Genomic DNA, 144,179 nt, shown 5'->3' with positions numbered 1-144,179 from the left:
GAGGGGCAGTCTTGTGGGACTGAGCCCTAAACTTTGGGGTGTGCACTAACTCTGGATAACTGGTATCAAAACTGAATTGAACTATTGAATATTCAGTTGGTGTCCTAAGAATCAGAGAATTGGTTGTTGGCTTTGGAAAACACTCCAGAGTCCCCACTGTGCAGTAGATAGGAGAGCTAGGACACACACTCATTTGTACCAACATACACTTCTTTCTCCACATTGGTTGCTCCTCTCAAAAAAAAATTGTTTTTCATGAATCATAAGACATTGCGCCTGCCCTCTTTGTATGTGTGAAAGAACTAGAGAACATTAAACCTAAAGCCAAAGAGAGAAATTGGAGAGTAAGAGTTCCTGTGATAGCTACATCAGTAGGCAGACTCTCCAGCTGCAGCAAAACTTTCTGGAGGGAATCAAAGCTCTTATAACCCAATCCAAAGTTCCAAGGAGAAAATTGAGTTGACAGTCACATATTTATGTATATGCACATACAGCACCACTAGAAATGAGGCATCTAAGCTGTCTGAAAACAAATAAACTGACTATCACAACAGCAAACTTATCTGCCAATAGTTCCTGGCAAGCATTAAAATCAATTTAGAGGAGATAGTGATGCTGGAAGTGTCCAGGAAATGAGTTATGCTGAGATACTTAAAACAAACAAAAAAATGCTTACTATGAATATTATCAGCGGGATAAGGTCTGCAAATAGACCAATGTCTTCTAAAAGTACAAAAAAATTCTATAATGGCAAGCTGCGATTACAGAGTATCATCCTGCACGTTAACGTCTAAGGCAGTTTGGGAGCCCCTCTTCCCTGTCCCTTGCAGCACCTTGGACAGGGGATAAGGTGGTTTTTGTTAGCCTCAGCAGTTTTCCGGGGCTCTTGTTTAGGATTCCATCTTAGAGCCTCCAAGGTCTACGAACACACTCCCCCACTTCTTCTTGGAGTGCAAATGTCTTCTAAACAGTTTTCCCCATGGATTGTTCTGTTTGACTATATAAAATTGTGGTTTTAAAAAATGTAAATGTGGTACTTCCCTGGTGGTGCAGTGGTTAAGAATCTGCCTGCCAATGCAGGGGACACGGGTTCGAGCCCTGGTCCTGAAAGATCCCACATGCCACGGAGCAACTAAGCCCGTGCGCCACAACTACTGAGCCTGCACTCTAGGGCCCGTGAGCCACAGCTACTGAAGCCCACGTGCCTGAAGCCCACGTGCCTAAAGCCCGCGCTCGGCAACAAGAGAAGCCACCGCAATGAGAAGCCCGTGACCACATCAAAGAGTAGCCCCCGTTCGCCTCAACTAGAGAAAGCCCGCGCGCAGCAACGAAGACCCAACGTAGCCAAAAATAAAAATAAAATAAATAAATTTATTAAATAAAAATAAACTTTATAAAGACTTTAGCACATATTTAGTGCTTAACAAATATTTACTAAGTGATTTAAATAACAATAATGTTTTGATACCTTGCAAATTTAGTGATTTTTTAAAAATAGGTCTAGTTAAACTTACACTTAGAACTTTACTGGAATTGAATTATTGTGGAAGAGTAGCCCCCGCTCTCTACAACTAGAGAAAGCCCACGCACAGCAACAAAGACCCAATGCAGCCAAAAATAAATAAATAAATTAGAAAAAAAAGTTCTCTTTCATGCTGGAGAGGATGTGGAGAAAAGGGAACCCTCCTATACTGTTGGTGAGAATGTAAATTGGTACAGTCACTATGGAGAACAGTATGGAGGTTCCTCAAAAAATTAAAAACAGAACTACCATATGATCCAGCAATCCTACTCCTGGGTATATACCTGGAAAAAACAAAAACTAATTTAAGAAGATACACGCACCCCAATGTTCACAGTAGCACTATTTACAATAGCTAAGACATGGAAACAACCTAAATGTCCATCGACAGATGACTGGATAAAGAAAATGTGGTATATACATACAATGGAATATTACTCAGGCATAAAAAGAATGAAATATTGCTATTTGCAGCAACGTGGATGGGCCTAGAAAATGTTATACTTAATGAAGTAAATCAGACAGAGAAAGACAAACACAATATGCTATCACTTATATGCAGAGTCTAAAAAATAATACAAATGAATGTATATACAAAACAGAAACAGACTCATGAACGCAGAAAACAAACTTAAGGTAACCAAAGGGGAGAAGGAGGGAGGAGGGAACAAATTAGGAGTATGGGATTTAACAGATACAAACTACTATACATAAAATAGATAAGGAACAAGGATTTACTATATGGCACAGGGAATCATATTCAATACCTTATAAAAACCTATAATGTAATATAATCTAAAAAAAAAACTGAATCACTTTGCTTTATACCTGAAACTAACACAATATTACAAATCAATTATACTTCAATTAAAAAGTTCTTTTAAAAAAAAAAAGTTCTTTTATGCTGAATATGTGTTAATTTAATATTTCTCATCAACAGATTTGAGTAGAAGCACTTTGCAACTGATAAGAATCTTTACCTATTACGTTTTTTGCTTATGGTATTTCAAAATGGCTTAAATGGCATAAATCACTTCATTGTTTATATCATATCTGGCATTTTCTGGATGAAATAAAGTGTTTAAACAAGTTTCATTACTATTACAGCCCAAAACACAAAGACTTGTTCTTTTCTCCTACTTTTATATATGTAATCTGAAGACATTAAATTAATTGTTCAAAAGAGGTTTTTAAGAACAAAGTGCCAAACCTCTGATGATTTTTGCGTGTGTGTGAGTTAAGCCTAAACTTGTTACCAGAAAGGGCAAGTAAATTCAGACAAGTTCCTGTAAATAGTTGTGGCTGTATTCATTTTTAAGTCTGTGCTACATTAAATATTTATTTAATAAGTTCATAGCCTAAGTATATTTATAATAAAATGGTAGTGGGAATTAAAACTAGGAAGAAAGTGTCATTTAAATAATCATACTGAATTCAACACTGTGTCCGAATCCTGGCCAGTAGAAAGCAACCTGATTTCCCATCCCAGCTCTGCCACTCCCTAGCCGTGACTGTGAACAAGTAATTCAATCTTTCTAGGTCTTAGAGTCTCCTCTGTAACATGAGATTGACAATACTTGCCTCATGGGGTTTTTGTGGTTTTGTAAAGAATGGAGTCAACATGCGACAGGCACCTAGCGCAGTGCCTAACACACAGCAAGTGTCCATGATAGAACGTTACTAATAACAATATTAATTTAACTAGAAGTAACGTTCCAAGACAAGACGTGAAATTCTTAAAGTGCCACACGACTTGAGAACAATGACTGATTTGGCTAGTGACGCTATTTCTCCTAACACTGCAACAAGGGCATTACATACAACACTTGCCAGGCCTTTCCCTCAAAAGGTTAATCACATTTACAGTTTTGGGATCTCTTATAGTTAACTTTCTTGAGTTTTTCATCCATTCATATGGACTCCTGATCATAATACTATCCCTAGTAGTAATATGCTCCATAAATGTACCTGCTTTGTAAAGTAGCACTGTTTTTTTATCCCTAAACAAATCCTTTCAAGTTTTGAAATTTTTCTTTCTTATTCTGCCACTGAAATAATTATAAAATGATGTACTGAAGCAAAAAGAAAAGCAAGCTCAAAAGAAGAAATAAAGTAAGCTCAGATTAATAATATACGAACTGTCTTCCATTAAAATTATTATTATACATAAGAATAACAAAATGACCTCTTGAATTTTTACTTGAATAGTGGTCTTTGGTTTGAAATAGAAGTGTTTGCAATTCTTAGAGGAATATACATTTTATAGTATACAATGCGTATATATACATAGGTACATGTAGGCATATATAATAATACACATAATACGTAATTCTTAGAGGCAGAAAACATTTTAACCAGAATGAGGTGGTAGTCTTTATTACTTAAACTTACGACAAAAACAACCTGTAAATGGAGAATATTTGAATGAATGATGTTAAAAGATAATCTGTGGTATACTAACACTTGGAAGCGTTCACCTGAGCAAACATGAGTTTGACTTAGTACCAGAACAAGAATGGTTAGGAGCTCTCTGTTGACAGTAGCTAGGGGAAAGACTTTGACAGAGCAGGCCTGGAAGCAAAGCAAGGAACTTACCTGAATGGCTACGCAGTTGCCTTATTTAGGAAAGTCTAGTTGGCTTTGTAATTGCTTGTTCTTAGGTTTTGATTTCTTATGCTTGAGACATTTAAGGAATTTACTCTGGCTTAGGTTTGCTTAAGAAGGCCACCAAGACATTAGAGCCACCTCAGTCTAATGGCAGACTTGTTTGATTACATAAAATATCTAAAAATCAGCTGTTCTTCTTTAACCAAAGGAACATTTATAATGAGAAGTAATTTGGATGGAACAAAATTACATTTTCTTCTGACACCTGAAATTGAAGTTCCTCATAATCCTTGAGAACGAATAAAACAGTGAAAATGGATTTAGTAGGCCTTTATTAGCTGGTAGCTTGGCGTAAAGTTTGTGAACATTTTAAAAGTATAATGACTATAAAAAATGGCAGCTTCAAAAGTATTATATCATCAAAGGTGGGTTACCCCTTAATTTGGGGCAAGCTATGATAGGACCATATTCTACACTGAGTTCTGAATTGAGAAGCTGCTTAAAGACCAGTATTATTCAGATGAGGAATTACTTAAACAAAATAGCATGAGAGTTTTTTGAAAATATGGTGGTTAGGGCAGAAGGAATGCAAATTAGTTCATTATAGTTTTAGTTCTAATTGTTAAAAAATATTGTCCAAAACACAGAAATAAGGCAGAGAGAGAGCAGCATGTCTTGCCAATGTCACATCCAAGCATTGTTTAACAGGCCCATCAAAGCATTATTTAATTATCTACAATCTAATGGTCAGCTAACCTTTTCTGTAAAGATACAGATAGTAAGTTTTCAGGTTTTGTTTTTTTCCGTTTTTTTTTTTTTTAATCAAAGACTGGTTTTATTTCAGTAATGGAGAGAATTTTAGAGGTTCTCTACAGATGGAGAGAACTTTTTAAAAAATTTTTATTTATTTATTTTTGGCTGCGTTGGTCTTTGTTGCTGCACACGGGCTTGCTTTCTCTAGTTGCAGCAAGCAGGGGCTACTCTTCTTTGTGGTGCGAGGGCTTCTCATTGCGGTGGCTTCTCTTGTCGCGGAGCATTGGCTCTAGGTGCATAGGCTGAGTAGTTGTGGCTCACAGGCTCTAGAGTGCAGGCTCAGTAGTTGTGGTGCACGGACTTACTTGCTCCTTGACATGTGGGATCTTCCCAGACCAGGGCTTGAACCCGTGTTCCCTGCATTGGCAGGCGGATTCTTAACCACTGCGCCACCAGGGAAGTCCTTCTGTTTCTGTTTTTTTTACAATCCTTTAAAAATGTAAGAGTCATTCTTAATTCGTGGATTACACCAAAACAGACCAGCAGCTAAATGTGGCCTGCTGACCCTATTCTAGAAGAAGTCCCTTTGTCTGTCTCACTATTCACTATTGATTAAAGGCCTAGATTTTATGAATTCACATGTTAACTTGCAGATTTTTGTCCAGTAAAGGCAAAATTAATTTGGTAAAAACACCAAAGTTATTGTTTTATTGTCATATGATATTAACTAGTTTTGTATCTAACAGAACAATCTTTTTTCATTAAACTTTTAATTTTGAGATTATTTTAGATTAACATTCAGTTGAAAGAATACAGAGAGATGCTGTGTACCCTTTACCCAATCTCCCCATTGGTTACATCTTGCAAAACTATTAATACAGTATCACAGCCAGGATATTGACATGGATGGAGTCAAGATGCAGAGCATTTCCATCATTACCGGTTTCCTCATGTAGCCATTTTATAACAGTCACACCACTTTTCTCAAGCCCCCCGCCACACCTCCTTCTCAACCCCTGGCAACTGTTAATCTATTCTCCATTTCCGTAAATTTGTCATCTCAAGAATATTGTATAAAGGCATCATATAGTATGTAACCTTTTGGGATTGGCTTTTTTCACACAGCACAATTTTCTGGAGATTCATCCAGGTGAAAGATGAACAATCTTACTTAAAATTTCCTTTCTGAAAGGGCTATCAATACCCCACTCCTCAAACACTCTTTGAATCAGCCTTATCATTCTGTTTGTTCCTTCACTGAGTTGAAAAAAATATTTTCCAAGTGTTCATTCTGTTTGTATGAGTCATACTTCAAACTTTTTGAAAATGATACTTTGATATAATTGATTAGCTTGTTTGTCCCCAAGAGATAGTTTCCAGTTGGCTCAGTTTTTTATTTAGAAAACTTGTATGTAGTCAGAAAAGATCAGACCACATGTATTCTCCTCCAGTCACAATAAAAATGTAATTTGCTTTGTTTGAGTTTCAAAGAATGATAAGAATGATAAGATGTTCTCTCTCCAGTGATAGGTTATTTCTGTGAGATTTTGGGGGTGAGTTAAGAAGAAATAAGTTTTAAAATAGCATTTTTATCCTATGCCACTGGATCTTTCTTTCATCTCTTAAGCAATGCTTCCAACAGTAGATCAGCATAGAGATTTATGAGTAATTGGTCAAAAAACCCCATGGGCCCTTCAGACTTCAATTTTCTGCTTCTAGTGAGAAGTATATAGTTTTATGATAGAGATTATCACTTAATAGAAAAGGTATGTTTTCTCAGATGGGAAGATCAGATGCCACTTAGACCACTCCACTGTTTTGGAGCATGACTAAAGTAAACTTTTCTTTTAAAAAAACAAACAACAACTTAACAGGGAAAATCTCAAACATACACATATGTAGAAAGAACAGTATAACAAACCCCCACATAACCATCATTTAAATTCAGTATTAGTAATATTTGGATAATCTTGCTTCATACATACCCATCCTTTCCCCCAATTCAGCAGATCGCAGACACCATATAATTTCATCCGTAAATACTTCAATATATATCTGTGAGAGATAAGGCAGTTTTTCATATAACAACTCCATTATCACACCAAAAAATATTAATAATTCCTTAACATAATCTAATACCCAGTCAGTATTCAAATGTTTCCCATTGTCTCAAGCATCTTTTTACAAATGATTTGAAACAGGATCTGAACAAGACCTGTGTATATATCTGGTTGATTCATTTTTTAAAACATTATTTATTTATTTATTACAGCTTTACTATGGTAAAATTGACTTACAATAAACTGTACATGTTAAAGTGTACAATTTGAAAACTTTTGACATATTATCCACCTGAAAAATTATTACCACAACCCAGGTGATGAACATATCCATCACCCCTAAAAGTCTTCTCATGCCCCTTGGTAATCCCTCCTTCCCAATCTCCCCACACACTCCCCTTCCTAAGGAATCGCTGATCTTCTTTCTACAGATTAGTTTGCATTTTCTAAAACTTCTTAAAAATGGAATCATACAGTATGCATACTTTTTGGGTCTGGCTTCTTTCCCTCAGTATAACTATTTTGAGATACATAATATTGTTGCATGTACCAACAGTTTATTCCTGAATACAACCGCCCGTTGTATGGATGTATCACAATTTGTATATCCGTTCACTTGCAGATGGATATTTGGGTTGTTTCTAGTTTTTGGCTATTACAAATAAAGCTGTTATGAACATTCGTGTAAAATATTTTGTATATACTGTGCTTTCAATTCTTTTTGGTGAATACACAGGAATAGGATCACTGGGTCATATGGTAGGTATATGTTTACCTTTTAAGAAACCAACTTGTTTTCCAAACCGGTTGTACCAATTTACAATCTCTCCAATAAACTATGAAGCTCCACATCTCACCAATGTTTGGTCATTCTTCTAAATTTTAAATATTCAAATTTTAAACATTCTACAGATGAACTCCCACTTTTCCAACTACATTTCTGTTTAAGGCCAGATACTCTTCAACCAAAACAACATAATGCAACAGATTGAATGTAAAAGCAGATATGAAATCCAACTGTTTTCTATTAGACCAGACATCAAAGAGACTTGCCAAAATGTAAAACAATGCCCTTCTCACTATCCTTTTATCTTGGAAAATATAGTTGTTTCCATTAAAGTATAACATGTAATGGGTTTGTTATTATTATTAAAAAATTTTAAAGGTAAAATTCACGTAAAATAAAATTCACCACTTTAACCCTTTTGAAGTGCACAACTCAGTGGTTTTTTTATTATATTCACAGTGTTGTGTAACTATCAAACACCAGAACATTTCTATCAACCCAAAAAAAGCTCCCATAACTTCCAACTCTCCCTTCTCCCATCTCCTGGAAACCACTACTATACTTTCTGTCTCTACGGATTTGCCTAGACTGGACATTTCATATAAATGAAATCATATAATATGTGGCATTTTATATCCCAAATCTTTCACTCAGCATTGTTTTCAAGGTTTATCCATATGGTAACATGTATCAGTACTTCATCCCCTTTTCGTTTATCCATTCATCAGCTTATGGAAACTTAGGTTGTTTCCATTTTTTTGCTGTTATAACAAGTAATGCTTCTATTAAATTCATGTACAAGTTTTTGTGTGAAATGTTTTCATTTCTCGTGGGTATATAGCTAGAAATAGAATTTCTGGGTCATGTGGTAACTCTTGTGTTTAACAGTCTGAGAAATGTCAAATTGTTTATCAAAGCAGCTGTGCCATTTTACCTTCCCCCCCAGCGATATATGACGGTTCAAATTTCTTCACAACTGTGCCAGCACTTGTTGTTGTTGTTGTTGTTATAACTATAGCCATCCCAGGGGGTGTAAAGTGTTATCACACTGTGGATTCGCTTTGCATTTTCTGGATGGCTAATGATGTTGCGCATCTTTTCATGCGCGTTTTGGTAATTTGTATTTCTTTGGAAAAATGTCTATTCGAATCCTTTGCCCATTTTTCAATTGTCTTTGTTGTTCAGTTGTGAGAGTTCTTTATATGTTCTGGATACCAGACCCTTATCAGATATATGATTTACAAGTATTTTCTCCCATTCTGTGGGTTTTCTTTTGACAATCTTGATGGTGCCCTATAACACACCAAAGTTTGAAAAACTGGACAAAGTCCAATTTATCTTTTTCTTTTATTCTTGTGCTTTTGGTGTCCTATCTAGGAAACTGTTGCCTAATGCAAGTTAATAGAAATCTACACATATGCTTTCTTCTAAGAGTTTTTACTCTTACATTTATATCTTTAATCCATTTTGAGTTAATTTTTGTATATGGTGTGAGGTAGGGGTCCAAATACATGCTTTTGCATGTCGATATTGTCAAAGAAAAAATTATTCTGAAACTTGTTAAAGATGATAAGGAAGACTTTAGTCAAGAGACTACTGGAATAGGGTTTTGCAACAGGGGAGAGAGATTGGGCTCAACTCCAAATATAATATGGAAAAGTGGGGATTTAGAGCCAAGGAGCAGGGTGTGAGGGGAGGGTCACTGGATAAAAAAATTACTAAAATGAAACATCAGGGTTAAAGGGGGGATTCTGCCTAAGCTGACTTGACAGGATTCTTGCTAAAGCCAGGCGAGGGTGATCATATATATCACCTGTGGGATCAATGGGGCGTGAGGAATTTAATTCGACAAGGAGTGTCAGGGTTCCTTCTAAACTGAATTAAAAGATTCTTGCTGACAGTGGGTGATGCAGACCCAACAAGGACAGACACTGAAAGCTGAGGCCTAGAGGACTTAGAAGAGACTGCCTAGAATTAGATCAAGCAGAGAGTCTTTGTCAATATCCAGTTGTCTCAGCGTTATTTGTTGAAAAGATTCTTCTTTTTCCATTATATAAGCTTTGAACCTTGCCAAAAAAGTAACTGACCATAGATGTATAGATTTATTTCTGGACTCTTGATTCTATGCCATTTATCTATATGTCTGACATGATGCCAACACCACACTGTTAACTGTAGCTTTGTAGTAGGTTTTGATATCAGCAAGTATGAGTCCTCCAACTTTTTCTTTTGCAAGATCGTTTTGGCCATTTGGAGTCACTTGCATGTCTACCTGAATTTTAAGAAGAGCCTGTCCCTTCTACAAAAAAAGTCAATGGGAGTTTTGTTAGGGATTGCACTGAACCTGTAAATCAACTTGGGGATTACTGCCAAAAGTTACTATTATGAGTATTTTGTAATGCCCTTTTAATTACTCTATACATAAGTGAAATTCACCGATCATATAATATCTCCTCAAATACAATTCCATAAAGGATCAATATAATGAATGCTCCAACTATATGATAAAGGAATAGGCATTTCCATTTCAGACACTATTACACAAGAAGGCTTAATGAAATAATCAGACAATTGCATTTCAATGCAGAATCAAAGTAAATGTGACCAGTTACAAGGGCAGAGAAATACAAGTGTGTTGCATGGTGAACTGAATATCCTTCATGGTGCTGACATAGGTGATATGGTGTTCTGAAATGGCGAAAAACTCTTGCTAAGGAACAGTACATAACACAGTCACATCGCCCTTTCACATTCATGATACCTGTTTTCTTGGAAAATTCAGGGTATATTATAAAACGTGTAAAAAAATACTTGTGCTTATTTGTAAAATGAAGTTTTTTTCTAGGGTCAGATAATTATAAACAGGTTTTCAACCTACATCTGATAGGACATTTGAAAAACAGGGGTGGATGACAAGATTCATTAGGCGTGAATAAATATCCCTGTATGGCAGACATCTTATATCTTTGGTCTCCATGTGGTAAAATGCCAGTAAAGCCACCCAGTTATTGTGACAATCAACAATACCTTCACATATTTTCAATATGTTGAGAGGGCACTACTGCCCCCTTTGAGAATACAGGGTAAAGGAAAGAGCACAGGTGTTGGAGATCAGAGGGGTGCTCACTATGACCCAAGTCAATATGTTGCTCTGGGTCTCATTTTCCTCATCTGGAAAATGGTCTCCAAGATCTTTCTGATGATTCCTTGTAGACTGATATCACCTTTCTTATTGCTAGCTGAAGAGTATAATGTAAAAGAATGAAATTAGAACATTTCTCTAACACCATGCACAAAAATAAGCTCAAAATGGGGCTTCCCTGGTGGCACCGTGGTTGAGAGTCCGCCTGCCGATGCAGGGGACACGGGTTCGTGCCCCGGTCTGGGAAGATCCCACATGCTGCGGAGCGGCTAGGCCCGTGAGCCATGGCCGCTGAGCCTGCACCTCCAGAGCCTGTGCTCCGCAACAGGAGAGGCCACAACAGTGAGAGGCCCACGTACAGCAAACAAACAAACAAACAAACAAACAAAAAAAGCTGAAAATGGATTAAAGACCTAAATGTAAGACTGGATACTATAAAACTCCTAGAGGAAAACATAGGCAAACACTTTTTGACATAAATTGCAGTATTATCTTTTTGGATCCATTTCCTAGAATAACAGAAATAAGAACAAAAATAAACAACTGGGAACTAATTAAACTTAAAAGCTTTTGCACAGCAAAGGAAACCATAAATAAAATGAAAAGACCTACAGAATGGGAGAAAATATTTGCAAACGATACAACAAACAAGGGATTAATCTCCAAAATATACAAACAGCTCATACAGCTCAATAACAAAAAAACAAACCCAATTAAAAAATGGGCAGAAGATCTAAATAGACACTTCTCCAAAGAAGACATACAGATGGCCAAAAGGCACATGAAAAGATGCTCAACATCACTAATTATTAGAGAAATGCAAATCAAAACTACAATGAGGTATCACCTCATACCAGTCAGAATGGCCATCATCCAAAAGTCTACAAATAATAAATGCTGGAAAGGGTGTGAAGGAAAGGGAACCCTCCTACACTGTTGGTGGGAATGTAAATGGGTACAGCCACTATGGAGAACAGTATGGAGGTTCCTTAAATAACTAAAAATAGAGCTACCATATGACCCAGCAATCCCACTCCTGGGCACACATCCGGAGGAAAGCCAAAATTTGAAAAGATACATGCACCCCTATGTTCACAGCAGCACTATTTACAATAGCCAAGACATGGAAGCAACCTAAATGTCCAGTGACAGATGAATGGAAAAAGAAGATGTGTTATATATATACAATAGAATATTACTCAGCCATAAAAAAGAATGAAATAATGCTATGTGCAGCAACATGGATCGACCCAGAGATTACCATACTGAGTGAAGTAAGCCAGACAGAGAAAAACAAATATCATATGATATTGCTTATATGTGGAATCTAAAAAAAATGATACAAATGAACTTATTTATAAAACAGAAAGAGACTCACAAACAGAAAACAAACTTACAGTTACCAAAGGGGAAATGGGGGTGGAGGGAGGGATAAATTAGGAGGTTGGGACTAACATATACACACTACTATATATAAAATAGATAACCAACAAGGACCTACTATATAGCACAGGGAAATATACTCAATATTTTGTAATAACCTATAAGGGAAAAGAATATGAAAAGGAATATATATATTTGTGTGTGTGTGTATACACACACATATAATCACTGTGCTGTACAACTGAAACTAACATGATATTGTAAATCAATTATACTTCAATTAAAACAAAAAGGAAAGAAGGAAAAAGAAGTGTAGCTGCTAAAACCTGTATAGCCTTGTCTCCCTCTGCTGGCTGAGTAACATGTCATAAATGTCAAAGAAACATTTTTGTTCTTTTCAGTGCTGAAGTTATCATCTTTCAGAATTTATAAACCACACACAAAATGCTGACCAACCAAAAAAGACAGACAGCATTCAAATCTTGGTTACCATCTTCAGTTTTCTAGGTCCTTTATAAATATATGTATCACAACAAAGTCTCTATCTTCTCATCAGGTAATTAAATTTAGAAAAGCAGGTCAGATTTCAAATAAAACTGATATATTGTGTTGGTCAAGGATTTCTGGCTGGAATAATTTGGCTTATTCCCTCAGATGTCTCCAGTGGATCATTATCTACAAAGAGGGGATTTTCTGTTGGAGTTAACAGAACTCCGAGAAATATTCAGCAGAGCATTAATCTTTTTCTCTTTTTTTTTTTTTTTTTTGCAGTACGCGGGCCTCTCACTGTTGTGGCCTCTCCCGTTGTGGAGCACAGGCTGTGGACGCGCAGGCTCAGCGGCCATGGCTCACGGGCCCAGCCGCTCCACGGCATGTGGGATCTTCCCAGACCAGGGCACGAACCCGTGTCCCCTGCATCGGCAGGCGGACCCTCAACCACTGCGCCACCAGGGAAACCTGCATTAATCTTTTAATGGCTAAGCCATGAGAACTCTGTCACATATATTTTTATTTTTTTAAAAAAATTATTTATTTATTTATTTTTGGCTGCCCTGGGTCTTCGTCACTGTGCGTGGGCTTTCTCTAGTTGCGGAGAGCAGGAGCTACTCTTTGTTGCGGTGCGCGGGCTTCTCGTTACGGTGGCTTCTCTTTTTGCAGAGCAGAGGCTCTAGGCACACGGGCTTCAGTAGTTGTGGTACGTGGGCTCGGTACTTGTGGCTCGTGGGCTCTAGAGCGCAGGCTCAGTAGTTGTGCTGCACGGGCTTTGTTACTCCATGGCATGTGGGACCTTCCCTGACCAGGGCTCGAACCCGTGCCCCCTGCATTAGCGGGCGGATTTCTTAACCACTGCGCCACCAGGGAAGCTCTACCTTTTTGTCTTTATTATATGAAGTCATCTATTTCTTCTTTATTTTTTAATATTTATTTATTTGTCTGTGCTGGGCCTTAGTTGCGGCATGTGGGATCATCGTTGAGGCGTGCAGGATCTTTACCTGTGGCATGTGTGCTGTTAGTTGAGGCATACCCGGGCCCCCTGCATTGGAAGCATGGAGTCTTAACGACTGGACCAACAGGGAAGTCCCGAAGTCATCTATTTCTTAAATAAGCAATGTCGTATTCATTGATCTCTCTCTGAAAAGCAGTAACTTAATGCTTTTGTTTTTAATTTCCTCTCTTTTCGTTATATTATCTTACTTTGTTGACATAATTTTATAGTTTATCTACTTAAACCTAAAGCTAGGGACTTCCCTGGAATTTCTGAAATGTCATCAGAATGTGTGCACCTTTCTAATTAGTCCTGCTTGATACTTGGTGAGTCATACTTTTCTTCAGTTAGGGAATATGTTCTATGAGTTATTTCTCCACTCTCCTGTCTTCGTTCTCTCCTTTACATTGACATATCCTCCATCTGCTGTCTTTTTTATTTCTATTCTGAGAGGCTTCCTCTACTTTGTCCTCCCAATTACTTGGCCTTCAGCTTTCCACTTTATCATTTTTCTAATCCAGTATGTCGTCTTGGCAATCACTCTTTCAGTTGTCTGATTAATTCCCTTTCATTGCAGACTTTTTGTTTGACAGATGCACTATCCTCTGAGTATGCTAATCAGGACAATTTGAAAGCCTCTTCTGTTTTTAGAGTTATCTATGTCTCCGATGGGGTTTGTTATTCAGTTTGTTCATCTGGGTCCTTCTCTTCCATGTTACTGCTGCCTTTCCTCTTGTCTGGTAAGCCCTGACATTCACTCAGATGTAGGAACAAAGGCCTCCATCGGTTAGTCTAGGCAGTGGTGGGTGTGGGTTTCTTCAGTAGTGAAGTTCTCTGTTCCCCAGCTGGCCTCCCCAAGGGGAAAGCGGGTTGCTTGTAAGTGGCAGAGCTTGCCTGCCAGCATGCCTCACCAGATGTGTGGGTACAGAGCCAGCAGACAGGCTGGGGAACCCCACAATCGCTTAATTAAGGAGGGCTGTACTTCGCATGGAACAGGTTTAGCGTGTTTCTCTCCTAGGCAGAGCTGCCTTTCCCTCCTCCCCACCCATGGCTGCTGTGGACTTCCGAAGTAGGCTCAGGCTCTGCTCTCCTTCGCCCAGGCTTGAAGCACTTCACTGGGTGCCCTCCTTAGGCCACCTGCCCACTTTCTTTAGGAAAAAGCACTTGGAACAGGGCCTAGTGCTTTGCAATGCGCTCAACAAATATTTGTTGAATAAATGATGGAAGAGAAGTGGGGAGGGACCCAAACGTCCCTGCAACTCCAAACATGCTTCGGTAATGAATTATCCTAAAGAGGGCTTCCTGGTCCAGCCCTGCTCTTTGTATTGAGCTCAAACTAGCCGACTGCCAGCGCCAGGATTTCCTTCATTACATACGGTGTGTTGGACTAAGTGCAATTCCCTCCTCTTTTTCTCTATCAATGTGACCCCACCTGCTCACTCTCTTCTATAATTCCATAATTCAATGAGACCTTGGGAGAGAAAGAAGATAGATGTGTGTGTTCTGTCTGCCATATTAAACCAGAAATATATGTGAAAGTAAAGCTACAGAAAAAAATTTATTTTCAAACTTTTGTTGAACCCTCACAAGATGGAAAATAGAAAAACTTATTTCAGCTTTTTCTATTTATTATATGTTGATGTTTTATTTGGCAATTAGGAAATAATTATATAATTGAATACTTGCGTAAAAAGTAGTGGGAAATGAATTAAAATTTTCTGGCCTGTTTTTAATAGAATCACAACATTTTAATATAGTATGAATACAGTGTATATGCTATATATAATATATACCATATTAATAATATAAATGAAATTTCAGGACTCCTGAGGAAAAGTACAGTTTCGTCAGTTGAATATAAATCTCATCTGAAATAAATTTAGCTTTTAAAGAAAACGAAGTACAGAGAATATTAAGAGGAAAAAGAAGTTACAGCATAGTATGATACAAACATTACAGCCACATTAAAAATGTGTGTATATATGTATATTATATATATATATGTGAGTATATAGAGGTGTATAGATATACACACACATAGAGACACAGATATATACACACATATAAACGGAAAAACAATTAGAAATCACAGCAAAGTGTTAAGTTATTTTAGGAGGTTTGGGGTTAATACAATGGTGATTGAGAAGCACTAGTGTCATGTAATTTATTCCAAGTAAGAGGGATTAATTACATATACATTAATTAATTAAAAAATACACACTGGGAGACTTCCAGAGTCAGTTCTGATATATAAAGAGTTTGGAAGTTGTTTCTCATGTCGAGTCAGTTCTGATATATAAAGAGTTTGGAAGTTGTTTCTCGTGTCCTTAAAAGAAAAAGGCTAGGGCTTCCCTGGTGGCGCAGTGGTTGAGAGTCCGCCTGCCGATGCAGGGGAACACGGGTTTGTGCCCCGGTCTGGGAAGATCCCATATGCCGCGGAGCGGCTGGGCCCGTGAGCCATGGCCGCTGAGCCTGCACGTCCGTAGCCTGTGCTCCGCAACGGGAGAGGCCACAACAGTGAGAGGCCCGTGTACCACAAAAAAAAAAAAAAAGAAAGAAAAATGCTAAACAAACTGAAAAATCAATGACTTTAATGGCTTTTCTCGGAGCAATAGTAGAATTGAGGTTGCAGGACAAACTGTCACATCAGAATCTAGAGACAGGAGAACACAGAGTCACAGGTGAGATCAGCTTACCTGAAACAGAAGTTTCTGGAGCCATAAAGCAGTAGGAAGTTACATGGTAATTTCGATGAACTGCTAAAGACTGGGTGTGGACTAGCATTAGAGAGAGAAACTCTGAGGGGCTGCAGTCTAACTGAGGTCTCCATACTTCAGTGGGTTTTACTTCCAGGAACCCCACTAGGTTCTCATTATGAAGAGCCAAGACAGAACACTTGTGTTTCTGGCAGAGGGAGGGGAAAAGTAACCATTTTGAAATATGCCCAGTGTTCTCCTTAACAAAGACCTATTCAGTAGAGAGAAGAGACTTCACCAGAGCCTTAGTTCATTTGGGGGAAGGGAAATTACCCAAACCAGACCTCTCTAGCTTTATTCTCTCACCTAAGGGGGAAAAATACTGAGAAACACTTGTGAAAGTTCAGGGACACAGGCCTATTAAAAGACTGAGATTTACACATAGGATTATAGAACATCTCCTCTCTCCCCAATACATTACCACATCAACAGGGCCACAGTATAACAGTGGATTACAGCTGAAGGAACTGCAAGGTGCAGATTCTATTCAACCACAAAGCCAACAGGGGAGACAGAAACAAGGACCCTAGAGGAAATGAAAGTCTCTGACACCTACAGCTACAGCAAATATGAAACACGGTCCAACTCCTAGCCAGATTAACATAAGACCGCACACGGAACACCTACTGATCTCTGTCTCTATTACCTAATATACCTTAGTATGGCTAAAACAAGACATACTAAGTTTTAAGGCAAGAGACAAAACAAGCATCAGAATCAGATTCAGACATGGCATAGACTTTGGAATTTAAAATAACTACGATTACTGTTAAAGGTTCTAATGAAAAAAGTAGGTAACATGCAAGAACAGATGGGTAATGTAAACAGAGATGGAAACAATAAGAAAGAATTAAAAAAATTCGAGAAATTAAAAACCCAGTGTAACAGAAATGAAGAATGCCTTTGATGGGCTCATCAACAGACTGGACATAATCAAGGAAACAATCAGTGAGCTTGAAAATATTACCGTATAGTAAATATGCCTATATCCCACGAGCTCCTGGGATATAGTAAATGTCTTCTCAAGCTCACAAGGAACATTCACCAAGACAAACCACATTCTGGGCCATAAAACACACTTGAAGGAACTGAAGAAAAAAATAAACCAAAGTATATTCTCAGACCACAATGAATTAAACTAGAAATCAAGAACAGAAAGATAGCTGGAAAACCCCAATATATTTTTATTTATTTATTTTGCGGTATGCAGGCCTCTCACTATTGTGGCCTCTCCCGTTGCGGAGCACAGGCTCCGGATGCGCAGGCTCAGTGGCCATGGCTCACGGGCCCAGCCGCTCCGCAGCACGTGGGATCCTCCCAGACCGGGGCACGAACCCACGTCCCTTGCATCAGCAGGCGGACCCCCAACCACTGCGCCACCAGGGAAGCCCCAATATATTTTTAAATTGAAGTATAGTTGATTTACAATATTGTGTTAGTTTCTGGTGTAAAGTGATTCAGTTTTACATATATATGTATACATATATATATACTTTTCCATATTCTTTTCCATTTTGGTTTATTACAGGATATTGAATATAGCTCCCAGTGCTACACAGTAGGATCTTGTTGTTTATCCATTCTATATCTAATAGTTTGCACCTGCTAGTCCCAAACTCCCAGTCCATTCCTCTCCTGACCCCCTCCCTTGGCAACCACAAGTCTGTTCAATGTCTTTGAGTCTGTTTCTGTTTTGTAAATAAGATGGTTTGTGTCTTATTTTAGATTCCACATATAAGTGATATCATATGGTATTTGTCTTTCTCTTTCTGACTTACTTCACTTAGTATGATAATCTCTACTTGCATCCATATTGCTGTAAATGGCATTATTTCCTTCTTTTTTTATGGCTGAGTGATATTCCATTGTATATATGTAGCAGATCTTTATCCATTCATCTGTCAATGGACACTGAGGTTGTTTCCATGTGTTGGCTATTGTGAATAGTGCTGCCATGAACATAGGGATGCATGTATCTTCTAATAGTTTTGTCTAAATATATGCCCAGGAGTGGGACTGCTAGATCATATGGCAACTCTACTTTTAGTTTAGTTTTTTTTTTTTTTTGTGGTACGCGGGCCTCTCACTGTTGTGGCCTCTCCCATTGTGGAGCACAGGCTCCAGACGCGCAGGCTCAGCGGCCATGGCTCACGGGCCCAGTCGCTCCACGGCATGTGGGATCTTCCCGGACAGGGGCACGAACCCGTGTCCCCTGCATCGGCAGGCGGACTCTCAACCACTGCGCCACCAGGAAGCCCTATTTTTAGTTTTTTGAGGAACTTCCACACTGTTCTCCATAGTGTCTATACCAATTTACTTTCCCACCAACAGTGTAGGAGGATTCTCTTTTCTCCATACTCTCTCCAGCATTTGTCATTTGTAGACTTTTTTTTTTTTGGCTGCACAGTGTGGCTTCCTGGATCTTAGTTCCCCAAACAGGGATCGAACCCACACCCTCTGCAATGAAAGCAGAGTCCTAACCACTGGACCACTAGGGAATTCCCATGTAGACTTTTTAATGATGGTCACTCTGACCAGTGTGAGGTGGTACCTCATTGTAGTTTTGATTTGCATTTCTCTAATAATTAGCGATGTTGAGCATCTTTTCATGTACCTCTTCGCCATCTCTATGTCTGCTTTGGAGAAATGTCCATTTAGGTTTTCTGCCTTTTTTTTTTTTTTTTGGCTGTATTGGGTCTTCATCGTGGTGTGCAGGCTTCTCATTGTGGTGGCGTCTCTTGTTGCGGAGCACAGGCTCTAGGCACGTGGGCTTCGGTAGTTGTGGCGCACAGGCTTAGCTGCTCTGCGGCATGTGGGATCTTCCTGGCCCAGGGCTTGAACCTGTGTCCCCTGCATTGGCAGGCGGATTCTTAACCACTGTGCCACTAGGGAAGCCCCTCTGCCTATTGGTAGTTGTGGCGCACAGGCTTAGCTGCTCTGCGGCATGTGGGATCTTCCTGGCCCAGGGCTTGAACCTGTGTCCCCTGCATTGGCAGGCGGATTCTTAACCACTGTGCCACTAGGGAAGCCCCTCTGCCTATTTTTTGATTGGGTTGTTGCTTCTTTGTTATTGAGTTATATGAGCTGTTTGTATACTTTGGAAATTAAGCCCTTGTCAGTTGCATCATTTGCAAATATTTTCTCCCAGTCCATAGGCTGTCTTTTCATTTTGTTTATGAAAATCCCCAAATATTTGGAGATTAAACAAGACTCTCTAAATAAAATACCAGTCAAAAAAGAAGTCACAAGAAAAAACTTTAATATTTTGAACTTAAATGAAAGTGAAAATACAACTTATCAAAATTTGTAGGATGCAGCAAAATCAGTGCTTTAGCAGAAAATTTATAACATTAAATGTGAATTTCAGAAAAGATCTGAAGTCAATAATCTAAGCTTCCATCAAAAACTAGAGAAAGAAGAGCAACTTATGCCTAGAGCAAGCAGAGAAAAACAATTTAAAAATTAGAGCAGAGGGCTTCCCTGGTGGCACAGTGGTTGAGAGTCCGCCTGACGATGCAGGGGACACAGGTTCGTGCCCCGGTCTGGGAGGATCCCACATGCCGCGGAGCGGCTGGGCCTGTGAGCCATGGCCGCTGGGCCTGCGTGTCCGGAGCCTGTGCTCCACAACGGGAGAGGCCACAACAGTGAGAGGCCCGCATACCAAGAAAAAAAAAAAATTAGAGCAGAAATCAGTGAAATCAAAAACAGAAAAATAGAGAAAAGCAATGAAATCAGGCCTTCCCTGGTGGCGCAGTGGTTAAGAATCGGCCTGCCAATGCAGGGGACACGGGTTCGAGCCCTGGTCCGGGAAGATCCCACATGCCGCGGAGTAACTAAGCCCGTGCACTGCAACTACTGAGCCTGCGAGCCTACAGCCCGTGCTCTGCAACAAGAGAAGCCACTGCACTGAGAAGCCCACACACCACAACAAAGAGCAGCCCCTGCTAGCCACAACTAGAGAAAGCCTGCAAGCAGCAACAAAGACCCAGCACAGCGAAAAATAAATAAATAAAATAAATAATGAAAAAGAAAAGTTTGCCATGAAAAAGCAATGATATCAAAAGCTTGTTCTTTTAAAAGAAATAAAATACATTGTGAAGGGGTGGGATAGGGAGGGTGGGGTATGGGGCTATATGTATACATGTAGCTGATTCACTTTGTTGTACAGCAGAAACTAACACAACACTGTAAAGCTATTATATTCCAATAAAGATATAATAAAATAAAATGAAATACACTCTGAATTTTTAAAGATTAGCTTTGGTGATTTTTGTTAGAAATACGTATCAGAAAATCCCTTAGAAGATAAGATGTGAGAAAAAAAATCATTTGCAGTTTTTCGCATTAACATTAATTTTGCCATTAATATTTTATGGGACCATAAATTCTCTGGTTTTGTTAGTATAGCTGGTCAGTGTAGTTATGTCTTTATAATTACCTGTCTTTGTTGAGTATAAAATTAGGAAATTGTATATCTAAAGAGAAATATATTCTTTTACTCATTAATTTTTTAATTCTATAAAAATTGAAATATAGTTTATTTACAATATTGTGTTAGTTTCAGGTGTACAGCATAGTGATTCAGTATCATTGCAGATTATATTTCATTACAGGTTATTTCAAAATAATTGATATAATTCCTTGTGCTATGCAGTATATCCTTGTTTCTTATCTATTTATATACAGTAGTTTGTGGAAGAAATATATTCTTAATCTGTCTAGTGTTAAAAACTTTACATTCAAAATTTTCTGAAAAGTAACTATCTCCAGTTTTGTGACTATCCATTATAAAGAATTTTCCATTTTCTGATTTATTTCCAGTTTTATTAGGCAGCCAGGCTTCCCTTTCTAGCGTGCTTTTGGACTGTTTTTCTCCTGCCATCAGTTGGTATATGTACAGGAAGGAAGTACTGGACAAACTAATTTCAAGAGCTCCCTGAGGGCAAGGTCTACGTAAGGATATATCAACACAGTGCTTTCTGTATACAGGCATACTTCACAGATATTGTGGGTTCGAGTCAGACCACCACAATTAAGTGCGTATTGCAATAAAGCGAGTCACATGAATTTTTTGGGTTCCCAGTGCATATAAAAGTGTTTTACATTATATTATCTGTGAAGTGTGCAATAGCATTACATATATAAGAAAACAATGGAAATACCTTAATTAGAAAAATGGTTTATTGCTAAAAACTGCTAACCATCATCTGAGCCTTCAGCAAGTCATAATTTTTTTGCTGGTGGAGGGTCTCGCCTCGATGTTGATGGCTGCTGACTGTTCAGGGAAGTGGCTGCTGAAGGTTGGGAAGGCTACGGCAATTGCTTAAAATAAGACAACGATGAAGTTTGCCACATCAATTGACTCTTCCTTTAATGAACAATTTCTCATTGGTGTCTGACGGTATTTTACCCACAGAACTTCATTCAAAATTGGAGTCATTCCTCTCAAACCTTGCCACTGCTTTACCATCTATTTATTATTTAGAATGTTTATGTAATATTCTAAATCCATTGTTGTCATTTCAACAGTCTTCTCGGTATCTTCGCCAGGAGTAGATTCCATCTCAAGAAACCACTTTCTTTGCTCATCCATAAGAAGCAATTCCTCAACTGTTAAGTTTTATGAGATTGCAGGAATTCAGTCACATCTTTCAGCTCCACTTCTAATTCTAGCTGTCTTGCTGTTTCCACCACATCTGCAGTTACTTCCTCCACTGAAGTCTTGAATGCTCTCAAAAGTCACCCATGAGGGTTGGAATCAATTTCTTCCAAACTCCTGTGAACGTTGATATTTTGACCTCTCCCCATGAATCATGAATGTTCTCAATGGCATCTAGAATGGTGAATCCAGGTGTTCAATTCATTTTGCCCAGATGCATCAGAGGAATCACAACCTGTATTAGTTATAGCCTTACAAAATGTATTTCTTAAATAAGACTTTAAAGTTGAAATTATTCCTTGAACCATGGGCTACAGAATGGATGTTCTGTTAGCAGGCACAAAAACATTTAATTTTGCTGCACATCTCCAACAGGGCTCTTGGATGACCAAGTGTATTGTAAATGAGCAGTAATATTTTGAAAGGAATCTTTTTTCTCTGAGCAGTAGGACTCCACAGTGAGCTTAAAATATCCAGTAAACTATGCTGTAAACAGAAGTGCTGCTATCCAGGCTTTGTTGTTCCATTTATAAAGCACAGGCAAAGTAGACTGAGCATAATTCTTAAGGGCCCTAGGATTTCTGGAGTGGTATATGAGCATTGGCTTCAAATTAAAGACACCAGCTGCATTAGCCCCTAATAAGAGTCTTCAGCCTGTCCTTTGAAGCCAGGCAATGACTTCTCCTCTTTAGCTATGACAGTTCCAGATGGCATCTTCTTTCAATAAAAGGCTGTTTCTGTCTACACTGAGTATCTGTTGTTTGGTGTAGCCATCTTCATTAATTACCTCAGCTAGATCTTCTGGAAAACTTGCTGGAGCTTCTACATTAGCACTAGCTGCTTCACCTTGAACTTCTATGCTATGGAGATGGGTTTTTTCCTTAAACCTCATGAACCAACCTCTGCTAGCTTCAAGTTTTTCTTCTGAAGCTTCCTCACCTCTCACAGCCTTCAAAGAATTGGAGAGAGTTAGGACCTTGCTCTGGATTAGACTTGGCTTAAGGGAATGCTGGGGCTGGACTGATCTTCCATCCACACCTCTAAAACTTTCTCCATATCAGCAATAAGGCTGTTTTGCTTTCTTATCATTCATGTGTTCACTGGAGGAGCACTTTTAATTTCCTTCGAGAACTTTTCCTTTGTGTTCACAACTTGGCTAACTCGCCTCTTGGCACAAGAGGCATAGCTTTCAGCCCACCTTGGCTTTCAACATACTTTCCTCACTAGGTGCAACATTGCTAGCTTTTGATTTAAAGTGAGACATATGACTCTTCCTTTCACTTGAACACTTAGAAGCCAATGCAGGGTTATTAATTGGCCAATTTTCAATTTTGTTGTGTCTCAGGGAATAGGGAGGCTGAGGAGAGGGAGAGAGACTGGGGAACAGCTGGTCAGTGGAGCAGTCAGAATACATACAGCATTTATTATGTTCACCGTCTTACATGGTTGCGGTTTGTGGTGCCCCAAAACAATTACAGGAGTAACATCAGAGGTTACAGATCACCATAACAAATAATGAAAAAATTTGAAATACTGTAAGAATTACCAAAATGTGACAGAGGCGTGAAACGAGCAGATGCTGTAGGAAAAATGATGCCAATAGACTTGCTCAACCCAGCGTTGCCACACACCTTTAATTTGTAAAAATCACAGTATCTGTGAAGTGCAGGAAAATGAGGTATGCCTGTACCAGGAATGCAATAAACATTTGTGGAATGAATGATGTATATTTTTTTCTTTGCAGAATTACAGATATCAATAAGCTGTGCTGTATTTAAAGTACACTAAATCTAGGGCTTCCCTGGCGCAGTGGTTAACAATCTGCCTGCCAATGCAGGGGACACCGGTTCGAGCCCTGGTCCGGGAAGATCCCACATGCTGCAGAGCAACTAAGCCCTTGCACCACAACTATTGAGCCTGCGTGCCACAACTACTGAGCCTGCGTGCCACCACTACTGAAGCCCGCACACCTAGAGCCCGTGCTCTGCAACAAGAGAAGCCACCCAATGAGAGGCCCGCGCACTGCAACGAAGAGCAGCCCCCACCCGCCGCAACCAGAGAAAGCCCGTTTCAAAAATAAATAAATAAATAAATTTATTTTTTAAAAGTAAACTATATCTAATTTTGGGTTTTCACTTTTTGGAGTTATCTACATCATAACTTCCTCCTAATTAAAGCACAAGGGCCCAGCCCTAAGCAGCCAGGGTGGCTCAGGAAAGAAACAGACTTTAACTCCACATTATTAGACAGAGAGTGGTATTAGGATCAACTAAGACAATATCATCTTTCCAAAGGGTCGCGTCAATGGAAGATGGCTTCCTTGTCAAATGAAGCGACTGAGTCCTCGAGACCAGGGTTTTTAAGAGTGAAACCTTTTGTCTTGGTCAAAACAGGCATCAGATCTTCCACAGCGAAAACTATTTTTGTAAACAGAAAAAAAACGTAGAAACAGGATGAATGTGGCCAATAAAGAGCAGCCGTGGGTTGGGGGCATCTAAAGAGAGTAGCAGGGGTGCTTTTACCCACATGCTATTTGTGCCAACACAGATCTCAGAGGCTGCAAGTGGAGTTGATCAGAGTTGAAAGAGAAGGGCTCCCAGGTGTGCCTAAGTGCCTTTCATTCCAGAGAGTTAAGGTTGAGGAATTCTTGCACTTAACCTCGAGCCCTCCCTGTCATGAAAATCTATTTTGGGGTTACTGTGGACTAGTTTACAAACAAAATCTCAACAAAGAATATCTCCTGCAACCTTTAAAACCCAGTCCCCAAGAAAGTGATAAAACACAGGGACTGGGAGAAAATATATGCCAATTGTACATCTGATAATGTATCTAGAAAATATAAAAGAGGTCTTAAAACTCAACCACAAAAAGACGAATAACTCAATTTTAAAATGGACCAAGGATCTGAACAGACATTTCTCCAAAAAACATAGAAAAAAGACCAGTAAGCACACAAAAATATGTTCAACATAATTAGTCATTAGGGAAATGCAAGTCAAAACCACAATGAGATACAACTTCACAACCACTAGGGTGGGTATAATCAGACAGATATCAAGTGTTGGTGAGGATGTGGAGAAACTGGAACCTTCATACACTCCTGGTAAGAATGTAAAATGGTGCAGATGCTTTGAAAAACATTCTGGCAGTTCCTCAGAAGATTAAACACAGAGTTATGACCCAGCAATTCCACTCCTAGTTATATGCCCCAAAGAAATAACATATATCCACACGGAAACCTGAACAAAACTGTTTCTAGGAGCATTATTCACGACAGCCAAAAGGTGGAAACAACCCAAACATCCGTCAAATGGACGAATGGATAAACAAAATGTGGTATATTCATACATGGAATATTATGTGGCAATAGAAAGGAATGAAGCACTGACACCTACTACACCATGGATGAAACTTGAAAACATTATGCTAAGTGAAAGAGGTCACAAAAGACCACATCTTGTATAACTGCATTTATACGAATGATCAGAATAGACAAATCTATAGAGACTGAAAGTAGTTTTTGCCAGGGGCTGGGCATGGAAAGTGACTGCTGATGGGTAAAGGGTTTCTTTTTTGGGGTGATAAAGGTGGTGTAAAATTGATTGTGGTGATGGTTGCACAGCTCTGAATACACTAAAAAACCTCTGAATTACATACTTTAAATAAGTGAATTGCACAACATATGAAATTTATCTCAACAAAGCTATTAATAAAAAAAACAAGGCAGAAACTTCAGCCCTGCTTCAATCGCCTTACCCCGCCTGCACAAACAACTTGGGTTCCCAGCTTTGGGTGCTAACCGGTCACAAAATCCTCACTATCATCCCTAAAACCTCAATTTATATTCCATGAATTTGGAATCTAAAATCTAAACAGAAGCTCCACTAAAGATCAGCTCTGCATTATTTAGAGGAGAGAAAATTGCAGAGCGTCATCGGAACAGCTTAAGGAAAATTTCAGCATCCGGAAATATTTCCCATCTATTAACAGCCATGTTTGCTATGTGCTCCCATAGTAAAAACATTTAGTCCCAATAACCATAAAATGTAATAATCAATTAAGCATTTCAAAATCACATTTAACTAGCCTTACTCCCAACTTACATATTCACAGTATGACAAATTAAACCTTAATACTGAAGGCATATTTACCATTATACCAATGACATGCAATAAAGAAGTGCTCTTTCAAAACCTTACGGTCGGGCTCCCCTGGTGGCGCAGTGGTTGAGAGTCCGCCTGCCGATGCAGGGGACACGGGTTCGTGCCCCGGTCCGGGAGGATCCCACATGCCGTGGAGCCGCTAGGCCCGTGAGCCATGGCCGCTGAGCCTGCGCGTCTGGAGCTTGTGCTCCACAATGGGAGAGGCCACAACAACGAGAGGCCCGTGTACCGGAAAAAAAAAAAAAAAAACCTTACTGTCCAACACAGTAGCCACTGGCCACATGTGGCTACTGAACACTGGAAATGTGATTAGTCCAAACTGAGATGTGTTGTAAGTGTAAAATACACACTGTATTTTAAAGACTTACTACAAAAAGGAGACTGAAAAATATTTAGTTTTGCATATTACATGTTGAAATGATCTTTGAGATATATAGGTTTAAATAAAATACATACTATTAATCCCACCTGTCTCTTTTTAAACAGACTCAATCACCAGGACTAGAACATTTCAAATTACATACGCAGCTCACATGATATTTCTATTGGAAAGAGTTGCTCTAGAAAAACATTTAGAGCTTTTGAGGGGAAGGTAAGTATGCATCAGAAGACAGGGCTCTGAATAACTTCTATTATAGTTCCCTGTCACCATCTCTTTTATATACCGGTCACTTTGCAGGAGTCTTTAGTATGGGTGGAAAAGCTGTAACACAAAGTCATCACCGTACTCCTGCGAGACAACACAATCATACGGACCCTCCAACCATGCTTGCCTTCTGCAGCTGTGGCTTTCATAAGAAGCTACAGCATGTGCCAGCCAAGAAGGAAAGTTTTAAATGACATCAGTTAAGGATAATTGTAATTATCCAGCAGTTCTGGATAATTTCCCCCCGTGGAGCAAAAAGGCCTCAGAGCTTTAAGTATGGTTTGATTGAACCTTTGGACAAGGTATCTAGATGAAAGCAAGGGCAGAAAAAAGGATCACAGGTGATCCAGGAGGAAACCAGAACATGAGAAGCATTGAACTGAGTTTAAGGAAGACCCCTAGGGTGATCTACTTCAAGCGGGAACTCTTAAGCCATCAGTGTGAGCCCTGGATCTAATCGCAACGTAACCCCACCTGCACCTGTGGAATGCGTGTTACCTGAGCATTTGACTTTAATCATTAGCATCTCTGGATGTCACACCTCCTGTGAACTGGAATATTTCTGGTGACGGATTTGTTATCCAGAGCAGTGCTGTCCAATACAGCAGCCACTAACCACACAGATGGCTATGGGGCTGTTGAACTGCGGCTAGTGTGACTGGGAAGCTCAACTTCATTTTAGTTAACTTAAATTTAAATTAACACGCGTGGCTAGGGCTGCTGTACTGGCCGGCAAAGGTCTAGAGCCTTGCTCCCCCAAGTGTGGTGTGCAGACCAGCAGCACAAGTACCTCTGGGAGTTTGTTAGAAACACAAGGTATTTCTGACTCCATCTGAACTTCCTGAAATACATCCTGCAGTAACAGCATCTCCAGGTGATTCCTATGCACATTAACGTCTGGAAAGCACTGACCCAGAGTAGGGGGTCTTAGCTGAATACTACACTGTATAAAAAGTTAGCACATATGTGTATGTATAGGTGTACGCATGTGTATATACATGCTTTACCCCTTTCCTTCCCCTGAAGACCATGTCCACACTTTTTCCTTAGATTTTCCAAGGAGTTTGTGATCCAAAACAGAAGTTTTATCCTATAGAAATGTAGCCCCATAAAGTAAGAAAGCAGATTTCATTGAACAAAGAAAAACTTTTAAATTACCCTTTGTTATGCAGGCACACTCTTCAATTCATGAAGGGCAGAACCTGGCCATCCACGGCTTTGAGGTTCTTCTGCTGTGTTCTCACTTCTTCACTCATGCTACCCACACAGTTCATTCTCCTAGACTGTTTTTATGTTTCAAAATACCACATGTACACGCATTAGCACAGATAAGTAGTATAACATTTATATATATTCTATTTTGTATTATACACCCATACCCACACCCTGATTTTTTAGTGCAAAATTGGCCACAAAATGCACTTTAGTGCAAATACATACCGGTTTGTGCTAATTTGTACAGCCTGGAACAACTGGTGGAGTTTTAAGTACTGATGTGCTGTTGCAGCTGCTACCAATTTTTCGGTTGATTCAGGAATCAACCAGGAAAAAAAAATTTTTATTAGTATCATAGAAGTCTAGTTGTTATCTACAACATGTAACCATGAAGATTCGGGAATCAACCAGGTATCTTTTTAATTAGTATAATGGCAGTCTAGTTATAATCTACTACATGAAACCATGAACAAAAACAGTTGATGGTCAGCCGGTGGTTATTTAGCTTACTTTTCCATCAGTAGATAGCACTGGTTTTATATTATAATAAAAAACACTCATCCTTTATTATTTGTCTGGCAAAAATTTAGGAAACAAAGATTTCTTTTTTCAAAGATACTTTTATGTTGAGGATGCGGCTGCCGTCAGGCTTCGTAAACTTGCCTCACGGGAATCCTTCCCCCGCCCCCCCCCCCCCCCCCCGGCACACCTCCACTTTGTTAACAACAAGATGCTACGGCAATGATTTATTCCCAGTTGACTAAGTCCCTAGCATTAGATATGTCCCCAAGTCTCAAAATGGCTCTAAGAGTCTGCCTTGAATCATTATCCTCCACTGCTGTTTAAGAGGAGACATGCACAAACTGGTAGTCAGTTAATGCAGCCAGGAAAATTAACTCGTCACAAAGAGCCACAAGTAACAATACTTCAAAAATGAAGAAAACATAAGTTTAGCCTCACTTTTTTTTTTTTGTAATATAAATTTATAAATGCAGAAGTACGGAATGCACTTGCAACATGAAGAGTTAGGTTCCCTCAATAAATACTTTCTCACTAATCAGTCTGGTGAAGAATAACTTGCTAGCACTGGAAAGTACAAATAGACAAATCATACATTTAATACATTTGGCCCCGGTGGGGCAAAAGATTCTTTAGAAATTAGCCAGCTGAAAGGGTAATTTACCAGGAGGGTTCTAATCTTTTTTTAACCTCTGCAATGTGACAGACATCATTAAAATACCAGGGCTAAAATACAATTTTCCACCTTGTTTCCACTGCCAGATACAGGACGAATGTCATCCACATTCCCGTGGTGGAGTAGGGTGGCTTTTCTCTATCCCGTTCTTTTCCATCCAGAAAGCACGCTGGAAGGCAAGTGAGTGGTGCTACTGTAAGAATAACCTTGATGCCAGTCTAACATGGTCAATCAGTCATACAATTGGACACGCCATCATATTATCTCACGTCCAGTCACGACACACCTTTTCTGAGGATCTCTCATTCACTTAGTTTCTCACCTTCAGCAGGGCCAACATTCTCATTTGCATTCAGTTTAAGTATTTATTTCATTTATTAACATAACCAATAGAACTGAGTGTTTTAAAATATTTATTATATTTCGTTCTAGAAATGATGGTACAATTACGTCACACACCTTTGGGAAGGCATATTTATGCTTTCACACCAGAGCAAAGTTTTATGCATGGCCAGAACTGGAAATACCTAAGCCGTGAATAACAAAGGATAATGCTGTTGATAGGAGGAGCCCTTGTAAGTTTTCAAAAGCTTTCTTCTCTATCATTTATTTTCGGGCAGATATCAATCAGTCCAGTGGAAGGAGTTCTGAACATAAAAGGCACCTAGAATAAAAATTAGACCTTAGCTAACAAAAAGAGGTGCACATGTTTACATCAAGAAAAAAAAGCCCTATTGATGCAACGCTCCTGCAAGCCAATGATAATAATAAATGCAAAAGCTATTGCAACTGAAGTCTATAAACACTTACCTGAACCTGGTTCATGAGCTGGATAATGACAATCACTTGGTGTTTTTAAACTTGTGGATGTTTTATCACCATTTAAACAAACATGAGTACTGTTATTTATATTCACAGGTTCTAGGGGGAAGGCTCACTCTAATTATTTATCCATAGCCAAGATTTGTTTTGCTTTCTCTTAAAATCCACTGCTATGTACTCCATTCATGGATGCGTTAAAAATCACTGTTGTCAAAAAAAAAAAAAATTACTGTTGTCCTTCGAAGAATGTAGCAAAACCTAACACTGCTACTTTAAACCAAATTCCTTTAAATGATTATAAAGCCAGTAAAGCTGACGTTTTACTATGATTTAAGCACCTGAAATATATTCTAACCAACTGATATTCTCTGAGCTAGAATCAGGATCCTCAAAATTTGTATGTATGTACAAATACTGCAAATTAAGCTAATAAAAACTTGGAAAAATACAAACAGCTTTTTTAGTACAAAGATCCAAAATCCACATAGGGGTCTGTACTAAGAGGAAAATGAACAGGAAGCCAGCAAACGTGTCTGCATTTTCTAATCTGGAGACAAAGGCCTCAGCGGAGCCAGGTGGTATTCAGCTGGGTCTGGTTCTTGATGCTGGTATCCATTTTTAGCACTTCGCGAATGGCCATGGTCGCGTAGGTAGAAGGAGGGAGAGAAAAATCCATCTTCAGAGCTCTGTATTTGCCTTCTGCCAGGCAAGAAAGAACAGTCAGAAAGTAAGGCAGCTGCAGACAGACTGGGGCGAGTCACATAATCTCTATACAGATAAAAGAACTGTGCTCCTTTCTTCAGCCTACTTCCCATGGGGCCTCAGAAAATGAGGCATGGAAGTAAGAGGTCTGTGAGTGAAGGATCCAGCTGAATCCCTATAGTAATTCTACCTGGAACCTTCATAGAAAGGGTAGGTGACAGAAGAGCATAGGAGAGAAACACACGTAAAATGAAAAAAAAAAAAAATTTACAGTACAGGGTGAAAACAGACAAAGGAATGGCAACAAGAATTTGACAATGAAAAGGCATTTGTAGACTCTCTTGCTGGGTTTTCACTTAACTTTGTTAACTCTCTATGGGAGTGGGGAGGATATTCAATCACCTAATATCACAACCTTCTATAATGTTCATTCATTTTCAGTGGGAAATACTCTTTTAATCACTGACCTCCAACTGTAATCATAAAACTAAGATGACAAACACAAAATAGAAATCATAGAATGGGTTGCGAGATGGTGGTGATTATAAGATTTTTTTTTTAAATATGTTTTTGTATGAGAAAACATTTCAAAGTTGACACAGAACTGATGGCTGAGTAAACTTACCAGAAGCAAACACTGGTGGTGGTTTCCCTTCTAGGTTGTCCACATCTGTGTTGAAGAGTGGAATTTTAGGATCATCATATGCAACGACTTCCCTTTGAAACACATAAAGAAAAGTGTGAATGTGAATTTCCATAACAGGCACTAAGTTACTCATCACCATTTGTTCAGCAAGGAAAACACACAGGCCTAGTGTAAATAATTCTAGGTGGGAGTATTCAATAACAGAATACGGCCATATTTTATAGAGAAATACTATATAGCAAGGTGACAGATGATGCCAGCCTATGGTAAAAATAAAAAATGTTTCCCTAGGATGGAAATTCCTTTTGTATGTAGTTGGTAAGTAGTAAACTTCACTTGGCAGAGATGCAACTGAATTAATCACAGCATCTGTACTTTCTCCAGGGCGGTTATCACCACTAACACCACCATGTTGCTGTGAGAAACTGCTCTCTGGCAAGATGGAGGCCAACTCTGTCAGCCTCTTCCCACAATCCAGAGAAGAGGAGGGAAAAGGAAAAGGGAGAAGAGATGGAGAGAAGGAAGAGAACTTCCTGACAGTGGGCAACTAGTCCAGGGTTTAATTGTTTAAATTATCAAATAAAGCTTTACATAATACTAGGTATTTAAAGTATTTTAAAATGGGTAATACAAGTATCTTTTTCTCTCTAGAAACATGATAATGAAACAACCATATCAGTGTGGAACTCAGAGCTAATTCTGAGTAAGGTAACTTGAAAATCTCAGTTTTTTAGGAATAGGGAAAAAGTTCATTCTCTGCACATCTCTTCAATAATTTAGCAATGTCAGTAAGATGTAAACTTAGCCACTTTCACTATATATTTGAATTCATTTATCTCCTGATAATTTGAAAAATACCAGGTAGTAGCAGTAATGAGAATAGTATTCAATAACAGCAATAACACTTTTATGCCAGGCTGTAAGCAATGAAAAATATTTATATAATGAACAAGGTTAAAATCTAGTAGTTCAGTTCTATTTCATTCCAGACTATTACTCACCAGCTGACATTCTGCGGACGAATAATGATCTTTCGGTAGGCCCCTGATAAGGAATAATCTCTAATTTTGTGTCTCATGTTGTCAATATCAAGATTGTCCGCTGTGAGCATTTCCCTGTAGGCTTCACTAACTAATATAAAACAAAATCAGTTGGAATGCAGCATGTCAGCAAGCTACCTTGAACTATAGAGAGTAACATAAATTGTCACCTTAACAAAATTAATCATCTCAATTTAACAATCCAATCTGTTCTCTGGAATTAAAACGTACTGACTTACTAACTAGTACTAGGTGTCTCCCGTTTAGGTTTGGTCGACTTGTAGGTTATTTTTGCAACCAGGCACAGTATCTGGGGCTAAGGGTCCCAAGATGGCTACAAAAGGCCATTTCATCAGAAGTTACTCAACTACAATGTATATGTACTCAGAGTTGGAAGAGACCATATACAGAGCCTCTAACTCCTTCCGGAAGAAGGTAGTTATAAATAAATGTATAAAAATAAGAGACCTGGGAACATCATCTGGCTCACCCTCGCACCTGATGTAGAAACTTTTTTACAGCACCAGAGAGAGACAGTCATCCAGCCTTTGCTTTCACGTTGCCATTTACGGGGAGCTACCACTTTGTGAGGCACGCAATTATTGGAAAATTTTTTCTGTGCCATGCTGAAATATGTCTTCGTGTGACTCCTGTCAACTGCTTTGGAACACAGATTAATTGCTTTCTTCCACATGTGTTCGTAAGTACTGGGCCTTTAAGCCATGATCTCCTCTAGACCAACAAGTTCCTCCAACCGTCCCTCCTTTGATATTTCTGTACTCCCCACTGACCCCGCATCTGCCTTGGGTAACAGGCTTACGTTAATAGTAACACCGGATACTTTTCATGTAGACTACCACCAAACTGGCCTTTTCCATCTGTACACTTGATCTTTGAACGTAAACATGAGAATTTACATTTAACCCTATTAAATGCCCTCTGCAGTTCTTTTTAAATACTTATTTTCCATATAATTAATATTAACTATTTTGGGTTATACTACTTGCAAATATGATAAGCAGATTTCTTTACTCACGTCATTCGTAAAAAACGTTGGTTAGACCAGGGTCAAGGAAAGACTCCCTCACGACCCACTTGTGAGGACAGCAGGGATCCCTAACTGAGCCCTGCTGACACCAAGTGTGCCTACGTCATGAATCCACATGCCCGAACCACCACCCAGCCAGTCTGTGAGCCCCTGTCTTGGCCACGAGGTCTCCACAATCGGCTCTGTCAAAGGCTAAGCTGAATGTATGTTTTAACTGATACTAACTAGCCCAAAGTTTCTGACCTTGAGAGGTACCAGAAAGAAGAAAAGAATGCTTTCTTTTTCTCTCCTGGAAAGAGGGCAAGTGTGGCTCCAAGCATCTCAGTGCCTTCCTTCTCTACCTCCTGGTACTGGTCTCCGGTTCCTCGCTGCACCACCTGTGCCATCCACGCAGCACAGGCAGGCCACCCCACCCTTGTCTACCGCCCTTATTCATTCTCCCTGCTCTTGTCTAATCCTTTTCCCTCCAGGAGGCCAACCTCACACAGCAGTCTGATTAGTCAACATGTAAATGGCAGACTACCACTCAACTCTTTTATAAGTATTTGCCTTATCAAAGAAGGGTGTTAATCCTAATCATTCTGTAATTTCAAGGAATATAACGTTGATAAGTAAACTAATTCTGGGCTCTTGAGAGAAAAGATGTTTTAACAGGAAAACACCTCCGACAGACCAGCCCTGGTGAGGAGTAAACTTCCAGGGTCAGTTCCACCAGGGTAGTCCCATGCTCAGGGCTGTTTTCTTTTTTACAATTTCTGAATCCTTCAACAGTAAAAGTTCCAATTCCCCTGTCAAAATGGCATCCATGAAGGTACAGAAGTAATTCTTATCAGCCTCTGGGGAATGGGAAATAAGGGTAGGGAATACTAAGATTCCAGTTTGTAAACTTCTGAGCCCACTGACTCTTGAAACACAATGAACAGGTATTACTTAACACGGTTTAAAAAAAAAAAAAAAGGTTAAAAAAAGCAACGTTAAAGTATAATTATCCATTCTCTTTCTCAATGACTCTTTCCAAACCCTTCCATCCTTAGTAAGAATTAGTGAATTTCAGAAATTTTAAATAACAGTGCCAATAATAACAGCCACAACAATAAGGATACCAACACTATCACCATCACCACCACCTCCACCACCTGGTTTCTTAATTTAAATCATCCATCTGAATGCATCTATTTCAGGGAGACTTTTATAAGCAAACATGGCTTATGTATGTTTGAAATCTAAACATTTTTTTTTTCAAGTCGGATGGAAATTAAGGTTCTAAAATCATATTTAAAATACGGATTTTTTTTCCCCTCTCTCGACTCTTGGCTGCCAGTGGCTTAATTATGTCCGACTTTAACTATCTTCCCTGGAGGGAACTTACTTTTATGCTGGGGGTAGATAACGTCAAAACCAGGCAAGGGCATTACCACATCATGGATGGAGTAATTATTAACATCGTCTTCGTCAATACAGGTAACTGCAGCTGAAAATATACCAATGGATAAATTAAGAAGAATTAAGAAAACAGGCAGTATTTCCACAAGCCCAACCTTCTAAAATTACACATCTAAGCAATCAGAAATGCAAGCGTGCCCAGGTTCACTGCCCCATGAAGCTTAGAGAAATTAATTTGGAATATATACCTTTCTGTCTTTTCTATTCTACCCGAAAAATAAATATCGTGGATTCAGAAAAAGTAGAAAACTAAAAATAATCTATTTCTCAGCTGCACCCTCACGTTTTAGGACTCCTGGCTTTTAGCTTCTTTTTCCTCATCAGACAACACTACAAAATACTATTTGGAAAGTCATCACAGATGAATGCATTTTGCTAAAAGCATAAACAATGGGGGAAAAAAACCCCGTCTGTATTTAGAGGATGAAATGTGGTGGAACAGGGGACATTAAAATACACCAGATGTGATCAATATTGGGTGAGGAAAAATTAAATCAGGAAAAGATTAATTAAAATTTCCATACAAATGAAAAGCTTAGTGCATTTACTGGGCACACCTGCAGATGAGCAGACTGTCTCCAGGAAGTAGCCAGGAAGAAACGGACTTTGGAAACAGACTTGATTTGATTCCCAGACTTCTCTCTCCCTTTTTAATTTTTTTAAAAAATTAATGTTTATTTATTTTTGGCCACACTGAGTGGCATGTGGAATCTTAGTTCCCCGACCAGGGATCAAATCCACGTCCCCAGCAGTGGAAGCGCGGAGTCTTAACCACTGGCCCGCCAGGGAAGTCCTAGCCTTCTCTTTTTTTTTTAACCAGCTGTGGAACTTGGGGTAAGTGACTGAACCTCGTGTGAGGAACAGAGAGAATGCTTCACAGTAATACTGAGCTTTAAACTAGAAGATGCAGGTAAAGGGCTTACTTAGCAGAAGGCCCAGCACACAGTAAGGGCTCAACAGCAGATGGGACTGTTTGCATGTCTTATGAACATTTCAGGCACAGAGTGTGCACTAAATGTCTACGATATCACAGCCCCATGTAAAGTGCACTCCAGTCTTGTGTTGACTTAAAGAAACTCTTTAAGACTGGCCAACGACAGCAGGGAGGCTGAAGTGCACCCAGAAGTGTAGAGAAGTATCAGCTAGACCCAGATCAGGGTTTGCAAAGGGATCTTAGGCAACACTTAGTCCAAATCTTATCCTAGTTGAGGAAATGGAAGCCCGGAGAGAGTCAGGTGCATATTTTCGAATCAGATGCCTATTTTTCATTACATATGACAGATCCATACCAGTCAGTCTGAGCTTACAATGTCTTTCCCTTTCAAGCTTACCAGACAGCTATCTTAACCAGCAGCCAGGCTGGATGTTAAGCACTAGTGTCAAATAACTGAACCCAAGTTTGGGTGAGCAAGGATGGTGTCTGCCCTTTTACCTCCTTTGAGAACAAGGTCCCCCGGGACAGGGTTCAGTCCGTACTCTTCAATCCTCTTGCTCACCATGTTGTTCCACACATAGCTCTGATAGCTATGAATATACATTAAGCGATTGTTTCTTGGTATCTGACGGGATAAAAATAAAAAACAGGCAAGAGAAAAAAATATATACATTCCAAATATTAAAAGTACTGTACTTTCCAAGACATCCCACTTGTTTAGTGGTGCCCCTAGTCCAAGAAACTCGTAACTTCAATCTCCCATTTTTCTAACAGCCTATAGAAACAGTAACTGACACACAGCCACCAATTTTAGAGACGGAAGCCCTCAGACTAGGGGGTGTTCATGATCAGCAGCAGCTGCAGCGGCTCCCGTTTTGCACCCACAGTTCAGACGTTCATGTGAAGAAAGCAAGTGCTTTGGAATTTATACCCTAAATCAAAGATACAGACTTCAAACTCAAGGAATTTACACCTCAATCATAGAGCTAACAGTGCTTTCTAATTCTATGGAAGGAGAAAGCCTGTATGACTGAACTGACGACTAATTTCCTGCAGCAGGAATCCTGATTTTTTTGTACATCTGGGGGAGAGTAATCAAGACTTACAGTTAGGAGTTAAACTTTAGTCTATCTGTACTATAGTACACAAACACCAGTATAGGCTACACTTACCATGATGCTACCCAGTCTTGAATCACCACAGAGAAACCACACTAAAATGTAGTCATTTAGGTCACTCACTGCGCAACCCTCTCACTGAAGCAGGTTACAGCTCTGATGCTACAGAGACTAAGAAATGAACTCTATGATGGGTTCTGAATTTCTCAAATACCAAGACACTTTTTAAATTTCCTCGTAGGTATTTTCCACACAGATGCTTTCCTCGTGCCTTGCATGTTAACAACCACTGCCCCACTGCCTGCACCCACCACCCTCCCCCATCACCACCCAGGGTCTCAGCAAGGATCCCGCAGGCAACACCCCTCTCAGAGATCGCCAAAGGATCCTTATTTACCTTCTGTTCTTCCAAAATTTAGTAAAATATTTAAAGATAAAAAGTTCAAAGCATTGAGCCACCTCGAGTCAGTGCCTGACTTCACAAATTGCACTCACTATGCCAAATGCAGAGACTATATTCTTCAGTCCGTATTTTGAAAGTCCTCGGAGAAGCTGCCCTTCCACACACCTTTTGACAGGTAGTTTTCGGAGGGCAGCGGCTGGGTCTTTGGTCTTCGCCCATTCCTCCCTGCATTTAACCAAGTACCCCTTTTCAGCTGGTGGGGGGAAAAAAAGCTGTGATTAAACAATTTATCCAAAAGACAGTTCTATAATTTAAAACACTTCACAGAGAACACAAAATTAGAAAGTGCTATTTGTAAGACAGATACTCTGAAGCGCTTTTGGTCACCTGAGAATCATCATCAGAAAGTGAAAAGATGGGAAGGGCAGAAAGTTTACAGAACTAGATGGCTTTCAACATGCTACCACCCCAGGACTTAAAGCCAATGACTTCATTATCAAGCTGACTCAACATCAGACAAAACCTTGGTAGTCCTTTCTTCCTTCCCTCTCTTTTTCTATTGTATTGTCAAATTTAATGGGTTACTTTCCATAAAATTAGATAACCTTATCTCTTTTAACTTGCAAATGAATAATTATCCAAAGTGGGCAGAATTATTTTGCTGATTTGTAAAGTGGTACTTAAATCCTTTTCCATACAGTATGACATTAGTTTTTAATGAACTCTCCAAACTTAAAAATCCTCAGTGTGTTTTTGCCAAGTTTTTATATTGTATTACATTTTGCTTTAAAAAATAACCACCAGTGAAATCTGTTTGGATTCCTATATGTTCAGAGATTTAATACGGCATGGAGAAAAGGAAATGAATGTATTCATTTATGAATTAATAAATTAGATGAGCTAAAGACCTGAAAATAAGATATAAATTATAAATCTCAAATATATACATAAAACTTGTGTAAAAAAAGACATAAACTATACTTTTTACTTTAAAAACAGTTTTAAAAATTCTGAAATAATGATCCCAATTTGTACCTATACTTCAATTCAAAGCAATTCTACGAATACCTAGTCATATATTCTTTTTTTTTTCTTAAGATTATTTTTATTCTCACCTCCAGAACGGGGTTTCAATATTAAATCCATGACTTCAGCCCAGGAGTTTTGTAGTATAGCTCTAAAATTAAACAGCATTTAGTTTACTTAATTTTGCATTAAGATGAATTTTATTTGCCCAAGCCTGTGGAGTAACAAACCATATTAACTTTATATATTTTATTAAACTTAAAATAAGCAGAAAAACTAATATAACATAGGTTTCAAATGTAAATGTCAAAAGAACTTAAGAGAAGAAAATTAAAAATATAATGTTTACTCATAACATTTAATATCATTTCACAGTTTTAGAAAGCTGTTATAGTATAAATACTACCTAGTCATGCTTTAAGCTGTTATACATGGTATTATCTGTATAAATCAAAGTTGTCTTTATATACTAAAACTTATTTGAAACTTCTCAAAAAAAGTCTCCCATGTTAAATACTTTCTTGCCTAGATAAAGAGAATAAATACAATTTATCCTTCTCTATTATTCTTGCCAAAATGGAAGTATCTTTACATTTGCTGATTATAAGTTATACATGCTTCTTTAAAATTAAACAGTACATAAGAAAGGTTACCTGATATCTAACCTTTAAAAAATAAACACTGTTAACACTTCAGAGAGTAGTTTTCAAGACTTACTTGATCTTTAAGTGTATGCAGTTTTTTCTTTAACTTTTATTATATTCTCTTTTATCACACAGAGGTTGTATTTCATGTATCATATCTGAACATTTTTTATGGTTAAGATTTCTGCTCTTGGAGTCATACTGAGAAAGGCCCTCCCTACCATAAGAAAATTAAAATCCCTTCTATTAATTTTTCTGTTTTTCTACTTAACTAGCGTTTTTATTTTTCACGTTTATCTATATATTTCTATGTATTAAATTATACAAAATGATGTTTTATCTACTGATGAGATCATATGGATATTTAACCTACTAATGCAATGAATTAGATTAATAGATATCCCACTGCTGGCCATCCTTGAAGTCCTGGAACAAGCCATGCTCTATCAGTCTTTAAATATACTCCTAAGTGACACGTTATTCAGCTGCCTAGGCCTTCAGTAACATTTCCAAAAAGAGTACAATATTAATTCAAGACTAGGAACTAGTGGGCCAGATTTCATGGAAAAAGACTTCTGTGCTCAAAAACCTTTGTTATCTGGCTGGCCACTTGATTTTGTAAATAGTTTTATTGGAAAACATCCGTGGTCCTTACTTTATGTATTATTTCTGGCTACTTTCACACTGTAACAGCAGTGCTGAGTAGCTACTACACACACTCCATGGCCCACAAAGCCTAAATATTTACCTTTACGGAGAAAGTCTGCCAATATCTGGTGTAACATATTAAAATTTCTCAACTACAGGACTTTTTAACACTTTTAAGATACTACCACACACGTGAAGGTTCAGTATATATCGCCATATTAAAGATGGATATATTTGGTTTATAACAAGCCATCCTATCTGGCTCACCACACATTAAAATGTTTTCTATTTCTCTGACAGTATCTTTCCTTCTTCCACCTTCTTTTTTTATTTTTTTAATTTTCTAAAAAATAAATTTATTTTATTTTTTTTATTATTTTTGGCTACGTTGGGTCTTCATCACTACATGCGGGTTTTCTCTAGTTGCGGTGAGCGGGGGCTACTCTTCGTTGCGGTGCGCGGGCTCCTCATCGTGGTGGCCTCTCTTGCTGAGGAGCATGAGCTCTAGGCAGGCGGGTTTCAGTAGTTGTGGCACGCGGGCTCTAGAGCGCAGACTCAGTAGTTGTGGCACACGGGCTTAGTTGCTCCGTAGTGCGTGGGATCTTCCCGGACCAGGGCTCGAACGCATGTCCCCTGCATTGGCAGGAGGATTCTTAACCACTGCGCCACCAGGGAAGCCCTAAGTTTTTTAATATGGTATAAAAGTAAAGTTCCAACTTCATTTTCTTTTTCTTGCAGGTGGATAGCCAGTATCCGCAACACTTACTCGTTGAAAAGTTATCCTTTCGCCAACTGAATGATCTTCTCACCCTTGTCAAAAATCATCTGACCATATATATTAGGATTTGTTCCACTTTTTTTTTAAACGGTTTTACTGAGGTATAACTCACATACCACATAATTTATCCTTTAAGTGCACAACTCAATGACTTTTAGTATACTACAGAATTTTGCAACATTACACAATCAATTTTAGAACATTTTCATCACCCCGAAAAGAAATCCTAACCCTAACCCATCAGCAGCCACTTATTCTCCATGACCTCTGCCCCATCAACTTTCTGATTCTATGGATTTGCCTAGCCTGGACATTTCATACATAATGAATCATACACTATGTTGCCGTTTGTGACTAGCTTCTTTCACTGAGCATGTTTTAAAGGTTCATTCAAGTCATAGCATGTATCAGTCCTTCGTTCCCTTTTACTGCTGAATAATGTTCCATTGTATTAATATGCCACATTTTGTTTATCCATCTATCAGCTGATAGACATCTGGGTTGTTTCCATAATTTTGGCTGCTATAAATATCAGTGTAAATTTTCATGTTGGACATATGTATTCGATTCTCTTGAGTATATTCCTAGGAACACAATAGCTAGGTCATATGGTAACCCTATTATTTAACCGTGTAGGGAAAACCCAGACTATTTCCCAAAACGGCTGTACCATTTTAGATTCCCACCAGCAGGTCATGAGAGGTCCAAGTTCTCCACATCCTCAACAATACTTTTTTTTTTCTTTTTTGGCTGCATTGGGTCTTCGTTGCTACACGTGGGCTTTCTCTAGTTGCAGCGAGCCAGGTCTACTTGTCGTTGCAGTGGCTTCTCTTGTCGCAGAGCATGGGCTCTAGGTGCGCAGGCTTCAGTAGTTGCGGTGCACGGGCTCAGTAGTCGAGGCATGTGGGCTCTCGGGGGCATGGGCTTCAGTAGTTGTGGCTCACGGGCTGTAGAGCACAGGCTCAGTAGTTGTGGCACAGGGGCTTAGTTGCTCCACGGCATGTGGGATCTTCCCGGACCAGGGATTGAACCCATGTCCCCTGCTTTGGCAGGTGGATTCTTATTTATTTATTTTATTATTGGCCACGTTGGGTGTTGGTTGCTGTGCGCGGGCTCTCTCTAGTTGCTCCTCGCTGCGGTGTGCGGGCCTCTCATTGCAGTGGCCTCTCATGTTGCAGAGCACAGGTTCTAGGCATGAGGGCTTCAGCAGTTGCAGTACGCAGGCTCAGCCGTTGTGGCGCAGGGGCTGAGTTGCTCCGTGGCATGTGGGATCCTCCCAGACCAGAGCTCGAACCCGAGTCCCCTGCATTGGCAGGTGGACTCCTAACCACTGCGCCACCAAGGAAGCCTGGCAGGTGGATTCTTAACCACTACACCACCAAGGAAGTCCCCCACCCATACTTATTTATTGTCTGTCTTTCTGATTTTAGCCATTGTACTGGGTGTGAAGTAGTATCTCATTGTGGTTTTGAATTGCTTTTTCCCAGTGATTAGTGATTCCTTAGTGATGTCAAGCATCTTTTTATGTACTTATTGGCCATTAGTCTATGTTCTATGGAGAAATGTCTACTCAGATTTTTTGCCCATTTTTAGGTTATCTGTCTTTTTGTTTTTGAGTCATAACAGTTCTTTAAATATTTTGGATTCAAGTCATTCTTCCACCTTTAAACTATAAACTGAGGTTTTTTTCTTTAGGTGGTCCTGTGGTGGTAACAGTGGGCTACTCTGAAACTAGGAAACATTCTTGTGTTTTACAAATTGTTGGTTAGGAATTCTGAATGGATTATATACTGACTTTATACTTGGGCATGTTAATGCAACTTTGGCCCTGAATAAATCTGATGTCATTTTCATTAGCTATTTTACATTATCTTTGGAGTGCAAAATTTACAGGGTCCCATGGCTGCTGTTCTGCCGAATTAGCTACAAATTCAATGGGTGATACAGTCTTCTCTTAAATATTCTGTCTCACAGTACAATTAGCATCTTCATTATCAATGTCCTCTGAACATTAGCAAGATTGAAAATATTATCTTTTATTATCTAATAATAGTGATTATTATTTATTACAGTGTTCTTCCTGGCAACATTTTTTTTCTCTGGTTAGTATATTCTAATTTTAATATATTACTTTCCATTTATTGAGCACTTCCTATCTGCTAGGCATAGAAACAGGTATTGCATAGACTTCATCTTACTTCATTTTCACCACCCCTGTGAGGTTGGTGTTATCCTTTCCATTTCACAGATGACTAATGTGAGGCTCAGAACTGAAATCTGACTTCAATGCCTGAGGGGTTTTGTTTTGCCTTTTTTTTTTTTTTTTTGGCTGAACCGCAAGGCTTGCAGGATCTTAGTTCCCCCATCAGGGACTGAACCCAGGCCCTAGGCAGCGAAAGCGCACAGTCCTAACCACTGGACTGCCAGGGAATTACCCGCTTCTGCCTGAGCTTTTAACCCTAACACTGCCTCAAAGAGGTAGAGGAAATACTACATGACATTTTTCATTTTGTGCTCTTAAAGATGCATGAACAAATGCAACTTCATGGAGTCAGCTGCTGAACCATGGACTGATTCAAGAAGAGCCCCTCTATTCTCAGTGCTGCACCTGACCAACTAGTGAGCCTGGGCAGGCGCCCTAAGCCGAGATTTCATCTTTGCTAAAATAAAGCATTTGAAGCACCAGGAAGAACATGAACTAAACCTCTCAGATCACTTCCAACTCAGACTTCCACAGTTCTAACTGCCAGGTGAATAATTATTTAGGTAACACAGTCTCTGCTGGACAGCAGGATAGCATAAGTAAGTTTATAAACCCAAGTATTTATTGATGGCATTCCCACTCTAGCTCGCAGTACAGAGATTTCCTGTTATCTCAAAACTAATCAGAGAGTTATTAAAATAAATTTTACTTGCTAATTGCACCCTATACCACTTTCTTTAAAGGATGGGGGAAGGGCAGGTACAAGTTTAAGAAACTAGGAAGCACTTGTTAACAGAGATCATAAACTACACCATCTCCTTCAGGCTACTTTGGGTCTGAGTTACCCAACTGCTACTGTTGGGTCACTTACTGAGCCAACATTTACCTGTAAAAAAGAAAATAAAATAGAATCTCTGGATGGGCTATCAGGGGAGAGAGAAAAACTTTACTTTTCAAGTTATATCTTTTTGAACTCTGATTTATTTTTTCACCTTGTGCATGTATTATCATAAAACAGAAGGAGGCTGTGGATCAGTTGGTCATCCAAAAGGATGAGACACACTGCTTCGTTTCGCCCAGATTTCCATTTTTTCTAGGAAATCTAGAAATAATTAAAAACACCACCAACAAAAAACATCCTGCTTCTTTTTTTTTAAGGAGAGAGCTCTTTTAGACGAAAGTTAAGAAATTAAATACAAACCTTCCAACTTGATATGTGGGGACGGCTGTGGTTCCAAACCTTTGCATTCCATAGTAGTTAATAAATCCAATCTCCTTGAGAGAGTTCATGGCTTGTTCCACTTGGTCGTCAGTTCCAGTAATATTTCTGTAGGGGCCCAAATTACCCAGAGAAAAAAATGTACAGGCCAACACATTCAGGGATGCATATCACAAGTGACATGGCTTGGCTTCTCTGCCTTTCCCTTGCCCCCTGCAGCTTTCTACCTCCTGAGGACACTGTCTTTTTAAAAAATTGTGACATATACACAACACTAAATTTACCTTTTTAGCCATTTCTAAGTATGCAATACAGTAGCATTAAGTACATTCACAACGTTGTGCAACCTTTACCACTATCTTCATCTTCGCAAATCTAACCTCCGCACCTATTAAACAGTAGCTCTCCATCTCCCCGCCCGCACCTTATACCCCAGGTTACTTTTATTCTACATCCTACGTCTATGAATTTGCCTATTCTAGGTACTGAATATGAGTGGAATCATAGGCCGTCTTTTGTATTCAAGGAGACAGCTTCTTTCCAAAGGTGGGGCTGAGTTTTTAGAGGGGTGGGCGTGTTGGTACAAACACTGCAGCTGTGTTTGCTCTCCCAGCCTCATTGGGCCCCACCCCGCCTTCCCGGCTGCCACGGGCATCTGCACCAGCTCACTGGGATTAACAACTGTTCTGAACAGACTCAAGGTGACACAGCAAGACCCTCTCTGGTCTGCATTCATACCCACAGCTCTTTACCTGAGGACAACAGTGAAGTGATTCCCTTGAAGCTCTCCCAATTTCAGAGGGTTTTTCTGATAGCTGAAATTCCCTAGTTTAAAGTTCATCAAGCACTTATTCAAGTGGGCAAGTCTTTGTGCAGTTATTCTAAAAAATACGAAATAAAAAAAGGAGCAGAAAGAGGGTCATGAGCTATCGCTTGGCTAAAATGGTCTAGGACACTTTACTACAGAAAACAGCAGCTTGAAATGAGACTACACACTGTGACGATAGAAAAGAAAGGCACCGCAGCTGGTGGGGTGAGCCTACCTTTCATTTGCCTCTGGAATGTTCCTCCAGCATGAGGACACCTGTTCCTATTGGAATGATGTAACCTGGGCCATATTTATATTCTTAGAGCCTCATGTTACTTACATACTGATAATGGAATAGTATCATCTGTGAAATTTTCTAGTTTTTGTGAGGGAAGAGGGGTGAGAAAGGGAGCAGAGAGCAATCCCTACAGGTAAAAAGATAGTCATTAAGCATTAAAAAAGTCATATTTTCATTTTTGTCCCTCAGAAAAGTATTGTAAACTCACTACAGAAAACTTGGAAAAATACAGAAAAGTACAGAAGAAAAAAAAAATTCAGTTTCATCACCTGAAAAAAAAATCTGTTAATATCTAACTTTGAATTTCCTCCCATTCTTTCTTTCTTAAATTCATGTCAAATATATTTATATAATATTTATCTTTATCTGACTATATATATGTAGTCAGAATCCTACCATAATCTGTACCCTCCTGCTATCATTTAAATGGCATGATAAAATTTTCATGAAAAACTTCTTAACTTTTTTAATAGTAATACACATAGAAAAAGAAATACAGTACTGAAAGGCCTCTGTTCTATCTCTATCCCTCAATACCCCTCCCCACTGGCAGCCAACATTAAAAGTTTCTTGTCTATTCTTCTAGTAACACTTTCTGTACACACAGGTATACCTATTGTCTTCTCTCTTTTTGGAATTTCTTTGTAAGCTTTTAATACATACGTTATATATACAGAAAAGTGCACAGATCGTAAGTGTTCTGCTTGACGGATTTTCACAAAGTGAACACAACCATGTAACTAGCATCCAGATCTTCCCTTTCAAAAAACAATTTTTGTTACATTATAAATTGTTCAGCATCTTGCTTATATTCACTGAAAAAATGCATATTACAGACTTGGCTTATGCATACAGTCCTTCTAGAGCTGCCTCACTCTGTGTACAGCTTCGAAGAATGGCTGCTGCACTGCCTGGATCCTTTCTCTGACCTTTATCTGACCAGTCCCCTGTGATGGGCATTTAAATTGCTACCCATCTTTTGCTATTACAATCCATTCTATAACACATACCCTCGTATAGACTTCTTGGTGCATCTACATAAGTGAATGATTCAGACAAGCCCCTACAATTAGAAGGCAGGGATCTTAAATTTTAACGCCTATTGCCCTCCAAAACAGTTACACCAATTCACACTCACACCATTAATATGTAAGTGCCTACTTCCTCAGGCCTGTGTCTCCTCACACAGGATGTTATAAACCTTTTTGAGCTCTGTCAGGCTGATAAGTTAAAAATGCTACCTTGGGGCTTCCCTAGTGGTGCAGTCGTTAAGAATCCGTCTGTCAGTGCAGGGGACACAGGTTCGAGCCCTGGTCTGGGAAGATCCCACATGCCGCGGAGCAACTAAGCCCACGCGCCACAATTACTGAGCCTGCGCTCTAGAGCCCGAGAGCCACAACTACTAAAGCCCACGCACCACGATGAAGAGTAGCCCCCCGCTCACCGCAACCAGAGAAAGCCCACACAGCAACGAAGACCCAACGCAGCCAAAAATAAATAAATTTATTTATTTTTAAAAAATGCTATTTTGATTTTTATCTGAATGCTTACTATGAGAGAAACTAAACATTTCTTTATTATCTTGACTGTGAAGTACCTGTTCGTCCTACTACTTATTTTTTTATTGGATTGTTAATATTCTTCTGTTTTCATATATTAAGGAAATCTACCCTTTACCACATAGCTTGCAAATATTATCTCCCATTTTGTGAGTTTATTCATAATATTTTACACTTTAGAAAATTTCCCAACTTCATGTTAAAAAAAATCAAACTGGAGAAAATTGGCAACACTATAACGAAAGGTCTTATACCTCACCTGTAGATTTACCAATTGCTAACCATTTCCCAGATTTACTTTACATATATTTCTAGATATATGAACACCCACACATTACACATATACGCATACATACACACATGCAGGTAAAACCTATGTATTTTTCTGAACCATGTGAGAGTGACCTGCAGACTAGGGACACCTCACCCCTAAAGTGACTGCAGTGTGTCTCCTAAGAACAGCAGGGTCTCCCACGTTTCTAACCACCAGTCACCCTCACAAAGCCAATGTGAATTCAAGGCCACTGCTGAACAGTCCACATCCAATTCACCCAATTCCCCCAATAACATCACTTAGATTTTTTTTTTAAACCTCCTTAAATTCAGGATCTAATCAAGAACCAGGACAATCATTGTTTCCTCACATTAAGATGCCCAGATTTTGGTGGGAATATCACGTAGGTGATGCTGTGGCTTTTTCAGTGTATCACAGCGAAACGGTATCTCTCTCTCCTTTCCCTTTTTTTAGTTGGTAACTTGTGGGGTGACATTTTAAAAATTCTGTGACTATCCTCTTCCCCCATAGTCTTTCATCCAACTGTTTAGGTACCCGAGGATAATTTTTTATTATTATTTTTTTTTCGCTGTGCTGCATGTGGGATCCCAGCTCCCAGAACAGGGATGGAACCCACACTGCCTGCATTGGAAGCACAGAGTCTTAACCACTGGACCAGCAGGGAAGTCCCCCAAGGGTAATTGCTGGCTGAGGCAAATATTACTGTGTTGACTGCAAAAGACTGTTTTTCTATACCCACCATTCCTCCTATATTAGCTGGCGTTCTTCTACAAATAGGACTGTACAGTAAAAAATTTTTTTTTCATTTTCCCATTTAGGTTGTTAGATAATATAGAGCAGAGTTTTCTGTGCTATACAGTAGGTCCTAGTTGGTTATCATTTCTTTTTAATTTTAATTTTATTTTGATTTAAAAAAAATTTTTTTTTATTTATTTATTTTTGGCTGTGTTGGGTCTTCATTGTTGCGTGTGGGCTTTCTCTAATTGAAGAGAGTGGGGACTACTCTTTGCTGCGGTGTGCAGGCTTCTCGCTGTGGTGGCTTCTCTTTGCAGAGCACGGGCTCTAGGCATGCAGGCTTCAGGAGTCGTGGCTCGCAGGCTCTAGAGCACAGGCTCAGTAGTAGTGGTGCCCGGCCTTAGTTGCTCCGCAGCATATAGGATCTCCCTGGACAAGGGCTTGAACCCGTGTACTCTGCACTGGCAGGCGGATTCTTAACCATTGTGCCACTGGGGAAGCCCTGGTTATCCATTTTAAATACAGCAGTGTGTACATGTCAATCCCAAACTCCCTAATTATCCCTCCCCCCTCCCCTCCACCCTGGTAACCGTAAGTTCGTTCTCTAAGTCTGTGAGTCTGCTGATTTTCAGTTAGTTGAAATTTAGTTAGTTGCATTTTAGTTAGTCGAATTTTTTCCAAATAGCTCTGGGATTTAAGTCTATTTAGGAAGGGTGTCCCTCGTCAGAGATTATTTTTTTTAAATAGTATCCCCAGGTATAAGTAGAGTACTTTTGCAGTTGTTGTTGTTTCTTATGAATTTATTTACTTATTTATTTATTGGCTGCACTGGGTCCTCGTTGCTGCACGCAGGCCTTCTCCAATTGTGGTGAGTGGGGCTGCTCTTGGTTGTGGTGGCCTCTACCGTCACGCAGCACAGGCTCTAGGCGCGTGGGCTCAGTAGTTGTGGCTCGCAGGCTCTAGAGTACAGGCTCAGTAGTCGTGGCACACGGGCTTAGCCGCTCCGTGGCATGTGGGATCCTCCCGGACCAAGGCTCGAACCCGTGTCCCCTGCATTGGCAGGCGCAATCCTAACCACTGCGCCACCAGGGAAGCCCCAGTTATTATTGTTTTAGAGTAAAAAGGGTACTTTTCCTTTTGTCTCCTTCTGGTCTGGCCAACAGTAGTGACGTACTTTTCATCATGTCTCATTTACAGCAGTGCTGGCCTCCATGCTGTCCCTAACACACTAATCTTGACTTACTGGTCTTTTAAAGTCTACAATGGTTGTGGCAAAGAAGAAAAGAACTCTGGTACTGGAGTCCCAGGGGCTTTGACTGGCAGTTTCTGTTTACTCTCCCCAGTCAACTACTGATGCCCAAAGTGGCTCGTTTAGAGAGGAATGGGAGGAGGTCAAGTTCTCCCGCTCTGCTTTAAATTTTGGACTCTCTTCATCCTAGGCAACAAGGAGGTTAAGGAAAAAAGAGGGGAAAGCTGTTCACACACAAGTCAGTAACAGTATCAGCTGCTGCTCAGTGGCTTTGGTTCTGCATTTTAAATTATCAGCATACACGTATCTTTTGGCTTTTTGTCTTTTTTTAAAAGGCAGATTGAGGAATATAAATACTACACCCAGGACCTGGTTACAAAAGATAAATATTCATATTACATCTATCTGTAATATCATATATCTCTCTCTCTCCATCTATCTTCGCAGTGACACTGTGGCTGATACCGCCTTTCAAATGGCTTTGTTAATATTTGGCAAAGCTTTGCCTCTTCCAGTGAAGACATATAAAAACTCAGGTAAGGAGTCAATTTAATTTTTTTTTTTCAGGTGGCTACTCAGTCATTTCAACAAATTCACTGACTCAGAACTTTTCTTTGGGACTTCCCTGGTGGCACAGTGGTTAAGACTCCACACTCCCAATGCAGGGGGCCAGGGTTCGATCCCTGGTCAGGGAACTATATCCCACATGCATGCCGCAGCTAAGAGTTCACATGCCACAACTAAGGAGCCCACCTGCTGCAACTAATAAATTAGAAAACAAACAAAAAAACCAACACTCTTCTTTGCTTATTTTAAATGCTACTTGCTTACACACTAACTCTGAGGATATATCTGGGTCTGTAATTATTCTAATGCTACCCGTTTATGTGCCAGTATCATATTGCTTTAACTGCTATACTTTTTTGGCCATGCCACGCAGCATGTGGGATCTTCGTTCCCCAACCAGGGATCGAACCCGTGCCCCATGCCTTAGGAGTGTGGAGTCTTAACCAATGGACTGCCAGGGAAGTCCCTACTATACTTCTATAATATGCTTTAAAATATACTGAGGCTGGACAGCTACATGTAAAAGAATGAAATTAGAACATTCTCTAACAACATAAACAAAAATAAACTCAAAATGGATTAAAGACCTAAAGGTAAGACCAGATACTATAAAAATCCTAGAAAAAAATATAGGCAGAACATGCTTTGGGCTTCCCTGGTGGCGCACTGGTTAAGAATCCACCTGCCAATGCAGGAGACACGGGTTTGAGCCCTGGTCCGGGAAGATTCCACATGTTGCAGAGCAGCTAAGCTCGTGCGCCCCAACTACTGAGCCTGCGCTCTAGAGCCCGCGAGCCACAACTACTGAGCCCATGCGCCACAACTACTGAAGCCCGCATGCCTAGAGCCCATGCTCTGCAACGAGAAGCCACCGCAATGAGAAGGCCGCACAACAGAACAAAGACTAGGCCCGGCTCGCCACAACTAGAGAAAGCCTGCGCACAGCAACGAAGACCCAACGCAGCCATAAATTAATTAACTAATTAATTAATTATTTTAAAAGAACATGCTTTGACATAAATCATAGCACTGTTTTCTTGTGTCCATCTCCTAGAGTAATGGAAACAAAAGCAAAAATAAACGAATGGGATCTAATTAAACATAAAAGCTTTTGCACAGCGTAGGAAATCATAAACAAAACAAAAAGACAACAGACTGGAAGAAAATATTTACAAATGATGCAACCAACGAGGGCTTAATTTGCAAAATATACAAACAGTTTATATAGCTCATTATCAAAAAAAAAAAACAAAACCAATCAAAAAATGGGCAGAAGACCTAAATAGACATTTCTCCAAAAAAGACATACAGATGGCCAACAGGTACATGAAAAGATGCTCAATCTTGCTAATTATTAAGAGACATGCAAATCAAAACTACAGTGAGGTACCACTTCGCACCAGTCAGAATGACCATTAAAAAGCCTACAAATAACAAATGCTGGAGAGGGTGTAGAGAAAAGGGAACGCTCCTACACTGTTGGTGGGAATGTAAATTGGTAACAGCCACTATGGAGAAGAGTATCAAGGTTCCTTAAAAAACTAAAAATAGAGATGCCATATGATCTAGCAATGCCACTCCCGGGCATATACCCAGAAAAGATGAAAACTCTAATTTAAAAAGATGCATGTGGGCTTCCCTGGTGGTACAGTGGTTAAGAATCCGCCTGCCAAGGCAGGGGACATGGGTTCGAGCCCTGGTCCCGGAAGATCCCACATGCCGTGGAGCAACTAAGCCCGTGCACCACAACTAATGAGCCTGCGCTCTAGAGCCCATGAGCCACAACTACTGAGCCCGCATGCCTAGAGCCCATGCTCTGCAAAAAGAGAAGCCACCGTAATAAGAAGCCCGCACACCGGAACAAAGACTAGGCCCCGCTCGCTGCAACTAGAGAAAGCCCACGCACAGCAACGGAGACCCAACGCAGCCAAAAATAAATAAATAAATATATTTTTTAAAAAAATGATACATGCGCCCCAGCGTTCATAGCAGCACTATTTACAAGAGTCAAGACATGGAAACAACCTAAATGTCTATTGAAAGATGAATGGCTACAGAAGATGTGGTACCTACATACAATAGAATATTACTCAGCCATAACAAAGAATGAAATAATGCCATTTGCAGCAACACGGATGGACCTGGAGATTATCATACCAAGTGAAGTAAGTCAGACAAAGACAAATATTATATGCTTTTACTTATATGTGGTAAAAAAATATATACAAATGAACTTATTTACAAAACAGAAACAGACTCACAGACATAGAGAACAAACTTATGGTTACCACAGGGGAAAGGGGGAAGAGAGGAATAAACTGGGAATGTGAGATTAACATACATACAATACTATATATAAAATAAACAACGTCGTACTGTATAGTACAGGGAACTATATTCAGTATCTTGTAAAAACCAATAATGGGAAAGAATCTGAAAAAGAATATATGCGTGTGTGTGTGTGTCTGTGCGTGTATATACATATATATATATAAGTATAAAACTGACTTTGCTGTACACCTGAAACAATGTAAATCAACTACACTTCAAAAAAAATAAATTAAAAAAAATAAAAACAGGTGGTAAGTTAGAGAAATCGATTACTATAAATCCAGAAATATCTTAGGGTGGAAAGTGTAGTTAAAATGTTTTACTAGTCTAAGCGTACAATTTACCCCACAGCAGAAATCATCATGAGAATGTTTCAATAAAAACATTTTAAAAATGAAAATCTATATGTATTTATACATATATTTTTTATTTTTATAGATATGTCATATATATATACTGAGGCTAATACCCCTTTATTAGTCACTTTTTCCAGAATTTTTATGGCTAGTTCTGTGTCTTTCCCACATTATGATCAGCTTGATTACACTGAAACATTCTATTGGAATTTTCATTAGTATCAGCACAAATTTATACATTTGTTCATTAGAGAACATTTATATGTATCCAAGAACAGGCTATAGCATTCATTAATTCAAGTCCTTTTACATCGATCAATAGCATTTCAAAGTTTCTTCATAGAGAGAGATCTTATACTTTACAAAAATCTTTGTTTCTAGGTATGTTCTTTTCTTTTCTTTTAAACTTTTTCTGTGTAAAAGAGTTTTTTCCATTATAATTTCTAATTGGCTCTCATCTGAATATTGATTTTTGTACATAATCTTTCCTATCTTGTATAACTTTCAGTCAACTCCTTGCGTAGAAACAATAAAATATCAGTAACAAAAACTGCAATTTGGCCTCCTCCCTTATAATTTTTACACCACTTATTTCTTAATTTTGTTTTTTGTATTACAGTATGCCTAGAACAATGATAAATAGTGGTAATAGTGTGGTCATCTTTATTTACTTTGTTCCCAGCTCTAATAAAATGCTCTAGTATTTCACCATTAAACAGGACATTGGTTTTTCATTTGAGACTTTCACACTTTGCCCTTTCCTTTAATAAAGAGCCTTTTTGAAAATTACAAATAATCTAATATGGTCAAAAATAATTCATCAATTGGAATTTACTTATTTAGCCATTCATTTAAGATTTTCCAGTTCGGGTCACCTGGGTTGTTTACAATTTTTCAAAATCACCAATAATGCTGCACAGTGTATCACTGTGCCTAAGAAAGCCGTTTTAAGTTTTTCTGAATTCAGACTTCCTCTGAAAAGACATCTACGCTGAGAACTACCAGAACAAAGAGCGTCTGTGCTTCACTTTGTTGAAAACACTTCTCTCTTTACTACTCTGGACTGTGCAGTGTTTTTCAGCCTTGGTCCTTAAGCACATTCCTGCTGGCTCTTGTTATGAGGAGCCATGTTCCAGCTTTGCCTGGAAATACAGGGGTTGGGAGGACCTGGATGCGGCTCCTGGGCCCAGGGCCTGCACGAGAGGCTGTTCTGCCCCAAAGTGCCTGGTCTATCAACCCAGAGCAGCTAATCATGGAAGCAGCCCCACAGAGGTGTGTGTCCCTGCTCTGCAGCCTCTGAATTTCCAACATTACATGAAAAAGTAGTGGGGAAATTTTATCTTACTCCCTTGTTAAAAATATGCTGTTACTGAGTTAAACTGTTTAAAATCCACCGATATAATACCAGTTTGCCATTTCATCTCAGAGAATTCTTGTTTCCTTGCTGAGAATGTCCCCATACTCCCTGAAGACAGTCAATTCCTTGACGCTATCAATCAGTCTTATCTGTTTCCTGGTTCAATATGAGCAGAAACAGCCTGACCAAATTTCTTGAGGAAAAAACATTTGTCATTATCCCATTAATTATTATAAAATGTAGGAAGCTAGCCTGAGAAGTGGGCAAAGCTCATACTCCTTTACCCTCTCCCCTGGCTCTGAATGCCCTGTCCAACCCGAGTACCAAAAAGGTATAAAGTGGGTCTATACCAGCCTGGGCCAGCTGCTCAGAGGCAGCAGATCGAGGAGAAAAAGGGCACCACGTCCTTGACTTCAGATATGTAGGGACAATGGGAGAGCCACAGGGCATAAATTAATCCAGAAACAGTATCCTGGAGTCCAGGCAGGAGAGGATGGAGGTGAACAGAGGGAGAACCAGGAGGACAGAACCCCTCTTTGGTCAGTAACTACTGTTGTAGAAACGAATGGAATATTTAATAAGAGTCAGGAGGAAAGAAGGAATCAGATAAGCAACTTGGCAGCTCTGGAGAGAGCTTATGAAGACTGATGCCCAACAGCCATGAAAGACAGCTCTGTTCTTTTTTTTTTTTTTAAGTTGAGCTAAAATTAACATAACAAAAAGGTTATCATTTTAACCATTATAAAGTGTACAATTCAGTGGTCTCTAGTATATTCACAATGTTATGCAACTGTCACCACTATCTAATTCCAGAACATTTCTCTCACCTCCAAAAGAAACCCTACACCCACTGACCCCATTCCCTAGATCTGCGGCTCCTAGCAACCACTAATCTACTTTGTCTCTACGGATTTCCCTATTTGGGACATTTCATACAAATATAACCATATAGTATGTGGCCTTCTGTGTATGACTTCTTTTATTTAGCATAATGTTTTAATCCATGTCATAGTATGTATCAGTACTTCATTCCTTTTCATGGCTGAATCATATTCTACTGTCTATTCTTAAATACACAACATATATTTCTGAAACCCACTAGCACAGCAGAAAGCAAGAGCTACACTCAGTTCTCAGTGGTGTGGGTGCCCCCTGAGAACTGATGGAATGAAGCTGACAATACTTTTCACGGTACTGTTCATAGTTTTAACTTTGATGATCCTGGATCAAGCTCTTCGGCTGTCAGTTCACAGCAATTCTGTGAGTAACTTGGGACGACCAAAATCTTGCGTTTAAACATCAGGAGCCAACCTAAGCAGCATGTTGCACAAAAAAGCCTTTATTAACAAAGCCAGGGAAATACTGGCCCAGGCTCAGAAAGGAGACTGGCAGGAAGAGGCAGGAAAAGAAACAAATCATGCTGAATGAGGCTGTTCCTGCTTGAGATCCTGTTAAAACTACTAGGTGACTTTGGAGAGTTACATGAAGCTGAAATGCTGCTTATCCGGAGGATTGATCAATTCAGCAATAATTAAAATCCTTGTGTGGCGGAGTGGGTTTATCCTGTCCACCAGTTCTCACGGGAAAGGCCAATCTGCCCAGCCCCACGTACCCATTAAGCAAACGAAGGGTGCAGCCTGCATCCGCAAGATAAGTGCTATGTGCTTTCCAAAGGCCAGCACTGAGGTGTCTAATATGGTTTCTTACTAAGTCAACAGGAAGATGATAAAGGCAGCAAAGGTCTATGAATAGAGCCGCATTGTGATCAAGTATGACACCTGGTGGCTGACGAAGAAGAGAAATAAGTACCTTCACGCTTCAAAGATGTCACATCATAAAATGCAACAGAAAATAACGAGATGCCATTTTTTGACCCTCAAATTAGTAAATTATTTTTTTCTTAGATCGTGATATGTGTCAGGGAGGATTCTGGAGAAGAATAAAGGTGATAAACTGGTACCACCTTTCTACAGGGCAAGTAAACTCTGCTAACTAAAACCTAAAACCTAGAATTTCACGTTCCCTTTAAGGCAGTAATTCCGCTGCTAAGCTTATCTTAATGAAGTTATCACAGATGTGTGCCAAGATTTAACTCCCAATATGTTCATCATGGAACTGCTTATAATAGCAAGAAATGGGAAACTATGTAAACATTCAGAAATAGAACAGTAGTTCATAAATTAGGATGCATCCATATATTTAAATATCTTTTGCTACTTATTAACAGGGAAAGAGGTACATCATTTATTGTTTGCAAGAAAAGAACACATTTAAAATAAATATTTCGGTTTATAAGGAAAAAAGAGTCCCCTACAAAAATATACCAAGCCGTAAGCAAAGCAATCTCTGAGGGAGTACAATTATGGTGGAACTTTCATTTTCTACCTAGTTCCTTCTGTGTTGAAAACAAATTGAACCAATCCTTTTTTTTTTTTTTTTTGCGGTACGCGGGCCTCTCACTGGTGTAGCCTCTCCCGTTGCGGAGCACAGGCTCTGGACGTGCAGGCCCAGTGGCCATGGCTCACGGGTCCAGCCGCTCCGTGGCATGTGGGATCTTCCCGGACCAGGGCACGAACCCATGTCCCCTGCATCGGCAGGCGGACTCTCAACCACTGCGTCACCAGGGAAGCCCCTGAACCAATCCATTTTTTAATTTACGTGGAAAAATTCCCAGAGCTGGCCGGCCGGAAAGCACAGGAGTTGACTACAATGGTATTTCAGGACACCAAAGAGAAGGCAAGAACCTTCTGTGCCCCCCATCCAGAGCATGGAAAGCCCAAGCCCTCGAGTCACTGCTGGTACACTATTGTCAGGAGCTGCTGACGAGCCCATCACCCACAGAGGCTGTTTCAAATCTTCACACTCTTTTAAAGCTCCCTTCCCCACTCCTGCCCCCTACACTCTCAGGAGACGACCCCACGTTCCATGGATCTCAGGGAGAGAGAGACCAGGCCACCAGGAGAGAGCACTGGCATCTTCAGGTGTCTCCTCCCGCTCTCCCTCAAACACAGCGACACCACAGCACCACTAGTGAAGTCGCGGAGAGATGTTCTCACCCTGCCTTTACTATGACATCACGCCACTGTCCCAGGGTCAGTGAAGGAAAGGACCGGAAAATCCATTAGGATGCAACCGGGAGCTCAATCCTGACATTATCTCAAATGCATCAGAGGAGGGGTGGGAAAGGAGCCAGATGGCAGGTGACTGTGGAGCGAAGAGGAGGCGCCACCTCAACTTCTTTATGAAAAGATGGGAAAAGTACAAATACATACATGCATTTGTTTTCAGCGGGGATAGCAAGCATAGATGACTTTATTTTTCATGACAAAATTACCATACGGTAAACCGTACATACTCAAAATGTACAAGTTTTAACGTGAATGTTAAAACCCATGAAACCATCACCACATTCAAGCTAATGAACATCTGCATCACCCCCAAAGTTTTCTCCTGCCCCTTTATTTCTCCCTCCCACCACTCCTTACCTCAGGGGGTGCATGAGGACAGAAGCCTGAGTTTGTCCAACTTCCTCCTTTCCCTCTGACCTTCACTGAACTGACTGGGTTCAGGCCCCTGTCCTCCGCCCCAGCATATGGCGGTAGCCCCGATCTCCGTTCCATCCCTCTTGCTCACTGACAACCGCTAAGCCTGTCCCTACACACGACTCCCCCTGTTTAGATTAAGGTCAAGTCCAAGATCCTAACATGACCCTCAGGGCCCTTCAGGATCTGGACCGTGCCTACCCATCAAGCCTTATTTCCTGCTAAGCTCCCACAAAACTCAAACACCTGCCAGGTACCAAATATGCTATGCTCCCCAAATCCTTTCCAGTGTCTTTTCACAAGCTCTTTTCTTGGTGTGGAACCAACAACCCTAGACCCTCCCAGCCCTAGGAAACTCCTACCCATCCTTCTAGAATCTAGACCAGTGATTCTCAACCAGGGGCTATTTTGCCCTTCAAGGGACATTTAGAAATGTCTGGAGACATTTTTGTTTGTCACAATGCTGACATCAGTAGAGGGAATGCTACTGACATCTAGTGGGTAGAGACCAGGGCTGCTGCTAAACGTCCTACAATGCACAGGACAGCCCCTACAACAAAGAATTACCCAGTCCAAAATGCCAGAAGTGAAGAGGCAGAGAAGCCCTCATCTAGATGCCATTTTCTGTGAAAACCTCCCTGGCCTGCCCCCCACAAGGAATGCCAAGCTCTGTCATCAGGTCTACCCTAATACCCCAAATATACCTCTATTTTAGCATTTATCTCACTGTGCAATAAGTTCTGATTTATTTTTCTCTCTGCCATCTTTTTCATCTGTATATCTCCAGAGTGTAACAAAAGACCTCATTCACTGTTCTGTAATTTTAAATAACTTATATTTAATAATGCATGAAAAAGAGAGAGAAAGGAGAGAAAGAGGCACTTATTCTCTTGACTCTACCACAAAAATCCTTTAAAAATTACTGCAAAACATTTTGGCTGCAAAAACATTAGAAAATACAGATAAGGAAGAAGAAAAAAACAAATAGAAAAGCAATCTTTTGAATAGGCAGAGGCACCATTTAAAGATGGAAGAGGTAAACTCCACAAAGCAAATCCAAGAACTCTGAAAGGTGGTGCTTGGAGTTTTGCAGTACGAATCCTGACATGTACTCACTACTTACTTGAGAACAGCAATCTCTTGAACGGTTATGGCCCTTTTATCTTTGGTTCCCATGTAGGAGAATATGTTTGGCTTGACTCTGATAAGACAAAAACAAAATCATCTGAAGTCACGTACCATTAGGAAATCATGCTTCTCATAAATTAAGATTTAAAATAAATATACTTAAAACCGTAACAGAATAAGAGAAGAGTAAGGACAAACTTTATTTAAAAATATACCCAGGAGGGCTTCCCTGGTGGCGTAATGGTTGAGAGTCCGCCTGCCGATGCAGGGGACGCGGGTTCATGCCCTGGTCCGGGAAGATCCCACATGCCGCGGAGCGGCTGGGCCCGTGAGCCATGGCCGCTGAGTCTGCGCATCCGGAGCCTGTGCTCCGCAACGGGAGAGGCCACGACAGTTAGAGGCCCGCGTACCACAAAAAAAAAAAAAAAAAAAAAAAACCAGGAAAACATAAATTAGTGTGCAAGCTAAGAAAGTAAATGATGCCTGAACAATTATAAAGCAATTATACTCCAATAAAGGTGTTTAAAAAAAAAAAGATGCCTGAACAACCCCCTCCTTAGCTGTCCATGACTTTTTTAAATTATTTTTTTAATTTAATTGTTGGCTGCATTGGGTCTTCATTGCTGCGCACAGGCTTTCTCTAGTTGCAGCGAGCAGGGGCTACTCTTTGTTGCGGTGCACGGGCTTCTCATTGCGGTGGCTTCTCTTGTTGTGGAGCCCGGGCTCTAGGCACGCAGGCTCAGTAGTTGCGGCTCGCAGGCTCAGTAGTTGCAGCTCACAGGCTCTAGAGCACAGGCTCAGTAGTTGTGGCGCGCGGGCTTAGTTGCTCCGTGGCATGTGGGATCTTCCCGGACCAGGGCTTGAACCCATGTCCCCTGCACTGGCAGGCGGATTCTTAACCACTGTGCCACCAGGGAAGTCCAGCTGTGTGTGACTCAAAACATTTGTACTAGCCAGCAACAGAGAAGGAAGTAATGCACTTCCTGTTGATTACATGCAATTCATTAATTACCTAACTGTGAAGGTAAAGAAAAATACATTCTAGATATATCACGTACCACTTCAAAAATTTTATACCTTCAATTTCAAACAAGTTAATAGTAATGTGAATTTTCCATAAATACATGCTATTTCTTTGTATAAAAGCCAAATGCTAAAACAAGGATCGGAATAGTTTTAATATGAAGATATAAGTGAGCCAGTTAACCAAGAAGAATTTTATAAAAACCGCTCCACGCGAACAGGAAAGAAACGGGAAGAATTTCTTGAACTCTGAGCAATCCCAACTCCAGATCTCAGGGGAGCTCCCTCCCCAACTGCCTACTCTCCCGGGTTCAGGTACAGACAAGGAATCAGAGAGAGCTAGCAACCAGAGTGAAGTAAAATGCTACTTCAAATGGTACTGTGTCCTATGGACTAAACTGTGCTCCCTTAAAATTCCTATGTTGAGGCTGTGACAGCCAGTACCTCAGAACGCAAGTGTATTTGGAGATAGAGCCTTTAAAGAGGTGATTAAGTTAAAATGAGGCCCTAATCCAATTAGACTCGTGTCCTAATATAAGGAGAGGAAACATGGACACACAGAGAGACTCCCGGTCACAGACACACTCAGAGGGAAGACCATGAGAGAACACAGAGGAAGTGGCCATCTGCAAGCCAAGGAGAGGCCTCAGAAAAAACCAAACCTGCCAACACCCTGAGCTTGGGGCTTCCAGCCTTCGGACTGTGGGAAAATGAATGTCTCTTATTTAAGCCACCCAGTTCGTGGTATCTTGTCAAGGCAGCCATAGCAAACTAACACACTGTGTGCTGTGTTTAAACTGGGTTAAATATATATCAGAAAGCAAATTTCCATGCATACAGGTTTGCTATGGTACCTGTACCCATTTCCAAAAATAAAATGGCACCTGGCTCATCCTCAGAGACCCAAACTCTACTATATTTGCACTCCTGTGAGAAAATCTGACTGGTGTCGGTTTCCAATCTAGTCTATCTCCTGGAGTTAAGAGCTTATGGTTTAGTAGCAGTCCTCTGCAACCACATCAAAGTGTAGGCTTTAAGGGAAGAAAGTTAATTTTTATTTTCAGCTAGGTGAACTGGTAACTCTCAACTACATGTAAACCACTTACTTAAAGAATTTTCATTTTGAATCACTGGCAATATGCAAGGAGGTTAAAAAAAATTAATTCAACTGTTGTCTAAGAAAACTATAATTGGGAATTCCCTGGCAGTCCAGTGGTTAGGACTCGGTGCTTTCACTGCTGTGGCCCAGGTTCAATCCCTGGTCGGGGAACTAGGATCCTGCAAGCCATGCAGTGCAGCCAAAAAAAAACCTCCCAAAACAAACAAACAAAGAAAAAAAACCCACCATAACTAGGAGGCACATTTGCTACCTATTTGCCTATTTTCCCACTCCTTTTTCATCAGCATGGAAAGAGGAAAATACACTTCTGTGTTTTGATTTTGTATGGGCCAAAGAACAAAATACTAACCTTAAATATTTAGACAGTAGATTAATAGCATCCATGGTGTCTTTGTTTTCCTTGTACAGTAGGAAGTGGCAGTAACTTCCCCTAGATTTTGGCCAAGAATGTTTTCTTGGATCTTAAAAAAAAAAAAAAAATTAACTATTATATACACCATAGTAAAAGTTACCTGAGTTCTTATGAAACCCCACAAGATCATTTTTGCTAGAGAACCTTTGAGAGAGAAATCAGATCTAGTCTGACAAGAAATATGGGTTAAGTGGTTATACCTTGTGGTCTACAGTTATTAAACTTTCTGTGATTGGATACTTATCTGTCTGTATTTAAAATCAAAATCGAGAAATGCAGGTGGTGTGACAAATGACTAAACCTAACCAGCAATCTTCACACAGAGAAACACAGAGGGGTCCACCATTCCCCAGTGGCTTACTTTACAAGCATGTGTCTGAAAGGGGGCCACCTGGCCCTCCAGAACGTATGCAGGCCAGAGGGAAACAGCAGTCATGGCAGAGCCTACAAGCTTTGCCTCATCTCCCGTCAGGTGTTCGCACAACAGGCTGGATGCCCCAGCAGGGTTGGGGATAAAGCTTGTGAGCAGCTGCCTCAGTGACAAGTTTAGATTTTCCAAAGGCCACTTCCATCACAGTTTAGCTAATACTAGATGGTTTGCAAAGGTCTACTGGACAGAGAGAGCAGCTGGCATCCAATACCTAATTGTCATTCTTGGGGGAAGAGGAGACTTTAAAAATTAAGTCAGGTTAAATATTAACTTCTGAGCCACTATTACGTCGATTGCTCAACTTTTTAGAAACTGGCAAACATTCCGAGACTTTGGAAAATCTGACTTTTAAAACTGTTCTTCCAAACGAACATTAAAATTACACTACAATCTAGAAACATATATTTAAACAATATTAAGATTTTGACTTCAGTTGCCCAAAGAGTGTTCTGAAAACTCAACACTTTGGGAGAAATGTGTAAGCCACAACTGCACGTCCCAGATGTTGTACAATAATGTTCGTGAGTCTTGTGTGACACACAGCTGCAGCTGTTATTATGAACGCATCTAATTCAGTTGATTTCTGTAACTATGAAAGAAAGACTGTGAAAAAATATTTCATATAATCCCCAGAAGTCTTCTTCTTTTAAAAATGTTCCTTTGCCGTTGTCCCTTTAGCATGAACTCATGAATCCTTCATCTTCAAAGACAAAAGAAACTTCTGACACTAAAGTTACTTGTACACCTGCCTTTGCCAAGGGAAAAAGCACTGCTTCACAGGTTAGGGATATAAGCTACAATGTAAAGAACAAATTGACCAATAAGCTGTCTTGGAAAACTGCCATAGCGTGTATGCTTAAAGTATTACAGAAAAAGCACTGCAAGTATTTCTTGGGCTCTTGGTATGAATTCCTCACAACTCATCCTCAGAAAATTGTGACCAGGGATATTATTTTTGGTTTTCCTTCCAGCTCCCTACATTTAAGCAAAACTGTCTATACTTAGCACTTGTGACAAAAATCATTGGCATTTCATTTTATCTACATGAAACGCCAACCGCTCTTACCTGCTGCAGTTCTGACCTCTGTCCAAATGCACAGCATAAAGAGCACAAGAGAGCAGTATTTAATTTATAATAATATTAAAGTGCTTTAGAAGTGAACATGCAAATGATCGCATGGAAAGTTTCTACTGAGGACTCCTACAGCGCCTGGTGGTTATGTGGTGGGTTAACAGCCATTTAGACATTAACAATGGAATGTCGCAGAGGCAAACAGTGAACAAGCAGAAAACTCACCGACAGGTCCAGGCCTCCCTGTCTCAATCCCCTCACAGTGGCCTGTCCACTCACCCTCAAAAGCTGCACTGTCTGTGCCTACAGGATGTAGCAAAAGGTGTAAGACTGGATGCAAAATGCCTCCCCATCCAGAGATTTGTTTTCTTAAATATGGGAGGACGTGTACCAAAACACTATTTGTGATTATCTTTCAGTTGTGAGACTGCAAGTAATGACTGTTTTGCATTGTGCTTTTCTGTGTTTTATGAGTTTCCTGCACTGATTTCTTTGAAAAAAATGAAAAAAATTATTATGGAAAACAGTTCTCAAACTGATATATTAAAACAGATTTAAGAGACTTACCCACCGAATGCAATGTTCTGACCTTGTTTGTATCATGATTTAAACAAGTCATCTGTATGCAAAAGGCATTTCTGAGACAATCAGAGAAAAACTGAACATGCACGGGGTATGAGCTATTAAGAAATTACTGTTGATTTTGTGGGGATATGATAATGATTTAGGGTTTTAGTTCTTATCTGTCAGATACATACTGAAGTATTTACGAGTGAAATGAAGTACTACGTAGAATTTTCTTTAAAAACACTCCAACAAAGGAAAAAAAAGTGGGAGGAAGAGGTCAAACAAAACAACAGAACGTTAATAATACTGAGGATGGTTGATGGGTACACAGGGGTTCAGCATACTACTTCCTTTATTTGTCCGCATGTTTGAAAATGTCCATAATAAAAAGCTTTAAAAAAATTTGTGATAAAAATTGATGAAGTGTAGCTACATTTTCCTCTAACTACCCTTTCAGTACGCTCAAAATTAACTATAGTGGCAAGAAATAAATGAAACCGCAAGACTAAAAAACTAAATGCTATTACACCTTAAGAGAAACCATGACAACTGATATGAGTTTGGCTCACAAGCATGCATCTTTTATTAGCAAATCCAAGCAGTGAGCATGCATTCAATTACCTCCTCTGCAAGTAACAGACATAAGGATTCTTTTTCCAAGTGCACTCAGTACACAAACTAGTAATAAGCATATGCATTGATTAACTGGGAATGTTTTTGAATAATGGACAATCGGTGAGTCTCAACTTATTTTGGGGAATTTGTTTGACTTCATAAAACTCCAAATCCTTGGAATGCTAGGTAGCATAGATGGTAGCTTTACAATTTAAGTGAATTTAAAATAACTTTCAAACATTTTTGAGACACTCTGATTTAAAATACTAATGCAAAGAATTCTCAGGCTAGGAAGCAACCTTCTGATGGTCTAATATGGCAGCCCCAGGAGAGGAGAAACAGAAATTAGATAAAAAAAGAAAACCACATTCAGGAAGATTCATGTATTGAGCACAGAGATCCTCATGAATAAAGAAGGAAAAATGTTTGTAGCTCGAGAAAGATGACAGGATGGGTAGCATGCAGAACATTCTTTCCTTCTTATTCAAGTCCATTTCCCCTGCTGCACCTGCACACCCACCCTGCAGCTTCCCCAGGGGTTCTGCTCCAGCCATCATCAGCCCCCTCCCTCTCCACTGGCTCTTTCCCGTCAGCATATCAATATGCTCAGGGCTCTTGCATTTTCAAAGTCAAACCTACGTCTCCCTCTCCTTAACCATGTTCCTTTCCTTTCTCCTTCTCTTTACGGTGTATTTCTCATCTTCCATCTCAACCTACTGTGTAAACTGGTTTCCAGTCACTCCACTAGAACTGCTCTGGCAAAGACACTGATGATCTCCATATTGATAAAAATTAGTGGACATATTTCAGAGTTCCAATCTTGTTGGAACTGTCTGTAATATTTTCCACAGCTAACCACTCTATCATTGAAATCCCCTCTTCCTATGGATTGCATAACACCAGGCTCTCCCAGAAACTTAACTTTGTATCTGTCTGGCTCTTCTTCCTGAGTCTCTGTGGACTCCTCCATCCAGGTATGCCTCCTGGAAACCATTCATTTCGCACAGTATGGAGAATCTCTACATATTACATGGCACAAAAAAATTTTTTAACTTAAATGTTTAAAAAGGTTTTTGGGGATGTATACTATCTATCTCAAAATGTAAGTTAATTTACCTGAGTATATGGTTTATGATAATGATGGTATTTTCAGAATAATACCATATGTATGCTTTAGTAGGTAAATCAATGTGCCCTATCAGACTGGATTAACACACAAAATAACGTCTGAGTTATAACAGTTGGTAATTTGTGTTTGGCCACCGTGATTTAGAATCTACCACACCCGTGTTTTAGGATGCATGGCCCTATCTGAGGTAAAGAATGTTGCAAATCTGCTAGGACTTCCCTGATGGCACAGTGGTTAAGAATCAGCCTGCCAATGCAAGGGACGTGGATTCAAGCCCTGCTCCAGGAAGATCCCACATGCCGCGGAGCAACTAAGCCCGTGAGCCACAACTACTGATCCTGCACTCTAGAGCCGGCGAGCCACGACTACTGAGCCCACGTGCCACAACTACTGAAGCCCGCGCGCCTAAAGCCCGTGCTCCGCAGCAAGAGAAGCCACCGCAGTGAGAAGCCCGCGAACCGCAATGGAGAGTAGCCCCCCACTTGCCGCAACTAGAGAAAGCCTGCGCACAGCAACTAAGACCCAATGCAGGGACTTCCCTAGTGGCGCAGTGGTTAAGAATCCACCTGCCAATGCAGGGGACACGGATTCAAGCCCTGCTCTGGGAAGATCCCGCATGCCATGGAGCAACTAAGCCCGTGTGCCACAGCTACTAAGCCTGCGGTCTAGAGCCCGTGAGCCACAACTACTGAGTCCGCATGCCACAACTACTGAAGCCCACGCGCCTAGAGCCCGTGCTCTGCAACAAAGAGAAGCCACCACAATGAGAAGCTCACGCACTGCAAAAAAGAGTAGCCCCTGCTCGCCTCAACTAGAGAAAGCCCACGCACAGCAACAAAGACCCAATGCAGCCAAAAATAAAATAAATTAATTAATTAAAAAGAAAAAAAGACCCGGGCTTCCCGGGTAGCGCAGTGGTTGAGAGTCCGCCTGCCGATGCAGGGAACACGGGTTCGTGCCCCAGTCCGGGAAGATCCCACATGCCACAGAGAGGCTAGGCCCGTGACCCATGCTGCTGAGCCTGCGCTCCGCAAAGGGAGAGGCCACAACAGTGAAAGGCCCGCATACCGCAAAAAAAAAAAAAAAGACCCAAATGCAGCCAAAAATAAATAAAAATAAAAACTTAAAAAAAAAAAAAGATTAAAAAAATATGTTGGAAATCTGGTAGATAATGCATGACCCACCAGTAACAATTTATGTCAGGGTTTGGTAGTGAGGGAGCTCTAAAAACATTCTATCTTAGCTTTGCAATGAAGCTTTTAAAAGCTAATCCATTCAAATGCTTAGCAAGGTGGCCCAGGAGGATGAGCTGTCACTGGTATTGCATTCTGTTTGCAGAGGCACAAACAGCCATCTTCAGGCACCAGCTCTCCCTACTTTCTGAATGCTGCTTACTTTAGGCCACTCCCAGATTGCAGGGGGGCAGGGGGGGCCAGATCTGTAGAAGATACTCATAGGCTCTCAGGTGCCCATCTGGGTCCATGAGGAGGTGGGCGGGAACACGCAGATGGCAGACCTCTAGTCCATCTCTGACTATACGCCACAGCCCCTCGAGCCCGAGAGGTCGCGATCTCCATCCAAGCACTGATTCAAGTGGACCTGCCTTCATGCTTTTTACAGTGAGAAATTCATACTTTACTGAAGATGTGAGAAGGGAAATGGGTGGGGGGCAGCAGTGTTCATGTCACACAGAGCTCAGCACCTCCCTTGGAAAACAGGGAAATTTTTTATTGGAAAAAAAAGAAAGGTGGGTGTGGAATAAGCACAGAAAATGCAGATAAAGACAGAACACGAGAGATATGGAACCACTCACTTGAGCGGGCAACTGTACTGGCCACCTTGGCCTGCAAATGCCAACATCACAAAAATACTTAGGTCATCCTCTAAGATAGAACAATCATTTCCAAGAAGTAACCAGTCCAAAAAAAAAAAAAAAATTGCCTTTTCCAATCTGCTTCCTCGTGACCAGTCGTCAGAATGAGACCCTGCCTCTTCCTCTTGCCTTTGCAAGAGGGTAGCTGACCAACGAGGACTACATCTCTATAAAGAACACCTCCCTAGCAGCCCTTCTCAACCTGGGCTCCTCAAGAGAATGAAGACTGAATGCACCAAGGTATCTGCTTTGTGTAGGAAGTCACCTTCTCTCCTCCACAGCTAGATGAGTTACCAGCTACATGCCAATTGTGGGAGAATAGAAAAAAACAGCCATTCGCATCATTTCCCACTGGGCTTAATTCGCCTGGACAACCCTGGCTGCAGAAAAGCTGTCAAGGTTATATTTTATTCTGTGACTCAGACATCAAAGAAACATCTAGTACCCAAGCCGTTAGACTGTGGATTGAGAAATGATTAACTATTTGTGCCCTCCATCATTATAGGTCACGATAAAAATAAAAATAATTAGCAAAATTTCTATCTTATCAAATAAGGTACAACAAAAGAAGTATTGAATTCCAACTCAGACCTATGCTGGGGCCTAGGACTGTGTTGTCTACTATAGCAGGTACAACCCACATGTGGGCACTAATCCCTTGAAATGTGATTGGTCCAAATTGACATTGTCATAAATATAAGTATACACTGAATATGAAACGTTTAACATCAATAACAGAGAATATTTAATATATAATTTTTCATGAATTATATGCTGGAATTATAATTTTTTGTGTATATTTATTTAAATAAATTAACAAAGTTAATTAAAAAACAAAAACAACCAAAAAAAAAAAACTTGTGCCCTCAAGCAGTCCCAGAACACATCATCTCACTGCCCTTTCTGGTATCCGCTGAGAAGTGACATCCGGCCTCCATCCTCTCCTCCCCACAGCTCAAGGTTTCTCACTATGTCACTAACCAGACTTACTGATTTGATGACATGACTTTCTCAGGCACAGCTAAACCTTATTTCTCCCATTTTTCTCACACTCTCTCCTTTCACTAGAACCACAGTTAGAGACAATTAAGGCTTCATCCACTCACAGCATTAACCTAAGAGAATACTGACAAAGCACTGATGGCTTGAATGCTCTTTTGTTATATAACAATCATCGAGTTTTACTCCAACATATATACCTAGAAATAACTCTTCACTAACAGGTGTCATCGATGGTAGGGGAGAAGGTGAGGAAACAATTTTTCCTTCTGTAATTCTCATTAAAATTTTATCTGCTGATTTGACAGGTAAAAGAAGAAAAATTACCCAATTTTTCTTAAGGTTATGTGCAAATAGAAATCTTCATGGCTGGAGAAAACAGAACATAAATATCAACAGGATGTACTGACAACACACCCATTTCAAATGAATGCTACTCAGTGAAAGATGGGCTTGGGCGAAGGGGTGGTTTTCTATATATCCCACGTTTTTATGTGTAGTGAAGAAGGTACTCACGGTTGGAAAGCAGCAGCACTTTCAACAGAGGGACTTTGCAGAATATGCCACTGGGATAGGTGACAGCAGTTTCTGTTCATCTGACAGCTTCCTTACCTCCATTAAGAGCACAGAATGAGCAATATCCTTCCGTTTTCTTCTTGAATTGCCACTCAGCCTGCTCTGCTCTTCAGGGAACATGTCAAATTCCTAAGACTCTCTCTCAGGCACCACTATCATTTCAGCAAATCCGTACTCACATATAAGACCTACTGTCCCCTTACCAGACACAGTCTGCAGGATTGCTCTGGCATCTGAAATGATATTATTCGCCTTCTTTGAAGGAATGACATGATCAATATCCTTCTCTGAACAACCGCAAAATGACCCTTGAACATGAACAGTCAGAGAGAAGGAGGAGACGGAAGAAATGCCGAGTCACTAGCATACTTACTTGCCAGAGCCTTTTTTCCAGCTGCATGATAGGCTACAATATACTTCTTCCCCTCTCTATCTTCTGTTTTTGTTTCTAATCCTGGAAACAGAGATTTAATCGCTTGATGGATGACGGTTCTTTTCTCTTTGGTGTCCTCAATAACCTATTAAAAACACAGATAATGATACTACTAATTTGACAAACATTAAATAAGGAAATAATACTAAGGAATTAGTAAAAACACTACTCATCTTAATAATGATGTGAAGTAACCAAAGTACAGGGGTATGATTTCAAAAGTCTTTTTTTCAATTATTTTTTTAATTGAAGTATAGTTGATTTACAATGTTTCAGGTGCACAGCAAAGTGATTCAGTTATACATATATCTATATATATATTCTTTTTCAGATTCTTTTCCATTATGGTTTATTACAAGATATTGAACATAATTCCCTGTGCTATACAGTAGGTCCTTGTTGTTTATCTATTTTATATACAGTAGTGTGTATCTTTTAATCCCAAATTCCTAATTTATCCTCCCTCCCCCCTTTCCCCTTTGGTAACCATAAGTTTTTTCTCTATGTCTGTGAGTTTGCTTCTATTTTGTAAATAAGTTCAATTCTATCATATTTTAGACTCCACATATAAATGATACCACATTGTATGTCTTTCACTGTCTTACTTCATTTAGTATAATCATCTCTAGGTCCATCCATGTTGCTGCAAATGGCATTATTTCATTCTTTTTAATGCTGAGTAATATTCCATCGTACATATGTACCACATCTCTACCCATTCATCTTTCAATGGACATTTAGGTGACTTTCCTATCAGAAATCTTTTAGAGCTTCACAATACTGCAAATCCTAAGGGCCCATTTGGGACTTCCCTGGTGGCGCAGTGGTTAAGAATCCACGTGCCAATGCAGGGGACAGGGATTCGATCCCTGGTCCAGGAAGATCCCACATGCCGTGGAGCAACTAAGCCCGTGCGCCACAATTACTGAGGCTGCACCCTAGAGCCAGCGAGCCACAATTACTGAAGCCCGCGTACCTAGATCCTGTGCTCCGAGATGAGAAGCCACCGCAACGAGAAGCCCATAAACCACAACATAGAGTAGCCCCTGCTAGCCACAAGGAGAGAAAGCCTGCACGCAGCAGCGAAGACCCAACGCAGCCAAAAAAAAAAAACCAGCCCATTTATTGACCTTGTACAGCCGCCAGGCACTGTACCAATCACTTCACAATCACTGTCTTACTTAATCCCAATCAGCTCCCTATCATGCCACCAGTATATCTACTTAAGAGATGAGGAAAGTGAGGCTGAGAGAAGTTAAGGAATGTGTCTAAGATTATATAGCTGTAGAGTGGAAGAGCCAGATTTGAAATTCAGGCTGTCTGACTCCAGAGCCACCCATCACAGACGCTCCCCCTTAGGGACTCGGCTGAACAACGAATACCTCAGGGCTCACACATGGAAAAGCAGGTAAGCTGGGTTTTTGGGGATGTCAGAAACTCATTTCCCCGGATAGTCAAGTCTACTACTGCCTCCAATGAATCCTGTTCTATACTGAGTAACTTTATGATGACATTCTAGTACATCTGTTCACAAAAAGAAAAATCTACACCAAGAAAATGTAAACTTATTAGTTACACAACTGTTTTTCAATTTCTGAGCATGTCTTACACAGAGAAATACATTTCATACTTGGAATCAATAGCCAGCAATATGTATGTGTTTGCTCCTTATTAAAAAATCGAACAGAAATTTACAGAACAGTATTTATCCTTACGATGTGCAATACACTGTTACTTTCTATTTTATTTTATTACATTTTTAAAATGTTGGTGAACAAGAGCTGGTTCTTTAAAAGGGTAAACAAAAATCGACAAACCTCTGGCCACACTCACCAAATAAACAAAATGAGAAATGAAAGAGGAGAAATAACAACCGAAACCATAGAAATACAGAAAACCTTAAGAGAATACTATGAACAATTATATGCCAAGAAATTCACCAACTTAGAAGAAATGGACAAGTTTCTAGAAACATACAGCCCACCAAAACTGAATCAAGAAGAAATAGATAATTTGAACAGACCAATCACTAGAAGTGAAACAGAATCTGTAATTTAAAAACTCCCTGCAAACAAAGGTCCAGGACCGGATGGCTTCACTGGGGAATTCTACCAAACATACAAAGAACAACTTATACCGATTCTTCTCAAACTCTTCCAAAAGACTGAGGAGGAGGGAACACTCCCAAAGTCATTCTATGAAGCCACCATCACCCCATACCAAAACCAGACATAGTCACTATCAAAAAAAAACAATATCTTTGATGCAAAAATTCTTAACAAAATATTAGCAAACTGAATCCAACAACAAATAAAAAAGATTATATACCATGATCAAGTTGGATTCATCGCAGGGTCACAAGGATGGTTCAGTCTACACAAATAAATCAACGTGAGGGACTTTCCATTGCAGGGGACACAGGTCGATCCCTAATTGGGGAACTAAGATTCCACATGCCACACGACGCAACCAAAAAAAAAAATTCAATGTGACATCAACAAAAGAAAAAACAAAAATCACATGATCATCTCAATAGATGCAGAAAAAGCATTTGATAAAATTCAATATCCAGGGCTTCCCTGGTGGCGCAGTGGTTGAGAGTCCGCCTGCCGATGCAGGGGACGCGGGTTCGTGCCCCGGTCTGGGAAGATCCCACATGCCGTGGAGCTGCTAGGCCTGTGAGCCATGGCCGCTGACGGAGCCTGTGCGTCCGGAGCCTGTGCTCCACAACGGGAGAGGCCACAACAGTGAGAGGCCCGCATACAGCCAAAAAAAAAAAAAATTCAACATCCATTCATGATGAAAACTCTTATCAAAGTGGGTATAGAGGGAACAAAGCTCAACATAATAAAAGCTATTTATGACAAACCCACAGCCAACCTAATACTCAAAAGTGAAAAGCTGAAAGCCTACCCACTAAAATCTGGAATAAGGATGCCCACTCTCACCACTTCTATCCAACATAGTATTGGAAATCCTAGCCACAACAATCAGACAAGAAAAAGAAATAAAAGGTATCGAAATTGGAAGAGAAGGGGTAAAACTGTCATTATATGCAGATGACATGATTTTATATACAGACAACCCTAAAGACTCCACACAAAAACTACTAGAACTGATAAATGAATTCAGCAAGGTAGCAGGTTTACAAGATTAACATACAGAAATCAGTTGCATTTCTTTACACTAACAATGAAATATCAGAATGGGAAAGCAAAAAGACAATCCTTTGAAAAATCGCATCAAAAAAAAAAAAAAAAAAACCCAAAAAACTGGGAATTCCCTAGCGGTCAAGTAGTTAGGACTCAGCATTTTCACTGCCACGGTCCCAGGTTCAATTCCCAGTCAGGGAACTTAGATCCTACAAGCTGCACAGTGCAGTGAAAAAAAAAACAACACTGAGGAATAAAACTGACCAACAAGGTAAAAGCCTTACATGCTGAGAACTATAAAACATTGATAAAGGAAACTGAAGATGATTCAAAGAAATGGAAAGATACCCCATGTTCTTGGATTGGAAGAATTAATATTGTTAAAAATGGCCATACCACCCAAAGCAATCTATAGATTTAATGTGACCTCTATCAAATTACCCATGACATTTTTCACAGCACTAGAACAAATAATCCTAAAATTTATATGGAACCATATAAGACGCACAATTTCCAAAGGAATTCCGAGGAGGAAGAACAAAGCTGGAGGCATAACCCCCCCCAGACTTCAAACAATATTACAAAGCTACAGTAAAACAGTGTGGTACTAGCACAAAAACAGACGCATGGATGAATGGAACAGAATAGAGAGCCCAGAAATAAACCCACACACCTATGGCTGATTAATCTTTGACAAAAGAGGCAAGAATATACAATGGGAAAAAGTCTCTTCAGCAAGTGGTGTTGGCAAAGCTGGAGAGCCGCATGTAAATCAACAAAGTTAGAACACTCCCTGACACCATACCCAAAAATAAACTCAAAATGGCTTAAAGACTTAAATATAAGACTTGACACCATAAAGCTAGAAGAGAACATAGGCAAAACATTCTCTGACATAAATCGTAGCAATGTTTTCTTAGCTCAGTCTCCCAAGCCAATACATATAAAAGCAAAAATAAACAAATAGGAACTGATCAAACTTGTAAGCTTTTGCACAGCAAAGAAAAGAAAAATGAAAAAACAACCTACCACCTGGTAGAAAATATATGCAAATGATGTGACTAACAACGGATTAATTTCCAAAATACACAAACAGCTCATATAGCTCAATATCAAAAAAAAAAACCCCAAACAACCTAGTCAAAAAATGGGCAGAAGACCTAAACAGACATTTCTCCAAAGAAGGTAATACAGATAGCCAATAGGCATATGAAAGATGCTCAACAATGTTAATTACTAGAGAAATGCAAATCAAAACCACAATGAGGTACCACCTCACACTGGTCAGAATGGCCATCATTAAAAAGTCTACAAATAACAAATGCTGGAGAGGGTGTGGAGGAAAGGGAACACTTAGACACTGTTGGTGGGAATGTAAATTGGTGAAGCCACTATGGAAAACAGTCTGAAGGTTCCTCAAAAAACTAAAAATAGAATTGCCATATGATCTAGCAATCCCACTCCTGGGCATATATTCAGACAAAACTATAATTTGAAAAGATACATGCACCCTAATGTTCACAACAGCACTATTCGCAATAGCAAAGACATGGAAACAACCATAATGTCCATCGACAGATGAATGGATAAAGACGATGTGGTACATATAATATATACAAGGTAATATTACTGAGCCATAAAAAAGAAGGAAATAATACCATTTGCAGTAACATGCATGGACCTAGGGATTATCATACTAAGTGAAGTAAGTCAGAGAAAGACAAATACCATATAATATGTGATATGTACAGTCTAAAATATGATAAAAATAAATAACTTATTTACAAAATAGAAACAGACTCACAGACGTAGAGAACAAACTTACGGTGACCAAAGGAGAAAGGGGATGGGGGGAGGAATAAATTAGGAGTTTGGGATTAACAGATACAAACTACCATATATAAAGTACATAAACAACAAGGTCCTACTATATAGCACAGGGAACTATCAATATATTCAATATCTTGTAATAAACCTTAATGGAAAAGATTATGAAAAAAGAAAAAAAATATATATATATGTAAACTGAATCACTCTGCTGTACACCAGAAACTAACACAACACTTTTAATCAACTATACTTCAATTAAAAAAAAATGTTGGTTAAGTTACACTAAATTGATTTCATGACCCACTGATGGACTGCAACCTGCAAGCTAAGAAGATGTAACTACTACTAGCTAAACCTAACAATATTCTAGCAAAATTAAAAATGTAAAAGAAAAGTACACTATAATTATAGATAAGTGACATTTTCATATCAAAAAGTGAGCCAGGGAATTCCCTGGAGGTCCAGTGGTTAGGATACTGTGCTCCCACTGCTGGGGGCCTGGGTTCAATCCCTGGTGGGGGAACTAAGATCCCGCAAGCGGCACAGCGCAGCACGCCCCCCCCCACCACACCTCCACCAAAAAAGTGAGTCTACATCTAGAATTCACTGAAAGCAATGAGCTGGAATCATAATTAGTGTATATGAATGAATACATATTCAGACCTCAAAAATTCAGAAAGTCCATCCTCCTATTTTTTAGATGAGGACACTTGCCCATGGTTAATACTCTTTAATGTAAAACCTTTCAGTAGATGGCATAACTATGATTTTTAAGGTGACAGTAAATCTTGCCATCTCTGTAGGAAAAGTGTATTATGGGGCTAAGATATGTATCTGCGTTGCACAAGCAACGGAAGCCTGGATCATCCTCCTAGACAGCTCTCAAAACCAATTCTTAGGAATTTTCTCCTTGGCATTGCTGGACATTTTGTCTATGAGTAAATTCAGTAATTAAAGATCCCTAAAATTTTAACAGTACATATATTTGGGGAATTTTGGTGGGTAGACGAGGAGATGAGGGTTGGAGGCAAATAATAAATTCTGAAAAGTTACAGTAAACTCTTTTTACCTGGGAGCAATGGAAGGAGAAATTTCAAACAACCCCAAATCCAGCAAGTCGCCAAAATATAGGACAAAATGAATTTAATAAACTTTAAATTCTAATAATCTTGTGCTTCAAGATTCTTAAAATCTTGTTAACATATTTGCTTTGCTACAGAGATCACCTAGAGCTGCTCTGTTCCGTATGGTCATCACTAGCCACACGTGGCAACTGAGCACTTGAAATGTGGCTAGTCTGAATAGAGATGTGCTACCAGTATAAAATACCACTGGATTCTGAAGACTTAGTAGGAAAAAAAGAAAGTAAAACATGTCATTAGTAATTTTTTAAATATTGATTACATATTGAAATATTTTGGGTAAATAAAATATACTGTCAAAATTTTTTGCCTGTTTTTACTTTTACATTTTTTTTGAAGATTTAAAATTAAAAACATGGCTCGCATCACAGTTCCACTGGACAGGGCACTTCCCTGGCCATCCAGTGGTTGAGACTCTTCACTTACAATGCAGGGGGCACAGCTTCGATCCCTGGTCAGGAAACTAAGATCCCACATGCCACACGGCACAGCCAAAAAAACAAAACAAAACAAACAAAAACAAACAACAAAACAAAAAGAATCCACCACAATTCCACTGGACAGCACTAATCGAGAATAAAATTTTCATAATGAAAATCTTTTTAAAAGGCATTTACTGTTCTATTTAGTAGCTAAGCTCTCTTTTTCTTGAATAGCAGAAGTAGACTCAAGATGAGCAAAGCAACACTCCCTTACCTCCTTCCCCCAATTCCTCCCCCTCCCAGAGTCCAATTTGAGACCACGAGGCCTTTGGAGCCAGGGCTTCCCTATCAGGACCATTGTCAGGCTGCGACAGTCCTTTGCAGCAGACACTGTGTGATATAATGGTCACTTTGCAGTTCTAAACAACAGATTTCTTTGTTGATTTGTGGTCACATAAATTTTTTAAGCAGAAACATAACTGTTTTTTTTTTTTGGGGGCCATAGCTTATCTGGATACTCGTTATCTGCCACTGATAAAAACATTTTTAGTGCAATGCACTTTTAGATCAAAAAGGGCAAAGCCATCCTTTTGTTAACTACTGTAATTTTTCCAAAAGACATTTATTAACATCCACCCAACAAGAAGCAATTCAAACCCTGGGGACTTCCCTGGTGGTCCAGTGGGTAAGATTCCACACTCCCAATGTAGGGGGTCAGAGTTCGACCCCTGGCCGGGAAAGTAGATCCTGCATGCATGCCGCAACTAAAAGTCCACATGCCACAACTAAGAAGTCCACACTCGGTAACTACAGATCCCCCATGCCACAACTAAGAACCGGTGCAGCCAAAATAAATAAATTAAATAAATAAATAAAAAATAAAATAAAACCCTAAAAAACCTTTTCATACGTTTTTGTGCTACTTACCTCGATGGCAACACTGGTTTCCTTATTTTTAAAAAGCTGGAGCTCTTCTAAACGCTGCTTTTCTTCAGCTGTTAAAACCGTAAATACGTCTTCTGAAGGATCCTTTAAAACAACCATGAGAACTCCCAGTGAGTCGCACACAGAATTCGAGGCTGTCAAAGCTCTGTATTTCTATGATCTCCAGGAAAGGCTATTTTTATTCAGAAGGTGACTTCTGCTAGAGAGCTGCTCTTACCTCTTCATCTACTGGGACAGACAAGTCACTCAAATGGCTGATCCGTCCATTTTTTCCTATTTCGTGAACAACGAAGTCAGAATATCTGAGGAAAAGAAAACGTAAACTCTCAGAGCATTAACATTTTGCTGCCTATTAATTTTAGGAGAAAGTTTCTCAACAGTAAGCCTTATCATTGTGCAAAACAGGGATTAAAAATAAAAACCTTCAGTGCAAAGTCACGGAGTTATTGTTTTCTGGTTTCACAATGAATTCTAAGCCACACCTTGGCTTGGTACCAGAATGTACAGAAAAGACCCTCTGAACTTCTAGAATAGTCTTCCAGAAAAATGCCTAAATCAAAGCTTATTAATGTTGCCCTATGATTATACAGTCCATTCTAAAGTAAATCACAAAACACAGTAAATTTAATCAAATCAGAAGCCTGTGTATCTACCTTGAACCACCCGGAAGCTTACCTTTATGCTAAATACTTTACAGACATTATTTAAAATACTCTCAACAACCCTCAGGTAGAATTATGATCCAATTTTGGACAAGGATACTGAAGCTCAGAGGAGTTAAGTAACTATGAAGTGGCTGAACTGGATTCACACCCAGATCCACCTGGCTCCAAAGACCACCTTCTTTCTCCTGCAGATGTGGCTCATTCAGGTGAAAAATTTTTAAGATCAATTCAAGGGAAAACTTGAAACCATTTAAAGTAATATATTCTAAGGAAATAAACAGCACCCATTCACATATTGACAGGGGATGCCACAGGGAAATTGTTATTTAGTCATTTTATCTTCAGATAGTTTCGTTTACTCATCCAGGCAGCTTTCCTTCATCCTATTCCTTATTGACCATCAGTGTGAACAATCCTTGGGCACAGAAAGCTAAATGGAAAAAAGGACTGCTGATTTCTTTCTAGAGAAAAGAACTAATATAACTAAAACAACCTGACATAAACGAAACATACCTTTCTTTTAAGATTCCTGAGAATCCTTGGTGAGAACTCACGAACTTGGTGATGCCCACATCCAGCTCGGTGAGCCCGTGCTTCATCATGCTGGCGAAGCTCTCTGCCTCTTCCTCCTCCTCCCCCTCCTCTGAAAGGCCATCTTCCTCCCCCTCCTCCTCCGACTGGGGGTCAGAATTCTTTTTATCCTCTCCGGCCGTTTCGGGTGGCCCAGGCACCTTTTCACCGCTGGGTAGAGAGTTGTTCTCTAGCCCGTCTTGACCTTTGGTCGGACAGCATTCTGAGACCTTCTGTCTCTTTGCCTCACCTGGGGCCACACTGTCATTATCTTCGACGGCAACGGACCCCCGTTTCAATGACACACCCGTCATTTCTGTCATCTCCATTTTCAAGGTTCCAAGAGAACATTTAAGAGAACCTTTTAGAAGCAAGAAAGAGCAGGCAGTAACAATCACTTCAATAAAGAATTGGGTTTCAGCAAATAGAGGCATATTTAACTTTGTTCCTAGGGTCCTAAATATCATTTATGAAAATAATTCTCCCAAATATACTTTTAGTGGCATAGAAAAATGGTACAGTATTTCTGCAGGGAATTTGACAGCAAAAGCCTTAAAAATATGGATGCCTCTTGACCCAGAAATACTACTTTCAGGGATTATCCTAAGAAAATTATTAAGAAAGTGCTTAAAGTTTTAACTGTAAGGATGCTCATCTCAGTACTTTTACATTAACAAAAAATTAAGAATAATGACATCTAGGTACATAAACTGAACAACATGTAGAAACAATGTGAAAAGAAACCGGGAAAGGTAGTTACCTCTAGGAGAGGGTGTAGGTGACTGCGGAGAGCAGGGAGACTTGTTTTTACTGAATACCACAGTTGTAGCACCTGAGTTTTGTTTCACGTATATTGTTATCGTTTAGAAAAGCTGATTAAGTTAAAAGTATATAAATAAATTTACTAACATGAGTCATTTACTAATATGACTGATACGATGTCATTTTTATTTTTTTATTATTATTTTTTTTTTTGCGGTACGCGGGCCTCTCACTGCTGTGGCCTCTTCCTGTTAAGGAGCACAGGCTCCGGACGCGCAGGCTCAGCGGCCATGGCCCACGGGCACAGCCTCTCCGCGGCATGTGGGATTCTCACGGACCAGGGCACGAACCCGAGTCCCCCGCATCGGCAGGCGGACTCCCAACCACTGCGCCACCAGGGAAGCCCCATGTCATATTTTTTTAAAAAGCAAGGAGAATGGGGAGTTCTTTAATGAGTATAGAGTTTCAGTATTGCAAGATGAAAAAGAGCTCTATATATTGGTTCCACAATGTGTATGTACTTAACACTAATGAACTGCACACTTAAAAATGGTTAGAATGATGTTATGTGTATTTTGCCACAAGTTAAAAAATACAGATTATCATTTAACTGGCCCATACACAATGTACCAAGCAAAAGTCTAGGAAACCATATGCACTTCCCAGTACGGAGCACACACTTATCTAAGACCGCAAGTGCCTGTCTAGTTTGATCTTATTTGATGCTCTTGTTGAAATAAGGATAAAGCTTCTTCCTATATTACCTATATAGGGAAATGCTAAAATTAACATACGAACTTGGTAAACATAAAGAACATAAATGAGCAGAATATTCTAGTTCTCCAAGGCTTGGTTAATAAGAAGCCCACCTACAGAAGCATCTACAGTAGAATAATAATGATGAACTAAATTTTAAGAATCCGGGGCTTCCCTGGTGGCGCAGTGGTTGAGAGTCCGCCTGCCAATGCAGGGGACACGGGTTCGTGCCCCGGTCCGGGAAGATCCCATGTGCCGCGGAGCGGCTGGGCCCGTGAGCCATGGCCGCTGGGCCTGCGCATCCGGAGCCTGTGCTCTGCAGCGGGAGAGGCCACAACAGTGAGAGGCCCACGTACCGCAAAGAAAAAAAAAAAACACACAAAAAAAGAATCCGTATTTGATCTTGCCTCATTGTCAAAAGTCAAGAATGGAAAGAAAAGTGAAAAGTGGAAGGCTACAAAAAAAAAAAAAGAAGAGGGGGGGGAGTAGAGAAAAATGTCAGTAAAAACAATTTCCTTTGAAAGACAAAAAAAAAAAGAAAATGGAAGAAACCAAGAAACGGGAACTGAAGTAGACTACAACTAGTTATACAAAATTATGTCTAATCCAAGTAAGAAAGCACTTATTCTTTACGTGTTCTAAGCAAGGTATAGTAAAAGAGAATGCTAGTTTATGAGATTCTGATGGTGTTTCATTCTCACTTTATATCAACGAAACTGTCCTCAGAGCCTGCACACCAGTGACGGAGGCAGGCAGGGCCCAGGGCTTCCCTGAGACATGGGAACACACAGAAGACCTCAGGGGGCATTGGCGTGAGGGGGTCTGAGAAGACCTCTTCCTAATGGAAGACTAGATGTGAACACCCGAGTCAAGCTTTGGGGAACGAGTAAGAGAGAGGCTGTGCAAAAAGCGGTAGGAAGGTGGTACAGCATGTGCAGAGGCACGGGAGAGCATGGAGCGCGGGAGCAACCCCACTGAGCTCACCATGCATCACGAGGGTAAAACACACACGCAGAGAACCTACACTTAAAGCTGGGGAGCTGGCGGAAGCCACACCAAGCTGAACTGAGGAGATTACATCCGAAAAAACAAATCGTCACCTGATGCATAAGTCAGAGAGATTTCGCGGTATCCCTTCAAAGAGAAAAACCGGGGTTAGGCTGGGAGATTAGGTAAGATGGCAACTGAGGTAAGAAATCAGTACAACCTGATCTAAGGCTGAGGCAAAGGTGACAGAAAGGAGGGGTGGATTCAGGGACACTTAAGAGGTGGTGCGGACAGGACTGGGTGATAAATGTGAGAGGAAAGAGGAAATGCTACAGGATGACTCAGGTTTTCTGTCTCGGGGAACTGAGAGGATAAGGGGAGCTCTTCCTGACACGGGGACCCTAGGAAGAGGCATGAGGGGTAGGAGGGATATAAGCACACGTACAGTCCTGCGGTGTTGCTGGCACCTGGGGTACATCCCATGGCCACTTATTACACTGTGTCACACATATTCTCACCCCAAACCCACAATGGCTTCCCGATGCCCCAGTGGCGGTGTGGACCTCAACCAGGGGCTGGACATGTCCTGTGAGCAGATGATGCGGAACCACGGGCTTCGGAGGGAGCGGCGTCACTGCATAAGTGCCTGCACGAGGCCAAGAAGGCGGTGCCACCCACAGAGAAGCCCCAGGTGGTGAAGAAGCACCTGTGCAGCGTGATCATCCTGCCCGAGACGGTGGGCAGCATGGTGGGCATCTACAATGGCAAGACCTTCAGCCAGGTAGAAATCAGCCTGGGATGATGGGCCACTACCTAGGCGAGTTCTCAGTCACCTACAATCCAGCACTGGGGCCACCCGCGCCTCCCGGTTCATCCCCCTCAAGCAGCCTGCTGGCCACTAAAGACACAGACAGCTCTAGAAAAAAACGAAAACAAAAAACCCTCACAACGTTCCCAGCTGGCAGGACAGGATCTACCAGCAGATTCTGATTCCCTTCTTGAGGTGAGAAGAGGAGAGCACGGCCAGTAACAGCCACATCCGCAGCGGGGCTCAGACTTCACGGTCTGCAGGACGTCTACCTCCTACCCAGGACGCAGAGAACTCATCAGCCTCCCTCTCAACAACGTGATGGCCATAAGCCTGGATGGAAACACCAGTTACTTCCTCTGCTCCAACCTTCTGCTTCGGCACCATCCATCATCCAGCACCATGTGCCACTATCTTCCACACAGGCCTCCGACGACCGAGGCCCAGCCCGCACAGGTGCCCACTCCCAGCCTGACCATTCACGAGCTCTCTCTTGCGGGAGGTCCTCCACACCTGTCTCAGCCCTGGGCTCCCTTGTCCTTTGAGACTCATCTGAAGACCACGAGCCCTGACTCCCATGCCTTCCTCTCTGTTAAGTCCATGTCTTCCCATTTTACCTCCCTTCATCTGCACTACCCATGTGGGCACCCAGATACCGTGCTTTCCCTCACCACTTTCTAGCTGTGTAACTGGTCTGAGTAAATTCCTTAATCTCTCCAAGCCTCTGTTCTTCAGCTGTAAAACGGGAATGATACGTGCTTCACAGGACTGTGGTGAAGATTAAATGAGATGACAAACACAGAGTGGCTGGCCACAGTAGGAACTAGATAAATGCCAGTCCCCTGTTCTCCCTCAAGAGGTCTGCAGATTCTTTGAGGACAGTAATTCTTTTGTGCCTGCCAGAGAATCCAGAGAGGTATAACAAGCATCAATAGATATTTTGAAGAATTCTTGAAACAGGTGCTGAAACTGTTCCCCATCTACAGGTATCAAAGACCTACTAAGTAGCAATTCCCTAATGAAATACTGGACCTGGGCAATGACATCCATGGCCACTAACATCACAAAAAATAGACAACCAGACACTGCAGGCCCCTGAAAGGACACGCTGTTATCTATGAAGTTCTTACTGATTGAAACCCTATGTCTAACTACTAGTTTAGATGGCATACATGGACAAAAGATGTTAAACACCACCATGCAGAAGCAATTAGCAAAAGTGTGAATGTGGGAAACTCAACAAGGACCAGGACAGTCCTTCAACTAATAAGCAGCAAGACAAAAAAGAGGAAAGGGTAACGTACAGATAAACCTACAAAGAAATGCAATGGGTGGATCCTTCTTTGAATCCAGGTTTAAACAAATCAACTGTTTAAAAAGGTACTTATAAAACAATCAGGTATACTGAAACAGTAAGGATATTTGATGACATTGAGATAGCATGGGGCTTCCCTGGTGGCACAGTGGTTAAGAATCCGCCTGCCAATGCAGGAGACACGGGTTCGAGCCCTGGTCCAGGAAGATCCCACATGCCGCGGAGCAACTAAGCCCGTGAGCCACAACTACTGAGCCTGCGCTCTAGAGCCTGTGCGCTGCAACAAGAGAAGCCACCAGAATGAGAAGCCCACGCACCGCAACGAAGAGTAGCCCCCGCTCTCCACAACTAGAGAAAGCCCGCACACAGCAACAGAGACCCAATGCAGCCAAAAATAAATAAAATTAATTAATTAATTAGAAAACAAAAAAAAGTATCTTCATTAAAAGATAACATGGTCAACTTTTTAAGGTATAATAATATCATTGTGGTTACACTTAAAAGTAGAATCTTTGTTTTAGAGATACAGGATGAAATCTTTATGGTTGAAAAGATATGAAGTCTGGACTTTGTTTCAGAATAGTTTACCAGTGATGAATGAAAGTGCAGTGGGGTATAGATTTAAAACAAGACTGGCCATGAATTGATAATTGTTGAAACAACAATGGGTGATGAGAATATGGGGATGTCATCACATCATTCTCTCTACTTGGCATGTTTGAAATTTTTTATAATAAAAATAAGAGTTCAAGGTATCAAAAGGTACACTAATTATTCTATTCTCATCAAACCACCACTCTGTCCAGCTCTACTGCTCCCTCTCTCCCATCACTTGTTCTTCAAACACAGAGACCTGCAGTCCCAAGATACCACCCCTTCCATCTTCATTTCTTCAAGCGCCCCAAACCTCAACAGCTCTTAACTCCTAAGCCACATTCAACACTCCTGCTCACTAGCCCAGCTGCACGATCCTTGCTAAACCTCAACCAAGTACCAATCCTACTATCTCCATCTGTGTTCCTGGCTGCTGCTGGAGAAAACATCACCAAGTGAGGGGACTTCCTCTTGTGACAGCCCTCCATACTGCCTGGCCATCCCTGGTCAGCAGGGTCTTCTCCAAGTCCTGTGTGCCACTCACAAAGAAAACAGGGATCCTGGGACAGACACACCTCCTTCCAGCACATTCACAAGACCCCTTATTATAACCATTCTCCTGCAACTGCACCCTTCTGAAGGGAATTCCAGACTCCTTTTAACAGTCACTCACTCCTCATCCCTGCACTCCATCCCCTCAGCAAATACTCACCGCGCACCCCTGTACCAGGCGTTATTTCCAGGTACTGCATGCGACACCCTAGCAAATCAAATAAACGCCCCGCCAGCGTGGAGCTTACATTCTGGTGGAAGATCTGGCTTCTACTCCGTGCTTTTGTCCTGCTTCTCAGGTGCTCTTTTCCCCTCCTACTCAACATGCTGCTTAAATTTGGGCTTCCCCAGTCCTGTTCCCTTCTCATTCCCAAGTTTTCCAGCCAAGACGCATCTCCAACTCCCTGATTTACTCAGGGGAGGGGTCCAAGGCAATCATAACGACCGCTAAACAATGATAGTGTACAGGGAGCTCAATCAAGCCTTGCTTCAACCCTGTGACTTAGGGGTCATTAGTATTCCCACCTTAGCCACTAAAAAACAGAGTATCTTGCTCTAGGTCACATAGTCTGATAAGAGGTAGAATCAAACATCAAATTCAACATGCCCCAAAGTGATCTCATCATTTCCCACCACAAATGCACTTCTATTATTTATTTATTTATTTATTTATTTATTTATTTATTTATTTTTTTTTTTTTTGCGGTACGCGGGCCTCTCAGGGTTGCGGAACACAGGCTCTGGACGCGCAGGCTCAGCAGCCATGGCTCACGGGCCCAGCCGCTCCGTGGCATGTGGGATCTTCCTGGACCGGGGCATGAACCCGTGTCCCCTGCATCGGCAGGCGGACTCTCAACCACTGCACCACCAGGGAAGCCCTATTATTTATTTTTTAAATTAATTAATTAATTTTTTTTGGCTGTACTGGGTCTCTGTTGCTGCACGCGGGCTTTCCTTAGTTGCATGGGGCAGGGGTTACTCTTCGTTGCAGTGCGCGGGCTTCTCATTGCAGTGGCTTCTCTTGTTTCGGAGCATGGGATCTAGGCGCGTGGGCTTCGGTAGTTGTGGCTCGCGGGCTCTAGAGGGGAGGCTCAGTAGTTGTGGCGCAGGGGCTTAGTTGCTCTGTGGCATGTGGGATCTTCCCAGACCAGGGATCGAACCTGTGTCCCCTGAATTGGCAGGCAGATTCTTAACCACTGCACCACCAGGGAAGCCCTGCACTTCTTTTAAATTGCACCTCTCAAGGAATGTTAGCAACAAACTACCAGTCACCTAAGCCAAAATATGGACATCACCCCATCTCCTCACTCTCCCCTATGTGAATGAAATTCTAGAAGGTTTAGGACAGCATTGTTACACCTAACATCCCTGGAATGAGAATACTAGCAGATCGTGGATCTGAAGTATCAACCACTGGTTTCAACTCTTGCTTGGCAGTTTGGGCATATGACTTGGAGCCTGATCTAGGTTTTGCCATTTACCACGTGGGTCACCTCTCTTAAGTATCAGTTCCTTTCTCTTTAAAGCTGAAAATGATGACTTGGTCAAAGGTCTGTACTAGCTGCTGCTATTCAACTGTTGGTCATTAATATTTATTATGGATGGTTTCCACTGCAGAACTGTATTGCTGAGTCTGGGGAAAACCAAAGCTTCTTATGCTTCTTTTGTTCTCTGGACTAATGATTAAACATGGCTTTCTCCTTCAGATACCATTTAATTTTAAGAGACCCTCAAAGCACTGCCAAGAGCACCAAATAAACAGACCTTTAGTATCTTTTGGCAGTCCTTTTCTTGATACTTGTGGACACTTGCCTGATCTCTTTTTCTTGTTACATTTAATTGTAAAGACAAGCTCATTAAACAAAAGTATACTTTCCATTTGTTTTAGCCAACGGCCCTAACACAGAGATTATTAAAGTATATACAGCACAAGTGATTATAAATCACTCAATATAAATTTTGCTAAGTTCTGTCTGTGGGCCTAGAAGCCGAGAACATATTTGCTAGAACAGGTATGCAAACGTCTGTGCTAAGCGAGGCAGAACTCAAATCAGTGTTGTTTTCTTAAGCAGAAACTACACAAAAGAGAAGACTGAAATGAAATATAATTTTTAAATGAGAGAGAGAATGAATCATGTGAACATCCAAGAGGCCAAGAAGAATTCAACCAGAAAAATAAAACAACCCTGACCGCCCCCATTTGATTTCCCTAAGGAAATGAGCTTTGCATTCAGGATAATCTAAACATACATATTCAAGCCTTCTACCTCAAAGCTGTAAAAAATGACTGGCTTTAAAAAAAAGGGGGGGGATGGGGAGTAAAGGGACCAGTTTTATGAGTTTTCTAAATGGTAATAAAATTAAAAAAAAATTTTAAGAAACATAATGCTGTACAAAAACACTATCCATGATACTAATGAGAGCTTCTCAAATGTCAACTAAAATCTTTATCGACCAGAAACTTGATGCTACGACTGGGAAGAGAATGAAATTTAATGATACTTACCCGTGAACTCAACGTCCTACACAATTCTTTAGAGGGAATACTAAAGTAATAGGTTTTGTTTCTTTTACACTCTGAACGAGCCAAATGGGATTAGAAATATTACAATTTTAACAGTATTTAAAAGTCTGTTTCATTAAGACATTAGATTCACCAATAAGCTTCCTCTACAATCCACAACAAAAATAAAGTTTAGCATTTTCAAAATTTTAATACAAGACTGACAGTCCCTTAACATTACTTCCTGCAAAATGAACATCTAAAGAAGACCCATAATAATCTTATCTGTACTTCAAAACCCTCCACAACTTCCACTTTTTAAATGCATCTATCCTCCGTCCTCTGCAAACCATCAAGAATCCCTCCAGCTTTCACAATAAAGAGCACTCTCTTCAGGGCAGCACACATACCACACTCTAATATGCGAAGTCATTAAGTCCCTTAGATTCATTCATTTCACAAATACTTATTAACCACCTCTTATGTGTCTGGCACTGTTCCAGGCACTGGGGAAAAGAGGAAAATTTCCTACTCCCATTAAGCTTACATATCAGAGAATAAAATAAAACAATCTCAGAACATGCACGCATAAGAGCTACAAGTCAAGCAGAGTAACGACAGTGAGAGTACGAGGGGTGCTCTTTAGTGAAGTCTCTCTAACGAAGTGCCTTGTGAGCAAAGACTTGAAGGAAGACATGAAAAGATGTGTGTGTTCGGGCAGCAGGTACAGTGCCTGTAAAGAACCTGAGGCAGGAGCAAACTTATTCAACAGACCAGCTGGGCTGTTATTTCTCTCTCCTACTTGGGGCCAAAAGCCACGTTTCATTAACAGCTCTACTGCACCAGCTTCTATCAATCAAAAGATACGTTCAAAAGGAGTTATAAATTAATACACACGAACTGTTGGCTACTTTGCCTAATGACTGAACAACATCACTGCCTATCCAGTATGAGTGTACAGTCTGATTTTGGGCAGGTGCCTCGATTGCCAAGGCAAGGAGGTGCAAGGCAAGGATTGCCAAGGTGATGGGGGGTATGCCGGCTTCACAGATTAGAGACTTGAAACAAAAGTCCTTAGTAACCCTATATTTTCGGAATGAAAAAAAAAAAGGGTCGGACAACGGAACCAAATATTTGAAAGACTAAACTCTCCAAACCCTATTTCTTGGCAGGCGCTAATACCCAGGCAATGAGGGTGTACTGTTAAACCTCTCGGTGCAGGGTTGGCGGTAACGACTCCGTGCGGATGGGTCAACACGCCCAGCAGCACCTCCTCCATCCACTCATTAAACACTGACCGAGAAAAACTCCGGTTTGCTCCTACACTGGAAAACGTATACAAAACAAGCAGTCACCTGAGTGCCTGCTTGGCACGTAGTAGGTTCGCTGTTAGTAATGACAGATAAATAAGAGAACGAAAGCACGTGGGCTGGACCCGGTAGAAGCCTGGCTCAGCGGTGTACGGAAGCTATAAAGGGCTTCGGGATAAAGGCGGGTTTTCTCTTCCGGGAGGAAGAAGAGTTTAGGGAGCCTCAGGGGCAAAGAAAGGGAGGAGTGGGACTGAGATCCTCGGGCTAACAGCGCCGCGGGGAGGAGGGAGGGCGCGGCGCCTGCGAGGACCCGCCGGGAGAGCTGGGGGCGGGGCTGGAACCGCCGAACCGCAGAACCAGCCGGGCTCCCGCCACGCTCCCGCAGGCACGATCCGTAATGGAGGCGCCTCGGGCGCGCCGCGGGCTCAGACCACGGCCGGGACGCCTTCCCAGTCTACGCTGCCCCTCCGGGCGGGGTTTTGGGCCGCGTGGCAGGGCCGAGGGCTGGCCGCAGAGCCCGGGCGGCTGTGGGGAGGTCGCACACTTACCCGGGGCCTGAGAGCGCGCGCGCGGCGCGGACCGGGCGACAAGGAGGCGGGCGCGCTGCTCCGGGCGCAGGAGGGCGGCGGCGGCAAGGGCCACTCGTAAGAACCAGCCGCAAGGGCGGCCAGGCATAAGCAGCGAGCTCGGTGAGCACCTGGACCCCGCCGCGCTCAGGCGGACTCACAGCGGCTGGCCTCGCACACGTGCGGCGCAACGACGCGCCGCTGCCGGCTGGCCCCACCCCGGGGCGGAGCACGCCCTCCGCCGCCGGCCACGCCTCCTCCGCCCCCGCCCACCAACCTGTGGAGGAGGTCCCGCCCACTCCCTCCCACCCCTGCTCAGTGGCTCCCGGGAAGCCTCTTGCTTGCACCCTTTGGCCTTGCAACCTGCGAGGCTGGAGCTCACCGTGGTCCTTTCACTCCATGAGCTCTCAGGCGGTCGCACCTGCGCTTTGGCGGCGGGTATATACCCAGAGGGGAACTGCTGTGTCATATGGTAATTACATTTTTAAATTTTTGACCAACCCCCATATAGTTTTCCATAGCAGCAGTAGACTTGTTTTTAAAATCTGGGTTTACATGTGGGAATCTGGTTAGCTGATCATACGTAATTCGCTAAGACTGGTTGCGTTCTATGCTGCCTTCCGCTGATATTATTCGCCTCAGTTAAGTACTTTGAGTACTTTTCCGTCCCTAATGCATGTACAATCACATTTTCTTGAACTGTGGTTAATTCATAGGTTAATGTACCAATGACAGCAACTGCAAGTATTTTTACCACACCCACACAGTAGAAATTCAATCTAAACTTTTAATTTTCGTATACAGTTGGCCCTTGAACAATGCAGGGGTTAGGGGCACCAACTCTTTCCAGTTGAAAATCCAAGTATAACTTTATAGTCAGCCCTTTGTATCTGCAGTTCCACATCCGTGGATTCGACTAACTGCGGATGATATAGTACTGTAGTAAGTATTTATTGAAAAAAATCTGTATAGATGGACCTGGGCAGTTCAAACTTGTATTGTTCAATGGTCAACTGTACTTTAAAAAGTACCTTCTCTGAGATTGTGGCCCAACTCCCCACAAGCACGTATTGAGGAAAGAATGTTCACGTTTCTTTGGACATTAACTGGGTCCACGATCAAAACCTACCCTTTTTGCATTTCAGCCTAAACTTCCTTAGACAAGATCCAAGTAAAACATGCATTTTTTGCTTTTTTGTTTTCCAAAAAGGCAGCTCTTTATTGGCCTTTATAGTTAAAATAACACAGGAGTGTTCAAAACTTCTTCCCCATTCCAACTCCCTCTAATAAACATTTGACAGTTTAATGTTCTCCTTGACTCTAAAATTACATCCTAACATGTATATTATGTATAATATTCAGGATCCTGCTTTTAACTCCACACCAGTACTATGGATTGCTAAGTGCCTAGCACACACAGTTTATCTCATTTCATCCTTATTATTGTCTAGCATTCTGTCCATCTTAGATAACTCTCTCCATTCCCCAGATAGTAGTTAATTGTTTTCTGTGCTCCCTCAGTCATTGCAAACATTTCCCTTGTTGAACTTACTGCACTCAATCTTAAACTTCATCTGTTTCCTTCACTGGAATATGAATTGTTCAGAGGTAAAAATTGGGGTTTAGAGCAATCTTTTTTCTCCTTTAATTTTATTTTTTATTTTTATCAATTATACATATCTGTGATTTACAGTCAAATAATTCTATAGAAACCTTGTAAGTTTTGCAATGAAACAGAAGAGACTGTATCCCCACCCTGCCCCTTCCCTGTTTCCCTTTCCTCAAAGTCACTTCATCTTTCAACTGGTTATTTTGATTTTTTTTACCTTCATTTCTCTATGTAAAATGTTTGCATTGCTATTTCTTGATGTCTCACTTTTAGGCACTATCTATTGACTTCACTTGTGGAAAATTAGGGTTTAGCTCTTCTTCCTTCCCCCAGCCCCACCACACTTCCCTTCCCTTTATCTGCCTAATATAGTTATATTGTACCTTTTTAAAAATATTTATTTGTTTGTTTGCACCAGGCCTTAGTTGTGGCAGGCAGGCTTCTTAGTTGCAGCATGTGGGCTCCTTAGTTGCAGCTCCAGGGCTCCTTAGTTGTGGCATGCAAACTCTTAGTTGCAGCATGCATGTGGGATCTAATTCCCTGACCAGGGACTGAACCCGGGCCCCCTGCACTGGAAGCGCAGAGTCTTATCCACTGCACTACCAGAGAAGTTCCCAGTTATACTGTACTTTTAAAAACAGATTTGTGTTTACTTCATTATAATTAGGTAAACATTACTCACATCTTGAGCTAAGTAATATACTATGATTACTTCTCCTCAATTTTTTGTTTTTCTTGCAGTTAATAATGATCTTATTTTTACTGTTCATCACTAAGCCTTCTTAATGATTCTTTAAACCTCTCCCTCCAGAGATTCAGATAGATGAGAAGTTCTATCAGTCTCATCTTTCTGAAGGAGCCTCTTCTGGAGCCTTCTGACCTGCACCATCTACGTCTAGTGCACAGCTGTTTTCAGGGCTTCCCACTTTATTTTTCTCCTGTGTTGTGTCTTCTGTTTCCTATATCCCATGCATTCTTTTTCTTTGTTTAGCCCTCATTTTAGTGGAGTACATCTCCAGTAGCTTCCTGAGGAAGGAGAAATAAATGAAAGGGAAATTTTTTGAGCTCTTGAATGTCTGAACACACCTTTATCCTTTGTTTTTTTTTTTTTTGGCTGTGTTGGGTCTTCGTTGCTGTGCGTGGGCTTTCTCTAGTTGCGGAGAGCGGCGGCTACTCTTCATTGTGGTATGAGGGCTTCTGATTGCAGTGGCTTCTCTTGTTGCGGAGCACGGGCTCTAGGCCCGCGGGCTTCAGTAGTTGTGGCATACGGGCGTAGTTGCTCCGCGGCACGTGGGATCTTCCTGGACCAGGGCTCAAACCCATGTCCCCTGGATTGGCAGGCGGATTCTTAACCACTGCGCCACCAGGGAAGTCCCCACACCTTTATTCTTTTTTTTTTTTTTTTTTTTTTTTGTGGTACACGGGCCTCTCACTGTTGTGGCCTCTCCCGTGTGGAGCACAGGCTCCGGACACGCAGGCTCAGCGGCCATGGCTCACGGGCCCAGCCGCTCCGCGGCATGTGGGATCTTCCCGGACCGGGGCATGAACCCATGGGACTCTCAACCACTGCGCCACCAGGGAAGCCCCACACCTTTATTCTTTATCCACACTTGATTGGTAGTTTACTAGTCACGTACAGAATTTCAGTTTGAAATAAATTTTCTTTGGAATTTAATAGACCTGCTCCCATGTCTTCTAGCTTTCTTTGTGACCCTTGAGAAATCAAAAGATATGCTGATTCTTGATCCTTTCTAAATGATCTCTTTTTCTCTTTGGAAGGCTAGGATTGTCTTTTTGCCCCCAGTGTGCTGCAATCTCACAATGATGAGCCTTGGGATGAGTCAAGTTGTACCCATTGTGCTTGGCACTCAGTGGGACCTCTTCAAGCTGGAAATTCATGACCTTTAGTTTGGGGGAAATTTTCTTGTTTTGTTGGTGATAACTCCTTCCCTAATCCCTGTTGTTGTTGTTTTACAATTCTTATTTTTTGTATTTTGAACCCCCTGTAGTGGTCCTCTAATTTATTTTTTCTTTCATATTTTTCATTTCTTTGTCCTTTTGCTTTTTTCCCCCCAGGATACTTCCCAACATTTATCTTCCACCTTTTTATTGAATTCTCATTTCTACTATCACTTTTTTTTTGTCTCTGAATGCTCCTTTTAAAATAGTAGCCTGTTACTGTTTTATGGTTGCAATGGTGTCACACATCTCAATGTATAAATAAATAAGGTTTTCTCCTCATTGAATAGTTTCTGTTTTCTCTAAGGGCTGCTTTTTTTCCCTTCCCCTGTTTGTTTCCGTCCCCGCGATACCACCTTCCATGTTTGTTTCTGAAATTGTCAAATCCCTAGGTCCTCTACTCAGCTCTTGCTGGCACTCCTAGGTCCCCTCCTTGGCAAAGGACAGGCTTTTTTGGTCTCTGCACTGGTTGAAGTGTATGTTAGCCGCAGAGTCCTTTTCCTCCTTTCAGGTCCCAGAGTGTTTACAACCAGATCTGTACCCTCCAGGTAGGAAGCTGGAGGGTCACCTCTAGTTGAATTTGATCTGCCTTAAAAGAAAGAGCCAAAGATAAAGACACTGGAAATTCCGCAACTAAACTGTCCAACCAAATTACATTAAAGCTAGTCAACACGCCTCCTCACACTCAGAACATCTGGGATATCATCTAAAATATAAGTTGAAATGATTCATATTGAATTTACACTGTGCAGAGAGGGATACCTGCAAGCTCCATCCTTAACGACCCCAATGCTGTGGAGGAGGTTTACCGAGGTTGAGAAGGACCTCCTCCCCCCGCCCCCTCCCCCGCCCCCTTCTCCTTCCAGAGCAGCCGATCCGGCCCCCCGCCGCCAGGCGGAGCCACCGGGAACGGCCGGCGGCTGCGTGGGCAGGGCCTCTCTGGGAGGAGAGGAAGAAACCAGAGAGACGGCAGAGGAAGTTGCTGTGGCTCTGGGAGCTACGGTCTCGAAGCCCTACTGGTGTCTGATCACTGGCCGGAGCCGGAGTCCATTGGCCACGCTGGCTGCGCAAGGAGCCGAGGACTCGCGCGGAGGCAGGATGCTCCTGGCCGGCGATTTCGGCAAGGCGCCGGCAGCCCGGGTGAGGCGGCCCTTATGGCCCGGGGCGGGGACACTGGTGGCCCAGTGAGGTGGCACAGACCTCCCAGGGGAGGGTGCCTCGATGAAGTGGCCTTGGCGGCCTGGGGACGCGGTTGCGGTGGCCCGGGGGAGATGACTCTTGCAACTCTGGTGAGGTGGCAAAGACTTCCCGGGGGAGGTGGTCCCAGTGCGGTGGCTCTGGTGATCCCGGTGAGATGACACAGGTCATTCTGGGGAGGTGGCCCTGGAGGCCGGGCCTGGAGAGGTGGCAGTGGTGGCCCCAGGGAGGTGGCCCGTTTTAGAACCTCCAGATCCTGACCTCTCAGGAAGGCCCCAGAGGGAGGGGGCTGGGACCTTGTTGTCTTCCAGTGGATGCCCTCTGGGAACCCTGTGCGAGTTCCACCTATCACTTCGGTCTTAATGCGTTTGTCACACCTGATCTCCTTCTAGTGCTGCTCTGAAAACGGTGACCAAAGGAAGAACATCAAGGAGAAAAGTAAGCGGACTCCAAACACCTTAGCACTTTCTACCCAGCCATCTCTCCAAAACTCTGCCCTCAAGGGTCTGCATCGAGAAGGGTCTTAGCCTGTTATCTTTTAGATGAAGCATCTCTTTTTCTCTTTCTGTATTAAATACTGATTATCATCATACACATATTTTTGCCTTTCCGGATGGTAAAATATGGGATGATTTGGAGAAGAGCACTTCCTGTGCCCTACCTAGTGCAGGGACTTCTGTGGTTTCACTCCAGTGCTGCCCTTCATACTGGATTCAGAGTAATTGGGGCCTGCCTGTTACTTCAGTGAAGCATCAACTTATTAAGCATCAGGAATTTCGAGGGGCTAATGATCTAGGAGAGATGACCACCACCTTAGTTGCATTCAAAGGAGTCAAATGATCATTGTTCAGTTGTATTTACCTTCAGTGAATTTGCAGGTAATGGTTGATCTGGGAAGAGCACAACAGATAACTTGGTTCCTGGATCTTGAACTGGATAGGGAAAAGGTCACTATCTCCATTTCCTTCCTAGGACAGGAGCATACACCAGGGGGTGGACATTTGGTATTTTACTTCTATAAGCTAAATGTGGCAAGATTTTGGAAATCAAGGAATCTTGAGGGCCTTTTGAAGTGAAATTTACTGGGAGAGGAAGCGGGAAGCATGGCACAGCTGTTCCATCAGAGGGTTTTTGGTTCTTCTCATCACGGCAAATAGTCTGGGAATGAGTAGTAGTAACAGAAAGGGTGCTTGTGTTACCATATTGGCTTTAGGAGTTAGACTTGCCCTTAACATTGCCTGTTGCTGCAATCTGCCTCAGAAAGAAAGCTCTGAGTACTTCATAGCACTTGACAGTCACAGCTGCCACAAGTTAGCTCCTTTTCCTTAAAGGATTTGAGAGTACCTCACATCATTCAGTTTAACCCTTCCCATTTCCACCTTTGCCCCATTCAGATGCCACGGAGCCGTAGACCCTCCTTTGTTGGCTTGGTCAATTTCTTTGCAATTGGAAGTGCTCTTTACAAAAAATAGAGGAAAGGAGAGACATTAACCACCCCCCCCAAATCACCATTGTGTCATTTTGAAGAATGTCATTTGACTAAGAATGTACTATGCTGCATTTAAATGGTTAAATCAAAAGAGTATAATTTTTTGTAAAAGGTGAAGATAGAATTTACTCCCTAAGCTACAGCAAGCTTATCTTCACAAAACATTCCCTCTGCACATAGCCCTGCCTCTGTGTATGCAGATATACCACACAACTCACATGTTTTATATAAGATAAATTAAAAAAGTCGACATTGTGGGCTTCCCCGGTGGCACAGTGGTTGAGAGTCCAACTGCCGATGCAGGGGACACGGGTTCGTGGCCCAGTCCGGGAAGATCCCACATGCTGCGGAGTGGCTAGGCCCGTGAGCCATGGCCGCTGAGCCTGCGCGTCCGGAGCCTGTGCTCCGCAACAGGAGAGGCCACAACAGTGAAAGGCCCGCGTACCACAAAAAAAAAAAAATTTATCGGTGGAAGAGCCTGGGCCATTTGACCTGTAGTTCGCGGGGTTTTTTTGTTTGTTTGTTTTTCTTTTGGCCACACCCCGAGACATGCGGGATCTAAGTTCCCCGACCAGGGATCAAACCAGTGCCTGCAGTGGAAGCATGGTGTCTTAACCACTGGACCGCCAGTGAAGTCCACAACAGTGAGAGGCCTGCGTACCGCAAAAAAAAAAAAAAAAAAAAAAGTCAACATTGTGACTCCTGTACTTAATAGTAGATGGAGTCCTGTAGTAATAAAGTTTGATGCAGACCAGCCAATTCTGATCGTATCTGAAGGAGAAGAAAATAAGAATATTGTTTTGAAATTCAGGAAACATGGATTTTAGTCCCATTTATAACCTTTGAGTGTAGGCTGGGCAAATGTTAGAATTTATAGTAGGGAAGTTGAGGCATAGACTCTTACTAGTTTCACTTCTACCTACCAGTGAGCTACTCGTTCTCATTGCATGTGAAGAAGCTTTTAATTCTTATAAATTGAAGAGAACAAAGGAAAATTTGGTTTTCTTAAGGCCTGGGGGAGGGGAACATACACAGTACTAAATACTGGTATATATTATGTTAATCTCTTGTAGTTACATTTTGCATTTAGGCATATCTTTATCTAGATATTCTTATCTTCATTTTGTCAGAAGTGACTGTTGTTTTTTAATGAGGCTGATTATAACCTCTTGCCTTTCATTGCTGTTTCCTTAAAACTTTATTTTTCAGAAGCAGACTCACAGATATAGAGAACAAACTAGTGGTTACCAGTGGGGAGAGGGAAGCGGGAGGGGCAATATAGGGGTAGGGGATTTAGAATTACAAACTATTATGTATAAAATAAGCACTGAGTGAAGTAAGTCAGAGAAAGACAAATATCATGTGATATTGCTTATGTATGGAACATAAAGAAATGGTACAAACGAACTTATTTACAAAACAGAAATAGACTCACAGATGTAGAAAACTAACTTATGGTTACGGGGGGGGAGGGGGAGGAAGGGATACGTTGGGAGATTGGGATTGACATATACACCGTACTATATATAAAATAGATAACTAATAAGGACCTACTGTATAGCACAGGGAACTCTCTCAGTACTCTGTAATGACCTATATGGGAAAGAATCTAAAAAAGAGTGGATATATGTTTATGTATAACTGATTCACTTTGCTGTACACCTGAAACTAATACAACATTGTAAATCAACTATGCTCCAATAAAAATTTTTAAAAAAAGCTATGAGGATATATTGTACGATGTGGGGAATATAGCCAATGTTTTATAATTACAAATGGAGCATAACCTTTAAAAATTGTGAATCACTATACTGTACACCTGTAACATATAATATTGTATAGCAACTATACTTCAATTAAAAAAAAAGAAAAACGCTTTATTTTTGGTAAAGAGCCACTTCTACAAGGGCAGCTCCAAGGAAGAACAGAGGTGAAGTCCAACTAGCAGAGCTCTCAGGAGGTTCTGTATTGTTGCCCCAGCTTTATCTCTCATGTACACATCTTGTTTGTTTTTTGTTTGTTTTGTTTTTTAGAAATTGTTGTAGTCCTTGTAACGAAATATATACTAGTACAGTCAAACTTTTAACAAACCATTAATGGTTTGTTTAGAGACAACCAAATCCTACAGGCAAACCTGAAGTAGAGAAATGCACTGTATGTTCAGGTTTATTCTAATGTTTGGTTTCTATGAACTCTACTCTCTTTTTCTCAGGGCCCTTATTTTATAGTATTTATTTTCATTTGGAGTTCAATGGCTATTACTCTGAATTTTTACAGTATCTTGTTTTTTGTTTGTTTTTTAAATTTCTAGGTACAACTCATCTCTAGGGAGATTAAACCCTGTATGTGGAATCATTCAAGTTGTGGACTTACTAGAGTTGAGCGTGGTTTATTTTTTTATTTAAAAAAATTTGTTTTTAAATTTTGGTTGCGCCAGGTCTTAGTTGCGGCAGGCGGGCACCTTAGCTGCGGCTCACTGGCTCCTTAGCTATGGCATGTGGACTCCTTAGTTGTGGCATGTGAACTCTCAGTTGTGGTGTGCATGTGGGATCTAGTTCCCTGGCTAGGGATCAAACCCGGGGCCCCTGCATTGGCAGCACAGAGTCTTAACCACTGCACCACCAGGGAAGTCCCTTGAGCGTGTTTAATATCAGGGAACTTAATGGCTGCACAGTGACATGGAGTTACCATTATAAAGTTTGACCCAAACTTCAGGTTTCCTAAACTTTTCAGGAAGAAGGAAACCATAAGTAACCAAAAGGAGTAGCTTACACATGGAAACACACTTCAAAAGGAAGCAGTTCATCTTAGCACATGGGGGTGGGAGTAGGAGAAGGACATGGCAGCCGGCTGTGGGTCTTTGTCAAGAAACTGCTTTGAGCCTTCAGGTTTCTTGGGTTCAGGGCACATTCAGAAAGCCATGCTGGCACAGATCATCAGCAAAAGTATAGGTAGAGATACTCTGGAAGAGAGGAGCAGTGCTGTTGGTCCACAAATGTAGGACCATGGAAAATAATTTAATTGCCTTTGAAGTGGATTGTTTACTAGAAATTTGTTTTAAGTGTTTTGTTTAAATAAAAATCAGAATTTTTAAATTTATATATTTGAATCTTCCCTCATTCCACAAAGATTCAAGGTAACTTAAATTGCTTAATTATGTCTTAAATATTCTGGATAGTGGAAGAAGGTATAGACTCCTGCAGAGTGAAAAACTGACTTGTGAACTACAGGAAATGATCGACTTTCAAGCATAGAATAAGGAGTGGACTCTGGGAAATTTCACATACTTGGTGGGATGAGAGCAAAGCTACATAGCGTTCCTGTTTTCACTGGGTATTGTGTGTTCTGCTATAGTACATGTTGCCTCTGCTACCACTTTTCTTAAGAGGGTTCCAAATCACCTGTTTTTGTCATATTTAATAAGTCCAATATGAACTGGCCAATTCTAGTTTATTTGCCATGGGAAGAATCTCACTTTAGATTGTACAATTTAGTGGTTGCATTAGTCATTTTGAGTTTTCCTGGTAATGTGTTTTCTCTCAAATTTCTTTTTTTTTTTTCCGTTTCTGAAATGGCCATCTTTTTTTTATAATTAATTTATTTTTATTATTAAAAAAATTTTTTTTGGCTGTGTTGGGTCTTTGTTGCTGTGCACGGCCTTTCTCTTGTTGTGGCGGGCGGGGGTTACTCTTCGTTGCGGTGGGTGGGCTTCTCATTGCGGTGGCTTCTCTTGTTGTGGAGCACGGGCTCTAGGCGTGTGGGCTCAGAAGTTGTGGCTCATGGGCTTAGTTGCTCTACAGCATGTGGGATCTTCCTGGACCAGGGCTCGAACCCGTGTCCCCTGCATTGTCAGGCGAACTCTTAACCACTGTGCACCAGGGAAGTCCCTGAAATGGACATCTTTGTACAATCGCTTCTGAAGCTTTTAAAACTCTTTTACTCTTATATCAGGAGGAGTTTTTACTCATTGCTCTCCCTTTCAGATTTTTTTCATATACTTGAGATCTTTCAATACCTTTTTTGTTTCTTTTTTTTTTAAACATTTTAAAACCAGAGTCCTCCTTTGGTGTTATTCTAGACTATACCATCTGATTCCTTGCAAATTTTGAAAATATATTAATAATTTAATAAAAGCTGCATCAGCAGAATCAGATTTGACCTTTTTCCCCTCAGTAATAAAAGATTCTTAAGATACACAGTTGTCTAGAAAAGTTTAGTTCTGTTTGTAACTGCACTGTCATGCCAACATCTACTGCAACCTGTGGTACTAGGACAGAGTTTAGTAATTTTTCTTTCACTCAGAATTTCCTAAGCTCTTAAGCATTTTATAGTAGTACTTGATCGATAGATTGCTTTATAGCTATTCATTTGGGTATGTGTGTGTGTGTGTGTGTGTGTGTGTGTGCGTGCGTATGTGTATTTATATGCATATATATACCCATATATATATATATAAATATATACACTCATCCATTGGTATCCATGGGGCATTGGTTCCAGGACCTCTGCGAATATCAAGATCCCTGGATGCTCAAGTCCTTTATATAAAATGGCATAGTATTTGCCCGTAACCTACACATATCCTCTGTGTGCTTTAAATCATCTCTAGGTTACTTAATGCCTAATGCTAATAATAATAGTTTTGCATACAATGCAAATGCTATGTAAATAGTTACTGGAGCATGGCAAATTCATTTTGCTTTTCGGAACTTTTTGGATTTAAAAAACTTTTTTTTTATCTGCAGTCGGTTGAATTCATGGATGTGGAGGGCTGACTGCTTTATATAAATATATAAAATATAGTGTGTATGTATATATACATATATTCATTTACACACACGATATTCATTAGGGTATTTTTGTGTATGTGTGTATATATACATATACACACAAGTACTATATATACAAAAATGCCATATATAGGTAGTGTTTTCTTTAACTTTTGAAAGTAGATATGTTGCCTTGTATATCTTTTGCATTTCCTTTAACTCCATAGTACTTGGTGGTGTTGAGTAATTGTTATTCTTTCATTTTAGGTGACATAAATATTGCAGCTGTCGTTGGAAACCAACCAGTCTGTGAAAGTACAGATAACGGTGATCTCCCTTCCTATGTGGCGGTATTTATAGAAAAGGAAGTCGGAAATGACCTTAAATCTTTAAAGAAACTTGATAAACTCATAGAACAGATGACAGAAAGTAAAATGCAGTTAGAAGAACAGGCAAGTATTAAAACTCATTGAAACAATATCAGTACTATACTCATTATAATATAATGTAAATATAACCATTAATATATAGGCATTTTTGAAAATATAGATTGTGACAAACAGTCTAATCATTTAAAACTGCTTAATAGGTTTTAAGGACCTACAATGTGCTAGGTGTTTTACAAATTATGTAAAAGAGAAAGTTCCTACTGATAATGATTTATGTCTGACATTTATGTCTGACATTTTCATACAATGACTTTTAATGTGCTTTTAAAAGTAAATTCATGGGATACCAAAATGTTACAACACTATCATTCCAATTTTTTTATATATGCACACATAGGGAGAAAACATTAAAATAAGTATAACATTATAATAATGGTTATTTCTGGGTGGTTGGTTAATAAGTGATTTATTTTCTTTTTTTCTTCTTTAATAAATTTATTTATTTATTTAGCCTGTGTTGGGTCTTCATTGCTGTGAGCAGGCTTTCTCTAGTTGCAGTGAGCTGGGGCTACTCTTCGTTGCGGTGCTCAGGCTTCTCATTGCGGTGGCTTCTCTTGTTGCGGAGCATGGGCTCTAGGTGCCGGGTTTCAGTAGTTGTGGCACACGGGCTCAGTAGTTGTGGCTCGCGGGCTCTAGAGCTCAGGCTCAGTAGTTGTGGCACATGGGCTTAGTTGCTCCGCGGCATGTGGGATCTTCCTGGACCAGGGCTCAAACCCGTGTCCCCTGCATTGGCAGGCGGATTCTTAACCGCTGTGCCCCCAGGGAAGTCCCACAAGTGATTTCTTTATATCTTTTTGTATTTTCAAGTTTTTTTCTTTTTATAATAAACATATTACCTGAAATAATGTTTTAAAAAATCCAGTGGGAGACTTCCCTGGTGGCGCAAACTTCCCTAAAAATTTCCACCCAACCTGCAAAGGTCTGTGCATGAGCCATGCAAGCACAATTGCCTTGCACCCCAAAACCTTCTACTCAAAGTGTGGGAACTTGTAAGAAATGCAGAATCTCAGTCCCTACTTCAGGCCTATTAAGTCTGAATCTGCACTATAACCAGATCTCTAGGTGATTCCTATGCATGTTCAAGTCTGGGAAGCACTGCCTTCGTACACCATTACACCTGGCATCTCTTTTATTGCACTAATCCCACTGTTGAAGGTTTGCCTACATCTCTCTTCCATACCAGCTGAGCTTAAGGGCAGATGCTGTGTCTAATTTATCTGTCAGACCCTAGCACAGTGCCTGGTATAGAGTGTCTAATCAGTGTTGATTAAATTGAAATTCCTTTATAATATTCTTATCATATTGTACTGATGCCTCATATTTGTATATGTTTTTCTATCTGCTGTAAGAAAAATTTATTTAATAAATATCATATCTAAAGGCATTACCTGGGTATCATCTTACCAAGTCAATAGTTCCTTCTCAATCTGGGCTTAAATCAGAATCACCTGGGGAACTTTTGCAAATAGTTACCCAGACTTTTAGTATCAGAGCCTCATTTGTTTCTGAAAGAAAATTATTAGTAGATAAAGCAGGTAAATGTTCTTTGGCTGGACCCTCTGAAAGTGCTGAGCTTCATGATGGTAGATCCAAAGATGTTTACTGGGGGCCCTCCCTACACACCTCCACATAGAGCATTTCATGTTGAGGTTTGGTTAGTACAGGATGCAGAAACCCAACGTTTCTTTTGAAGCTTTTAAATGACAATTTTCATTTCTATTAGAACAAACATGCATTTTGAAGGTAACTAATAAAAAAGAGAAAAAAATGAGAATCTTATCTGATTGCTGCTGTTTTTTATTTTTTGTTTGTTTTTGGTATGGGCAGGTACTTACAGTTTCATCAGAAATCCCTAAAAGAATTCAGAGTGCCTTAAAAAATGCAGAAGAATCAAAGCAATTCCTTAATCACTTTCTGGAGCAAGAAAGCCATCTCTTCAGTTCCATTAACAGCCATCTGCTGACTGCACAGCCCTGGATAGAAGATCTCGGAGCCATGATTAACCAAATTGAAGAGATTGAACGGCATCTTGCTTATCTTAAATGGATTTCACAAATTGAAGAACTGAGGTAAAATAGGCCTCCTTGTTCTCATAATTATTATTTTCCTTTGAGGCTATGTCTTAGAGAGTACGTGCATGCCATTAAATAATTGAGTTAATTAAAGATTATAATAATGTGATTTTACCAGTTACGAAAATAGCATTATGATAATGATTCTTTTCCTTTATTATGAATGAACATAAACTTTTAAGGGAGCTTAATTTGCGTTTGAAAGAAAGTAATCCAAGTAAAAAGTTTTAAGTCCTATAGTTATATTGTGAACACATGATAAAAATGATTATAATGCCAATTCATCAGTGTGGTAATATTCCTCTTTTACCTTTTAGAGACGGTCACTTAATGAATGGATTGCTTTCTCTATAATTTGAATTTTTTTCAGTGGGTATCACCTAAGAAGAGCTACACAGTATTTATTATTAGATGAAAAACAGAGTCCTGCTGCTTTTGAATAGGGAAAAATAAAGAAATACAGTGGACCCCTGAACAACGCAGGGGTTAGGAGCATCAGCTCTCCTCAGCTGTCAAATCTGCATCCAACTCATAGTCAGCCCTCTGTATCCACGATTCCTCCCTATCCTTAGCTCCACATTCACGGATTCAACCAACCAGGGATTGTGTACTACTGTAGTATTTACTACTGAAAAAAATCAGTGTATAAGTGGACTCGTGCACTTCAAACCCATGTTCCTCAAGGGTCTGTTGTAACTCTTTTTGAATTAAATACATATCACTGGTAGTTGATTGTGAGTGTCTGGTATTGCCTTTCAAACAAGCTATATTAACATTTCTGCCTACATTGGTAGATTTTTTGGTTTCATGATTTAAATTCTGAAAATAGCTATAAAAGACAAAATCTGGGGACTTCCCTGGTGGCGCAGTGGTTAAGAAGCCACCTGCCAATGCAGGGGCAGGGTTCGTGCCCTAGTCTGGGAAGATCCCACATGCTGCAGAGCAACTAAGTCCCTGCGCCACAACTACTGAGCCTGCGCTCTAGAGCCCGCGAGCCACAACTCCTGAGGCCGCGTGCCACAACTACTGAAGCCCGTGCACCTAGAGCCCGTGCTCCGCAACGAGAGAAGCCACCACAATGAGAAGCCCTCGCACTGCAACGAAGAGTAGCCCCCGCTCACCACAACTGGGGAGAAGCCTGCACGCAGCAATGAAGACCCAACACAGCCAATAAGTAAATAAATAAATGAAAAATTTAAAAAACAAGACAAAATCTGTTTAAAAACTTAGTAAGAATGACTAGGAAAGGAGAAGAACGAAAAATGAGAGAATGAGCGTAGGGGAAGGCCAAAAGGGCTGTCAGAAATAGAATAATACACACGTGAGATTAGTATGATTGTTGAGGCCTGAAGCAGTGATGGTGGAAAACAAAGGCCGCTCGTGTTGGAGGGAGAAGGGAAAGTACTAGTGCATAGTGGAGATGGGCAGGGTGGCAGTACACATTCCTGCGCTTGAGGGTGCTGTGCCCAGCCAGCAGCGTAACCGAAGCGTGGCACTCAGCAGGGGATGAGAGTCCCAGCTTACTCTCACCTAGCAAAGTGGCCAGGCCTGGGTAGGATGTACCCAGGCTGCCTAGAGGGAGAGCACTTCCGACCCCTGAACTGAGATTAATTATTGAAAAGGTTAAATTTTGTTCCTATTCTGGCTTAAGATATGGAATGTTATTTTCATCAAAAGAAACATTTCAGTTTTAAATGTTTTGTTTTATTTAGCCAATATGCAAAATGGTAGTCATGGGCTGAATGAATCCTGAAGATAGGTTGTATTTGGCTTCTTTTAAAGAATTTGATTAATTGGTTTGATTTTACATGGAAATCTTGATTTCTGGATTCTCTTGAAAAATTTTAAGATTTGGCTACATTGGACCTACACTCCAGTGTGGCAGCACTTGGCTGGAGCCTTAGGATGGGGTATGTGCTTTTTAGCTTGTCCTAGTCCCCGCCCACTTTGCTTTTTTCATTTACTGTGCCCATCAGGCCTTGCAAGGCATTTGAGTTTGCTACCCTTGCTGTAGAGCTTACCTTAAATTTTGTCTGCAACTTGGCTAACAGTAACTTGAAAGGACTAAACTCTGAGGTGCCACCTCCCTAAGTTTCCTATAATCCAGTTTAGCTGGGCAAAGTAGGTAAAAATTGAAGTCTACCATATTTGACCTTACCAGATGCCACCCACATTCTCCCCTTTGGATTAAGATATGACAGACTTCTGTCAAAGACAGATTTATTAGAAATGAGTGGTGCCTGAGGGAATGTGACAAAGGAAAATTCTTTTACCTTGGGAGGGGTGGGAAGGGAAAGGTGGAGGGAGGTATCCTGAACACAGGCCACTGTTCTTAGAAGGATGCTGAATTTGAGGACTCCAGGCTCCCAGAGACTTGCGTATCAGGTAAAAAAGCCACTACAAGGTGGCGCTTCCTTCTTTCTTGGATGTAGCTTTATATACAGCAGGAGGAAACAGCAGTTTTTCCACATTTGGAATTATTGTGGACAAACTGTCTTTACAGTTTGTTTTGCCTTGTTTTGCAGTGATAACATTCAGCAGTATCTGATGACCAATAACGTCCCAGAGGCAGCTTCTACTCTGGTCTCTATGGCAGAACTTGACATCAAGCTTCAGGAATCATCCTGTACTCATCTTCTTGGGTTCATGAGAGCCACTGTTAAATTCTGGCATAAAATTCTCAAGGACAAGCTTACAAGGCAAGAAATTTATCCATATTTCATGGTAATTGCTTTCAGATGGATATTTGGTGCCCACGGTATTTTACTGTAATATTTGTGTCACTTTTCTGTTACAGTGACTTCGAGGAAATTTTAGCACAGCTTCATTGGCCATTCATCGCACCCCCTCAGTCTCAAACTGTTGGCATAAGTCGACCAGCCAGTGCCCCTGAGATATACAGTAACTTGGAGACACTATTTTCTCAGCTCCTGAAACTACAAACCTCGTATCTTTGTTGGAGTTAAAACTCACTAAAATTTCTTTTTTCTAGAGTGGATTTGTGGCCAGAGAGTAAAGTGACCAGAGAGTAAAGCTTTCTGAAAGTGGCCAGGGAGTAGTGGGTTTGGACTTGATCTCTGTATTCCCATGGACTGTTCTCCTTCCACATAAATTGCATGTGGGTGGGAGGGCTGTGAGGAGTTCTGAAATGCATGACTGTAAAAGTTTGCATCACATATAGGTCTCATGGGACAATCAAAAAAATGGGCAAATGGGAAGAAACCTTAGTAACTTAGTACTAATTTAATAGCACGATTACTTGAATATGTTTCCTTACTACTTATTATTCTTTATTTTAGGAAAGACAGATTAATTCTAATAACATTTTTCATGTACTTTTTACTGAAGTCATGTAATGTAAAGTTAGACTACATATTATCTGTATTATAATTAATTTTACTTAGTATCATATATGTCTCTTGGAAAAATGTGTGTATACATATACGTGTGTATACATACATATACGTGTGTGTGTGTATATACACACATATACATATGCTTTTCTTTTTCCTTGACTTGACTATGTCAGAGATGAATTACTTACTGAGACAAAACAACTTCCAGAAAAATACTCTCTTCCTGCATCCCCTGCTGTCATCCTGCCCATCCAGATTATGCTGACTCCCCTTCAAAAGAGGTTCAGGTATCACTTCAGAGGGAACCGACAAACTAATGTTATAAGCAAGGTGTGCTTTGCCAATTCTTGCCCTTGGTTTTTATTAATAGCAAATGTTAAGGCTTTCTGTACTTCTGCTGCTTTGAGTTAAAATCTGATTCTATTCACATTTGTGTTTTTCTCTGAAGAGCTAAATTCCTGTTTTGCCACTACCCTTTATAGATATATTTTGGGACTTGTGTTGATTTGTTGTAGGAATCAGCTCACTCACTAGCACATCATCTGACCAGTTTCTGAAGTTTCCCCTGGGGTGTGCTGTAGCATTTGCTGTGGCACTTTTTACAACTGGCTCTACATGTGTTCCACTGTGCAGATTGCTCCTTCAGGTTTATAAATATATCAGAAAGAAAAGTGAGAATCAAAAGATAGTAGAGCATTAGTTTTTGAGTAGAAGTCCTGATGCTAAAATGATTTGTAGCTGTGTAAGACAAAGTATGGGGATAAGTGACAGGAATGGCTTTGAGGAAATTATCACCAACATTTTAGTTGAGGGACTATACCCATGTGTACTGGGCATACTGTTGAGATTTTTTTCTTTAATTTGATCAGAAAAACAATCACTGACAACTGTTTTCAATGAAATTTGATTGAATTTGTTGAGAATTATAACCTTGGGAGTTGCTAGGGGGTGGATACTATTCTTGAGTCTTGCTACATCTAATGCAGTGCAAGTAGCAGAGGGATTCGGTAAGTGTTTTTTTTTTTTGTAATAGGGTCATGTTTTATTTTTAAAATATATATTCTTAATTTCTCGGTGTTTTGAAGTAAATGTTATTAAATGCCAGATTACACCAGGCATTGTATGTGTCATCTATAAATGAGTTTATAGGCTTTATAGAATATTAAAGGAATCAAGGGATAGGCAGTTACATCTGTATAGGAAGGGAGTAGAGTGGCAATGGATTTCTGGTTCTTAAATTCAGCTTGTTCTTTTGTACTTCATGGTTCTCCTCCTTTTTTGGATGGGGTGTTGGTGGAAAGAAAAGTAGAACCTATTAGTAAGTGTAAGTGAGACAAAACAATAAACCTAAACTGTAGAGAGGCAGTGATCGTTTGAAGTAAGAAAATTGTGAGTTATATTGTTGCTTCCTGAAGTGTGGTTCCAGTGGTCCTAGTACTATGACATCAAGCCTGAACTATGCAGCCCCCGAGAGTAGCTACTGCCCCTTTTTCATTTCTGTATTCCCAGCATCTAGCACACAGCAGGGTTTTACCTTTCAGTAAATGTTCTAGAATTCCTGTCCAGCAAAACTTGGAAGGTTTATAGAATCATCTCTAGGGACAGTTTAAAAAGCTGCATACTTATATTACTCTTCTATAATTATACCTGTTTTAAAGCATTTGTATTTCTTGTAATGCAGACCAGCCAAATTTTTTTTCCTAGTTTAGGTTTTGAAAAAACAAAACAGAAGATGGTCATGTTTAGAAATTATTTTGGAATGTTATTTCAAAAAAATATATAATATTTATACTTTACATATTTCTAAAGTACTAGGTTTTAAATATTTATGGCATTGTAAATTTATGAGTTTACTGACATAAGCCACATTATTGAAATTTATTGGGAGTACATGGGGAAACATTTGATTATTAAGCCTTGCATGAATTTAAAGTTCAGAGTAGAAACTGTGCTCTTACATATAGGAATTTTCAACTAATTTTTGTAAGTACTGTGTGTCTACAATAAATAGAGACATTTAACTGTAACTTTGCAGTTGGAATGACTTAAGAATTCAAACTGTTTACCTCCTTCCTCAGCCCGAATGGTACTTGGCTCAGGTACTTATGTGGATTGGGAACCACACTCAGTTTCTGGATGAGAAGATTCAGCCAATATTAGACAAAGTAGGCTCTTCGGTGAATGCAAGGGTAAGAGACTTTGTCCAAAGCATTTCCGTTTTAGAGTTGTAGGTGTCCATGAATAACTTGTCATTTTCATTACCTTATGCTTATGTATATTTTTGTAGCTTGAATTTTCTCGGGGCCTTATGATGCTGGTTCTTGAAAAGTTAGCTGCTGATATTCCTTGTCTGCTCTATGATGACAGTCTCTTCTGTCATTTGGTGGATGAGGTGCTTTTGTTTGAAAGAGAACTACACAGCGTTCATGGCTATCCCAGCACTTTTGCTAATTGTATGCATATTCTGTCAGAAGAGACCTGTTTTCAGAGATGGTTGACTGTGGAGAGAAAATGTAAGTGCTCACGTGGCTGTGGGGTGGGGAGAGATGCCTCTTTTTGCGTATATAAGTTTTCTCCAGTTCTGGGTAGAAACTAGAGCCATCTATATTTTTCTTGGTTAGGGTTTACCAAGTTGCCTTCAGAGATCATCTTATTTTCTTTTCTTCCCATCAAGCTTCAGTTTTTCCCAGAATTGCACTCTACAGGTTTCTAGGGTAGAATATTCAAGCCAGTACAGTATATAGTTAACTGTTTTATAGATTTTACGTATAGTATTTCTGTTCTTGCTGGAATCATATTGGATGTGGCTTGTCTAGTGAGTGTAACTATTTTGAAGATTTGGGGTAGGTACGGCAGGGAGAAGTAAAATATCTCATTTAACCCTAGAATAGAGCACGTTAAATATAGTACAACTAGTAGGAGGTTATAGATTTATTTTTTCATGAAAAGTTACCATTCCTAAGAGATTATGAGTTGAAAGATTAGGAATTTGTAATGTAACAATCTGTAACTAGTTGTTTGACATAATCCTTTTTCCTGCTTATCAGTTGCTCTTCAAAAAATGGACTCAATGCTCTCGTCAGAAGCTGCCTGGATATCCCAATATAAGGATATCACTGATGTGGATGAGATGAAAGTTCCAGACTGTGCAGAGACGTTTATGACACTACTCTTGGTTATAACTGGTAAGTATAGTCTTTTAAGATACAACTTTGTTTTTTTTTAAAAGTACTGACTCTTAACAGACTTGTGGTTGCCAAGGGGTGGGGTGGGGTGGGGTGGGGTGGGGGGATGGATTCCATTATGTGATAAACCATAATGGAAAAGAATATGAAAAAGAATGTATATATGTATAACTGAGTCACTTTGCTGTATAACAGAAATTAAATACAACGTTGTAAATCAACTATACTTCAATACATAAAATTTTAAAAAGTCAATGAAAGTACTGATTCTTCACATGGTACTTTTCAAGTAGTTTGACAAAATATATAGTGGTTATTGTAATACCTTCAAATTCAGTTTCTATTTTGGCAGAACTCTAGCACAGCATTCCAGCTTTTAGATTTTTAGTAATCTAAATAAGATCTTAAACATTAGTTTCCATGAGGGGAAAATTCCTGAATCGTTACATAAAAACAAATAAGAATTTAATTTTATTACCTGAAATCTCTTGCCTTTCAACTTTTTGAGTGTCTTCAGTAAATGGTGATTGACCTACATTTTATATATTATTTTCTTCACCTCGATATATCAAAGATTGTAGAACAGTAAAATAATAAAGTAACTTTAGGGATTGGAATAGTAATAGGACCTCTTCTTATGGTGCAAGAATGTTCTGGCTGGAGGGTGGCCCAGCCGCCTCTAGCCCTGGTTTGTCTGCAGCCATCCATGTTGCCCCAGGGCACTGCAGGCCTGCTGGTTCTCCAGGTGCCACTGAGCCCTCACTGCCATTATCCTCCAGTGTCTTGTCCATTGCTTGGGCCTGTCTAGTAACCTGAAGAGGTGTCATTCCAGGCCAGTCAGTAAATTCTATATTCTAACTGTAAGATAGATATGAAAAACACTAAAATACAAAAAAATTTAGCAAAACTGATTAAAAAAAGTTTTATTATGGAAATTTTCTAATATATATAAAAGTAGCATATCGAACCCTCAGGTATCTGTTACTAAGGTTTAAAACTATCACTTTTCTATTATGTGTTTTTCTCCCCCCAAGATCCAGGTTTTTTCCCCTGAAGTATTTTAGAGAACATTTCAGACATCTTAGCATTTCACCTATAAATCCTTAACTATGTATCTCTTTTAACCTACCCTAGTTCCTCCTTCCTTTTTTAAAAAATGTCATTTATTTGTTGAAGAAATAGAATAGTTTTGGTATATAACTTTCTCATATGCCTTTTTAAAATATTGAGATATAACTTTTTAAATTGCAGTATAGTTAATTTACAATGTGTTAGAAGCATAACTCATATACAGTGAAATGCATAGATCTTTAGTGTACAGATCAATGAGTTTTGACAAATACCAATACTTGGGAAACCGACGTACTTAGAGAGTTTAGAAATGGATCCATACTTGAATGGTCAATCGATTTTTGACAAAGGCACCAAAGCCAGTCAGTAGGAAAAACCTATAACTATGTCATGGATGGTACCATAAACCTTCATATGTCTTGTTAACTTTCTCCACAGACAGATATAAAAATCTTCCCACAGCTTCCAGAAAGCTGCAGTTCCTGGAGTTACAGAAGGACTTAGTAGATGATTTTAGGATACGATTAACTCAGGTGATGAAAGAAGAGACTAGAGCTTCCCTTGGCTTTCGATATTGTGCAATTCTTAATGCCGTGAACTATATCTCAACAGTACTAGCAGATTGGGCTGACAATGTTGTAAGTTAATCTTTTATATTAAGTAATATATTAGTAACTTCAACAGTTTTGCCTTTTGAAATCTGTTGAATCTGTAGCAAGCAAGTTAGGCAGAATCACAGTTGGGCCAAACTTAGGAGGTGTGATTAAAGTACATATTTTTCTCATTCAAGTCTCAAACGGTTAAATAATCCTGATATTTTAATCACTGGAGAAGCCATCTTTTCGTGAAATTGTTGTTTATAAAGTGAACCATTTTCCTTTTTTAGACTCTGAACTTGGTAAATGTCATGAATAGTAATTGCCATCTCGCGAAAAGCTAAGATTGTGTAATGGTGTCAAAATCAATAAAGTTCAAGACTTTAAGGAAAATAAAAGAATAACATTTGATACCTTTTTAGTGCCTTCGAAACATAAATTATGAAATCATAAAAACAAACATTTTTTAACCTATTTCATACATTAAAAAATTATTTAATACTTTATTTTCAAACATATTCAAGAGTGAATAGAATGGTAAAACGAACTCCCATGTGCCTATCACCCAGCTTTTTTTTTTTTTTTTAAATTTGGCTGTGCCACATGGCATATGGGATCTTAGTTCCCCAACCAGGGATTGAACCCGCACCCATCCTGCATTGGAAGTGTGGACTGGACTACCAGGGAAGTCCTCACCCAGCTTCTTATACCAACTGTGTTTCATTTAAACCTTTGCTCTACCCCCATGTGTGATTATTTTGAAGTAGATCTCAGATACATTTCGTGGTAAATATTTTCACATGTATCTCTAAAAGATAAGAACACCTTTTTTAAAAACACACCACCAGGGGACTTCCCTGGTTGTCCAGTGGTAAAGAATCCGCCTTCCAGTGCAGGGGACGCGGGTTCAATCCTTGGTTGGGGAACTAAGATCCCGCATGCCGCGGGGCAACAAAGCCCGCGTGCCACAACTATTGAGCTTGCATGCCTCAATGAGAGAGCCCGCATGCCGCAACCACAGAGCCCACATGCCCTGGAGCCCGCACACCACAACTAGAGAGAAAAAACCCGCACGCCACAACTAGAGAGGAGCCCGCGTGCTGCAATGAAAGATCCCGCATGCCCCAACTAAGACCTGATGTAGCCAAAATAAATAAATAAATAAATATTTAAAAAAAAATACCGTTATCACATCCAAAAAAATTAACTAATTTCTTACCCTGGAAGGTATATTTTAAATAAATCTAAAAATCAAACCCTGGATTTAGTAACAAGTACTGTGAAAGGCCTTTTACCTCCAAGGATTTTACTTATCCTTCCTTTCTCCATGCAGACTCCATGTGTTGGCAGATTTGATCTGCCTAAATATAATTAACTAGTACTTTAGTTTTACTCTTTTTATTAATCCAAGGAATATATTGGTGATCAGGGCTTTTGGTAACCAGATTTTCTAATATGTACTTCCAACTAAAAGTGAAGAAACGTAATTAGTCTTTATAGCCTTAACATAAATAGATTAATTCCTTTAGCTGTTTTAGATATTAAAATGATTGCAGAGGGCCTCCAAGACCTCCTTTTTTTTTTTTTTTTTTTTTTTTGCGGTACGCGGGCCTCTCACTGTTGTGGCCTCTCCCATTGCGGAGCACAGGCTCCAGACACGCAGGCTCAGCGGCCATGGCTCACGGGCCTAGCCGCTCTGTGGCATGTGGGATCTTCCCGGACTGGGGCACGAACCCATGTCCCCTGCATCGGCAAGCGGACTCTCAACCACTGCGCCACCAGGGAAGCCCCAAGACCTCCTTCTTGGACAGGGTGTTCTCAGGTTAGGAATCACTGTTCTAAGATCATATGTGTGGATACAAAAATCCAGCAAGGCCCATGAAGTACATTTCATGGCAGAAAGCATTAACACAGGATTAAGATGACCATAAAACAGTAAAATATACATTCAATGGTGAAAAAACTATACTGAGTATAAAGAATATGAAGACACATTATAAATATAAGTATTATGTGTATAATTGTGTCATTAAATGAAAGTAGGAAAATAAAACAACTATAATTTTAACTAAAGACTTAAAAACATCCCTTTTAAAATGTGATAAAGTGGGAACTGAATAATTACAGACTTAAATAATTAGAAGGACTGATTAACTGGAGATTGGTGGTAAGTCCACAGTATACTAAGGGAAACACAATTTTTGAGTGTGTCCAGCTGAGTCACAAATATGAACGAAGGGAAATTAAAATTTCTATACATTGTCAAATCTTAATGTAATAAAACAAAAAATAAAAGCAGAAATGAAATATAGCCACACACAGGCATTTAAAATATTCAATGCCTGAGTTAGAAAGTCTAGAAAACATGACAAGAATGTATTTTAAATTATGAATTTATGATAAAAAATTATATACTGCTAGCACATTATATAGAAGATATTTTCCTTTACTGTGAAAGAAAAAACAAAATGAAAAAGTCTTTATCAGGGTAATAAGCCAAAAAAATAGGAAACAAAAATAAATATACTAATAACAGATACAAACAAGATAAATATCTAATAAACACAATCATAGTTTACTCTAATCTGGACTCTTTGGTTGGGACTTTGTAATTACTTAAAGCCTTTTCTACAAAAATGTTAACTGAAATACATGTGCATATCATTCTGCTGAGCAAGGAAAATAATCATTTCATAAAATGAATATAAGTGGAGTGTAATGATGAATGCATCTATCTTTATAAAGTCACCTAATCAGAATACATTCATTCATTATGTACTTTTATGTGTCATGTTCCTAATTTTAGTAAGTGCTTTTATTCACTCACCCCACCACAGCGCTCCATTTTCTGCTAAGCTTTTTCGTGAAACAAATTGTCATTCTTGCTGCTTATGCCAGTGATTTTAATAAGAGACTCATTCAGGACCACATGTTTAGCTTCAATGAAATATTTGTGGAACATCATTAACTACTTTACTCAGTGCCATAGTCTGTTAACGAGATGAATTGGCCATCATCCCTAGCCTTAGAAAATTTATGAGTTGACTCTTCAAGTCATGAATGAATTTTGTGTTTGGTATGTTACTATGGTACAAATTCTGTTTAACATCAAAAATCATTTACGGCTTCCCTGGTGGCGCAGTGGTTAAAAATCCGCCTGCCAATGCAGGGGACACGGGTTCGATCCCTGGTCTGGGAAGATCCCACATGCCGTGGAGCAACTAAGCCTGTATGCCACAAATACTGAGCCTGAGCTCTAGAACCCGCAAGCCACAACTACTGAGCCCACGTGCCACAACTACTGAGCCCACGTGCCACAAATACTGAAGCCTGTGCGCCTAGAGCCCATGCTCCACAACAAGAGAAGCCACGACTATGAGAAGCCCGCGCACGCAATGAAGAGTAGCCCCTGCTCACCGCAAGTAGAGAAAGCCAGCACACAGCAACGAAGACCCAACACAGACAAAAATAATTAATTAATTAAAAAATCATTTAATCACATTCACAGTCCTTCAGCCTGTGAATGCTCTAAATAAAAATCATGTAAGCTCTTGTATTACACAGAAAAAAGTAGAGTTCACCTTCCATTCATTTAGATTCTCCACTAACAGCTGTCTGTCCATTGCCAGACTGTGCTAAGCCTGACATAACCCAGCCATTCAGAATTAGGAATGTTTCAGTCATAGGTGACAGAAACCCAGATTCACGCTGGCCTAAGTAGGGGAGTGCGGTGGCGTGAGGAGGTGAGGAATTTGTGTAACTGAAAGGATTAGGCAGGGCTGCTCTAAAGTTGTTCATTCCTGGCTTCACTCGTAGGCCGGCTCTGGTAAGTATGACCATGGGTGGCTCCAGGCTTCCATGGTCCATGAGCAGGCTCAAAAGGACACTGCCACTTCCCTGCCAGCTTCAGCAGAAATGCCAAGATGGCCTCTCACATGTCATCCCTGAACAATCCCTAGTAGCCATGCCCAGTCTCCTCTTAATAGACATTCAGGTTGTTTTTAACGTTTTGCTAATTACCCACAGCGTTGTTTTCCTGTAGGGCAGAAAGAATAATACTAATTCTACCTAAAATAATACTGTACAAAAATGACATTTTAATTCTCTTAACTCATATATCTTCTAGGTTTACTACAGCTCTCAATCTGTGTCTAGAAAAACATGAGCACTTAAAGAAGGTAGCCGTTAGGGGAATGCAAATCAAAACCACAATGGGATGCCACTTCATACAAACTAGGATGGCTGTAATAAAAAAGACGCAGTAACAGTTATTAGCATGACGTAGAGAAATCTGAACCCTCACTCACCGCTGATGGGAATGTAAAATGGTACAGTTGCTGTGGAAATAGTCTGGCAGTTCCTCAAAAGGTTAAACACAGATTTACTATAGGATCCTGCAATTCTACTCCTAGGTATATATCCAAGAGAAATGAAAACGTATGTTTGTGCAGAAACTGTACACAAATGTTCATAGCAGTATTAGTCATAAAAGTGTAAACAACCCAAATGTCCGTCAACTAATGAATGGGTAAATATAATGGAATATCATTTGGCTATAAAAAGAAATGAAATACTGATATATATTACAACATCGTTGAACCTTGAAAACATTATACTAAGTGAAAGAAGCTAGTCACAAAGAACCATAGGTTGTATGAATCCATTTATATGAAGTGTCCAGAACAGGCAGGTCTAGAGACAGAAAGGAGATTCGTGGTTGCCCAGGAACAAGGTGGGGGTGGGGTGGGGAACCACTAGGAGGGGGTTGGGGGATGATGGCAGAGAGTGTGAGATTTCTTTGTGGGGTAATGAAAACGTTCTAAAATTGTGGTGACAGATGCACAACTCTGAATGTACTAAAAGCCACTGAACTGTATACTTTATTTTTTTAAATTTCTTTATGGCTGTGTTGGGTCTTCACTGCTGCACATGGGCTCTCTGTAGTTGTGGCGAGTGGGGGTTTCTCATTGAGGTTGCTTCTGTTGTTGCAGAGCTCTAGGCACGCCAGCTTCAGTAGTTGTGGCACGTGGGCTCAGTAGTTGTGGCTCATGGGCTCTAGAGCTCAGGCTCAGTAGTTGTGGCGCACGGGCTTCATTGTTGCGCGGTACTGTGGGATCTTCCTTGACCAGGGCTCGAACCTGTGTCCCCTGTGTTGGCAGGTGGATTCTCATCCACTGCTCCACCAAGGAAGTCCCCAAACTGTATACTTTAAATGGGTGAATTGTACGGTACATGAGTTACATCTCAAGCTGTTAAAAAAAAAGGTATCTTAAACATGTTAACATATTTTTGCTTTCAGTTCTTTCTACAACTTCAACAGGCAGCATTGGAAGTCTTTGCAGAGAATAACACTCTCAGTAAATTGCAGCTGGGGCAACTGGCCTCTATGGAGAGCTCTGTCTTTGATGACATGATTAACCTGTTAGAGCGTTTAAAGCATGACATGCTGACCCGGCAAGTAGACCATGTTTTTAGAGAAGTTAAAGATGCTGCAAAATTGTATAAAAAAGAAAGGTAAGTCCTCTGTACTTTCTTATAAGTCAACTCTCAACTCCAGTTTGATAGAAGTTAAAAGGTGACATGCAGTCAGATTTCCAAAGTGTCTAGATAGCACAGAGCTTGGCCTTTTGCACTCCAGACTTTTAACTGTTTCTAAAATATATTCAGACATTCTTAATCAGAATAAACTGATCATAACTTAACCTTCAGATGTGTCTGTAAGTCCGGCGAGCTGGTGTCTGGCATGGGGCCGAATGCCTAGCCTGTCACCCATTGACAAAGCAAGGTGCTGCTGTAGTACCTGTGCATGCCTGTGCTATAGTTTAGTCCACTCTCATGATTCCTGTGACATCTGTTACCTCCCAGACGGTGAGCTTCTTGAGTGCAGGCAATGTCTGTCCTAGCAGTCCTGTCACACAGAGGACTTGTTATCAGTTTGGAAGTGTTATTAGTCCCTGTTGTTTTGCTGAAAATTAGAGTGTAAAATTAGCTGATGTCTTAAATGTAAATGCATTTTACATTTTAACTCTTATACCAGTAAGTCATATTAAAACTGGGGATTTAAAAAACTTATCATCCTCATTAAGTAAAGAGTATTTCATTGAGAACTACAATATAAACATAGGTACAGGGAATTCCCTGGCGGTCCAGTGGTTAGGACTAAGCACTTTCACTGCCAGGGCCTGGGTTCAGTCCCTGGTCAGGGAACTAAGATCCCACAAGCTGTGTGGCGTGGCCAAAAAATAAAATTAAATAAATAAGCAAACAAACGTAAGTACATTTATTTTCTGAAAGAGCTTTTAATGTTGGGCTGCACATTTTTTCTTACCCAAAATGCCCCAGGACAGTGCACTTCCCCACATTTAAAATGATTTGTTAAATCTTTAAAAATACAGAGAGATGAAAAATTTCATAATAAAAATTAATGTGCTTCAGGCAGTGCTGTTTCTGTTTTTTTCCAGGTGGTTGTCCTTGCCATCGCAGTCAGAGCAGGCAGTGATGTCCCTGTCCAGTTCGGCTTGCCCCTTACTGCTTACTTTACGAGACCGTTTACTGCAATTGGAGCAGCAGCTCTGCTTCTCCTTATTTAAAATCTTCTGGCAAATGCTTGTAGAGAAGCTGGACATATACATCTACCAAGAAGTAAGTAAGAGTAGACTGTATGTTGGGTTGTGATGATAGAGGCAACTGCTATATGAATTGTCCTTTTTTTCAGATAATTCTTGCCAATCACTTCAATGAAGGAGGAGCAGCTCAGCTGCACTTCGATATGACTCGGAATCTTTTCCCTTTGTTTTCCCACTATTGCAAGAGGCCAGAAAATTATTTTAAACAGTAAGTGCAATATTTAACAATTAATTTTGATGTATCAAATTGTTAGAGGAAGTTGATTCATTTTTTAACAGCTTTAGGGTTCCAGTGATGTTAAATATATATTGCATCAGTTAACAGTTTAAAGTATTCATTATGTACCAGTAATACAAGATATGACCCATGACCCCAAAAACTTGACCAGAACTGGATACAAATGATATGTTGGGCTTTGTTTTCTAATATTTGGTGTAATGCTCCTATGTGCTTATTACTGGGAAATAAATAGAAAATGAAAGCAAATGCAGTTCTGCCATATTCAATAAATAGAAGAAATTTGAAATATATTTAGTACTGAATAACAGGCCAGGCCTGAAGAAAATTTGTTTTCTTAAACATTTGATATTAATTTTGGTTCTAAGTATAATTATAAATGGATGTAAGAGAATTCTTACAAGTATTTTTAGAAATTGTTGATGTAAAATTTAAATTATTTAGGTTTTTGAGATTATAAAGTATTCCTTTTAAACAGATAAAATGAAAGTTTTTTTGCTCATTTCAGTAAGGTATCTATTTCTGCTTTTTTTTAGTATTCTACCTTTCTGCTTTTATTTTGTCCCTTAATTTTCTCTTTTCCTGTATCCTAATGTACCTAAAGTCTTAGCTACATTTAATAGACTGTTACTATCAAGTATCACATTTTGGGAAATAATGGATACATACTGAAATCAATGATCCTATTACCTTATAGTAATCTAATGAAATATAAACTCTGTACATATATAGTCAAAACACATTAAAAGAGCCAAATAGCTAATCTATAAATAGTTTTTATAAACTATAAATGATATGATCTAGCAGTGCAGGGTAGTTGTTTAGTTTTTCAAAATGAAATTGTTACAGGGTAATATGGGATGATATAGATAATGGAGATCTCATTTACCTGCAGCTTTTTTTTTTTTTTTTTTTAAACAGTGTAAAAGAAGCCTGTATTGTTTTGAATTTGAACACTGGTTGTGCCCTACTTCTGAGAGATGTCCTGCAGTCAACTTCAGGGCAACCTCCTGCCACAGCGGCATTAAATGAAGTCGGAATTTATAAACTGGCTCAACAAGATGTTGAGATTCTACTTAATTTGAGGACAAACTGGCCTAACACTGGAAAATAAAGTGTCTTTTTTCCTTTTGGGGTTTTTTGTTTTTTTTAAATAAAGAAAAAGCCAGAGCCAGTTGGATTTCAAGTTATATGATGAAGTTCTGAATTAATGAAACCGAACAACTAAAAACTATGTAGAATCATTTATTATCTTGGACTCACAGTGTTATTAAAATGCTGACCATATTTCCTGAGTCTTCTTGTTCCTAAGAAAACAAAAACAAAAAGCTCAGAAGCCATGAAAACTCAGAGTAACTCCATTTACAAATATAAATGATGAATATGTCTGTTGAATAAAATACAAGAGCAGAGATAATAAATTATAATCAACTTTTAATTTTCTTTGCCAATTCAGGGAGACTGTTGTAGATGATCTAACATAACAAATAAACTTTTAAAAATCACTTTAAAATGTATGTTTAACTCTATGACATAAATCACAGCAAGATCCTTTTTGACCCACCTCCTAGAGAAAGGGAAATAAAAACAAAAATAAACAAATGGGACCTAATGAAACTTAAAAGCTTTTACACAGCAAAGGAAACCATAAACAAGGCAAAAAGACAACCCTCAGAATGGGAGAAAATATTTGCAAACGAAGCAACTGACAAAGGATTAATCTTCAAAGTATACAAGCAGCTCATGCAGCTCAATATCAAAAAAAGCAAACAACCCAATCCAAAAATGGGCAGAAGACCTAAATAGACATTTCTCCAAAGAAGACATACAGATTGGCAACAAACACATGAAAGGATGCTCAGCATCACTAATCATTAGAGAAATGCAAATCAAAACTACAATGAGGGGCTTCCCTGGTGGCGCAGTGGTTGAGAGTCCACCTGCCGATGCAGGGGACACAGGTTCATGCCCCAGTCCAGGAAGATCCCACATGCCATGGAGTGGCTGGGTCCGTTAGCCATGGCCGCTGAGCCTGTGCGTCTGGAGCCTGTGCTCCGCAACGGGAGAGCCCACAACAGTGAGAGGCCCGCATACCACAAAAAAAAAAAAAAAAAAAAAAAAAAAAACTACAATGAGGTATCACCTCACACTGGTCAGAATGGCCATCATCAAAAAATCTACAAACAATAAATGCTGGAGAGGGTGTGACGAAAAGGGAACCCTCTTGCGCTGTTGGTGGGAAGGTAAATTGATACAGCCACTATGAAGAACAGTATGGAGGTTCCTTAAAAAACCAAAAATAGAACTACCGTATGACCCAGCAATCCCACTACTGGGCATATACCCTGAGAAAACCATAATTCAAAAAGAGTAATGTACCACAATGTTCATTGCAGCTCTATTTACAATAGCCAGGACATGGAAGCAATCTAAGTGTCCATCGATAGATGAATGGATAAAGAAGATGTGGCACATATACACAATGGAATATTACTCAGCCATAAAAAGAAACGAAATTGAATTATTTGTAGTCAGGTGGACGGACCTAGCGTCTGTCACACAGTGAAGTAAGTCAGAAAGAGAAAAACAAATACCGTATGCTAACACACATATATGGAATCTAAAGAAAAAAAAAAAAGGTTCTGAAGAACCTAGGGACAGGACAGAAATAAAGACTCAGACGTAGAGATTGGACTTGAGGACACAGGGAGGGGGAAGGGTAAACTGGGACAAAGTGAGAGAGTGGCATGGACATATATACATGACCAAATGTAAAATAGATAGCTAGTAGGAAGCAGCTGCATAGCACAGGGAGATCAGCTTGGTGCTTTGTGACCACCTAGAGGGGTGGGAGGGAGATGCAAGAGGGAGGAGATATGGGGATATATGTATATGTATAGCTGATTCACTTTGTTATACAGCAGAAACTAACACACCATTGTAAACCAATTATACTCCAGTAAAGATGTTAAAAAATAAAATAAAATGTTTATAATTGAAGTTCCTGTATCTATTTTGGAAATTCACTATATTTCCCGTAAGAAAACATATTATGAGATAGTGACTGAAATAGAATTGCTCTCATTTTCTACAAATGTCTTTCCATTCAGAATACTTCCTAGTTCCATTCCATGTGACAGTGGGCAACCTTTGCTTTGTGGATGAAACATTTCAGCTACAGCACTGTGCTACCATCATTCTCTGGGGTAGGTAATATAATTAAACATTTTTTGTTGAATATTTATGTAACTAATGATGAGATGAGAATCTTAAACTTTTTTCTTCTAACTTCTCCTTGGCCTTGGATTATGTTAAATAAAACTTTTAAACAAACTGAACTAGATTAGCTAGAGGCTTCCAGAACTATCAAGTTTTATTCCCTCCGCTGTTTTTTTTCTTTTCTGACTTAGCATTTAGTTAGTACTTTTCATGCTGTAATACCTCAAACCCCAAATTGTCAGGCTGGCATGCAGCCTATACTATTGATAAACATTTACGAAATCATTTTTAGGAAGTATTTTGAGAGAACTTTTATTACTCTATATACAGAGATTTTCCAACTAGTATATTGAGCTTAAAGCTTTTCTGTTAGTTTTTCTAGCAGATCGGCGCTTCTCTACCTCATTCTTTGAGAATTGCTGGGGTTTCCCATTGAGAAAAGAAGGAAGCTGCCTCTGGATCCTCCTAACCCCAGCATCCTCTCCCTCCCCTCCCCCCAGGCTTAGAGAGTACTGTCAGCCCTGCCTGTCCTCACTTTTTAGTCAGCTGAAAGTTTCAGGGGAATGAAATGTTTCTATCAGAAGGTAGGAACCTTTGTTTTAAAATGTATTAATTGTACTTCAAAATCATGCCACGTTATTTAAATATTAGTCACTTAAAAATAAACTTACACTTCAAGCATGAATTTTTCACAAGTTATTCCATGTCCATCATCTTTTAAAACTTCATCTGCAGTACACAGACCCAGGGTTTTTAGGGCTATGAGGATAAGAAGAAAGGAAAATTTAAAAAGTGAGAATTAGTTTCAGCTAGGGAAATTTACGGAATGACCACAAATTATTACCTCAATTTGTAGAAGATACTGACCTTCTTTATATTGTATAAATGATATGGATCCTTTATTCGAGGAGTCCAGCATCTGAAACATGGCTGTAATGTTAGAGTTATCCATAAAGAAAGGGAAAGCCATGCCTGATACTTTGGCAGTTCTCAGCTGTTCCAATGTAGATATTAAATACTCTCTTGGTTTTTCTGTAAAAGAATAGTTCCAATTCTTTCTGATATGAAATTAAAATATGTCACAAATGGAAACAGTCATGTAACAATTATTAAATACCTATATTTGAAGTACTGTACAAGGCACTGGGAATATAGGCCTTGCTTACAGGAAAGGCAAGACAATAAACAATTAAATAATTATATACAAAAGTGCTCTACTCTGGATGACTGAATAAAAATGTCCAGAGATTGGATCTACGCATTTTTCAAAAAAGCTCCTCAGGTGACTCTTAATTTATGGACAAAGCTGAAAACCCTCAAAATGGAAAACATGATGCAGGAGAAAAGGCCAGCTAAAAGAAGGAAAAAATAGATTTTAAAAAACAACCATTTAGATTAATATAGTCCTCCAATTAGGAAGCATAAATGTTCATTCCTAACATAAGGGCAGTATTTTGGATAAACAGGCTTTCATCTAAACAATGTGAAAAATGAAAAATCAAGATCAATCCACTTTTCAGAAATAATGCAGGTTAGTTATGGTAATAAAAGAAGCCAAAAGAAGTAAAAATGGTATGGCTTAGATGATGAATGTTCCACTGCTCCATCACTGTACTTCAATCCTAGGATTTAGTAGGAGTGTGTGTGTGTGTGTGTGTGTGTGTGTGTGTGTGTGTGTGTGTGTGTGTGTGTGTGTGTGTGTCTATTTTAAAAGCTTTTAAAAACTGTCACTGAGAATTCCATACATATAATAAAAGTAGACAGAAAAGTATAATGAACTCATCACCAACTTCAACTGTTCAGTTTTGTGGCTGGTCTTATTTCACCATGATCCCACCTAGGTCCCCTCTTCCTGTATTATTCTGAAGTAAATCACAGCAATCACATTTCATTACTGAATGTTTCAGTGTGCATCTCTAAAAGATAAGGACCACCTTTTCTCTTTTTTGTTGAGCTATAACTGACATAAAATTGTGTAAGTTTAAGGTGTGCAATGTGTTGGTTTGGTACCTTTATACTGCAGTATGATTGCCACTGCAGTGCTAGCTAATAGTTCCATCACATCACATAATGATCATGGCTTTTTTGCAGTGGGAATAATTAAGATCTAGTCTCTTAGCAAGTTTGATGTTTACAATACAGCATTGTTCTCTGTAATCACTATGCTGTGCATTAGATCTCCAGGACTTAGTTATCTACTAGTTGCAAGTTTGTACCCTTAAACAACATCTCTCCTATCCCGCATCCCCCAGCCTCTGGTAACCACCATTCTACTCTGTTTTTAGGAGTTTGGCTTTTTTAGATTCCACATGTAAGTGATATCACACAGTATTTGTCTTTCTCTCTTTGACTTATTTCACTTATCACAATGTCCTCAAGGTCCACCCATGACAGCTGTTCTAACAGGTGTAACTTGATATCCCATTGTGGTTTTAATTTTCATTCCCCTGATGATTTGTGATATAGAGCATCTTTTCATGTACGTGTTGCCATTTGGATGTCTTCTTAGGAAAAATATCTATTTAGTTCCTCTGCCCATTTTTAATCAAATTGGTTTTTTGTCATTGAGTTATATGGGTTCTTCATTTATTTTGGATATTAGCCCTTTATCATATATATGATTTGCAAATATTTCTTTACCATTCCATAGACTGCCTTTTCATTTTGCTGATTGTTTCTTTTGCTGTGCAGAAGTTTTTAAGTTTAATTTAGTCTCACTTGTTGATATTTGCTTTTGTTGTTTGTGCTTTTGGGGTCATATCCAAAAATCACTGACAAGACCAATGTCAAGGAGCTTCTTCCCTGTGTTTTCTTCTAGGAATTTCACAGTAGCAGGTCTTATGTTTAAGTCTTTAATCCATTTCGAGTTAATTTTTGTGAATGGTGTTAGACAGGGGTCCAGTTTTCTTTTTCTGCATGTGGTTATTCAGTCTTCCAATACTGTTATCATGATACAATTTACACATCTAACAAAATTCTTAGTATTCTCAAATAGCCAGGTATTATTCAAATTTCCAGTTGTCTCACAAATGTCATAAATTGTAAACACTCTTTAAAAATCAGTAATCAAACAGAGTCCACACATTGTGATAGGTTATGTTTTTAAGTCTCTCTTAGTCATATAGGTTTCTCCTCCGTGTATTTCACTCCTTGGAATTTATGTGTTGAAACTAGAAGTAGGCAGACTTTTAATCTAATACAGTGCCTTTTTGTGCAACTTTTAATACATTATAGCAGCAAATAGGTTACTAAGGCAATCACATCATGTATGTAGTCTTCTGTCATTTCTTTCTGAACTGTATAACAAAATTAGAAGGAGAAAAATGTCCAAGTTTGATTTCAACTCACTACATTTCTTTTTAAGGCTAGAATATGTAAATAATGCTAATGGAACTTGGTATGTTACTTTGATGAAGATTTATTGCTGTATATCCTTCAGACTACATGAGGTGCTATGTCTATATTTGGAATCTATAATTTATACTCCACCTGCTTCTAAAAATGTTTTGAAAATGCTTACAACGTAAGTATATAAAGATATAAATTTTTTTAAACATGAAGGGAAGAGCCAAATGGCACTAACCACTGAAGTTACATAAATGTCAGCTGATAATGACCATCAGTTCTTCAAGGCAGACAAACTTCAAGTTCTAAGTTGTAATACTACTAGCTAGTATTTATTGAGCCCTTACTATGTGCCTCGTACTATGATAAACATTTTCTTTGGCTTACTTGATTTTCTCCTCACAACAGTCACTTGCTCAAGGCCACACAGCCAGTATGAATCCAGTCAGTGTGCTTCCACAGCTCCAAGATTCTACCACACTCAACTAACTCAAACATGGGAAGCACCTGCGACACCCAAACCTAGTCAGTCATGACAATCTCTCCAGAGTCTTTCTCCTCAGTAGCTCTCAAAGTCATCTGATCCCCACCACTGCCACAGCAGTAGTTCTCACCTGGGTGACTACAACTGCCTCCTTAAAAAAACTTCTGATTTCTTTAAAGTCATCCCCTAAAAATAAATACTCCCTCCTTCCACAGCATAGAATTACCACTGGGAAGGGCTGCCCAGCCAGGGGCTATATTTCCCAATATACCCTAGAAAAGGCCAGATTTTCCTACCAAATGACTTCAGATTATGTCAAATTTGGCTGTTAAATGAGTTATGAAAATCTGTTGGGTTTCAGAGCTTCTAGAATTTAGGGATCAAGGATGTGGGATTGTGGACGTTTTCTCACAACAGTAATAGCCCAACCACGCTGTGTAGTCTTATTTTCCATAACTCCCTTACAATTCCAAGGTTTTCAAACTGAGATACATATCATAATGCCAGAAGCTTTGCAAAGACCCAAGATAAAGATACTGTTTCTTCCTGAGCATCAATCATACAATAGTGAGTAATATGGAACATATTAGAAATGGATATACAGGGACTTCCCTGGTGGTGCAGTGGTTAAGAATCTGCCTGCCAATGTAGGGGACATGGGTTCGAGCCCTGGTCCAGGAAGATCCCACATGCCATGAGCAACTAAGCCCGTAAGCCACAGCTACTGAGCCTGCGCTCTAGAGCCCATGCTATAGAGCCCATGAGCCACAACTACCGAGCCCGCGTGCCACAGCTACTGAAGCCCGCATGCCTAGAGCCTGTGCTCTGCAACAAGAGAAGCCACCGCAATGAGAAGCCCGTGCACCGCAGCCAACAGTAGCCCCTGTTCACCACAACTAGAGAAAGCCAGCGTGCTGCGACAAAGACCCAACACAGCCAAACAAAAACAAACAAACAAAAAACCTTTTAAAAAATAAGTAAATAAAAGAAAAGCTACTTAAAAAAAAAAAAGAAATGGATATACAGTAGCTCCCCCTTATCCATGGAGAATACATTCCAATACCCTCTGTAATGCCTGAAACCACATGATAAAGTTTAATTTATAAATTAGGCATAGTAAGAAATTAACAACTAATAATAAAATCAATTATAATGATTTACCATAATAAAAGTTATATGAATGTGGTCTCAAAATACCTTACTGTACAAATTTAATGCCTTTTCCATCTTAACTAAGCACTTATGCACTGTGGCTGTAACATTTGCAGTCTGAACCACATCAGCAAAACTCAAATGAATTTCTTTTCCTTCTTCACAATTTCACAATTTCACAGGCTCTGGAGCCTGCGTGCCACAACTAGAGAGAAAAAACCCACGTGCCACAACTAGAGAGAAGCCCACGTGCCACAATGAAGATCCCGCGTGCCACAACAAAGACCCGTCACAGACAAAAATAAATAAATAAATAATAAAATCTTTAAAAAAAAGAAATGGTGAACAAAGGTTTTTCTTTACCTTTAATGTAAGCTGCCTAGGAAACAAAAATGTACATCCTGGGCTTTCCTGGTGGCGCAGTTGTTAAGAATCCGCCTGCCAATGCAGGGGACATGGGTTTGAGCCCTGGTCTGGGAAGATACCACGTGCGGCGGAGCAACTAAGCCCGTGCACCACAACTACTGAGCCTGTGCTCTAGAGCCCGCGAGCCACAACTACTGAGCCCGTATGCCGCAACTACTGAAGCCCGCAGGCCTAGAGCCTGTGCTCCGCAACAAGAGAAGCCACTGCGATGAGAAGCCCATGTGCCACAATGAAGAGTAGCCCCCGCTCGCCGCAACTAGAGAAAGCCTGTAAGCAGCAATGAAGACCCAATGCAGCCAAAAATTAAAAAAAATGTACGTCTTATGAAAATAATTTACTGTGCTTCACGTTGTCATTATCAGGTCTTTGACTATGTAGGAAAAAAAACCTGACTCATCGAATTAAAAGACCTAATTTTTGTTTGTTTGGTTTTTTACAACTATAAAACTTTCTGTATTTGCCTTTGAAATCTTTTGTCACTTTGGTTGAATGGATAACTGAGTACTGTTTCACAGTGACCTGTGATTCTGTTTGATCACATATTTTCAGTGTTTTGACATTTTAAACAAACTTCCCAAATCAAATTCTGAATGAAGCTAAAAGAGAAATATTAATTTACTTAGGCTTATTTGATATATTAGACTGCATGGGAAACACTATCAAATAAAAAGCAATATTTAACCTTCTTAGGTGATATTTATAAGGGATATATATCATTAAAATAAGTAATTCAGAAATTATATGAAATTCTTAAAAATCTATATCCTGGCATAATGTTATCAGTCATAATTCCAGCTATTATCTTAAAACATTATATATCATAAATGTAACCAAATTTCCTTGTCAATTGCATCATTTTTGGTGTGTGTATGTGAACACTTACCAGATCTTTTTTTTTTTTTTTTTTTTGCGATATGCGGGCCTCTCACTGTTGTGGCCTCTCCCATTGCGGAGCACAGACTCCGGATGCGCAGGCTCAGCGGCCATGGCTCACGGGCCCAGCCACTCTGCGGCATGTGGGATCTTCCCGGACTGGGGCACGAACCCGTGTCCCCTGCATCGGCAGGCGGACTCTCAACCACTGCGCCACCAGGGAAGCCCTTACCAGATCTTTAACCATGACTATTTTTAGGTCCTTTGCCACTCACAGACAGTTATTGTTTTACTGTTATGCTTTCGCAAAAACGTTCCTAAAAAGTGCTTCATCTTCAAGAAGATTCATGGAAAAGACTCTGAAAAGTAAAGGTTTCTGATAATTATAAAATGATATTATTGAACTGGGTAAGAATTTCTAGAACTCTAGTGGAAAACTGATTCATAAAGCTGCCTACCAGGCTTCCCTGGTGGCGCAGTGGTTTAGAGTCCGCCTGCCGATGCAGTGGACACGGGTTTGTGCCCTGGTCTGGGAGGATCCCACGTGCCGTGGCGCGGCTATGCCTGCTCCGCAATGGGAGAGGCCATAGCGGTGAGAGGCCCGTGTACCGCAAAAAAAAAAAAAAAAAATGCTGCCTACCAAGATCAACCAAAATAAGAATTAATTATGTAAGACTGAATGAACTGATGATTTTAATTTTTATGGTTTAATTTAAAACATTGCTGGTTCTTTAATGTTTTGTTTTCCAGATTTAAAGAGGCCTCTTTTCTCCTCTCTTTTAAGCTATCTATAACTTATTGCAATTTGGTGAAGTATATATTTGCAACAAAGGTTGAAACATTTATCTTTTTCTCCCTACCTGATTCCTCCAGAATTTTGAAACTCTTACTAAATATTCTTACTTTTCATGACAATATATATATTTGCACAATGGAAACAATGGACAAGTTCTTGGTTTGGCTTCTTAGCCTAAAGAGACTTTAAAAGTCTAATCTGAGATTCCTTATGAAAAGCGCCAGCAAAGCAGATTTAAAAGAGTCCATACAAGCCTCTTAGATAACCTCATCTACCAGAGGGCAGACAGCAGAAGTAAGAAGAATGACAATCCTGCAGCCTGTGAAACAAAAACCACATTCACAGAAAGACAGACAAGACGAAAAGGCAGAGGGCTATGTACCAGATGAAGGAACAAGATAAAACCCCAGAAAAACAACTAAATGAAGTGGAGATAGGCAACTTTCCAGGAAAAGAATTCAGATTAATGATAGTGAAGATGATCCAGGACCTCGGAAAAAGAATGGAGGCAAAGATCAAGAAGATGCAGAAATGTTTAACAAAGACCTAGAAGAATTAAAAAACAAACAAACAGAGATGAACAATACAATAACTGAAATGAAAACTACACTACAAGGAATCAACAGCAGAATAACTGAGGCAGAAGAACAGATAAGTGACCTGGAAGACAGAATGGTGGAATTCACTGCTGCGGAACAGAAAAAAGAGAAAAGAATGAAAAGACATGAAGACAGCCTAAGAGACCTCTGAGACAACATTAAACACAACAACATTTGCATTATACGGGTCCCAGAAGGAGAAGAGAGAGAGAAAGGACCTGAGAAAATACTTGAAGAGATTAGAGTCGAAAACTTCCCTAACATGGGAAGGTATTTTTTGAGGAAATCAAAAAATACCTAAGACAAATGACAATGAAAACACGATGATCCAAAATGTATGGGATGCAGCAAAAGCAGTTCTAAGAGGGAAGTTTATAGCTATACAAGCCTACCTCAAGAAACAAGAAAAATCTCAAATAAACAATATAATATGGGAAAGGAAATAATCACCCAAGTCCAGGAAGCACAGAGAGTTGCATACAGGATAAACCCAGCAGAAACACACCAAGACACATAGTAATCAAATTGGCAAAAATTAAAGACAAAGAAAAATTATTGAAAGCAGCAAGGGAAAAACGACAAATAACATACAAGGGAACTCCCATAAGGTTAACAGCTGATTTCTCAGCAGAAACTCTACAAGCCATAAGGGAGTGGCATGATATACTTACAGTGATGAAAGGGAAGAACCTACAACCAAGATTACTCTACCGGCAAGGATCTCATTCAGATTCGATGGAGAAGTCAAAAGCTTTACAGACAAGCAAAAGCTAAGAGAATTCACCACCACCAAACCAAAACCATCTCTACAACAAATGCTAAAGGAATTTCTCTAAGTGGGAAACACAAGAGAAGAAAAGGACCTACAAAAACAAACCCAAAACAATTAAGAAAATGGCCATAGCAACATACATATCAATAATTACCTTAAACATGAATGGATTAAATGCTCCAACCAAAAGACACAGGCTCGCTGAATGGATACCAAAACAAGACCCATATATATGCTGTCTACAAGAGATTCACTTCAGACCTAGGGACACATACAGACTGAAAGTGAGGGGATGGAAAATGATATTCCGTGCAAATGGAAATCAAAAGAAAGCTGGAGAAGCAATACTCATATCAGATTAAATAGACTTTAAAATAAAGAATGTTACAAGAGACAAGGAAGGACGCTACATAATGGTCAAGGGATCAGTCCAAGAAGAAGAGATAACAATTATAAATATATATGCACCCAACATAGGAGCACCTCAATACATAAGGCAACTGCTAACAGCTCTAAAAGAGGAAATCGACAGTAACACCGTAATAGTGGGGGACTTTAACACCTCACTTACACCAATGGACAGATCATCCAAACTGAACATAAATAAGGAAACAGAAGCTTTAAATGACACAGTAGACCAGATAGATTTAATTGATATTTATAGGACATTCCATCCCAAAACAGCAGATTACATTTTCTTCTCAAGTGCGCATGGAACGTTCTCCAGGATAGATCACATCATGGGTCACAAATCAAGCCTCAGTAAATTTAAGAAAACTGAAATCATATCAAGTATCTCTTCTGACCACAACGCTATGAGATTAGAAATGAATTACAGGGAAAAAAACGTAAAAAACACAAACACATGGAGGCTAAACAATATGTTACTAAATAACCAAGAGACCACTGAAGAAATCAAAGAGGAAATCAAAAAATACCTAGACACAAATGACAATGAAAACACGACGATCCAAAACGTATGGGATGCAACAAAAGCAGTTCTAAGAGAGAAGTTTATAGTTATAGAAGCCTACCACCTGAAGAAACAAGAAAAATCTCAAATAAACAATCTAACCTTACAGCTAAAGGAACTAGAAAAAGAAGAACAAACAAAACCCAAAGTTAGCAGAAAGAAAGAAATCATAAAGATCAGAGCAGAAATAAATGAAATAGAAACAAAGAAAACAATAGCAAAGATCAATAAAACTAAAAGCTGGTCCTTTGAGAAGATAAACAAAATTTATAAACCGTTAGCCAGACTCATCAAGAAAAACAGGGAGAGGACTCAAATCAATAAAATTAGAAATGAAAAAGGAGAAGTTACAACAGACACTGCAGAGATACAAAGCATCCTAAGAGACTACTACAAGCAACTCTATGCCAATAAAATGGACAACCTGGAAGAAATGGACAAATTCTTAGAAAGGTATAACCTTCCAAGACTGAACCAGGAAGAAATAGAAAATATGAACAGACCAATCACAAGTAATGAAATTGAAACTGTGATTAAAAATCTTCCAACAAACAAAATCCCAGGACCAGATGGCTTCACAGGTGAATTCTATCAAACATTTAGAGAAGAGCTAACACCCATCCTTCTCAAAATCTTCCAAAAAATTGCGGAGGAGGGAACACTCCCAAACTCATTCTATGAGGCCACCATCACCCTGATACCAAAACCAGACAAAGATACTACAAAAAAAGAAAATTACAGACGAATATCACTGATGAATATAGATGCAAAAATCCTCAACAAAATACTAGCAAACAGAATCCAACAACACATTAAAAAGATCATACACCATAGTCAAGTGGAATTTATCCCAGGGATGCAAGGATTCTTCAATATACGCAAATCAATCAATGTGCTACACCATATTAACAAACTGAAGAATAAAAACCATATGATCATCTCAATAGATGCAGAAAAAGCTTCTGACAAAATTCAACACCTATTTATGATAAAAACTCTCCAGAAAGTGGGCACAGAGGGAATCTACCTCAACATAATAAAGGCCATATATGACAAACCCACAGCAAACATCATTCTCAATGGTGAAAACCTGAAAGCATCTCCTCCAAGATCAGGAACAAGACAAGAATGTCCACTCTCGCCACTATTATTCAACATAGTTTTGGAAGTCCTAGCCACGGCAATCAGAGAAGAAAAAGAAAGAAAAGGAATACAAATTGGAAAAGAAGAAGTAAAACTGTCACTGTTTGCAGATGACATGATACTATACATAGAGAATCGTAAAGATGCCACCAGGAAACTACTAGAACTAATCAATGAATTTGGTAAAGTTGCAGGATACAAAATTAATGCACAGAATTCTCTTGCATTCCTATACACTAATGATGAAAAATCTGAAAGAGAAACTAAGGAAACACTCCCATTTACCACTGCAACAAAAAGAATAAAATACCTAGGAATAAACCTACCTAGGGAGACAAAAGACCTGTATGCAGAAAATTATAAGACACTGATGAAAGAAATTAAAGATCATACCATGTTCTTGGATTGGAAGAATCAATATTGTGAAAATGACTCTACTACCCAAAGCAATCTACAGATTCAATGCAATCCCTATCAAGTTACCAATGGCATTTTTTTACGGAACTAGAGCAAAAAAATCTTAAAATTTGTATGGAGACACAAAAGACCCCGAATAGCCAAAGCAGTCTTGAGGGAAAACAATGCAGCTGGAGGAATCAGACTCCCTGACTTCAGACTATACTACAAAGCTACAGTAATCAAGACAATATGGTACTGGCACAAAAACAGAAACATAGATCAGTGGAACAAGATAGAAAGTCCAGAGATAAACCCATGCACCTATGGTCAACTAACCTATGACAAAGGAAGCAAGGATATACAATGGAGAAACGACAGTCTCTTCAATAAGTGGTGCTGGGAAAACTGAACAGCTACATGTAAAAGAATGAAATTAGAACACTCCCTAACACCATACACAAAAATAAACTCAAAATGGATTAAAGACCTAAATGTAAGGCCAGACACCATTAAACTCTTAGAGGAAAACATAGGAAGAACACCCTTTGACATAAACCACAGCAAAATCTTTTTTTAAATTTTTTGGTGGTACGCGGGCCTCTCACTGTTGTGGCCTCTCCCGTTGCGGAGCACAGGCTCCGGACGCGCAGGCTCAGCAGCCATGGCTCACGGGCCCAGCCGCTCCGCGGCATGTGGGATCTTCCCGGACCGGGGCACAAACCCGTGTCCCCTGCATCAGCAGGCGGACTCTCAACCACTGTGCCACCAGGGAAGCCTGCATGACCCACCTCCTAGAGTAATGGAAATAAAAACAAAAATAAACAAATGGGACCTAATGAAACGTAAAAGCTTTTGCACAGCAAAGGAAACTATAAACAAGACGAAAAGACAACCCTCAGAATGGGAGAAAATATTTGCAAACAAATCAATGGACAAAGGATTAATCTCCAAAATATATAAACAGCTCATGCAGCTCAATATTAGAAAAACAAACAACCCAATCCAAAAATGGGCAGAAGACCTAAATAGAGATTTCTCCAAAGAAGACATACAAATGGCCAAGAAGCACATGAAAAGCTGCTCAACATCACTAATTATTAGAGAAATGTAAATCAAAAGTACAAGGAGGTATCACCTCACACCAATTAAAATGGGCATCATCAGAAAATCTACAAGCAACAAATGCTGGAGAGAGTGTGGAGAAAAGGGAACCCTCTTGCACTGTTGGTGGGAATGTAAATTGATACAGCCACTATGTAGAACAGTATGGAGGTTCCTTAAAAAAATAAAAATAGAATTACCATATGATCCAGCAATCCCACTACTGGGCATATACCCAGAGAAAACCATAATTCAGAAAGACACATGCACCCCGGTGTCCATTGCAGCACTATTTACAATAGCTAGGTCATGGAAGCAACCTAAATGCCCATTGACACAGACGAATGGATAAAGAAGATGTGGTACATATATACAATGGAATATTCCTCAGCCATAAAAAGGAACGAAATTGGGTCATTTGTTGAGACGTGGATGGACCTAGAGTCTGTCATACAGAGTGAAGTAAGTCAGAAAGAGAAAAACAAATATCGTATATTAACGCATATATGTGGAACCTAGAAAAATGGTACAGATGAACCGGTTTGCAGGGCAGGAATTGAGACACAGAGGTAGAGAACAAACGTATGGACACCAAGGGGGGAAAGCGGCGGGGTGGTGGTGGTGGTGGTGTGATGAATTGGGCGATTGGGATTGACATGTATACACTGATGTGTATAAAATTGATGACTAATAACCTGCTGTATAAAAAAATAAAATTCAAAAAATAAAACTAAAGTCATGTATTTCCTGGTTCAATCTGAAATAAAAATGTGTGGTTCAAGCATTTGAAATAGAAAAAAAAGCAGTCGATACAATCACTGTTCTTAATGCACTTATGCAAATAATCAGATCAAGTTTATTGAAAGTAGACTTAATTTGCAAACAAATTTCTCTTACTGGTTATCCTTTATAACAGTTGGGATGATTATAGAAAGAAACATTATGTTTTAGTAATACAGGTTTGTAGATATCAGATTTTAGTACTGTTAACCCTCTTTGAGGTTTTGTTTTCTACGTGTAAACTGGACTGGATCCTGAATTCTTCTAGTTTCTTCCAGTATTTGACTAGAACTCTCCAAACTAATATTTCCAATTTTCTCCCACTCTTTTGACTCCAAATCACTATGAAACTCAACTGCCCTTTTCCCAAAGCCATACAAGTTAAAGCTGGACAACTTGACATAAACCTCAGAGAAATCACAACAGCTCACGAGCGGGCAATCTGCATGCTTGTTTTTACATGGCCACTCAGAAGCTCGCCAGACACATTCAAACTGCAAGCCAGGAAAATCCATTAGACTGTCACTGCCATCCTCATTCCACCATCTGGAGATGCTTCAAACTCAAATCTACACATTTTCTCAAATGGCTGCTCTCCGAACTCAGAAACTGAATTTATAATTTGCTCAAACTATTAGCCTTTGTTTTTCTTTTGTTTCCCTAGAAATGCCTCTTGTTAAATTACCTGATTGCTCACAGCACACAGACACCTCATTTAGTTGGAAGCTCACCTGCAGCGCGGTCTCCTAAAATACAACATCCTCCCTTCATTCTGTCTTGAGGAATCATGAGGATACGTGATTGCTAACACACCAGGTTGTGCCTATGTAAATAACCTTTAAAAACTGAAACCTAATGGCACATTAATCCAAAAAAATTGTCAGTTCACTTAGAAAGGTAAAACTTAAAAACTGCTGGTTATAACCCATTTGAGTTATTTAACTGGTTAAATCTTGGGTCCTGGGAATCTCTGCTCTGGACCATTTTTCAATCCTTGGTTATTATTTTCCTTATAGTTATCATATTAACCTTTCTAATGTGTTGTACACTCTCGAGGGTTTTAAATGCCTGTCTCCAGCCACTCGCATGCCAAATGGCATTCATCAGAATCACACAACTGGACAAAATCAACAATAACCATATAAAGAATTAAGATAGTGACCACACGGCTCTCCTGCCTAAGGACTCAACTAATGCAAACAGTGTATATGCGATTCTTCAGCCTGACTACATCAACAGTGGTAACCAGGAATAATGCTATGCTGGTTGCTCATACTCTCCGCCCACGGAGAGAATGACCAAAAGCAGGAGGGGGCAGGGGGGTATTGTTAAAATCAAGACCAAATGGAAACCAGCCTTGAAAAATTCCCTGGGCAGACAAAACCAGTTAAGTTACACAAGCAAAGCTTAATTTAGCTTATTTTGCAAGACTAACTTGACCTGGGTCATTTCTTGCTTCTGCCTCTGTAAATAAGCAAAATTTAAACTGTTTCCCAAGGTTGATATGAAGTAACCAATTCCCTATCATTTAAGATGATGATAATATAACCAATTACTGTGAAGAATAAACAGTCACTATCTTCTCACCATATAAGCTGCTTTTTAACAATATACCCCTGAGCTTCATTCCTTGTTTTGGTTTGAGTGCTCCTGGCTTTCAAACTATCTTTTTGGTGTGTGCAAAATAAACTTTACTGATAACTACTTTGGTGATTCATTGGCTTTACTTCTGCTATTTCTGAAGTTTTGACACACACACATTTACATATATGTCTGCATCTAACAGCAAAAGACTATTTTCACCACCACAGTACCAGAGACCAGCAAGAGATGGTAATTAGTCACTTTTTCAAAAAGTAGGTTTTTAAAAATTAGTTTGATAGCAACTTTTTCCCAGTGCATTAAAAAAGTGCACTCCTTTGTACTGTTTTTTTTGATTTTCTATTTATTTTTAATTGTTGCAGAGTTTTTGCTGGTTTATCATTTTAAAACAACTAGAGAGAACCTGATCGCCTTATATAGGATCATATTAGTTGGGTGGCTTTTGGCAAAATTGGAATATTTGGTTTTTATATTTCCTTACCTAGAGGCAAATGGACAATTTGGGCATTTTGGACACTCCATATGAGACTAGTAAATTACAATTCTGCACCCTGGGGAGAAGCACATCGAGTCACTTTCACCTTAACATAACTTTTACATTTACAGACCACACAAAAATTATGAAATGATCCAAACTTTGTAAGGGAATCAGACATAGAAAGCATGTCAGGAAAATCTATCTCCTCAAGAATATCCTTCCTTTTACCCTATCAGTTTTTTTACCAGCTTACAAACTCTTTGAGGGCAGGGATAACACTGGAAACATCTGTTGCTTACCAGGCATAAGGATGATTTATACATTATTTGTTTAATCTTCCCCACGTTGCCATGAGATCGGTATTACTATAATCCCCATCTTCCAGAAGAGGAGACCGAAGTTCAGGCTCTTGCCCACTATCACAAAGTAGTAAGGGGTGGAGCCAGGAGGCAGGCTGCCGGACCTCGGAGCCTCTCTCCCACCGGCGAGAGCCCTCCACCGGCGAGAGTCCCGCCACACTCAGCTAGTGGCAGGCACAAAGAGGCCGTTCAATAAGTCTTGCTTAATTTGAAGGCCACAGCGTTAACTAGCAGCAGAAGGGCTCGAGTAGCCGAGAGGCAAGAGAGTGTATGCGGAGGGGCTGGGAGTGGTAGCCGGGAAGGAAGCTGGCCCCCCGGGACGCGGGCGGGAAGGGATGGCTACACCGGGAATTTCTGGGGACTGCTCGGTATGGGACAGAAAGCCGAGTGGTAGGCAAGACACTTACCCGGCCGGGAAAAGAGGAGGGCGCTGGTAAGATAGGTCAGCAACTCCATAATCCGATGTTTTTCCAAATAATTCCTGGCTTGGAGCTCCCTGCTGCTCTTGGCCTCCATCGCTCCGAATTGGGACGTTGCTAGGCGACCACGCAGCGTCACGGCCATTCGGCTCCGCCCTTTCCGCCCGACGCGGTTACGTGATGCGCGCCCCACAGGCTGAGACCTGGGCACCAAATCCTGCACCTCATCGCGAGGGAGGCAGTCTGGGAGGTGTGGGGTGGGGCCTACGCGAAGGCCGGAGGGAAACTCGTGCAGAGCTCCTTGCGGGCGGAGGGCCCAGTCCTCTGTCTGGGCTGAGTGCTGGGCCTGATGGTCTTTTCCTGTTTCTGTCTCTAGCACCTAGCTCAGTACTTGCTGACCCAAGGTCTCATGTGGTAATAACACATGAGGATAGACTAATAACAGAAGGAACTTGTGTAATAACGGGGGTGTCCAGTGGAGAGTCCTAAGCAGCATCTTTGGTGTGAGCAGCCTGCAGCACGGCGCTGGCGGCGGGGCAGGAAGGTTGACGGTTTTCTCTACCAGACTGCGGGGTCGTGAAGTGCGTGGATCCTGAGCTCCTACATGTGTTTGCTGCTTAACTAGACCGTGTGGAGCTGGTCTTGAGATAAAGACCACCTGACAGTCGTTTTGAGGGAGAGCCACTGAATAAGGTGGGACGCAGGTGGCCAGGAGGGCCTCTGCTCAGCCATCGAAATACCTGAGAAACTAAACTCTAGGCTGGGACTTCTGTCCTTGAGGGCCAGGCTCTGAGGTCTGTGCCCTTACTCCCCACCAGAGAGTTATCCCAGAATAGCCACTTCAAGAAGAGGAAAGACAAATGGCCAATAAACATATGAAAATATTCTCAGTCTCTCCGGCAATCCTGTAAACAAAACTACAAGAAAATGCCATTTTACATCGATCAGACTGGTAAAAATTAGGAAGTTGAACAAATTAGGCTGCCGGCAAGGATATAGGGCATCAAAACAGCCAGTGATGATGGGAGCTTTCCAAAGGAGAATACCCACCTTGGAAAACAATTTTGAATTATCTTGGTAGCATAGACATGTTTCTACACCATGACTCAGAAATTCCACGCCTAGAGCAACTCTTGTACACCTGTACCAGGAGATATGCACAAGAATGTTCAGAGCAGCAGTGTGCATGACAGAAAACACAGCAGCCCAAAGGTCATCAAAACTAGAATGGATTTTTTAAAAAACTGTGATATATTCACAATGCAATATAAATATATAAATATAAAACTTTGCAACCATAGATTGTAGCTACTTGCAACAATATGGGTGACTCTCAAAAACAATAGTCTCAAGAATATATACTGTATGAATCAACTTATATAAAGTTAAAAAACATACAGAATGAAGCAATGTATTGTTTACAGATTCAAGCCTGTGTAGATCTACTAAGAAATGCAAGGGAATGATATAAAATTCAGCACAGTATTTGCCTTGGAGGTGAGAGGAAAGAGAATGGGTTTGTGGAAGAATATCCTGGGGACTCCAGGGGTAAAGGTAATAAGATTTTCTTTACCTGAGTCGTGGGTACACAGGTGCTCATTGGATTATGATTTTTTAATTAATTAATTTATTTTTGGCTGTGTTGGGTCTTTGTTGCTGCTCGTGGGCTTTCTCTAGTTACGGCGAGCCGGGGCTTCTCTTCGTTGTGGTGTGCGGGCTTCTCATTGCGGTGGCCTCTCTTATTGCGGAGCACAGGCTCTAGGCGTGCAGGCTTCAGTAGTTGTGGCACGCGGGCTCAGTAGTTGTGGCCCACGAGCTTAATTGCTCCGCACCATGTGGGATCTTCCCGGACCAGGGCTCAAACCCATGTCCCCTGCATTAGCAGGCGATTCTTAACCACTGTGCCACCAGGGAAGCCCTGGATTATGATTCTTTATACCTTATGTGTACTTAATACATTAAAAAAATCTACTCAGGACTGCATGTTGGTGCCCTGGACACAGAGTTTCTTCTCTGTGCATGAAGCTCAAGACATTTGATCTCCTTGAGAACTTCATTTACTTACTCTCCAGGAGTTACTCAGTCCCTGAATAAAATAGCTCTGCTCTTTGAACCTCAAATGACACTAGAACTTCCAGTGACACCTGGCCTGCTGACATCTTCCCAAGTTGCTGATTGTTTTCTGTTTCAACAAGCCTGGGTGCATTTGTCTGCTCAGAGCTCCCTCTCTTAACACTACCTCAGGCAGCTCTGGCCCTGAATCTCCAGTTCCCCTGGACTCGTGCTAAAGAGAAGTGTCCAGATGCCACCTAGTGGAGTCAGCTATTCTCTGTCAATGCCATCTCTTAATAAGCCAACTTGGCCTTCATTCCTCATCATCATCGATGTCATCATCCTCACTTCTTCGACTCTGTCCTCCATCTCCTTATTATTACTAATCCTTTTAGTGGTTTGGGGCAGTAACTGCAGGTGGTAGGCATCATTGCAGTAGTTTTCAATCAGGATTGCACATTTGAACCACCTTTGAAAGTACTGACGGTACCTTAAAACGTACTGAGGGCTGGGCTCCATTCCAGGTCCAGGAGACTGAATCTTTTGCGATGGGGCCTGAATACATGTAGTTTTGTTGTTGTGGATTTGAACAGCTTTACTGAGGTATAATTAACATAATAAACTGCACATATTTAAGACATACTCTTGGATAAGTTTTTTTGTTTGTTTGTTTTTTGGCTGTGTTGGGTCTTCGTTGCTGAGCGCGGTCTTTCTCTAGTTGCGGTGAGCCGGGTCTACTCTTCCTTGCAGTGGGCGGGCTTCTCATTGCAGTGGCCTCTCGTTGCGGAGCACGGGCTCTAGGCGCGTGGGCTTCAGTAGTTGTGGCTCGCAGGCTCTGGAGCGCAGGCTCAGTAGCTGTGGCACATGGGCTTAGTTGCTCCCTGGCATGTCGGATCTTCCCGGACCAGGGCTCGAACCCATGTCCCCTGCATTGGCAGGCAGATTCTTAACCACTGAGCCACCAGGGAAGCCCTTGGATAAGCTTTGAAGTATGTACATATACGTGAAATCATTGTCATCAAGATAAAGAATGTATCTATCATCCCCCAAGGTTTCCTTGTGTCCCTTTCTAGTTCCTTCCTCTCACCCCTTCTTAACCGTGCCCCACCCCCACTGCCAGGCATCACAGACCTGCAATCTGTAACTGTAGATTACATTTTCTAGAATTTTATGTAAATAGAACCATACAGTATATCTATATCTATATAATTTTTTTTTGGTCTGGTGTTTTTCACTCGGCATAATTATTTTGGGGGATTCACCTATGTTGTTGCATGTATCAATATTTCATTCCTTTTTATTGCTGAGTAAGATTCCACAGTATGCATATATCACAATTTGTTTCTCTCTTTACCCGTGGATGGACATTTGGGTTGCTTTCAGTTTGGAGCTATTACAAATAAAGCTGCTATGACTATTCAGGTACAGATCTTTGTGTGCACATAGGATTTCATTTCTCTTAAGTTAAATGTCTCAAGGAGTGGGATGACTGGTTCACATGGGAGGTGTATGTTTAACTTTTTAAGAAACTGCTGAACTGTTTTCCCAAAGCAGCTGTACCATTTTATATTCCCAAATTACTAGTAATTAAAGGCTCCCCAGGAGATCCTAGTGGACAGCCAGGACTGAGACCCTGTGTTATAGCAGCCCATGAGGGTTGAGCTAAAAGATCTGGGAAATGTTGATCAGGAATCCCAAGAGCCTCGGAGGTTCCAGCTCGTGCTTAGTATCATCCCACAGCTCATATCGACCCAGGACACACACTGGAAACTCCCAGGGAGCCATCAAAAAAATACAGTGTTGGGCTTCCCTGGTGGCGCAGCGGTTGAGAGTCCGCCTGCCGATGCAGGGGACGCGGGTTCGTGCCCCGGTCTGGGAAGATCCCACATGCCGCAGAGTGGCTGGGCCCGTGAGCCATGGCCGCTGAGCCTGCGCGTCCGGAGCCTGTGCTCCGCAACGGGAGAGGCCACAACGGTGAGAGGCCCGCGTACCGCAATAAAAACAAAAACAAAAACAAACAAACAAACAAACAAAAAAATACAGTGTCTGCCCCTTCACCCCGCAGAGAGTCTGATATAATTGCCTTGGGGGCCAGGGTGCAAGGGTGGGGGGCTGCCTCAGGCATCACAGCTTTTTACCAGCTTCCTGAGTGGTTCTAGAGCACAGAGTGACCAACTGTCCTGGTTTGCCCAGGACTATGAGGGGTCCGTTACCATGAAGCTTTCAACCATAATACTGGGAACGTCCCAGGTCATCTTAATACATGGTCACTCCATTTGTGGACCACTAGCATGAAGGGCTCAGGCTTTGGTGTTGGACAGACTTGTCAACCTGCCTGTCAACTTGGGAGTTATAGCTCAGGGTTAGTGTGTGTGTTTGGGGGAGGGCACGGATAAAAGGGAAAGTGGGGGGACATGAGTAGCCAGGACAGAATGTGGGCTAACTCCCTCTCTCCATTTTCTCTGTCAACCAGGGACAAGTTAGAGATGCCTCAACTAGGAGTTTTGGTTGCTGTTAAAGGGGAGAAATATATGAAGCCCACTTTTTCTGAGCAATTGTATGGTGAGGCAGTGTCCTGCAGAGGCCTCTGGAGCCAGACTGCCTCACTTTAACACTCTGTTTTACCACTGACTATTAATAACTTTGTGACATTGGGCCAAACACCTAAATTCTCTGCCTCAGTGTCCTCAAGGACAGAATGGGGACAGTGTATCTACCTCATAGAGGATGTCTTCAGGACTGAGTTAATGTATGTAAAGCTCTTTTAAAAAATGGTGCCAGGCATGTACTAAGAACTACGTAAGTGTTCACTGTTATTATCTTAATCGCCTTGTTAAAATGAGAAGGGGGAAATCGTGACTAAATATATCCTACAGCCTACGTCCATAGGCTGTCCTATACGGTTTCCTATTGAAAGATTTTTCGGTTAATCTTTCAGATTTTGTGTTGCAGCTCTAAAGAACTATAGGTTCTTGTTCTGCATGTCAAGATGGGAGGAGCTAAAGGTATATATACTATGTGCTTAATGTTCTTATGCAAATCATAAGGGAGACATAGTTTGGAACCTGATAATTTCATTTTCACCAAGTTGCTTTATTGGTGAGCTGCATTTTTGGAGTTAAAAAAAAAAAACCCACCAGAACACGGTCTAGTAGTGACATCGTATTAGTCTTCGTGTCAAGTGGAACTAACACGGACTCCTGTTTTAGCTTTGCAACTGTGATTTACCAGGTACACAGGGTTCTGTGGAACTCAAGTCTCAAAGTTAGTCTTTGTGAAATGGTAACACTCAATTATCTGTGATAGTGCCTCATCTACTCAGAAGCTTTCCTCATTCTTCAATAACCTAAAAAGAGCAAAAATGCTAAAAACATCTCGAAACATCAATTTAAATCCATTTTACAAAACATGAAAATGTAGAAAATATCAATAGCATGGCCACAGTACAAAGGATCTCAGGAGGAGATTGGGATAATAGCTCTGGTGCTTTGGTACCCCCTCTACAGTACTTCATTAAAATTTTTTTTTTTTAATCCTCTCAAATAGTTTAAGACTCACAAGAAGTTGCAAAATGGTACAAAGAGTTCCAGTGTATCCTCCTTGGGTTCCTCTCAATGATACTGTCTTACATAACCGTAGAACACTGTCTTTGTTAAACCAGGACCTCAGCATCGGTACAATACTATTAGCTCAAGTATAGACCTCGTTTGGATTTCACCAGTTTTTACATGAACTCTTCTTTTTTCTGTTCCGTTTCATTTTGGAGGCTACTTCTGCATTTCCGAACATCATATTATATATAACCTAAGCCTAAATTTAGCTCCCATCACACTGACTATGTCTGTTTAAGCTTTCGTTAGATTCACCAAATTGAGGCCCAGAACAAAACTTACGAACAACGTTCTTTGAGCTTCTAAATTACTTGTATGAAGGATGACCTCAGATGATCTCCTATTTATTGATACACAGTTTACATGGGGAGTTAAGGACCCTTTCTCAAGAGGCTTCGCATTTACCAGCTGTGTGATCCTGACCAAATTACTTGACCTCTCAAAACTTTAGTTTTCTCATCGCTAAAATGGGGGTAATAATCTTACCGACCTCATAGAGTTATGGTAAGGATTAAATTAGAAAAGATGTAAAACACATAATCAGTAATGTTATTACTCACTCCCCCTACCACCATCACCGCCAGTACCACAAGTACCACCAGTACCATCGCCAGGGGAATCCCTGTCCTTCTAGCTGTTTTCTTGATGTCAGAGTAGTGCGGGTTTGGCTTAGAGCTGGAAGTCTGCTCAGGGTACAGGCCAGAAGTCTTTACTCTCCTGGCAGATGGCAGGGTGGCGGGGAGTGGTCTCTCACAGCCGGGACAGCAGCCAGGTGGCATACAATCCTGCCTTCCCTGGCTGAAACCGAGGACGCACTTCCCAAAATAATACCACTGCACTGCTATCAGACTTCAGGTACATTGTGGGATCTATAGGCTTTTGTGGGTTGTCCTGCAACCTAATCACCCTTGATATTACATTTAAGTGGAAGAATATATTAGGTTCCAAATGAAACATTTGGAGCACAGCCCACAGAGTGGGGATTGCTTATACAAGAAAGATAATTGCTTGGATATAATTTTGGAAACTAAGACATCCGCTTTGCCCCAGTGCCCTTTTCAAGCAGGAATAAGTTTAAAAAAAAAGTAAAAAGTGGTAAGAAATTGTTGATTTGAACGTTGGTTATTTCCAACTGATAGCAAAATTCTCCTTGTTGGCCTGACTAATGGATTAGATTATTTCTTGTAGTTTAACGTGAATTGATATAGTATCAGTGGTCATAAGCATGTCTTTTGCATTGGCCAAAATCTCTGTATGCTGGGGCTGGCTTGCCCAGGCTCACAGGAGTTAATGTGCACTTCTCTTCCCCCTCTGGATTCAGAGAGGTCATGCTGATAGCTTGAAATCAGTCGCGGTGGATGTATTAACATTACAGAAATCAGCAAGTGCTTCCCCTGCCACCCCTAAAGCTGGCTGTTTGACATTTACCACCAACACACCACTCCCTTTTTTAACTCAGCAAATGTGTATTGTATGCCAACTGTATGCCTGTTATTGTTTTAGGATCCAAACAACCTTGGATAACACAGTCCTTTAAGAGGGTCCTACAGATAAATCTGAAGTCCAAGGAAACATGAAATATACATGTTTTTTGAATCAAAAAGCACCAGCATGTCAATGTAACCCACATAACCCACACCAAACTTTACCAGCAGAAAATCTCCATTGGGAAAGTCCCCCTGTGAAGGAGGATTGTTTTTAAGGCCATCCCAGGCATTCCATTTTTAGCCATCTCCAGGACAGTGTATTCCACAACTATTCACTGTAATCAACTATATTTGATCACTTTCACCACTTTTCTCTGGTCCTGTATCCAGTGTTTTTACGCTGCCAAGCCCAAAGCCAAACACTGTACTCTGGAAACACAAAAGTGAGATCATCTAATGGCTCCCATGTATTTCATCATTGTGTAGGTGTCCTGATAATATACTTATCTGAATTTTTTAAATATCAAAGCAACACACACATTTTTGTAACACATTAAAATTCTACAGTTTATGATGAAAAGAGACAATCTTGTGCCTCATCCCACCCCCCTATTCCACCCCAAGGTAACTTTCTCTGCTGGACCTGGTTTCCTTGGATCCTGAATCTCAGCTTCCCATTCAATTTTCCAGAAAATAACTTTTTAGTCCCCTGCTGGGGCGGGAGGGTGGGGGGAGAGAGAGTAGCCACTTGGCTGCATGTGGGAGGTGAAGGGGGCTCTGAGGGGCCTGACAACCTCATGTGAGACTTCAAGCCCCTCTTCCCCATTTTCACCCCATTGTGTACCCCTTCTCTGTGGTACCTACTGCCTCTGGGGGATCTGGGGAGAAAACGGGCTTATTAGTATTCTCCTCAAACCACTTCTAACTTTCTTCTTTCTGCAAAGACAATTATGGCTCCAAGTTTGCCCTTTACCTTTTGTGTCTGCGTGTAAACTTTTAAATTTAAAAGTGCACAGTAAAATTAATGACTCTTAAGTACACAATCAGATAAATATTTCATCAGTGATTCTATTCATTTAACAAGCCCCCAGGTCAAGATACAGAACACTGCTAGCACCAGAAACCTCCCTTGTGCCCCCGAAAGGTGACATCTATTCTATAAATCTGTCTGTTTGTATTCATGGCTTTAATTCACCAAGGTTAGTTTGAATGCCGATTCATTAATTAAAATGTTGAGCAGTACTGGGCTCGGCAAGGACCCGGAGGGAACATCCTCCAAATGCTGGACAGTGAGAACTGCAGGAGATACCGTCTCTGGTGTGTCCAGCGGCCAGGCAGGCCCAGTACTGAGCATCTAGTACGGATCCAAACCTTCTCAGTTTATTGAGCTGGACAGGACCAAGAGACTTGTAAAAACTGCAAACAGAAACAGAAACATGCATCTGATTCTTTCCAAAGGAAAAGCCCCGGAATCATGTTTTTCCTCTCCCTTCTCTTCACTTCCATGGGGCTCTGCCTTTGCCCTATCCCAATAATGTGCCAGAATTGCTATCCTCTACCTGCCAGCCCTCCAACACTGCATCTGGATTATTCAGGAACATGGGGGAGATTTAGGGGTGGGTAGTGGAGGGGGGTTAGTGATAAGGCCAGCTAGGAAATCCAATAGAGAAGTGAAGTGGCTGGAGAGAAAATGAAAACCCTAATACAGACCATGCAAGCCCCTACTTTCACAGCCCCCCACCCCCAGCAGCTAGCTCAGTTGCCTGATGATGTGAACGCTTTTGTGATGCTGCTGCTGCTTTGATTAAAAATTTACTGAAGGGGCTTCCCTGGTGGCACAGTGGTTGAGAGTCCGACTGCCGATGCAGGGGACACGGGTTCATGCCCTGGTCTGGGAAGATCCCATGTGCCGCGGAGCGGCTGGGCCCGTGAGCCATGGCCGCTGAGCCTGCGCATCCGGAGCCTGTGCTCCGCAACGGGAGAGGCCACAACAGTGAGAGGCCCGGGTACCGCAAAAAAAAAAAAAAAAAAAAAAAATTACTGAAATACTTAAAGGCGAAGGAGGAATCCAGAAAAGCTCCAGAATCTTCTAAAATTAAGAGAACCCTTCCAATGTTAATGACCTTAGATCAGATTTGCGATTTCAATTGTC

The 144,179-nt window shown here is 40.3% G+C and overlaps 2 protein-coding genes across 8 annotated transcripts; one reads left to right on the top strand and one right to left on the bottom strand.

The window, feature by feature from the left end:
* Positions 1-27,571: 27,571 nt before the first annotated feature.
* On the bottom strand, positions 27,572-135,280 carry PUS7 (pseudouridine synthase 7). Of its 7 annotated transcripts, XR_013829863.1 has the most exons (19): positions 134,926-135,276; positions 77,192-77,609; positions 76,231-76,315; positions 75,996-76,097; positions 68,463-68,607; positions 60,766-60,877; positions 58,269-58,346; positions 44,801-44,929; positions 44,031-44,156; positions 38,646-38,707; positions 37,623-37,783; positions 36,508-36,634; positions 35,002-35,103; positions 32,546-32,675; positions 31,524-31,615; positions 29,902-30,895; positions 29,444-29,543; positions 28,405-28,474; positions 27,572-28,247 (listed from the first exon to the last, which is right to left on the bottom strand). XR_013829863.1 is itself a non-coding variant. In XM_079932076.1 (16 exons), exons 1-16 carry the CDS (start codon positions 135,080-135,082, stop codon positions 30,759-30,761), a joined length of 2,163 nt encoding a protein of 720 aa, XP_079788202.1. In that variant the 5' UTR covers positions 135,083-135,276; the 3' UTR covers positions 29,614-30,758. The 7 variants fall into 7 exon arrangements, 5 of the variants coding, with proteins under 5 accessions (XP_079788202.1, XP_079788203.1, XP_079788206.1 ...); XR_013829864.1 differs by lacking the exons at positions 27,572-28,247; positions 28,405-28,474; positions 29,444-29,543 and having other exon boundaries at positions 29,614-30,038; positions 30,185-30,895; XM_079932076.1 differs by lacking the exons at positions 27,572-28,247; positions 28,405-28,474; positions 29,444-29,543 and having other exon boundaries at positions 29,614-30,895.
* On the top strand, positions 91,945-117,143 carry RINT1 (RAD50 interactor 1). Its single transcript, XM_079932089.1, has 15 exons — positions 91,945-92,109; positions 92,559-92,604; positions 98,692-98,876; positions 100,701-100,942; positions 103,471-103,644; positions 103,743-103,892; positions 104,475-104,631; positions 106,380-106,490; positions 106,589-106,814; positions 107,349-107,486; positions 108,996-109,195; positions 114,453-114,667; positions 115,615-115,795; positions 115,869-115,987; positions 116,939-117,143. Exons 1-15 carry the CDS (start codon positions 92,068-92,070, stop codon positions 117,129-117,131), a joined length of 2,379 nt encoding a protein of 792 aa, XP_079788215.1. The 5' UTR covers positions 91,945-92,067; the 3' UTR covers positions 117,132-117,143.
* Positions 135,281-144,179: the final 8,899 nt, after the last annotated feature.

Source organism: Stenella coeruleoalba, assembly GCF_951394435.1.
Source record: "Stenella coeruleoalba genome assembly, chromosome: 9".
In the NCBI taxonomy this organism is placed as follows: Eukaryota; Metazoa; Chordata; class Mammalia; order Artiodactyla; family Delphinidae; genus Stenella; species Stenella coeruleoalba.
This window is presented reverse-complemented; position numbering and strand designations above follow the sequence as displayed.

Bases quoted from the DNA above. Each gene is read 5' to 3' on its own strand.
- RINT1 (XM_079932089.1), top strand. From the start codon at position 92,068: ATGCTCCTGGCCGGCGATTTCGGCAAGGCGCCGGCAGCCCGG. The intron at 103,893-104,474 runs GTATCTTTGTTG...TGACTATGTCAG, and splicing joins CTCCTGAAACTACAAACCTC to AGATGAATTACTTACTGAGA. The intron at 115,988-116,938 runs GTAAGTGCAATA...TTTTTTAAACAG, and splicing joins CCAGAAAATTATTTTAAACA to TGTAAAAGAAGCCTGTATTG.
- PUS7 (XM_079932076.1), bottom strand. From the start codon at position 135,082: ATGGCCGTGACGCTGCGTGGTCGCCTAGCAACGTCCCAATTCGGAGCG. The intron at 76,098-76,230 runs GTAAGAGCAGCT...GTTGTTTTAAAG, and splicing joins CTGTCCCAGTAGATGAAGAG to GATCCTTCAGAAGACGTATT. The intron at 35,104-36,507 runs GTAAAAGGGCAG...GTATATTTTCAG, and splicing joins GGACCTTGTTCTCAAAGGAG to CTGCAGTTACCTGTATTGAC.